Source organism: Ochotona curzoniae, unplaced genomic scaffold (genome assembly GCF_017591425.1).
Source record: "Ochotona curzoniae isolate NIBS_2020 unplaced genomic scaffold, NIBS_Ocur_1.0 contig_832, whole genome shotgun sequence".
NCBI lineage: Eukaryota > Metazoa > Chordata > Mammalia > Lagomorpha > Ochotonidae > Ochotona > Ochotona curzoniae.
In genome coordinates, this window is record NW_024466580.1 from 4,575,467 (window position 1) to 4,718,840 (window position 143,374).

Here is a 143,374-nt window from a genome sequence, read left to right on the forward strand (position 1 = left end):
GCAGAACAGTGAGCTGCACATGTGCTGGAGAGAGAACTGGTAACGAACTCACTGAGCTCAGTGCATTGCACTGATCCCACAGAGAAAATAATACCGACTATGGCACCGTATGGGTGAAAATAGGTCCAGCTTCCCTCAGACTTAAAAGCCAACACATTCTGGCAAGGTCACCACCAACAACAACCTAACTATATAGGACACCTGGTCCCCCTAATCCTGGGAACTTCTCTAACGGGAAGTGGGAGAAAGGTTTTACAGACAACAGTGCAGCCTCAGCACTGTATCACAGGAGGTAGGGAGTGGTGAGCCAGACACTAGGGCTACAGAGACCATGGTGGAAATCTAACTAAAGAACCTGGAGATCTGCAACTCACTGAGGAGTGGCACAAGTGATTGCAAACAAAGAGCCATGTCCCAACCACAAAAAGTAAAATTGAACTGTAGACCTGTGAGTGACACAGCTTAGAAACCTGCCCCAAAGAGAAGACTCTACTAACCAGAAGTACAATGATCAAGAGAAAAAGGGGAGACAAAGGCACAATGAATATTATTGAAGACTCCCCTGCAAAGGAGCAAAGCTTTGCCAACCTCAGAGTTCACTGAGGAAGACATCAAGAAAATGGGGGTTACAGAATTCAAAACACTTATTATAAAACTTCTTATCAACAACAAGAAGCATGTAAAGCAGGCATTCAAGGAATTTAAGGATTATGTCACACTGGAAATGAATCAAATGAAAGTTGATGTATCAGAAGTGAATACAGTAGAGCAAATTAAAAGTACAGTGGAGAGTCACCAAAATAGAATGACTTTCCACTAAAAATAAATAAAATCTTTTATAAAAACTTAAAAAAAAATTTTTTTTTTTCAGCAACCATGACAGCGTTCAAGGACAAGTCCCCGCTTGGGGCTACAGCAACATCGACCACAAGCGGGGCCTGCCGCGTTGGGGCTTGTCGGGTTACAGCATGTTCGCTTTGGGCATCCGTGGGCATTGGGATGCTGCTCTTTGGGTAATGGGGCATGATGAAGTGGAACCAAGAACGCAGGCGCCTGCACATCGAGGACCTGAAGGCCCGCCTGGCACTGACACAGGTGGCGTGGAAATGAAGGATCTTGTATACCTTGCAGAAGAACCTGGAGGGCAAGGACGCACCGACTAGAAGGTGGGTGAGTTGGTGTTCCACACCATGCGCTGGGTGCCACCCACGCCTGAAGAGCTGTATGGGCTGCGCAGCTCCGAGGAGATGCTTTGTACCAACTGTGGCTTCATGTAGAACACATAGGGGCCGGGCCCTGGGGCAGGAATAAACGCACTTGCACACACACATACACACACAAAAATATTTATTTTTTTCAAAATTTCTGTGACTTTTCCACCCTTTAAGTATTTTGTCCTAGCTTTCCTTTTTTGTTTTATGATAGCCATTTTTTTCTGTAGGATGACGTATTCTACAAGCAATTCTCTTTCTTTAAACAAAAAATGCCCTCATAGCCTTTCTCACCAACAACACATTCTCAGGCTTGCAACCATTTTCCAAATTTGTTAATTTCCTTGATTTACATTAAAAAAATAAGTTAAAACTCCAAATATTTAGAAGGTATTTTCTAAATAAAATCATATCAAATTTCAAACACAATTGCTTGAAGTAGTTTTTAATCATTTCTCACATATATCCAATTCATGGAAACATTTTTTTAAACAAACCTGAATTGCCTTTTTAACATAATTTAAGAGGCTAAGACACATTTACTCATTTACCTTTCCCCAATTGATACTTAGTAACCTTTCATGACCAGAAGGCACAAAAATAAGTACATGCTTACAATTTAAAATGTTTCCTAAATCAACTCTAGCTGGAAGAGTGGCAGCAAGCTCAGGTCTGCTACAAGGCCATTCAGTCTCAAGGAACATTGAGGACAAGCAGTGTTACTGTAAACAGCACATTTTAGAGCTGTTATTACCAGTTGTTAGATTCGCACTGCACCTGTAGAACCAAGTAATTTTAACATGATTAACATAAAGACAGATAACTGAATGACACACAAAAATACATCAGGGACACGACGATAGTTAATAGATGGATAAAACAGACACTAATCTAGTGGCCATCAATAACTAGAACCAGGAAAAAACAGACCAGAGGGCAACATCTTGCCAGTGCCTTGCATTTGGGAAGAAGTGCTGTCCTCCCCAAATCTGCCCTTACAAGTTTTCCAGGACCTAGGGAGAGCTCTGTACTGCAGGTGACTCTAGATGGCGTTGGTCTCCCTGGACTCCAACTTGCTTCTATTGGGGCCTTCAGATACACCAGGGCTGGGAGGAATCAAGGGGAAGAGGCAGATATTTCTTCAACCTAAAAACAGGGCTATTCGTGGAGTGCAGTTCGATCTTGGGGGATCAGAAAGTCTGGGGGCAAGGAGGGAAAGGAGCCCTCTGTAGTGTGGTGGCTGCAGAGAGTACCTGAGCCGGGTCAGACCCAATGCTTGGGACTCGGCCCGTGGACACTGCAAGTCCTGAGCTTTTGGGAGGTCGGTGTGCCAAGTAGCATCAGTCTCTGCCTGCCGGCCACCTGGTGGCAAGCCGGCCACCTGGGTTTTTAGGTATGTAATTGCTGCCTAAAGACATCAATGGATAAGGCCAATGTGAGAGTAGATGATCGTATGTGACTCCCAGCAAGGAGGTCACCGAACTTGTTGGCAAGTGTGGGGACTGAGACCTGGCCATTCAGAGAAGAGAGTTCATATGATCTGTTTGGGTCAGATTGATTCACTAGCCCACATGGGAGCCCTGAGATGGGCTGTTAGCATAGAACATCGCTGACTGACACATGGCAGTCCACACGAAAGCTATGGCTGAAGGCCTGTCTGGCAGGGTTGGATCCCAGTACCTGAGTGTCGGAACAGGGGTGAGTCACATTAGGAAGGGTCATGACACCAACCAGCATGTGAAAGAACCAGGTCTGGGAGCAGATTCTGTGTGTGTGTGGCGGGGGGGGTGGGGTGGGGGGTGGGGGGTGGGGGGGGGAGAAATGGGCTCAACCCTGTGGAAATACAAGTCCCACTGGTTAGCTTAAGAGTTAGGATGGTGATGGGCTGACCTAGGAACAACTATGGAACCCACTGACACTTACAGGTGCTGGGACTGGTAACAGCCTGGGCAAGTTCAGGCTGCAGCACCTGCACGTGCATACAAAAACACAGTGTGGGGTGGGGTGGGGTGGGCCGCAAGTCACCAGCTCATACAAAGGCCAAGATAGAGGTGCAGGCTCTGCTGGGCAAGGGCCTAACACCCACTGGCATGTGTGAGATTGGGGTGTGGGAATGGGCTGAATAGGGGAACTTGGGAAACTCCCTAGTGGGTCATAACTGCTGCTGGTAAGCATGTGGTTCAGGCCTGGGGGTCAGGCAGGATGGGCAAGATAGCTTCAACTATTTGCTAATGTGTGGATTGGTTTTAGAAGGGTGGGGGGACTGGACAGGACCAAATCTTAGCTTACTGGTAAGTGCAGAAACCAGGCTGGAGTGCAGGTCATGGCAGTCTAAGTTGTCATATCTACTGGTTTGCATAAGCCAGGGATGGGAGCAGACTGAGCAGGGCCAGGTTCTAGCATCTGTCAGAGAGACTTGGGACTGGGGCCATGCCAGATCTGACCAGACTACAGCATCCAAAGGCAAAAGAAAAGTGAGGGACTCTGCCAAGCTGGTTAGAGCAACCACTGGTATGTGCAAGATGTGTGGCTGCAAATAGGCCTGGCTGCAGAGCCAAGAGGACACCTTGGCTAGGTTGTGCTTCCTACTCGTGAGTGCAAGGGCCAGAGTGGAAGCTTCTATCTTGTCTGGATATGGCTGCAGTGCCCCTCGGCACAAGTATGGACTAGCTCTGGGGTGCGCCAGACCAAACTACAGCACCCACTGGTGCACATAAGAATCAGGGTGAGTGCAGGACAGGCTGGGCTAAGTCTCTGCCCCTGCTGAGTCATGTGTGAGCTGTGTCTGGGTTTGGATCCAGGCTTGGCTGGTTGTAACACCCAACAGTAAAAACAAGAATGAGTGAAGGCCAGTCAAGAAAGGCCACTGTCCCTGCTAGAACAGGAGGCAGACTAAGTAGGGCTGGCCCATGGACCCACCAGTGTGCATGAGATCTTGCACTGGGAGAGGTTTTGATGGAAGAGCTTGGGGAACTCCTCTGTTTGGACACAGTCCCTGATGGTGAGCGCAAGAACCATGATAGGAAGCAGCTTAGACCAGGCCAGGTAATGGTACCCACCAGCATACATTTGGCTCAGATCGGGGGTGAACTAGGCTGGGCCAGTTCATATTACCTGCTAGTGAATCTGAATGCCAGAATGGAGTGTGGGTCGGGCAACACACAATAGTATGCATGAGGGCTTGGACTGGGTGTTGGCTGGGCTGGGCTAGGCTTTAGCCCCCACCAACCTGAGCTGGAACTGGGAGTGGCCTGGGCTGGGCCAGGTTACAGCACCCATTGACAAAAGCTGAGGTGAGGCAGGCTATGCCAGACCAGGCCACGGCGCCCAACCAGCACATGCAAGACTCGGGGGAGAAAGGGTAAAGCTGGTAGGGAAAATGTGGAGGGCTCCACTGCTGGAACACCACTTCCACTGGAGAGCATGAGTTGAGATGAGGGTAGACCACAACCGGGCAGAGCTACAACACCTGTGGGGCTCATGTGAGCTAGATCAGGGAAAAGCCAGGCTTGATTCACGGCTCCTACTGGTGCAAGCATAGATCAGTGGGTGAGGGTTGGTTGGGCTTTGCTACAGCATCAGCTGGCAGATGCTGGCACTGGGAGCTAATTCTGTCAAGCTAAACTGCAGACCGGCTGGAAAGTGCATGATGTGGGAGTGGGCCCAGTAAGGGCACCTCCCTTTTGGGTTACCACTCCCTCTGGAGAGCATGAAAACTAGGACTGGGGCAGACCTGGCTGGACAGAACAGCACCCACCAGCATGTGCGTGGGCTAGACAGTGGGTCTGGTTGGGTTGAACTAGGCTTTGATGCCCATTGACATGTAGGAGGGCTGAATGGGATGTGGGACAGACTGGACCAGTCTGCTGTACATACTGGCATGTATGGGAACCAGGGCAGGAGGCAGGCCTGGTGGGGGTAATTGGGAGTCACCCCAACTGGACTGCAGCTCCCACTGGTTTGCATGAGGGCTGAATGTGTGGTGGGCAGGATCAGGGTGGATTGCAACACCCATTGTTTCATGTGAAAGCTAAGGCTGGAAATAGAATTGACCCAGCAATTGCAATTACCAGCATATGCATAAGCTGATTCGGTGACAGACTCTGCTGGACTCTACACTGGCATGCATACACAGGAATCAGGCCTGGAATCACTTCAAAGTTTCTTTGGGGATTCCTCCAACTGAACTGCTGATCTCAGAACCCCAACCATGAAGAGAAGTGCAGGTTCCATTGAATCTGACCATGGAGTGCAAATGTCAAAGCTGAGCCTCCTCAGAAGTTCAGATGGAACAGTGGACAGCATAGCCAGGTGCACATGGAGGATACCACAGTCCATCGGAACCTGCAGAGGACACTTGGTACTACAACAGGATGGAAGACAAAATAAATTGATATTTTCCCCAGCCATGTGTTAGGAGTGAAAAATCTGGGCTAACGGAGACTCAAAAGTAGACTGTGTCTGCCAGCGAATTCTGGAGATTGCATTGTGCTTGGAATGGCAAGATTGGCAGCAATTCAGAACTGTTGGACTGTCAAAATCACTTGAGCAAGGACTCTCAGAGTATGCTGCACATCGGGGACCTGGAGTGGGTGGGACACTGGGGGGATCAACACCCCTACCAGAATGCAGCCTCAGCAGCACATTTACAGGGCTTCCATAGCGGCAGTTTACAACAGCTTGTTGTGGCTGGATAGCCGGTGTTCATCTCTTCTCTGGTCCAGTAGTTAAGATAACCAGACTCAGGCCTTAGAGCCACCTGGGTCTTGATTCCTGGGTACTAAGAATTATCTGTGCTGAAGGTCATAGAGGAGGTTCGGCCTTATGAGCTCACAGTCTGTTTCATAGCCAAGCAAACAAAACAGAAGTTGCAAAAGCAAAAGTATTGCAGTTAGCAATGAATATTGTTTACTCCATTTTGATTAACTCTACAGAAGCCTTTTACTTCTTTTTCCAGAGAGTTAATACAAAAACAACACAGAAATCAGGAGAGATCAAAAACCCATATGTACAGACCCAGGCAAGCCACAGAGCGCTGTCTCCTTGGGGTGACTGGGACTCTTGGGAGCCAAGGAGCTGACTTCACACCCAGGCCAGCCCAGGCCAGCCCAGGCCAGCCCAGCCACCTGGAGGACATACCTAATGGCAGAGAGGGTGCAGGCCATGCCTCAGTCTGAGTCGCAGACCTCTTGCTCAGTGGTGGTGTCACTGCAGAGGTTAGACAGTCCAGGGTTCCTGACCTCTCAGCCTCTCGCAGATGAGCTCTGCCAAGGTCCTCCAGATGCACCTTGTCAGCTGCTTAAGGTACCAGTCAGGCTTCCAGGGAGCGAGGTTGGCTGGGTTCACTTCCTCCATGATTGGCTCGATCGGGGGTACCCTCCTGCTCTCCAGGTCCTCATCCTCTGGGACATAACTCTGCAGCCCGAGTTCCCCGGGATTCTCCTCTTCCTCCACTCTGAGCCGCTTGGTCTTGGGTTCCTCCTCTTCCTTGTCCTTGGGTCCGGCTTTCCCCTGTAGGGCCCTCAGCCTTTTCTTTTGCTGCAGAGCCTCCTCTTTGAGCTGGCCCACACCGGCCGCTGCCACCTCAGCCATCTTCCCTGTTCAGGCCTCGCTTGTTCGCTGTCTGGCAGAGATGGACTGGTGCCCGCAGCCAATATTCCCATGTGTGGATTACTGACTGATGGTCGGTAACTGAAGTTTATTAGCAGCATCAGGCTTTTATAGACTGAGAGTCACATCAGATAAGGGAGGAGGCTTTGAGGAGTTTACATATCAACAACAGGGAGTTGATGAGATTATGGGAGCTCCCATAAGCCTGTCTATGGAACCCATCAATTTGTTTTCACACCCTTGCCTTTAGTAGCTCTTCGTTTTGTATACCAATCTATTGTCCTATTATAGATATCCAATCAGTTGTCCTCCTACAATGATAGCCAATCAATTGTCCTCTTGTACCAGTGTGCCTATTCTATTTTTCAAATTTATTTATTATTTTTATTGGAAATTCAGATATACAGAGAGAGGGAGACAAAGAGAAATATTTTCCAATTGATGGCTCACTCCCCAAGTGGCCGCAACAGCTGGAGCTGAGCCAGTCAAAGTCAGGAGCCAGGAGTTTCTTCCAGCCCTCCCATGCAGATGCAAGATTCCAAGGCTTTAGGCTGTCCTGACTGCCTTCCCAAACCACAAGCAGGAAGCTGGAAAGGAAGTGGAGCATCCGGACAAGGAACCAGTGCCCATATGGGATTCCCTGTCACGCCACCTCCAGTGGAGCCTGTGTGAGAAATCACCGGGCTGAGGCGGAAGCTTCAAGGAAGGATGCCTCCTGGATTCGGCTGCATCTCTAGTGGTCTTGGCGTTCCTGGCTATATTCTCTTTGCTCTTATCTTTATGGCTGGAATAATACTATTTTATGTGCGGCAAAGGCTCAATGTTCCTTTATAGTTCTATGAAGCCTTCTGACAGGAGACTGGACAAGAATAGCAAGCAGTATAGGATAAAAACTATCAAGTCACTAGCTTTAATAAACCTACTTGGGAATATTTTTGAGAATTCCTAAAAAGAAGATTATAGTAGAAATCTATAGCTTAAAAAGCCATACAGAAAGAAAAACTAGAAATATAGGCAAGTTAATATTAAAACCAGTGTAAGGCACAAAACACAATGAGAACTAACTGCTTAATGATTAAAACTGCAACTGGTGCCAAACTGCGTCCACAAGAAATAGCAACCACAGTCGGTCACCAGGCTATTAGAGAACAATCTTTTCTCAACAGACCTGCTTACCTCCCTGGAATAATTGTGTGTAGAAATGTAACCACATGTATAAACAAAGAAAATGTCCCTTTGCAACAATCTATTGTATATAAGCTGATGCCTTACTTTTGCAAAATGCACTCAGATACAACTTCCTTGAGTTGTCGTGTCTGTTTGTCACTAGCCGAATCCTTGCCCACAGTTCCCGGGGTCCTGTTCCCATCGGACTGATTGCTCCCGGCTGAGCTGGTCCATAGCAATTCCCATGTGTGTAATGCAAGTACTTTAGCCACTAGATTACTGTACAAGGCACTCCCCCTTCCCTTTTTTTCCAAGGTATATGTTGGAGGAAGATGCCCAACAGACAGGGTCTGGGGACCTGCACCTGAGCATGTGTGGGACCTGGGCAGGCAGGCAAGGCCCCAGGCTGGCATGGCACACTGCCAGAAGACCGGGTTTGGGGAACTGCACATTTGTAGGCATGGGGGCTGTGGATGCTCAGGGAAGTGGCTCTGGAGATATGTGGGAGGGAGAGTTGCTGAGGGAGGATGTGAGAGGTAAGGAGTGGATTCTGTGGGACTTCCACCAACTAGGCTATTGCACTTGTAGGTAAAAGAGGGGGCTGAGCCTACATGAGTTAGAAAAAGGACACCAGAAGACTTGTTAGGGCCCAACCAATATACCCACCCACGTGGGACACCCGAGCTGGGCTAAGTTGGTATCTAGTACTGCCTACTGAGTCTAGAAACAGATTCTGTGGGGGAACCTTGGGCTCACCCCTGAGACTGCCATGCCAGTTGCTTGAAGGCTGGGGGTGGTAACAGGCTGAGATAGGCATGACCATAAAACACACCGACACTCATGAGTACTGGGGATAGAAACAGACCGGGCTAGTCCAAGCCGCAGCACCTGCAGGCACACCCAAGAATTGGGTGTAGGGCAGACTAGGCTGCAACATCCACCAGCTCACACAAAGGCTGAGACTAAGGGGTCAGACTATGCTGGATAAGGACCTAGAATCCACTGGCATGGATGGGATCTGAGTCTGGAAGTGGGCCTGGTGGGGGGACTTGGGGAGCTCCCCTGGTGGACCATTGTTCCCATTGCTGAGCATGTTAAGTCAGGGCTGAGTGTTGGACAGGCTGGGCAAGGCTGCTCCATATGTCGGCTGGTATGGGTTTGCTCTGGGAAGTCAACTGGGCAGGGGTGGGTCAAATCATAGCACACTGGCAAGCACAGGAGCCAGGAAGGGATGTGACTATGCCAGGCTAGGCTAGGCTATCACACCTACCAGTTTACATGAAAGTCAGGGATGGGGGCAGACTGGGCAGGGCTAGGCTGCAGCACAAACCAGCAAGAGTTAGGACTGGAGGCAGACCAGACAAGGCCAAGTCTGCAGCATTTGATGGCAAAGGCCAGACTGGGGAAAGAGTTGTGCTAGGCTGGGTTGGAACTACCAGTACATGCATGATCTGTGGCTGGCAGCAGGCCTGGTTGAGGAGCTAAGGGGACACCTTGGTTGGACTGTGGTTCTCACTGGTGAGCACAAGAGCTGGAATGAGGGCAGTAAATTGGGCTGCACATGGCTGCAGCATCCCTCAGCACAGGTATGGACTGGATCTGGGGTGTGCCAGACTGGGCTGGACTCCAGCACCTGCTGGTGCTCACAAGAGCCAGAATGGGTATAGGACAGACTAGGCTAGATTTCTACACTAACTGAACCATGCAAGATCTGAGTATGGGAGTGGAACAAGCAGGGATGGGTTGTAGTACCCAACAGAAGAGCTGGAATTGGTGTGAGCCAGTCAGGCAAGGCTGCTGTATCTGTAGTTAACACAGGCCAGGAGGTGGGCCAAGAAACTATCAGTGTAGATTTGCAACTGGGAGGAGATCCAATAGAGGAGCTGGAGGAACTCCTCTGTCAGGATGCAGTCCCAACAGGTTAGTGCAAGAACCAAGATTGGGAGCAGCCCAGACCAGGCAATGTTACAGTACCCACTGGCATATGTCTTGCTCAGGTCTGGGGGTGGGCCAGGTTGGGTCAGTTCATAACATCCATCGGCAGATGTGAGAACCAGGATGCACAGGGACAAGACAGGCCAGGTTGGGCCCTAACACCAGCCAGTTCACATTAGGGCTGGGTCTGGGGGCTGGTTTTGCTGGGCTAGGTGGTAGCACCCATCAGCATGAGTTGGAACTGGGAGCAGGTTGGGCTGGGCCAGGCTGCAGCAATCACCGGTGAATGCCAAGGTGAGGTGAGCTATTTCAGACTGGGTGCAGAGCACATACCAAATGGGGGTGAGGGGAGAGGAGGCAAGCTTGGTAGGGGGACTATAATGGCTCCTCTACTGGGCCACTGCTACTACTGGTGAGTCTGAGAGTTGATACTTGGGGAGGACCAGCCCGGCAGGATTATAAAATCTTTTGGCTTGCATGTGAGCTGGTTTAGGAGAGCCAGGCTAGGCTAAGCAACTGTACCCACTAGTGTACGCATGGGCCAAAGTAAGTAGAGGCTGGTCGGGCTTTGCTGCAGCATCAGCTGGCAATTGCTGGGAACGGTGGCAAGACCATAGAACCACCTGGAAAGTGCAAGATGCAGGGCAGGGAATTGGCCTAGTAGGAAAACTGTGGGTAACCCTCTGATGGGCTCAGTTCCCATTGGTGAGAACCACTGATGGGGGCAGACATACTAGGCAGGTGGTGGCACCCACTGGCATGAGTGTATGCTGCATAGTGGGATCGGTTGAACTAAGTTAGGCTCTAACACCCATTGACATGTATGAGAGCCAAATGGGATGCAGGACAGACCAGAGCAGTTTGTAGTCTGACCATGGGCTGCATGTGTTACAAATGGGCTTCCTCACTTGCCAAAGCTTATATAGCAGATGGCATTCCCAGATCCTTGTCGGGGACATGGCAGCTCATTGTGGCCTACTGAGGGCACATAGTACTATACTATGAAGGGCAGAACAAACTGGACAACTCTCCCAGCCAAGCTTTTGTAGCGAATATCAGGGCAAGTGGAGACTCTAGGGTGGACTTTGTCAACCAGTGGACCTAGGAAGGGTTTTCTCAACCTTGGAGCAATGAAATCCACAACATCTTAGAACTACTGAAACCACTTAAGCTGTCCCCTCGTAACATGCTCCACATTGGGGACCCTAGGTGACATCAAGAGGCCATTCCACATTCCCAGGTATTGATGCAGTTAGGCTGCTGGGAGCAGCCCTCAGCCCTTCTCTCCCTCCTACTCCCAGATACAGGAAGGAAAACAAACAAACAAACTTGGAAGCAATTGTGTCACCCACTTTCCCCATGCATCAGCTCTCCCCACCCTAGTGAGTGGTCCACATGGATATACACCCAACTCGACTATGTGAACATCATAAAAAAAAAAATCATTAGGAAAAAGTTGGCTGACTGAATCTGTCAAAACAATGAGAGAGAAGCCATAGAATAGGAGAAAACATTTGCAAATATTTATCTTTTTTAAAAAAGTATTGTTATTATTGTTAGTAGTAGTATTGTTATTGCAAAGTTAGATATACAGAGAGGAGAAAAGACAGAGGAAGATCTTTCGTTCGATGATTCACTCCCCAAGTGACTGCAACAGCTGGAGCTGAGCCGATCCAAAGCCAGGAGCCAGGAGCTCTTCCAGGTTTCCCATGCGGGTGCAGGGTCCCAAGGCTTTGGGGCCATCCTCGACTGCTTTCCCAGGCCACAAGCAGAGAGCTGGAGTAGCTGGGATCTGAATCGACACCCAAATGGGATCCTGGCGCATTCAAGGCAAGGACTTTAGCCACTAGGCTACCGTGCTGGGCTCACATCTGAATTTTTATAGCAGTCTTACAATTGCTGAAACTTGGATGTTGCCAAAGTGTCTTTCACTGCATGTGTAACGCGCGGTATGACAGAGAGGAATGATTGAGGACTACAAACACGTGAGCCATAAAGCCAGAAGATGACACAGAGCAAACTTAGATGGACATCCCTGAGTAAGGAATGTGATGGAAAGGAGCCTATCTGACAAGGCTATAACTACAGGATTTCAACTGTGACATCCATGGAAAGGCAAAACTATGGACACGGTAAAAATACCAATGATTGTAATCTGATGTTTTAGTTTAAACTTGAGCCCCAGATTGCTCTTAAAATAATAATAATAAAAAAACCCTAAAAAGTAGAAGTTACCATTTGTAACGTCTTGGCTGTTGGCTCTGTCCCACCTTGCAGTCTCATGGTCAGGGCGTTGACCATCACTGCTCAATGTTTCCCTATTTCTAGCAGTACCTGTGGCAGCCGGCAGAGGGAGCGTGTAGTCTGAAGCCATTCCAAATAAAACCCAGTGAGAGCGACGTGACCCAGCTCCCTTTATAAAGAGCCCTTTTACGTGTTTATTTTCCGTTTGGATGTGAAGGGCCCGGGAATGGGAAGCAGCAATAAAGACGTGTGCGGCGGAACAGGTTGAACCTGCATCCTCCATAGAGAGAAAAACTGATTTCCGGCACTGAGAAATCGGCGCAGTAGGCTCGGAGCTCCCGCGGCTGTGGTGCCCAAATAGCGGAGAAAAAGTACTTAGGACAGAGGCCGCGGTGCGGGATTCGGGTTCCGGAGAGCGTCACGCACGCGAAGAGAACATTCTCGCCGATGCCTCCCGGACGTGGCCAGGAGCACACCGACTCGCCGGCGCCTCAGGAAGCTCTGAGCGGTCACGTGCGCAGGCCTCGCGCCCAGGCCCCGCCCCTTCCGGATCCCGGAGCGTGCGCGCGTCCCCAGACGCCCGGCGGGAGCGCGCGCGTCGCCTGGCGGGGGCGCGCGCGTCTGGGAACTCGCGACCTGCTGAGCGCTGGGGGCCGGAGACGCGTGTCGGCGGGCTGGGTGAGGGAGAGCCCGGGGCGGTTACGGGGTTCGGGAGTCATCGAGGGGCGACGGGACGGGGCCGGGGGGCCTTCTGTGGCGGCCGCGGCCCGCGTGGTGGCGGGGCGGGCAGCGCAGCGCAGCGGCCCAGGTGGGGGGTGGGCCAGGCGGGGGGAGGGGCGGGACCCGGGCCCGGGTGGTTGGCGGGTCGATCGGGAGGTTTGCGTCCTGGACTCTGGGGTTGGGCACCGGCGTGGGCTCCGGAAGGAGTCGGCGGGCTAGCTTCCGTGTTGTGGTTGGGTCTCTGTGAAAGTCCAGCTGCAGGGGAAAGGGCGCCGGTGGAGAGGTTCAGAACGCTTCCGGGGTTCCTGCACTGTAAAATTGAGATCCTGTTCAGGGGAGGGGCCGGCTGTCACTGGAATGGGTTAGCTTTGGGTGGGCAGCCGCCGCGGAATGCAAGATGTGTGCGGGTGGCGGCTGGAGGCAGGTGGGTGGCGCGCTTTGCAACTGTTACTGTGTTGCGAGGATCTTCCAAGCATCAGGTTGCTTCTGCATAGGAAACTCACGTTGCTGTGTGAAGTTTTGTGCTTCTGCATAACTAACTTACTAACTGACTAACTAACTCTCTCTTTCTGCTGAAAACTCCCAGACCACGAGTGGAGGGTGTTGTCAGCGCCCCTAGGTGCTGTGTGGTGCCTTGTTGGAAAGGTGCGGGGACTCCAGTTCAAGACGCCAGGATTCAGCAATTGCTCTTTCTGCTGTTATCTTTAAACGGATCTTAAATCTCCAGGAGAATTTGAAATACATGAGTGAAGAGCTGCTGCAGTTTAAGAGGTAATGTTGTAGGCCTGCTGTTTGTTATTGAGTGTTTAGGAAGGGCAGGTACCTACACGAGGTGATGGGAACGGGCCGCTGAAATAGCAGGAGAGAGGAGCTGGTCTAACCCCTTTGCGTCTGACAGGAGTTTGATGCCTGGCACGATGAGGTTTCCAGAATGTCCCTGAGCAGTAGTGGCTGATACGGGGAAAGGGCTGGCGTCTTGACTGTCCTGTTGGCCTGTGCTTGTTAGCCCGTTCAGTGGGAATAGGAGCCAGGTGTGTGTGAAGTGGTTTGAGTTCACTCCGAGGTCCTGTTAGCATTCAGTTCTTTGATCTCAGCTTTCTGCTCGAGTCCAGACATTTCCCTGTGGCATGCTCCCTGAAATGGTGTGTTTTCTGAAGATTCGCAGTGTTGTTCAGTTATTACAGGAAGAACAGTAGCATCACTTTCGTGATTATAAGGATCAGGCATACCGACAAAAGACGGATTTCCCACAGACTTTGTGCTTGTCACGCAGGAGTTTATGTGGACTAATAGTCTTATTAAGCTCCTTTGCATAGTTCTCTCAGCCCCCAAACTTACTTGTTTATCTGAAATGCTGAGTTGCACAGAAAGAGGGGGAGAGAGATGATGCATAAACTGGTTTATTCTCCAAATGGCTACAATGGCCAGGGCTGCGCCAGGCTGAAGCAAGGAGCCAGGACTTCTTGCAGCTCTCCCATGTAGAGGTCCAAGCACTTGGGCCATTCTCTGCTGCTTTCCCAGGCACATTAGAAGGAACCTGGATTGAAAGTGGAGCAGCCAGGACTCATCCTGAGGCATGTGTTGAAAGCAGAGGCTTGGGACCAGCGTGGTAGCCTAGCAGCTAAAGTCCTCGCTCTGATTGCACTGGGATGCCATATAGGTGCCGGTTCTAATCCCGGTAGCTCCACTTCCCATCCAGCTCCCTGCTTGTAGCCTGGGAAAGCAGTCGAGGATGGCCCAAAGCCTTGGGACCCTGCACCTGTGTCGGAGACCTGGAGGAAGCTCCTGGCTCGTGGCTTTGGATTGGCATAGCACAGGCTGTTGTGGTCACTTGGGGAGTGAATCATCGGATGGAAGATCTTCCTCTCTGTCTCTCCTCTCTGTATATCTGACTTTCCAATAAAAATAAATAAATCTTCCAAAAAAAAAAAAAACAAAGCAGTGGCTTAACTCGCTGTATTATAACTCTGTCCCCTTTGCCTAGATTAAATTGAGATTTTATACATGAGACAAGTGTTAAGAAGGTGGGTTAACAGGCAGACTCAGTTCTCAGTAGTCTCAGGTTGAACAAGCTGCTTACTACCTTTGATCCCGGTTTGATTATGGATAGACTAGGGGTAGTCCTTGTAACAATTCGCACAGTTTTAAGAATTGATTAGTTTCTGTGTGTGTCTGAGCTTACCTGAGTTTGTAGCATAAGCATATTTTTGTGAAAGAAAAATAACAAGTTGCTTAAAAAAAGTTGCAAAAGAAATATAATTATAGTAGCTTACAGGTGTGTGAAGTTTTAAGTTGTGGACCAAGTTCTGCTTATTGTGTAATGTTTGAATTTTATTTCATGAGTCTGTAAATGGAAAGTGTAAGAAATTTATGATTTTAGGTTTTAGCATGGAAACTTCAGGCAAAAGGAGCCCCTGTCGGCGGAGACGCAGTGATGCAGGGCGGGACGAGAGCTGCTGAGTTGTATTTTGGTTGTGACTGGCAGATAAGAACACTCCAGATCCTTGGGATTTCTGTGTTTCTGTCTCAAATGCCTGTGTTTGTCCAGGGCGCCTGTGGGAGTAGAGAATGGATTCCTTGGACCATATGCTGACGGATCCCCTGGAACTGGGTCCCTGTGGAGCTGACCATGGCTCCCGCATTATGGAGGACTGCCTGCTGGGAGGTGCCAGGGTTAGTCTGCCCGAGGACCTTCTGGAAGATGTGAGTACCAACAGCCTTGCAATCCCATGTTTTCTCTTTCAGCTTCTCATCAGCAGCCATCCCATGCTGTTTATATATGATATATACACTACGTTATAAGCTTTTGTGCTTTTTGTTTCAATTTCTGCGTTGTAGGCAGAGCATTCTTTAGTGTGTGGTATCTGATGAGTGCTTTGATTAAAGAAGAAAATATAAAGTGTGTTCTGTATATTTAATAATGTTTCAAAATAATTCAACAATGTGATGTAGACTATTAAAAACAGTGGGGTGGGAGGGCTGGCACTGTAGTATAGCGGGTAAAACCCCCACCTGTGATGCCGGCAGTCTTTGGAGTCCCAGCTGCTCGCTCCACTTCTGATCTAGCTCCCTTCAGCACATCTTGGGAAAGCAACAGAAGATGGCCCAAGTGCTGTACCCGCTTGAAAGACCTGAAAGAAGCTCTGGCTTTGGGCTGGCCCAGCTCTTGTCATTGCAGCCATTTGGGGCATGTGCCAGTGAATGGAAAATCTCTCTTTCCCTATTTCTGTAAATCTGCTTTTCAAATAAAAATAAAAAATCTTGGGCCTGAAGCAGTGGCCTAGTGGCTAAAATCCTTACCTTGCATGTGCCAGGATCCCATATGGGCACTGGTTCTTATCCCGGCAGCTCCACTTCCCATCCTGCTACCTGCTTGTGGCCTGGGAAAGCAGTTGACGAGGCTTTGGGACAGCCCAAAGCCTTGGGACCCTGCATCTGTGTGGGAAGGAACCTGGAGGAAGTTCCTGGCTCCTGGCTTTGGATCGGTTTAGCTCTGGCCATTCTGACTGCTTGGGGAGTGAATCAATGGATGGAAGGTCTTCTTGTGTGTCTCTCTTCCTCTCTTTATATCTAACTTTCAAATAAGAATAAATAAGTCTTTAAAAAAAAAAAAAAAGCCAGAACTTAGTTCAGGTCTCACGTGGGTGGCATTCATCGCTGCTGCCTCCCAGAAAGTGCTTTAGCAGGAAGGCTGGGTCAGGAGCTGGAGTTCAAACCCAAGCTTTGCTATAAAGGACACTGGTCTTTTTTCCCCCCCGATACTTAACATTTATTTAAAAATTGACAAGCAAACAAAAACCTGTACAAAGAATATGCAGAATCATTCATCACTCTGCAACAGTAATCATGAGACATGATCACCTGGGACCCCCTGTCCTTTGCCACGTCCTGGTCCTCTGCCTCGGCCTCTTGCTGCAACAGCTTGCCCTTTTCTTAGATTTCACCTTGGGTTCAGCATCCGCAAGTAATGTGTCCAGAGGTAAGCTGACTGGCAGAATAAAATATCAAATGTTGTTTCCTTGGATGCTCAGTGTTTCCAGCTGCACGGTCTCTCTGTTCTTCAGAGTCATTTTCACAGCTTTAAGATGTGTATTCATGCTGACATCAAGACCTGTGAGAGTTCCATGGACCTGTGCTCCATTCTCCGGTGATTACAGTTTCATGACTCAATTTCATCAGAAATCAAGCCCGGACCGACTAGGGGACTGAAGGGCCGGAAGCACCTACTGCAGGAGCTCAGGAATCTCCTGGTTCCTGACTTCAGTTCAGTTCAGCTCTGGCCGTTGTGACTGGGAGATGAACCAGGGGATGGAAGATCTTTCAGTCTCTCCTTCTTTTAAATGGACTTTTCCAATAAAATAAATATTTTAAAAAGGACTGAAATTGTGTATTATATATTAGGTATGTCATGCTTCACATTTGAAAGCTTATTTTCCTGTTTTCTTTCTCCCAAATTCTCCTAGCCTGAGATATTCTTCGATGTCGTCAGCCTGGCAACCTGGCAGGAAGTGCTAAGTGACTCCCAGCGTGCGCATCTCCAGCAGTTTCTGCCGCACTTCCCCGAGGACAGCCCTGAGCAGCAGCATGAGCTCATCCTGGCCCTGTTTAGTGGGGAGAACTTCCGCTTTGGAAACCCGCTGCACATCGCCCAGAAGCTTTTCCGAGGTCCGTGGCTCAGTGCTCTTTTTCTAAGGGAGGAAAACATTGTTTTCTTCCTTTTATTCTGTTTATTCTCATGTACACAAACTGACCCAGTGTAGAGTGGGTTTGTATAATACTTGGCCTCCTAGACTTTTTTTTTTTAAGATTCATTTATTTTTATTGGAAAGGCAGATATACAGAGAGGAGATCTTTGTTGGTTCACTCCCCAAGCTGTCACACTGGCAGGAGTTGCGCCGATCTGAACCCAGGAGCCAGGAGTTTCTTCCGGGTCTCCCATGTGGGTGCAGGGTCCTCGTGCTTTGGGCCGTCCTCTGCTGTTTTTCCAGGCCACAAGCAGGGAGCTGGATGGGAAGTGGAAAAGCCGGGATAGTGGAGTAGCACCTATATGGGATCCCGGTGCATGCAAGCAAGGACTTCAGCCACTAGGCTACTGTGCCAGGCCCCCTAGACTATTTTATAAAAACAAATTTCATTGACTTGAAAATTCATCATATAAATTTAGCTGTAAAATCATTGCTGGATCAATATGCGCATTAGAACATCTCCACTGTATTATTTATGACCAATAGGTAAAAGTTTTTATAAATAGTTTGTGGTTTGCTCTTTTACCTATGTATCTACATGTGTTTGCACACATACACTTAACTGCTAAGCACTTCAGCATGTGTGTCATCTTAGCGTGGATGTTTCTTTCACTTACTCTTAGTCCTGTAGTCACAGCCAAGAAATTTTACATTGGACAACTGCTGTCATGGATGTCGTGTTCAGATCTTCTTGGTTGTTCTTAAAATATCTTTTCTGTTCAGGGTTAATATGTGGCGTTGGTCTCTTTAGTTCTTTTGGTAGGGCCATCTGCCTGTTCTTACTATGGCTATTTTTTAAGACCCTGACGTTCTTGAAGAGCTCAGGACATGCAAGTCATACAATGTTTGGCTTTCTGGGAGTCTGTCTTTTTCCTTTCAGTTAGATGTGTTCAATGCTGTTGACAGGGACGTTAAGTGTTCAGTGTTTCTCCCATCACGTTATCTGAAGGGACATATGGTGTCCGTTTTTTCCATTTGGTGTGTGCCTTGCTTGATCACTTGGCTAAGTGGCATCTGCCCGATCTCTTGATTTTTAAGGATTTGTTTATTTCTTTTGAAAGAGGGACAGGCACATAGACAGATCTTCTGTCCACTGGTTCACTTCCCAGATGGCTGCAGTGGTCAGCTCTGGGCCAGGCTGAAGTCCAGAGACTGTTCCAGGTCTCCCATGCGGCGGCAGGGGCTTAAATACTTGGACCATCCTCTGCTGCTTTCTCAGGCACATGAGCAGGCAGCTGGATCTGAGGTGGAGCATCCAAGACACAAACTGGCTCCCATAGGGGATGCTTTGTGGGAGACCAGGATGGAGTTCCAGGCTTCTGGTGTTGGTGGGCATTTAGGGAGTGGATAAGTGAAAGGCATATCAATTCTCTTTTTGGCTTTGCTTTTTAGGTGGTTGAAAATAAATAATTAAAAATAGTAAAATTAGTGTTCCCAAGGTGTTGTGACTTGGTGGGTTAATCCCCAGTTTGGATACTTTAATCTCATCTCTGAATGCTTGGAATTGGCTTCAGCCTCCACTTGTGGTCCAGTTTTTGCTGATGTGTATCCTGGAGGGTAACTGGTGATGGCCTGATGCTTGGGTTCCTTCACCCATGTGGAGACCCAAATGATGTTTCTGGCTCCTGGTTTTGGCTTGGCCCAGCTGCAGCTGTTGCAGACATTTGAGGAGTGAACCATTGGATTAGATTCTCTGTCACTCTTTCAAATAAATCATTTCTTTCATCTTAATATTGGCATCCACTCCTTAGATGGGTGATGAGTTTGAGGAGGAAGTCCCCTCATGGCTGGCTGAGGGTCTTAGATGAGAGTACACAGTCCGGCAGGGCAGAAGGGAGAGAGCCCTATTTGGCCTTCGAGGGACTATGGGAGGGGCCTCTGTTGGAGGGTATTAGTGTTGTCTGTTGTGCTGGTCCCAGATGCTGTGGCATTCAGGTGAGGCTGTGAACAGAACCTCAGGGCAGGAGTTTTACCTGACCAGTGCCCCGTTTCAGTTCCAGCTTGACAGAACAGTTTATTGCCTGCCTCTTAAACGTCTCAATTTTCACTATCATTGCTTTTCCTTTCATTTTGGTTCTCTTTTATGAAATTCCCCTAAATACACACTTCTCCTTTAATTTGTGTGAAATAAAGTTCTACGTATGACTGATACATTTGCTACTCTAGCTCTTTCTTTTCCCCCCAGATGGACATTTTAACCCTGAGGTGGTCAAGTACCGACAACTATGCTTCAAGTCGCAGTACAAGCGATACCTCAGTTCTCAGCAGCAGTATTTCCATCGGCTGCTGAAACAGATTCTTGCTTCCCGGAGTGTAAGTAACTAGCAACTGGCAAAGCACGTGGGCAGTGACCTCACAGCTACTGTGAATTCACGCGTCGGTTCAGGACAGGCCATATTGGCCTGGTGGTGAAGAGGCCCTCATGGTGTGTGCAGCCTTGCGTGGAGCGCCTGGGTTCGAGTCCTGGCCCACTCTGCTCCTAATTTCTGCTTCCTGCTGATAGGCCCTCTGGAAGGCAGTGCTGACGGCTGCCACCCATGGGAAGGACCAGAGTTGACTTTCTGGCTCCTGGCTTCAGCCTGGGCCAGCTGTCATCATTGGGGATATTAAAGGAGTGAAGTAGCAAATAGGCAATATTTAACTTTCTCTTTCAAGAAAATGAGAAAAAAAGGTTCTCAGCTAAGCTACAGCACAGTTAAACTGTCACCTTTTTTCTTTTTTAAAGATTTATTTATTTTTATTGGAAAATCAGATATACAGAGAGGAGGAGAGAGAGAGAGGAAGATCTTCCGTCCGATGGTTCCCTCCCCAAGTGACCACAACGGCTGGTGCTGCACCAATCCGAAGCCAGGAGCCAGGAACCTCCTCTGGGTCTCCCACTCTGGTGCAGGGTTCCGAGACCTTGGGCTGTCCTCGACTGCTTCCCCAGGCCACAAGCAGGGAGCTGGATGAGAAGCAGAACTGCTGGGATTAGAACCGACGTCCATATGGGATCCTGGCGCGTTCACGGTGAAGACTTTGGCCACTAGGCCACCATGCTGGGCCCAATAAGTGTGTCTTGAAAAATGAGTACAACAATGATGAAATCTTTTCTTATGATGGATTTATGAATGTACCCCAATTAGAGGTTTTTTTTTTTTAAATTTGTTTTACTTTTATGGGAAACACAGATTTATAGAGAAAGTCTTCTATCCAATGATTCACTACCCAAATCGCCCCAACAGCCAGAGCTGATCTAATCTGAAGCCAGGATCTTCTTCTGGATCTCCCACATGGATGCAGGGTCCCAAGGACTTGGGCCATCCTCTTCTGCTTTCGCAAGCCAGAAGCAGGGAGCTGGATAGGAAGTAGAGTTCCCAGGACACGAGCCAGTACCCGTATGGGATGCCTGCGTTTGAACGGGGAGAATTAGCCATTGGAGTCAACTGTGCTGGCTTCCTTCAGATATTTTTTTAAAATATGGGAAAAAAGTGTTTATTAAAATTGATGAAATGCAGGGCCTGGAGTGGTGGCCCAGCTGCTAAAGTCCTTGCTTTATACAGTACATGCCAGGATCTCATATGGGTGCCAGTTCTAATCTCAGCGGCCATGCTTTCCTTTAGCTCCCTGCTTGTGGCCTGGGAAAGCAGTTGAGGATGGCCCAAAGCCTTGGGATCCTGCATCTGCGTGGGAGACCCTGAAGAATCTCCTGGCTCCTGGCTTTGGATCGATTCAGCACTGGCTGTTATGGTCACTTGGGGAATGAATCATCGGACGGAAGATCATCTTCTCTGTCTCTCCTTCTCTCTGTGCCGGAGTCCAGCTCCAGCTGAGCTCGGAACTCGCGAAGGGTGCATGGATGAGGTGTAAAGAGGAAAGAAAGAGACGGACCACTAGGATTTCATGATCATAATGGACCATGCATGAAAGCTGTCCGCTTTATTTATACAAAATCAGTCAAATTCTGGCTCAGACTTTTTACCAAGTGGGTGTTTCTAAGGATAATTCTGCCATTAGTTTTACCTAGAAACAATAGAAGTTCCTGCTAACATTACCTAGAATTTGCTGCTACGATTCTTATCCTACAACTCAATCTTGTACCACAAAGAAAAGGGGAACTTAAAGATCAAGGAAAGAATGAAAGCCTAAATACAGGTCCCTTGATTAGCAAAGGTTCAATGGGGACAGCCAAGACAATAGGAATGATAAAAGGCCCCATATGCAAGACATTGATCTCCAAGCTCAGGCTGAGCAAAAGGTTAACCTCGCTGTAGCAAATGCCAGGATGGATTAGAATTCTTCCGCAGGGTGGTCCAGTGTCCATGCAAAAGAAGGTGGAGCTGCATTCAGGTGGTTGTAGAGACATCTGCCGGGTGGGCCCTGCCGAACAGCCGGAAATTCCTTGCGGCCCTGCCTGCAATGGAACACTCTTGACCCCCTCATGTCCCCCACATCTACTGCATGGACCCCAGCATCTCTGTACATCTGACTTTGCAATAAGAATAAATCTTAAACAAAATGGATATAATACAGTAGCTTTGATGTTTACTAAGATGAATGGATTTCAGATCCCTCATAGGTTGTTAAGGAAACTTTGCTTGGAATTGAGATGCGTGCAGGTTCAAATCGGCCACGAGTGATGTAATGGGGTGAGCATGCCCTGTTTCTTGGTTGCCTGGGTCAGGACTAGACAAATTTTTAGCAGCAATGTTGTCCTGACTTGAAGTGGTCTTTTAAGTTTCGTTGTAAAGGTACTTGGATCTCTCAGTGTCAGTGCTCAGTGGGATAATTCAGCATTTAGAATTTGGATGTTTGATCTTAGGATGCTGATTGAATATCCCTTCCCTGAAATGCTTGGGAATAAAAGGCATTTCTGGTTTTGATATTTTTTTTATCCTTATTATTTGCCTATACATGAAATACATTGGGATGAATGCAAATTTACACTTGAAATTCATTTATGTTTTGCTTTTTATATATATAGCCTGAAGGTAATGCTCTTAAAAGATAAATTTATTTTAAAGGTTTATTTCTTTTTATTGGAAAGGCAGAGCTACAGAGGAGGAGAGACAGAAAGATGTTCCATCTACTGGATCATTCTCCAAATGGCTTCAATGGCTGGTCCCAAGCCAAGAACTTGCTGATCTTCCACATAGATGCAGGGCCTCCAGGACTTGCTGCTTTCCCAGGTTATAAACTGGAAACTGGACCCGAATTGGCACTCATATGGGCTCCTGGTACCACAGGTGGAGGCTTAGCATGCTTTGCCACCATGCTGGTCCTTGGAGGTAATCTTATAGTTATTTTAGTATACCTGTGCTTTGACTGCAACCCACTGCATAAGATCAGGGGTAGAATTTTGCATTTATAATATCATGTCAGCACTGAGGAGGCCTCACCTTAATAATCTGATATCTGTTGATATTAGAGGTGAAGAGAAGAGTGAATGCCTATAGTGACTGGCTGGGCCAGGCTGAAGCTTGGAGTCAGGAACTGTGTCTCCCATATGAGAGTGACAGGAATCCAAGTTCTTGAGTCACCTCTGCTGCTTCAGAGCTAGAGTGCGCCTTAGCCAGGAGCTGGACTGGAAGTAGAAGCAGAACTCAGCATCCTAAGGGTGACTTCACCCGCTGCGCCACAGCACCTGCCTGATTCTGTGTTTGCAGCTTATGGACACTCAACTTGTAATCGCAAAGACCCTTTTAGTTTGGCCTCCTTTTGTGTGATTAGAAGGAAGGAATGGGGCTTACCACTGAAGAACAGGACAAGAGTGAAATGACATAGTACACCTCATCTGCTCCTCTAGGATCTGCTGGACATGGCCCGACGGGGTGGCCCGGCCTTCCCTGTGCGGCAGAAGCGGCCCTCACCATCCCGCAGCCCGGAGGAGCGCGAGTGGCGGACTCAGCAGCGCTACTTGAAGGTCTTGAGGGAAGTGAAGGAAGAGTGTGGGGACACAGCCCTGTCCTCTGATGAAGAAGGTGCGTGTCCTTTGGCACTGGGGCTAGCTGGGGTTGGTTTATGTCGGCTGCTGACCTCTTTGGAGCCAGGGCTAGCCTCCTGTTTCTCCAGCATTGTTTAGTGTGGGGTGGATAGTGGAAATAGAAACCTTGGGCTTTTGGGTTGCTGGGACATTGCTGTTAGTTGGTAGTAACTCCGTGTGTTCATGTGGCGTTCACGTTTAGAGAGGACCTATTGATTGAACCCCTGCATGGCAGGGTTGTCTTCACTGTAGCCCTGTGTGGGCCCATGGTGCCACTTGAGAGAACTGCTTTTCCCCTTACAGGCGAGTAGTAGTGACTGTTGGCCTGCTGCAATGGGACCCCGTCACTCTGTTGAAGTCTGTCTTCCTGGAAAAGCCGTTTAGATGACCTAAGTGTGCTCCAGCTCATCTGGGGAAGGGTCAGAAAGGAGTGTGGAATCCTGGCCTCCATGTTGGTGGTTTAGCCTTGTTGAACCCAAATGGCCACTTACCCAATCTCCCCTATTGGAGTCCACAGCCACGTTGGATTTACAAGAAAAATTTTCTTTTGAAGATCTCAGCTCATGGCTTCCGAGCTCTCCAGCACGTTCTCCTAGTCCTGCGGTGCCCCTGAGGGTGGTGCCCACGCTTTCTACCATGGATATGAAAACCGTAGGTGAGCACTCAGCCACTTTGGCATTCTTGGAAGTCAGAGTGTAGATCTGAGAGCACGCATAGAGGGAGGTGGGAACTGGATTCGTACTGGCCAGGAAGATAACAGTGCTCCCTAGAATTAAGCCATTTGGAGAAGTTGTCGTACCATTCCACATTTTTGCCTCTGGAGGTAGGCCTTTCTTTATCTTGTCTTTGCCTTGAAAATTATATGCTAAATAAAGCAAAATCTTAGACTAACAATATTAGTGGACAAAGGGTAGCAAGAACTGAAGCAATTCATTAGAATGTCTGAAATGAGGAAGAATTTATTTGGAATAAGAAAATTATTTGGAATAAGAACTAAAGAAGAGTGTGAAGAACCTTGAAGTTTCAGAGCCAGCCGAATCATGAACTGATCGGCATATAGAACAGCGGACATGTTGATCCTGTGGCTGATTCAGGATTTTAGTACTTACAGGTATACAGGAATCAGAAAGGAAACTCAGAGCTATCTTAGTTTTGAATTTCACAAGTGACCAGAAAGATGTAAAGTGGTGAGAAAGATGTAAATTGGAGCACTGTGATGTAGGATAACCTAGTCCATAAGGTTTGGTTCATTTTCTCTTAGATAAAATAGAACTGGGGGACAGTGACCTGAAGATAATGTTAAAGAAGCACCATGAGAAGCGGAAATACCAACCAGTAAGTTTGGGAGAGGGTGTGGCCTTGAATGGTTTTCAGTCTTATGGCTGCCCTGAGGAAGATAGCAGAGTTGCTGTAGGTTTCTTATCCTTGATGGGGGACAGGAGCAATAGGAGAGGCTGGATTGTGTTAGAGGTGTGGGATGTCAAATACTTTGATTTTACAGGGCATTCTCAACAGTGTCTGCTTGTTCCTTTGTGAGGACACTGTTCTGTCCTTTTCCTAGTGCTCAGAGAAGTGAAAGACTTGCCCTGGATCCTGCAGACAGAGGCGGCAGAGCCAAGTCAGATGCTTTGGGCTTCTCACTTGACTTTGCATTACTCTGTGCTACCAAATCAGGGTAGGGTCAAGGCAGGGAGTAAAGACAGCACAGTGTGTCTAAGGCAGGAGTGCTGAGAAAGAAGAATCCTACAGGGGATCTGGAACTGAATTCTCTTTCCTGCATACTGGAATACTAGACAGATCCTCAACATCTCTGTACTTGCATTTTCAGCTCTTGAGATGTATAATACTACGCAACAAGACTGTTAGTAGTTGAGATGAGGAATGAGAAGAGCTTTATGAACTGTAAATGCTGTGTAGTAGAAAGGTTGAAACTGGCTCATCTTTGCCACTGTAAGGAAGAGGAGCAGCAGTTTTTATCTGTGCCTTTTAAAAAGATTTATTGATATATTTTGAAAGAATTTACAGAGAGAAAGGTCTTCCATCCTCTGGTTCACTGAAGTGGCTGCAATGGCCAGAGTTATGCCATTCCAAATCTAGTAGCCAGGACCTTGTTCCAAGACTCCCATATCCTTCACTGCTTTTCCAAGCATATTAACAAAGAACTGGATCAGAAGTAGATACCCAGAACTCGAACTGCCACCATATGGGATGCTGAGGCTTCCTATGGCAGCTTTACGAGCCCACAAAGCCAGCTCCTATCTCTACATTTTATATTGGAGTATGATTTCCTTAAGTGTGCATAGTGTCTAATTATATATGGTAGAGAAATTGGTGAAGTCACCATCAGTTTGTTGATCCTCTTTGAGCCTTGGTAACCAGGTCACTGAATGTCACATCTAGGATCACCCGGACCTTTTGACAGGGGACCTGACTCTCAATGACATCATGACTCGCGTGAATGCTGGCAGGAAAGGCTCCCTAGCAGGTACATTTCTGTGGGTCCCCTCAGGTAGCTTTCACTTCATTGGAATGTTGTGTTAATCTCTGTGGCCTATCTACATGCTTTTCTGATGATGATAATCTTTGTTTTGTTATTGCCTCTTAGGATTGATAGGTGGAAAATGAATTTTAAGTTAGTGCATTATACAATTGGACTTTTTAATAGATGCTAAAATTAATTTCTGAGTCACTGGTTGAGTTTCATTTTATAAAAACTGTCTTATTATTGAGACACTTATGCTTTTCTGTCTTTGGCGGGTGGGGGGAGCTTAGGCCTAATGTGAAAAGTACAGTCCTTTGACTGGGTAACCTTTTGTTCTAGCCTTATATGATCTGGCAATCCTTAAAAGAAAGGTTAAGGAGAAAGAGGAAAAGAAAAAGAAGAAAATAAAAACGATCAAATCAGAAGCAGAGGATCTGGTTGATTCCCTGAGCACTGCTGATGCTGTCCCGCCTCTCTCTCAGGCCCCATCTCCACTGGCAATACCTGCCATCAAGGAAGAGTAAGTGAGCATCAGAGACCATGTAATACGTAGGATGGAAAGACAAGCCCAGAGCACTGCCCACTCTCCTGGGCTTGTATGAGCTGGCTGTAAGGGTGTTAGCTCTCTCTATTGGCCCATAAGCATCAAGTTCCAGGGATCCTGTTGGGAGAATGTGTTGGGTGCTACTTTTAAGACATTTTATGACTGCCAGGTAATTTGGTGGGGGGCTGACCTAATGTAGGGGTATGCTTGTCTTCTGGTGGTTCTCACATGTTTCTTCCTTCCTAGGCCCCTTGAAGACCTCAAGCATTGCCTTGGATTCAATGAAATATCTTCCAGCTTCTTTTCCTTGCTGTTAGAGATCTTACTGTTGGAGAATCAGGCTAGCCTTCCTATGGTAATTTTGGAAGTCACATGTGCACCAAAGTTTTCAAATCATTCAAATCCCTAATGATGCACAGTTTGAGAGGCAGCACTCTGCTGACTCCCCTAACCTAGTTTGTGAGTTGGGCAAGTTGACCATGCATCATTCATGGACTTGCTGGCATTCTAATTGGGTTCTCCCTTTTCTTCCTCAGCTAGAGGAACGGGTTTTGGATTGGCAGTCATCTCCAGCCAGCTCCCTCAACAGCTGGTTCTCTGCAGCCCCCAACTGGGCTGAATTGGTGTTACCAGCCCTGCAGTATCTGGCTGGAGAAAGCCGAGGTAAGATCAGCTTGACTCGTCTAGTCCATTTTGCATTTGTGTAATTCTCTGCTATTTGTGTAATTTGTGTAATTCTCTGCTATTAGGAAGCAGTCATTCAAAATCCTGCCCGGTGCTCTGTGACTTGTCAGTTTAACCCTCTCTGACCTGTGTGGCTTATTGCACTATTCATTTTTTTACAGCTGTTCCTTCCAGTTTCTCTCCATTTGTTGAATTCAAAGAGAAAACCCAGCATTGGAAATTGCTTGGTATGTATGTGTATTCCAAAATAGGTTTTTTCAAACTGTTTCTATAGGTTTCTTCTAGCTTTTGATCAGTATAGTCCAGCAGATGAGCCTAAAAGAATCTACTAGCCCTTATTTGCTCTGTGAAAGGATGTGTCAGGATGCCTTTTGTACTCTGAAGGTGTGAGTTTTAGCACCTTCCATTGTTTCACTCAAATTGAGGTGGAATAGTTCCCCTGTTCTGATGCTGGTGATGGCTAAAATTTTTTAAGGATTTGTTTATGAATTTATAGTGCAGAGTGACCGAGGATTTTTTTGTTTTGAGCTCTAAAGATTTGTTGTTGTTGTTATTATTATTATTATTTGAAAGGCACTTGGGGAGAGGGAAAGGGAGAGATTTTTCGCTTCCCCAAAACCTGCATAATCTGGACCTAGTCTCTACATGGGTGTGACAGAGGCCAGGCTACTTGGGCCGTTGGATATATAAATAGGAAGCTGGATCAGAAGCAGAGGTACTGAGACTTGAAGCAGCTGAATTTAAAGTTGTAGAGGTATTTTGTTAACATTTATATTAAGCCAGTGATTTGAGGTTAAATTGTAATTGTAGTTATTTTTCTTTCCTCAAAATTTGTTTTTACTGTTGAGATTATGTTGGGTAGACCCATATAAACTATTTCTAAATAATAGAATTTTTAAAAAAGATTTATTTTTTTTTTCTTGCAAAGTCAGATAAAAAGAGAGGAGTAGAAACAGAGAAGAAGATCTTCCGTCCGATGGTTCATTTCCCAAGTGACTGCAATGGCTGGTGCTGTGCCAATCCAAAGCCAGGATCCAGGAACTCCCTCCAGGTCTCACACGCAGGTGCAGAATCCCAAGACTTTTGGCCGTCTTCAGCTGCTTCCCCAGGCCATAAGCAGGGAGCTGGATGGGAAGCAGAGCTGCCGGGATTAGAACTGGTGTCCATATGGGATCCTGGCGCGTTCAAGGCAAGGACTTTAGCCGCTGGACCAGCACATCAGACCCAAGAATAGAGTCTTTAATTTTTTTTTTTAATTTATAAGGTTCCAAGTAATATATCAGTTATTAGAACCTGTATCTGAAGTAGCTTGGTGACCAGCCACCTAGCGATATTAAAAATGGATGATTCATGGCTGGTTTCCTATTGAACTTCATGGATCTTTCAGTTCTTCGGGGACTTGTATATAAACAGATCAGCTGAGAGCAGATTGTGAAAGCAGTGGATGTATTCATTTAAAAGTTCTAAAATTTTGGGCTGGTACAATGGTTCAACAGGCTAATCCTTCACCTGTCAGCACCAGCATCCCATATGGGCAGTAGCTCTATTCCTGGCTGCTCCACTTCCCATCCAGCTCCCTGGTTATGGCCAGGGAAAGCAGCAGGGAATGGTTAAAGTCCTTGGGTCTCTGCACCCATGTGGGGGACCTGGAAATGCTCCTGGATCTGGCTTCAGCTCCAGATGTTTTAGCTATTTGAAGAGTGAGTCAGTGGATGGGACTTCTCTCTTGTGTCTCCTTTCTGTAAATCTTTAAAAAAAAAGGAAAAAGAAAAAAAGATTTTAACATTTTATTTGCAAGGCAGAGTGAAACAGGCTTTCCATCTGCTGGCGCAACCCCTAAATGCCCACAGTCGTTAGGACTTAGGCCAGAGCAGATGCAGGATCTAAGACAGCCTGGATCCTCCATAAAGACTGTGAGGGACCCAGGTGCTTGAGCCGTAACCTGTAGCCCTCAGGGTGCCCATCAGCAGAAAGCTAGAATCAGAAGTAAGCTGTTGCTTGAACCCAGATGCTTCGATATGTGGTACAAGTGCCCCAAGTGATGTCTTAACGGTAGGTCAGAACACTTATCTCATATTCATTCACTCTTTGAACACCTGTTCAACTTCTAGGTATCAGGCATTTGTTAGGTGCTATGGATTTGAAGTCCTACAGCAGGCTTCCCTCATGGAGCTTAAGATTTGCTTGAAAAACATCTGTTTAAATTAAGTAGCAGTGTGAGCATTTCTATAAAGAATGGGTGTTGTAATACAGAAGTACTCTGAAGTCTCAGTTAAAAAGAGTGTTTGAGCAGCAATAAATTGTTGAGTAGGAATGAGTATGATCTATTGTGGGATGAAGTTGGAATGTGGAGGAGCATTTGAGCTGTCACTGGTCTGGGGAAGATTCAGTCTCAAAATATCAGTCACACCTACATGAAATATGGTGATAATTTAGTTCCCCTTCTATTTTTTTTAACCTTTTAGATCTATGAAAGGCAGAGCTAGAGAGCAAGAGCTTCTGTTTCCAGGTTCGTTCCTCAGATGGCCACAGTGGCTGAAGCTGGGCCAGCAATAGCTTCCTGCAGATGTCCCTGTATATATAATATATGTGGATTCAGGGGTCCAGGGACTTGGACCGTCTTCTGCTGCTGTCTCGGGTTTATGAACAGGTAGCTGGATAGGAAGCAGAGCAGCCAGATCAGCCCTGCAGGCAGTGGCTTAACCTGTTATGCCATAGTGATAAGTTATACCTGGTAGACCCCTCCAGTGTTCTAGCCCCTGGCATTGTCATCTCAGCCACTGGTTCCCACAAGCACAACTGGGCTGTGTGATGGCTTAAAGCTCCTCTATTTTCAGAATGTGTCATCCAGTGTTTCTCAAGCCTGGATGGGGATGCTTATAGCATAATGGCAGGAAATGGGTTTGTGAACAGAGGTGAATGGCTCTCTTCTTGAAGTGCCAAGAAGCAGGGGATGTGATGGAGGGGAGAGCCTCAGGAAGCAGGCTGTTTGACGTCTTTATTGGGGGTACAAGTGGTACATAAAACACTGCAAGTGCTTAGATAGTGTGCTGAACGTGGATGTAGGGTGTACTTGGGAGCCATCAGAGCAGGTAAGGTAATAGGTACATGCAACACTCCCACTTTTGAGTGTGTATGTGTATGCCCTCCCCTTTTTCTTGGGTAACTATATTTCATATGGTCATGTTACTTTTTACCAATTAAAAACTTTGCTCTCATTTGTGTATTTGAAAGGCCAAAGGGGGAAAAAAAGGCCAAAGGAGAACCCTGTGTGTTAGCTTTCTTTTTTAAAATTTTCTTTTTATTATTATCATTTTATGATGCAGTTTCCTAGATTGTAGGATTTCCCTTATCTCCTCCCTAATTCCCTCCCCTCTCACTGAGTTCCCCTATATCATTACTACAGAATAGTTCTTCATACACAGTCATATGTCCATCATTGTGGGCATGGACAATGACAAGGAGTCCAGCTTCCTATTGTCAAGATAGAGTAAACAGTTTTCATTGGGAGTCCATCTTTGTCTGGAAGTAGAGATGGAGTACTGCATTGTATCCTCACATCTGGATATGATAGTCTCCATTACACAGTTACTGTACATCCCTTAAATGAAAAACCACAATACCAAATCAACAACAGGAAGAAAATTAGAAATTTAACAATGCCGTGAGGTTAAATAACATGCTACTAGATATAACAGTCTCCATTACACAGTTACTATACATCTCCTAAATGAAAACCCACAAAACATAATCAACAACAGGAAGAGAAAAAAGAAATTAACAACACCGTAAAGTTCAATAGCATGCTACTGAATGATTAATATGTCACTGAAGAAATGAAAAAGCAAATCAAGAACTTTCTTGAAGAAAATGATGCTACTGTATAAGATATGAATCAGTGAAGAAATTAAATCGGAGGAAAGTACTTTGAAGGGATAAAACTAACCAAAAAAACAAAATCCATGATATATAGTTTCTGCTGATCTTTGTTGGTGAGATACGTCTCCTGTACGACACAAATAAATGGGTTTTGTTTTTTAATCCAGTCTACTAATCTATAACATTTGTTTGATGTGTTCAAGCCGTTTACATTCAGGGTTAATAGAAAGAGATGGTAATTTGGTTCTGTCATTTTAGCAATGGGTTGTTCATTGATTTAGCCTTCTGTTGTTATTTTCCTGGGATGTTCTTCACATTTGCCTTTGGTTTTGGTGGGTGCTATTCATTTTCTCTCTCAAGAGAACATGTTTAATTATTTGTAGAGCAAGTTTGGAAGAGGCCTATTCTTTCAACTTTTTTTTACTGTGGAATATTTTATTTCATTTTTAAAGACAAAAGAAAAGTTTTGCTGGGTCCATTATCCTGGGTCGACAATTTTTTGCTTTAAGAAGCTGGAATATGTCACTCCATTCTCTTTTTGCTTGTAGAGTTTCCTGTGAGAGATCTCCTGTGAATTTAATTGGCATTCCTTTATATGTCAGTTGATTTTTTTCATGTGGATGTTTAAGGATCTTTTCCTTATGTTCGATTGAAGAGAGCTTGATGATCATGTGTCTTGGTGAGGATCGCTTTTGATCAAGCCTTTTGGGAGTTCTGTGCCCCTCTTGGATATTGTTTCCCAGTTCTTTCTCTAGATTAGGAAAAAATTTCCCTTATTTCATTAAATACATCTTTAGACCCAGCATTTCTTTCTGCATCTTCCGGAACTCCTGTAACTCTAAAATTAGGCCTTTTAATAGTGTCTTTCAATTCTTGACTACCTTTTTTGGCCTAATCTACCTCTGCTTCCAGATATTTGTTTCCCCTTGGTGACAGAAAATATCTTCTAATTCTGAGCTTCTTTCTTCTGTCTCCTTCATTCTATTTTGGAGAATGTCCACTGTACTTTAAAAAAAAAAATTTATTTACGGGCCCCGTGCCATGGCCTAGTGGCTGAAGTCCTCACTGTGAATGCACCAGGATCCTGTGTGGGTGCTGGTTCTAGTCCCGGCAGCTCTACTTCCCATCCAGCTCCCTACTTGTGGCCTGGGGAAGCAGTCGAGGATGGCCCGGGGCCTTGGGACCCTCTACCCGTGTGGGAGACCTGAAGGAGGCTCCTAACTTTTGGCTTTGGATTGGCTCAGCTCCAGTCATGGCGGTCACTTGGGGAGTGAGCCATTGGGCATAAGATCTTGCTCTCTGTCTCTCCTCCTCTCTGTATATGTAACAATAATAATAATAAATAAATCTTTAAAAAAAAAGATTTGTTTACTTTTATTATTATTACAAAGTCAGATACAGAGAGGAGGAAAGACAGAGAGAAAGATCTTCCATCCGATGATTCTCTCCCCAAGTGAGCGCAACGGCTGGTACAGCGCTGATTTGAAGCCAGGAGCCAGAAACTTCCTCCAGGTCTCCCACGCAGGTGCAGAGTCCCAAGACTTTGAGCCATCCTTGACTGCTTTCCCAGGCCACAAGCAGGGAGCTGGATGGGAAGTGGAGCTGCTGGGACTAGAACTGGCGCCCATATGGGATCCCAGAGCATTCACTGTGAGGACTTTGGCTGTTATGCCATGGCACTGGGTCCTCTGTTGTACTTTTAGTTTGCTCTACTGTATTCTTTGTTTCTGATATATCAGCTTTCATTTGATTCATTTCCAGCGTGACATGTTCCTTAGATTCCTTGAATGCCTGCTTTACATACTTCTCGTTGTTGATAAGTTTTATAACAAGTGTTTTGTATTCTGTATCCTCCATTTTTCGATGTCTTCCTCAATGAACTCTGAGGTTGGCAGAGGGTTTTGCCCCTTTGCAGGGGAGTCTTCAGTACTGTTTGTTGTGCCTCTGTCTCTTCTTTTGCTGTTCATCATTGTACTTCTGGTTATCTGATTCTTCTTCTTGGGGCAGGTTTCTAATTGTGTCACCCATAGGTCTACGGTTTGATTTTACTTATTGTGGTTGGGACATGGCACTTTGCAATCACTTGTGCCACTCCTCCAGTGAGTTCCAGGTCTGGATTCTTAAGTTAGATTTCCACCATGGTCTCTGTAGCCACAGCTCCTGGCGTATCAGTCTCCACCTGCTGTGATACAGTGCTGAGGCTGCACTGTTGTCTGTACAACCTTTCTCCCACTTTCGATTGGAGCAGTTCCCAGGATTAGGGGGACCAGGTGTCCTATATAGCTAGGTTGTTGTTGGTGCTGATCTTGCCAGAACGTGTTGGCTTTTAAGTCTGAGGGCCGCTTCTGACCCGGGCAATGTCATAGTATTATTTTCCTGTTGGACTAGTGCAGTGCAATGAGTTCAGTGAGTTCTTGCCAAGCTCAGCGCATGTGCAGCTCACTATTGTCCCTGCAGTCTTAAATTCTTGGCCACACAGTAAGAAATGGTGCTACTACTAGAGCTCTTGATCTGCTGGCTGTCAGGTCTGAGGGCTACCTGGGCTTTTCTTGGGTGGAACCTGCAGGATGCCACATTGTTGCAGTTCACTGAGCCAGAAATGAGTTCACTCCCAGCTCAGTGCATGCACAGTCCTGTCCAAAGCCCTTGCCTCCTTAAACAAAATGACACCTGATATGGTTCTAGGAGGTGGACCTGGCTGTGAAATCCACCTTGTTCCCCGCACTGCCTGTCTGGGACCTGCCACTCTGTCTCTGCTTCTGGTCAAATCATACAGACTAGCAGGATAGGCAGTTCTTTGGGTTCACTTCCTGAACTCTCAGTAACCGTCCCTTCCACCTTGTTGCTGGTGTAGTTTCAGCTGCGGTGCAGTTCAGTTTGCCATTCACTGAATGCTGCTGGAGTATCAGTCACTGCAACGCCACACTGTTGTTTTCACTGCTTTCCTGTGTCTGTCAGTCTCCAGGTACCCCTCTGCTGTTGTTCTGCCTTCTATTTCTTGGAATGTGCCCTTTCTGCATCACACTGGGTAATATTTCTCCGTCTGTTTAAACGTGTCCTTACCCTATTCTGCCATCTTGATTCTCCTCTGGACTACTTCTTAATTGTCCGTAGTCACTAGGGCTGGGCCCAACCATGAGGTGTCCGGGACCCCGCTGCTTGAGGTTACTGCTGCCTCCCGCCTCCTAGGTGTGCGTTGTGAGGAATGGGGATCAGAGCTGGGATTCAGTCAAGTCTTTTATGTGGAATGTGGACATCCTAAGTGGAATCTTAATGCACATGCCAAATGCCTACCCCTTGTTTACAAATTTTGCATGTCATAGCATAGTATTGCAAACTTCAGGCACTATGTCAGAACAGGTCTCTAGACCCTATTCCTGTTACACAATTAGTGACCATTGTTTAAAACATCATTTTTTTTCTTTCTAGAAGTTTTAGTATTTTAGATAATGATCTAACTGAAATCATGGCTTATTTATCCTTCTGGGACTGCCTTATTTCACCTAACAGGCTATTCTCCAGGTTCATCTGTGTTGCAAACAGCAGTGTTTTGTACTTAAGACAGAATAGTATTCCATTGTATGTTCTGGCACATTTTCTTAGAGGCTTGCAGCTTTGAAGTGCAGAGTGACAGAGACATGCGAAGATCTCCTATGTTCAGGTTTACTTTTCAAATGTCTGCAAAGCTTGGGCTGGGCCATGCTGAAGCCAGGAGGCAGGAACTCTGGGATCCCACATGGATGTCAGAAACTCAAGTACTTGGGCTCGGGTACTAAGCTGCCTCCTACACACAGTAGAGTCAGAGTAGCTGGGGCTTGAGTCAGGCAATCCAGTGTGGCCTGGCAGTGTCCCAAGTGGTGGATACTGTGCACCATAACTCCTGCTCCTGACACATCTTCATTCATTATCCATTGATTATCCATTGATGAACATTTAGGTTTTTTTTTTTTAAGGTTTATTTATTTACTTATTTTTATGGGAAAGTTAGATTTACAGAGAGAAGGAGAGCTGATTTACTCCCCAAGTGGTCGTAGTGGCCAGAGCTGAGATGATCAAAAGCCATTAGTCAGGAGCTTCCGGAGGGTCTCTTGCATAGGTGCAGGGTCCCAAGGCTTTGGGCCGCCCTTGACCGCTTTCCCAGGCCACAAGCAGGGAGCTGCCTCCCATGTGGCACATGGGCCCTAGTACTTGTAGCCATCTTCAGCTGTTTTCTTGTACATGTTGGTAGGGAGCTGGACCTGAAGCAGAGCATATGTGACTTGAAATTGTTGGTGTCCCATGTGGTGACTTAACATGCTAAACCACAACACTGAGCCATCTTTTGTTTTAAAGATTGATTTGTTTTTGTTTGAAAAGCAGATTTACACAAAAAGATCTTCCATCCGCTGGCTTACTCCCCACGTGGCCGCAGTGACCGAATTGAGCTGATCTGAAACCAGGAGCCGGGAACTTCTGGGTCTCCTTTGTGGGTGCAGGGACCTAAGGACTTGGACCATCCTCTGCTGATTTCCCAGGCCATATTCAGGGAGCTGGATGGGAAGTGGAGCAGTAGGGACATGAACTGGTGCCTGTATGTGGTTTTGGCACTCGAAGCTGGAGAATTTGTGAGTCATGGCATTAGCCTTCATATGTTGTTTTAAGTACTAGTTTTTCTGACAGGTGTCAGGTGATACTGTACTGTGGTTTTGCTTTGCATTTCCTTGCTGATGAATGATAGATAGTGTGTGTTTTTTATGCACCTGTTGTCCCTTCTTGTGTTTTCTTTTGAGAAATGTCTGTTTAGACCCCTTCACCTGTTTCACCCCTCCAAAATGTTTTTTTGTGGAGATTTTTGTTATATTTTAGTTATTAATTTCTTAGATGGCTTGCAGATATCTTCTTCCATTCTCTGTGTTATCTTTTTACTGTTGGCTGCACAGAAGCCTTTTGGTTTGATGCAATCATATTTACTTCTGCTGTGCTGTTGGTGACATGTGAAAAGAATAATTGCTAAGACCAGGGTTACAAAACTTTCTTGTTTTGTTCTACAATTTCAGGCCTGCTGTGTAAATTTTGAAACTATCTTGAGGCCTTGATGTTGTGGCATAGGAAGTTAGTCTGCCTGTCATGTCAGGATCCCATACGGATAGCAGTTTTAGTCCCGACTTTTCCATTTCTGGTCTGGCTAGCTGCTAATGCACCAGGAAAAACAGTGGAAGATGGTCCAAAGTGCTGACCCCTGTAGCCATTTGGGGAGTGAAATCACAGATAAAAGATCCGTGTGTGTCTTTCTCTGTTGATAACTCTGCCTTTTGAATAAAGTGTTTTGAATTGGATTTTGCATATAGTGTAAAGTAAAGGTCTAATTTCACTGTTTTACATGTGGGCATCCTCTCTTCCTCAGCATCATTTGTTCCTTATGTGTTTCTCATGCCCTTGTTGAAAATCAATTACTGTTTGTCTGTAGGCTTTTTTCTGGGATCTCTAGTATAGAACAGGCTTTTGGTTTTATTTTGCTCTTCTAGGAGCATGAGGGAGAAGTACCTGAAAGCAGCTGTGGGGGTAGGAGGCACTGTTTGCTAACTTTGTTAAGATACAGCTGTCAGGGAATATGCCAGCAGCCCTGGGGCATGACAGAGGGCAGACTGCGTACCAGGCAGGGACCAGACAGAATGTTGAAAGAAGGTCCGGCTGTAGGTGAATTGACTGAAGTAGCCTTTCTAGGAGGCACAGTGGAAACGGGCAGAGGAGGGCTTAAGGGTGAAGTGTCCCAGGATAAGAGAGTTGAGATCTTCAGGGGTGGGGTGGGGAAATGTTGACCTTACATGTTGACTGCTGAGGACAGAGCAGCAGCACGGTGCGTGTCTCAGCAGCGGCCTCTCACACAGGCACGCCTGGCTGATGTTTGTGCTGGGGCTTCTAGCCCGGGTGGGAAATCTAGGTGTCTTTGTGTGCCAGGTGCGACCATAGTGGGCTCCAAGGGGTGCCCTGAGAGAAGGCCAGGAGCGGGCTCAGGAACTTTCCCTAGGACTATCATGCTGTGTCAGTCCCTACAATGACTTTGTGTCCCTCTGGTGACAAGCTTGTTTTACCCACAAGGTGAGGATTACTTCCACAGTATAAAGCTATTAAGACGTCCTTTGTGAGTCCTGCCAGTTTTTGAATCAAATTTATGTGAACTTCATGGAGGCAGAGACTGAGTTTTTTGAGTAACTCCAGTTTTGTGTGTGGTGCCTGGCTGCACAGCAGGTAACTACTGAGTGGGTAAAAGTGATGCATGTACAAAGGGTTAGTAACACAGGTCTTGACATACTGTAGTTTTGGCGCATAAAGCAAACAAGTAATGAGAAGGTTGGATTTCGAATATCATCTTAGATCTTCTTATTTATCTTTTTGTTCCTGTAATAGGCCAGTCCCAGGATAATGAAAAGGAATTAGCTGGGCTCTTTCAGCTGTGGCTGGAGACCAAAGACCAGACCTTCTGCAAGGTATGGCTTTTAAGAAATAACATCTTCCTCAGTCTGTTTCCAGAGCCTTTAGGTTAGTGGAAATTTCTTGGTCTATTTACTTGTTAATGTTTTTCTTCCCTCCAGCAAGAGAATGAAGACAGCTCAGATGCCACAACACCTGTCCCTCGAGTGTGAGTATAATACTTTAATGGTAGGCGGTAATGAAACCATGATTTAAGAAACTGCCTTGATTTTGCTGACATTGCTTCATATGCTAGAACTGCGGTGGACTTCAGAGATCCTATCAGTGTACTGATTCTTGTTCGCACATCGTCACCTGCAGATGCATCATACATAGTCTCTTCCATAAGGGTGGGTTATTGATTAAGCCAGAGCATTGTGCTGTAGAGGCTCGAAGAGGACATACTGTGTTTTTTTAAAGGCAGAATGCTTATGAATACTTGTCTTTTAAGGGAGATTTATTTTTAATTGAAAGGCAGATTTAACAGAGAGGAGAGACAGAGAAGATCCTCTGTTGGTTCGCTTCCTAAATTACCACAACAGCCAGAGTTGAACTGTTTCAAAATTGGGAGCCAGTAGCTTCTTCTGGGTCTCCCACGTGGGTGTAGGGTCCCAAGGAGTTGGGTCCTTTGTTACCCTCGCAGGCCACAAGTAGAGAGCTGGATCAGAAGTAGAGCAGATGGGATACGACTGGTGTCCGTAAGGGCATCATCCCCATAAGGGATGCTGCTGTCGCAGGGTAGAGGATTAGCCTAATGCACCCTACACCAATCCCAAGCATACTTTAAGTGTGTATGTGTGTGTGTAATTTAATGGAAAGTCAGCATTATTTGGAGGTGGGAGGCAAGAGAGACCTTCCTTCTGCTGGTTCACTCCCCAAATTGCTGCAGTGGCTAGGGCTAGACCAAGCTCAAGCCAGGAACCAGAAGTTTCTTCTGAGTTTCCTACATGGATATAAGGCCCAAATACTTGGGTCATCTTTTGCTTTCCCAGATGCATTAGCAGTGAGCTGGATTGGATGTAGAGCAGCTGGAGCTTGAACTGCTGTCCATATAGGATGTCAGTGCAGTAAGCTGCTGCTTTAGCCACAATGCCTGTCCCAAATACACATTTTTCCGTGTGAGTCTTCCTTGGCTTCCATTTGAGATGACTAATAAAACTTCCTCATTTATGTGTTAAGAACATGGTTAAGTGACTTGCTGAAAGTTAATGATAGGACCCCACTAAGAGTTTACGTTCCTTGGCTGCCTTCGGTTGTGGCTTGTCTCATATTGCTGTTTTCTGCTAATGCGTATGGGTCTGTAGATTTTGAACCCCAGCACAGAGGCCTGATTGAAGTGGCAAAATGTGTGGGCTCACATAGTAGGGAATAGAACCCAAGTTCTGGATACTTCTGAGGTGGCAGAAAAACTATCTTTGTCATCTTTCATATTTGATGGCAGAATACTTTCTTACTCTAAGGGTACATTTTTTTGTTACTATTGTATAGCAATAATACTTAAATTAATAGTTACCAGTATCAGTCTTTCCCACCTGGTAAATGGACTTTTCATCTTTGCCAGGAATTGGGTGCTTAGGAAGGGGCAGTTTTTCATGATTCCAGGAGACTTATTTCTGGGTGCTGAAAAAGGGCCGGGGCGGGGGTGGTCTTTGATGTGCTTGTCAACTCTCAGTTGCTACAACATTCCTTATGTTTCAGAAGAACTGACTATGTGGTGCGGCCCAGCACAGGGGAAGAAAAACGGGTTTTTCAGGAGCAGGTAAGAGCACCAGAAGCCAGTGCTTGTCTCTGGAAGCCTGTGGCGAGAGACACCGCAGTGTGATTCTCCTTTGAGTTCTTAGGGGCGGTTCACACACTTCCCTCTAGCAGGGAAGTTTCTTGGGAGCAGAAACAGTGTAAAGGATGAGAATGAACACTGCCGCGGGATGCATTTATATCTAAAGCGGCCAGCTCTGAGCACCATTCTTTTCCCTGCATGGTTGGCTTGTTTCTTCCTGCGTGCAGGTTGCGTTATTGCAGGGGAGCTCGAGGGGGAACCTGCTCGTTCTGACTTAAGAGTTCTCTCCCTTTTCTTTTGGTAGGAGCGCTACAGGTACAGCCAGCCCCACAAGGCCTTCACCTTCCGCATGCACGGCTTTGAGTCTGTGGTGGGGCCGGTGAAGGGTGTGTTTGACAAGGAGACCTCCCTCAACAAGGCCCGGGAGCACTCCCTGCTGCGCTCCGACAGGCCTGCCTATGTCACCATCCTCTCTCTCGGTATGTCGTGTGCAGCCACTGTCAGGCCCCACACTAACTCGCCACCCTCTGCCCTTGTTTCTTCCACTCAGGGTCTTCAGTTTTTGGTTTTTTTTTTTTTTTTTTTTTAATTTATTTTTATTGGAAAGTCAGACCTACAGAGAGAAAGATCTTCCATCTGCTGGTTGATTTCCCAGGTGGCCACAATGGCCAGAGCTGAGCTGATCCAAAGCTAGGAGTCTGGAGCTTCTTCCAGGTCTCCCACGTGGGTGCAGGGTCCCAAGGCCTTGGACCGTCCTCTGCTGCTTTCCCAGGCCACAAGCAGGGAGCTGGGAGCAGTGGAACAGCTGGGATTAGAACTTGCGCCCATATGGGAACCTAGCAGATCCAAGGCGAGGGCTTTAGCCACTAGGCTACTGTGTCGGGTCCTCTGAGGCAATGATGTATTGTTTGTTCCTGTAGTGTATGAAAGCACCCGATGTCTGTCCTGATATCACAAGCTCTGCCCATATGTTTTTAACCTTTGTTTACAATAAAAAAATATGCTAACTTTTAGTTAAAGATGTCTTTTTTTCTTCACTCACGTGAATTCTTACTGCTGAATTCTAAGGTGTTGCATGTAGATTACAGTGGCAAACTGCTGGCCACTAGAGGGCAGTGTTTGCCCTTGCTGAGTCAGATCAGGTGGGGGACCGGTAGCCCAATAGTGTGACCCCACTATAGCAGGTCAGGAGACATTGTTTCTCAATAGAAACCCTGCTTGACTGTTGCACGTTGCATTTTCTGATGTCATCAGTTCGAGATGCTGCCGCCCGGCTGCCTAATGGAGAAGGTACCCGGGCAGAGATATGTGAACTGCTCAAGGACTCCCAATTCCTCGCACCCGATGTCACCAGCACACAGGTAAGATGGAGATATTGCTTGTGACATTTCTAGAGTGGATATCAGATAGTATATTAAGAAATTTGAAGTGTGACATCAATTTTTATAAACTTTGAAGAAGGGATAATAAGTGTGTCTTTTTTTTTTTTTTTAAAGATTTATTTTATTTTTATTGGAAAGTCAGATATATAGAGAGGAGGAGAGACAGAGAGAAAGATCCTCCGTCCGATGATTCCCTCCCCAAGTGAGCACAAACGCCGATGCTATGCCGATCCGAAGCCAGGAGCCAGGAACCTCTTCCAGGTCTCCCACATGGGTGCAGGAACCCAAGGCTTTGGGCCATCCTCGACTGCTTTCCCAGGCCACAAGCAGGGAGCTGGATGAGAAGTGGGGCTGCTGGGATTAGAACTGGTGCCCATATGGGATCCCTGTGCGTTCAAGGCGAGGACTTTGGCCACTAGGCCACGCTGCTGGGCCCAATAAGTGTGTCTTGATAAATGAATACAACAATGATGAAATTTGGCTATGAGCTTTCCTTCAGCTTGTGGCAAAGGGAAGGCTGGTCATGTAGTCAGCGGATTCCTCACTGTGGAAGCACATCAGGATCTCAGGGGTCTGACAGTTGCTTTTTGCTATGTGATTTGTTGAGCCACCAGGAGTATGTAGCTAGGCTGGGTTAGAATTTGTTTATCAGCTGACGCTCACCAGTGATTCCCTCCCTCCCCCCTAGAGTTCAAGTAGTGTTTGTTCTGTGGGTCTGAGTTGGCCCCTTGCGCCCTCTGTCCTTAGGTGAACACAGTGGTGAGTGGTGCTCTGGATCGGCTGCACTACGAGAAGGACCCGTGTGTGAAGTACGACATCGGACGGAAGCTGTGGATCTATCTGCATCGTGACCGCAGTGAGGAGGAGTTTGGTGCGTGAGGCCTTTGGACAGTGCGTCAGACTAGACTAATGATGCTTTTACTTCGTCTCAGTTTCACTATTTATTAACATTCAGGCAGGATAGGCATGTAGAGGTAGGATTCAACCCACCAGCTAAGCTTTGGGTGTTTTTAAAAGTGTTTGACATATTTACCTTCATCTCAACAGTAAGAGGACAACAAATCTTCTGGCTCGTTCTAAATGCCTACAATAACCAGGGCTGGGCCAAGCTGAAGGCAGGAATCCAAAACTGTATCTAGGTCTCCCAGGGAAAGAAGGGACCCAACTCCTTGAACTGTATCACCTGTTGCCTTCCAGGGTGTGCATGGTTAGGAAGCTGGGATCGGAAGTGTAGCCAGGACTTGTACACAGGCATTTGTCCTAAGTGGCATCTTAGCACTGTGCTGAATGCCTATCCTGGCTAGTTGTTAAAGATTTGTTTTATTATTTAAAAGACAAGAGAGGGAGAGACAAAAGTCTTCCACCCGTTGGCACATTGTCCCAATGGTTACTGTGTCAGGGCTGGCCAGGCTGTAGCCAGGAACCAGGCACTTCCTCTGGATCTCCAGAGACAGGGGGTGAAGCTCTTTTCACTGTTTTAACAGGCACACTAGCAGGGAGCTAGATTAGAATTGGAACAGCAAGTACTTGAACCAGCACCCTTATAGCATTGCAAGCAGTGGCTTAACCTCCTGGCCTATAATACCAGCCCCCTGGCTTTGGCTTTTAACAAAGGCTCCTTGTTAAGCATGCTGAGGTTGCACTCACTGATGCTTACTACTCTGATTCACAGAGCGGATTCATCAAGCACAAGCAGCTGCAGCTAAAGCCAGAAAAGCTCTTCAGCAAAAGCCCAAGCCCCCATCCAAGGTGGTAAGTGACACCGTGAGTGATGCCTTGGGGATTCTGGGATGGAGGCAGTAGGGAGTAGCTAAACTCAGCTTTTACTAAAAGTGCCTTAGAAGCTACAGGGTCCATGCCTGCCTTTAGTGAAACCTTCATGTACGTTATGGGTGAATTTTCTTGTTGTCCATTCTAGAAGTCCAGTAGCAAGGAGAACCCCATAAAGGTCCTGAACAGTGGCCCTTCTGAGCAGAGCCAGATGAGCCTCAGTGACTCCAGCATGCCACCCACCCCAGTCACTCCTGTAACGCCCACCACGCCAGCGTTGCCTGCCACTCCCATCTCCCCTCCCCCTGTGTCCTCAGTCAAAAGTTGCCCCACCAGTGTTTCGGAACCAGCTAAGTCTAGCTCTGGGTAAGTGCACCTCTTTTTTTTCTCCAGCTGTTTTCCTATGCAAGTCCCTTTGTATAAATGCCTTAGGTGTCTGGATCTCCTGATTTCCTTTTAGTGTTCTTCTGGTGTCTTCACCAACAATGCCACAGCTTGGAACAATGCTTTCGCCAGCTTCCAGCCAGACTCCACCCAGTTCTCAGACTGCCACCCGGGTAGTAAGCCACTCTGGCTCAGCCGGACTGCCTCAGGTGCGCGTGGTAGCCCAGCCCAGCCTTCCTGCTGTCCCTCCACAGTCATCAGGGTCCACATCGACACTGCCACAGATGCCCGCAGGACCACAGATCAGGGCTCCAGCTACTGCCACACAGACCAAAGTTGTGCCCCAGGTAAATAGAGATTCTGCAGGACATTGTGATGGAGGGATAGTGACTATAGATCAGATGGGCAGGCTCGGGGATGATCAGGAATCTTAAGTTAATGCTGACAGTGAGGCTCATCCGAGCAGCTGCCTTAGGGTTCAGAGCTGGGTAAGTATTTGTAAGCGCTCTGCTTTACATGCTGGCATGGGTCCTCAGTGATTGACCTGGGAGTTGTTTTGTTTTTTTATTTTTTCCTCCCCAAAGATATTTGGTTATCTATTTTAAAGTTAGAGTTAGGAGAGGAAGAGACAGAATCTTCCATCTGCTTGGCTATTCCCCCAAATGACCACAGTGTCCAGGGCTGGGCCAGCCTGAAGCCAGGCAGCTCTTCTTGATCTCCCACATGGGTATAGGAGCCCAAGCACTTAGCTGCTTTCCCAGCAGACAGCTGTGGAATAGCTGGGACTCAATTGCAACTACATGGTGTGTTGGCACCACAGGTGACAGCTTAACATGCTACCACAATGCCATTCCCTCACCTGGGATTCCAGCCTTATGACCCTGGTAGAGGTGGGATGTTCAGAACTTAAGAATCTGTCTTGGGCTCTTCCAGTGTTGCCGGCAGTCTTAGCCATGCTACTGTCGAAATGTGGGTTTTGAGAAGATTGTGTGCTCTTTGCCTCAATTTTCTTTACTGTAAAATGAGTGTAATCATGTGTATCCTCAGTGTATAGAAGCAGGATCATTATTAAATGTAAAGGGATTCTGAAATCGAAGTGTATAGTATCCAGCTTAGAGAGTGGTGTGCTTTAAGCTCTGTAAAGTTAGAAGTGTGTTTCCTGGGTAGAACACTCAGGTGGGACGGTGTGTATGAGATGGCTGCTGAGAGTACTAGGGTGCACTTGAATGTCTAATTAAGCTCTTGACCTTATGCCCTGAACTAGACAGTAATGGCCACTGTACCAGTCAAGGCCCAGACTGCAGCGGCCACCGTGCAGAGGCCGGGATCCGGGCCAACAGGGCTCACGGTGACAAGTCTTCCAGCTGCGGCCAGTCCTGTGAGCAAGCCAGCCACAAGTTCTCCTGGGAGCTCTGCTGCAAGTGCCTCCACAGCTACTGTCATTCAGAATGTCACAGGACAGAACATCATCAAGCAGGTGGGTGAGCTCATTCTGCATGGTACAGGACACAGTGTAACCCGGTAGGCAGGGTGGGACTCTGTAGGTAGGTCCAATTCCTTTGTTCTCGAGTCAAGGACTCATGAATTCGGAGGTTCTGGATGTGTAGAGAAAAGCTTTGTCATCTTGGACCCTCACTTTCTAGGTGTTTCAGGTGAGAGCACCTACCAAATGCAATGCAACCTTACGCTTCCATTTTGTTCCATAGAAATCAGCTTTTAGTAGTAGAATTTCTAGAATTAGACTCTCCATGAATTGACTTAAATCCTCTTGGCTATTTTCTTTCTTTCTTTCCTTTTTTTTTTTTTTAAATATTTATTTTTATTGCAAAGTAAGATATATAGAGAGGAAGAGAAATAGAGAGAAATATCTTCCTCCAGAGAAAGAAATCTTCTGTGTACTGGTTTATTTGCCTTCCGAATGCCTGAAACCATGCTTACTGGATCCAGCTGAATGAACCTGGGAGCTCAGGCCAGGTCTCCCACACGGGTAGGCAGGCACCCGGCTACTTGATGTATCATTCTTGCTTCCCAGGATCCGCATTTACAGAGCTGGAAGCAGGAGCTGGAGCTAGGCATCAGTGCAGGGTGAGAATGTTCCAGCTCACAACCTAACTGCCAGGCCAAACACCTGCCCCGTGGCCATTATTTTAGTAGTTTTGTAGTTTACCACTAATAAAGATAGAATTTGTATTTCTTGGTTGTGCATATGGAAGGATTGAACTTTAAAGAATTATTCGGTAAGTAGCAGCTAATATTGTTAGGGTTTGCTTTCTACATTCCAGTACTGAGCATATTGTAGGATATTAGTCCAGTCCTTGTGCCCTCTGAGGCACCTTTGTTGTTTGTTATTCAACACACATCTGTTTAGTGTCTTGTCTGTTTCTGGGACTGCTCTAAGTACTGGGGACTCAGAGTTGTGTATTCAAGTCTCTGTCTTCCTGCAACTCATTCTCAAAGCTGGGAGAGAGGTAGCTGCTCCAGGCAGGTAGGCATAAATGCTGTGGACATCAGAAGACAGGGTGTGGGTGGGGAGTGGGAGCGTGCTCATGTTAGGGCGGCACGAGAGAGAAGTGTGTGGAATATGGAGTCTGTGTTGTGTGATGACAGCTGGGGAGATTGCGGACCTGAGAACGGCAGGTGACAGTGATCACGTGTAGGGAACAGTAGGGAAGTAATGTAACCACACTGGATTTTAATGTAAGTTTGATGGGGAACCTCTGGGAACTTGCTTAGGCTGCCTTGGTCTGGTGGATTTTTTTTTAGGATTTACTGATTTTCATTCAAAAGGCAGTTTTTACAGAGAGAGAAGGAGGGGTATAGAGAGAATGTCTTCCATCCATTGGCTGATTCTCTAAAGGACTGCCATGGTATGAGGTGAGCTGATCCAAAGCTGGGAACATCTCCTGGGTCCCCCACGTGGGTGCAGGGTCCCAGGGATTTGGGTCATCCTCTGTTGCTTTCCCAGGCTATAGGCAGAGAGCTGGATTGGCAGTGAAGCAGCCAAGACACAAACTGGCCCCCATCTGGGATGCCAGCACTTGAAGGTTGGAGGATTAGTCTGTTGAGCCATGGTACTGGCCCATACATACATATATATATGTATTGCCAGCATCTTAAATGAGTGCTTGTTCAAATCCCAGCTACTCCACTTCCAATCTACTCGCTTACAGTATGCCTGGGAAAGCAGCAGGAGTGTTTGGGCCCTGCACTCACATGGGAAACCTGGAAAAATTAAAATACATATATAAAATACAGATATTTTAAAAATATAACTATATTATGAGATGTATTCATTTTTATTTAAAAGGCAGATTAACAGAAGGACAGAAAGATCCCCATTCACTGATTGATTTTCCACATGGCTGCAGTGGCCAGAGCTGAGCCTGTCTGATGCCGGGAGTGTCTGTTCGTAGCTCAGCAGTGATGGACTTGGTGCACAGAGGCAAAGGAATGCATGTGGACTACTGACTGATGGTCAACAGCTGAAGTTTTTTGGTGGCATCAGGCTTTTACAGACTGAGGGTCACATAGGATAAGGGAGGGGTATTGGAGCTTACGTAGTTCTCATAAGCCTGTCTACGGAACCCTTGTCTGAAAGGATCTGTTTTTATTTTATATATCCAATCAAGTGTCCTCATTCAAGTGATATCCACTCAGTTGTTCTCATGCAAGTGTTGCTATCATACAAACAATATCCTGTCAGTTGTTCTCCTGTAAGTGTGTTTTGGGTCTCCCACAAGGCTCCAAGGGCCCAAGGTTCTTGCTTTCTTCTTCTGCTGCTCTCCCAGGCCATAAGCAGAGTTGGATCAGAAGCAGAGTAGCTAGGACATTAGCCTGTTAAGCCAGTGTGCCATCCCTGATCTTGTCTGCTCTTAAAGAATCCTCTGGTTGCTAGGTAGTCTGAACTATGGGGAAGGATCAGAGCAGGAAAGCCATGAAGAACAGAAACTGGGGCTTGAGTGGGATGTGAGCAGGGTGATGAGGTGCAGGTGAGCATGGGTGAAAGCGTGTGCTGGCAATGCCACAATGTATTTGTGTTTTAGTGGCAGTGGTCCTACAGGGCCGCTGAAAGAGGAAGGCCTTGAGCAGGTCAGAAGGGCTGATTTGGTTTACGTTGGCTTTACGGCAGAGAGGTGTGAACACAGTGTGTGCTTGAAGCCACTGTGCCACACTGCTGTTCTTACCGTGAAGCAGCCCAGTGTAACTCTAAGGCATTTGGGGACATAGAAGTATGCACTGATGATTGGGGTACTAATGATAGCATTGTGATCAATTTTTTTTAGTTTAAAAGGCCTTTTTATGATAGAGATATTTTGATCAGTAAAATGATTTGTCTTGGGTTTACTTTATTTTTCAGTTTCAGTTTACTTATTTTTGAGAGACAAAGTTAGAGAGGAAATAAAGAGATACGTTGCATTTGTTGGTTCACTCACCAAATGGCCTAAATGGCCAGGACTGGGCCCTACCAAAGTTAGGAGCTAAGACATTTTTCCAGGTTTCCCATGTGAGTGCAGGGGCCTGAATACTCCTGTGCTGCTTTCCCAGGTGCACTGTTGGCAAGTGGATTGGAATTGGAATAGCTGGGATTTGAACAAGCACCCATTTGAGATGCTGGCATTTCAGACAGCTGCTTTATCTACTATGCTTCAATGATAGCCCCTGATTTCCTTCTCTCTCCTACCTACTTCAGAGTGGGGAAGGATTGATAACACTAACAGTTCTATCTTTGGAAGAGTGTGTGGATTTGTTATATCACTACTGGTATCTGCTTGGTATCATGAATCTTTCTCACTATTGGTTCTTCCCCATGCAGGTGGCAATTACTGGGCAGATTGGTGTGAAGCCCCAGACTGGTAGCAGCATCCCACTCACAGCCACTAATTTCCGTATCCAGGGTAAGGATGTGTTGCGTCTGCCACCTTCTTCCATCACTACAGATGCCAAGGGACAGACGGTTCTGCGCATCACTCCGGACATGATGGCCACGTTGGCCAAGTCGCAGGTGACCACGGTGAAGTTGACCCAGGACCTCTTTGGGACAGGAAGTGGCACTGCAGGCAAAGGCATCTCTGCTACTTTACATGTTACTTCCAATCCCGTCCATGCCACTGATAGCCCTGCCAAGGCCAGTTCAGCCAGTGCCCCTTCATCCACTCCAGCAGGTACTACCGTGGTGAAAGTGACTCCTGACCTCAAACCGACAGAAACCTCAAGTTCAGCTTTTCGTTTGATGCCAGCCCTTGGTGTAAGTGTGGCAGACCAGAAGGGAAAAAACACAGTGGCGTCTTCCGAAGCAAAACCAGCTGCCACAATCCGAATTGTGCAAGGCCTGGGAGTGATGCCTCCCAAAGCAGGCCAGACCATCACCGTTGCAACCCATGCCAAGCAGGGAGCCACGGTGGCCAGTGGGTCTGGAACTGTCCACACTGCAGCGGTGTCCCTGCCCAGCATGAATGCTACTGTTTCCAAGACTGTGGCTGTGGCTTCTGGAGCTGCCAGCACCCCACTCAGCATCGGAACGGGAACCCCCACTGTGCGGCAGGTCCCAGTCAGCACCACGGTCGTGTCCACGTCTCAGGCTGTGAGTAATGTTAGTGGGAAAGAATAGCAGCTCTGTTCACCAAAGTTCTGAGGATGTTCGACTCCCATGAGGAAGAGACTTCCTAAGAACCGGGAGGCTTATGTAGCAATGGAAATTAGCAACTTGGTCTATATTGTCTTGGTTGACCCCGATAGGTTTATTAGCTGATAGACTTTTCTGTTTTCTTAGAAGAGCTAATTATTGTTGTTAATTTGGCATTTGTTCTGTCTCATTCTGAACATTTTCATACACACATACACATACACACAGAGTTTAAAAAGAAAAAAATAATGTGGGTGTATATGTTGTTCTGTAATTATTTCAAAAGCTGTCTTGGCATAGACCGTGACTGCATTCTCCTCTCCTGCCCCAAAAGATTCATTTATTTGAAAGGCAGTAGCAGAGACTGACCCATCTTGCACCTGTTGGTTCACTCCCCAGAATGACTGGAATGGCCAGGGCAGGGCCAGGTCTCCCGTGTGGGTGGCAGAAACTCAAGCACTTGGGTCCCAAGTGGTGACTTAACCCATTATGCCACAATGTCAGTGCCTGCCTGCTTGTGTGTATTTTAAAGATGATTGATTTGAAAGGCAGAGTTATAGAAAGAAACAGATTTTCTGTACACTGGTTCATTCCCCTAGATGTCCGCAACAACCAGGTTTGGGCCAGGCTGTAGCCAGGAGCTTCATCTGTGTGTCCTGTGTGGTGATAGGGACCCAAGCCTTCTGCTTTTCCTGAGCACATCATCAGGGAGCTGGATCAGAAATGGCACAGTCAGGTCTCATACTGGCATCTGTAAGAGTTGCTGGCATTGCATGTGGTGGCTGTAACCGCGTACCACCGTGTCTGCTCTTGTTGGCATCATGGTAATTTAGGGAAAGGACTAAGTCTCCGCTGCTGGCCAGTGTTGCACCGAGTGTCTGGACAGGTGTTAGTCCCTGAGGTGTATGTAGTGAGAGGTCTTCCATTCCAGTTGTGCTACCATAACGTCATACCAGCTGAGACTCCCCCTGCGTTTCCTGTTGACCCTGGATCCTAACCAGTCACAGCTTTAATTTGTTCCCATTTTTTTTTAATTTGTTTCTTTTTATTTAGATAGCAAATTTTCCAGAAAGAGAAGGTGAGAAACAAAGATCTTCGATTTGCTGTTTCAATTCCCAAATGTCCACCATGGCTGGAGCTGAGCTAATCCAAAGTCAGAAGCCAGGAGCTTCTTCTGGGTCTCCCACATGGGTGCAAGAGCCCAGTGACCTGAGCCATCCTTTCTTTCTCAGGCCATAAGCAGGGAGCTGGATGAAAAATGGAGCAGCTGGGACATGAACTGGCTCCCTTGTGGGATGCCAGTGTTGTAGTTGGAGGGCTAACTCACTGAGCCACCATTCCATCCCCCTATGTTCCTGCTTTATTAGTAAAAAGGAGGTAGTTCTTTTCCAATTGACTTAGTTTCTTTTTTTTCTTTTTAAGATTTATTTATTTTTATTGGAAAGTCAGATATACAGAGAGGAGGAGAGACAGAGAGGAAGATCTTCTGTCTGATGGTTCCCTCCCCAAACGGCTGCAATGGCTGGAGCTGAGCCAATACAAAGCCAAGAGCCAGGAGCTTCTTCCAGGTCTCCCACATGGGTGCAGGATCCCAAGGCTTTGGGCCATCCTCGACTGCTTTCCCAGGCCACATGCAGGGAGCTGGATGGGAAGTGGAGCTGCCAGGACTAGAACCAGTGCCCTTATGGGATCCCGCGTGTGCAAGGCGAGGACCTTAACCACTATGCTATTGCGCCGGGCCCCAATTGACTTTCTCATCATGAATGTGGTTGAGCACCTGTTATTTAGACACATGCATGTGCTCGCTAATGTTGAATAAAGCTTTGTCAGTTTTTGGAGTGTGTCTATTTGATATTGTTCAAGGTGACCCTTTGTATTTTCTGGGTGGTGATTAGTGATTTTTTTTTTTTTGTATATTCCAGTCTGTCATCTTTTAGCCTTGTATATAGAGCCTCTTACTCTTCAGGCATTTATAATTTTACCTGAAAAAAATCTACCGACATTTTCTTTACTAGTTTCTAGGTTTTGTGCCTGTGCTAAACCAGGGCTGTTTAATTTAAATATAGTATGATTGATAGTCCAGTTAAAACAGTAGTGTAATCAGGTGGGAATTTCTATTTGTATTTTTCAAATTGCTTCAAAGTTGTTGAGTTCGTCTTCACTAACGCGAAGCGCTGTGTTTGTCGTACATGTGGCTGTGTCTCTGGATGCAAGTGGGTTTGTCCCCTCGCCTCTAGGAAAGGAGTTCTGCTCAGAAGAGTGAAGGTGGCTCGAGAATGTTCACAAACATCCTCGCTTTCCTAAGCAGGCTGTGGAGGAAAGGCTTTGTGACCCAGGACAAACGGCAGTGAGGCAGGAAGAGCATCATGCATACTAGTAAAGCCAGCCGACCAGAAACTGTGATGGTGTGATTAAATGGAAATAGTCACTTAGATTTAGATGACACACACACTGAAGGAAGGAAGTGAGGGAATGGTGCTTGCTTGATCCCATATTTCTCTTGACACAGGTTCCTTCTGGGGCCATGTGCTCTGTTAAGATCAAGCTAGGTCGCTGTAACTGGATAGTGAACTGTGGACCAGTAGTGAGGAATGGTGCTTGTTTCCTGTCTCAGCTAGTTGGGCTAGTTCTTGACAGGGAAGTTTGGTGTACTGGTGGTCTGAGGGCCCGAGGTATTTTAAGCAATTGGGCATTCTTTTTTTTTTTTTTTAAAGAAGATTTATTTATTTTTGTTTGAAAGGCAGATTTTATATTCAAAAGAGAGATGGTAAGAGAGAGCTTCTATCTGCTGGTTCATTGCAATGGCCAGAGCTTAGCTGATCTGTAATCGGGAGCTAGGAGCTGCTTCTGGGTCTCCCACACAGGTTCAGGGTCACAGTCATTGGGCCATCCTCACTGCTTTCCCAGGCCACCAGCAGGGAGCTGGATTGACAATGCAGCTGCCTGGACACGAACTGGTGCACATATGTGATGCTGGTATCACAGGTAGAAGATTATCTGTACCAGCCCCAGCATCTTCATTTTTACTCTAGGTTCCTGCCTCATGCAGAGATTTTTTTTTTTTTAAAAAAACATATTTTATCTTGTTGTATAGGTTCTGGAGTTGCCCTGTACCCTTCCCCATAGTTTTACAATGCAATTGGGCATTCTTATAACAATTGAAACTATAAATAAATCTATTTGGAGATATCATCACCTGTACATGTGTATGGGTGAATTTAAAGATTTATTTTAAATAAATTTGTTTATTCATTTATTTATTTTTGAAACTCACAGTTATGGACAGAGAGTGATCAGCTGCTTTGCTCCCCAAATGGCCACAGTACCCAGGAGCCCTCTTCCAGGTCTCCCACACAGGTGCAGGGTCCCAAGGTTTTGGGCCATCCTTGACTGCTTTCCCAGGCCACAAGCAGGGAGCTGGATGGGAAGTGGGACTGCCAGGACAGAACTGGCCCCGTATAGGATCCCAGTACGTGTAAGGCGAGGATTTAGCTACTGAGCCATCACACCAGGCCCCTCTTAAATTATTTCTAATCAGATTTGATTTTGTGTAAATTTCATTACCAACCAAGCATTAAAAGCCGGATAACCTAAAAGCAGGTGACGTAGTGACTTGTTTGAACCATCCCAAAGTTCCAAGACTTCAGGACTTTTCCATGTTTTTGTTTTGAACCTTATTAGCTTTGCTCTTAGACTTTTCACTTAGTTGAGTTTATTACCAGTGTGCCCTGACTCATCTCTTATCTCTGGAGACATGAAAAGCCCCTGGAGTAATGTGACTTGTTCCTAGCATTGTGCCCTGTTGTTTGTTCCCCACCAACGAGCCTGCATTCCGATGGAGCAGTCAACGTGTGTTTTCTGTGTTAACTCTTTAGCTCCTTGGTGTTCTTCTATTTCACCAGATAAGGACAGTTGTGTGCCACATGTTAAGGAACAAGTAAGACTTTTGTCTGTTAGGAGCACAAAGTCTAGGACTCTGCTTAAATGAAGACACTGCCTTTGTGATTTCGATACAGGCGTTACCCTAAGAAAGCAGGTTTCATGGTTGCTGCTGCTTTTGGATAGCTTGATAGAGGATGATAATAGGTCAGATGATACTGAGCCATTTTATTAGGGCTGCCTAGTGGCCAGGCCTTGGGATCTTTGGCAGCCTGGCTGGGATGGGTGAAAGCTTCTGTAGTTCTCAGTCCTCAGTGCTGGTTGCTGTGCAGGTGCTGTTTGGTAGTGTTCCTTACCTCCTGTCCCACAATCATGATTGCTTCTTCTCCTTAGGGGAAGCTTCCTACACGGATCACAGTGCCACTGTCTGTGATTAGCCAGCCGATGAAGGGCAAGAGTGTGGTCACAGCCCCGATCATCAAAGGCAACCTTGGAGCCAAGTGAGTATTGTGTTGTCCTGAAGGAACAAGCGTGAGGTTGAGGTGGTGGTCAAGTCCTAAGTTGGAGTCTTGGTCACAGAATAGGATGGCAGCTGGGTTTTCTTAGTCCTACCTGTGACCTTTCTCCTGTTTTGTGGTCATTAACAGCACCCATTCTTCAGGTGTTTTAATTAGATCAGGGACAGGCAGGCTCTGTTTTGATATAGTTAAAGCGGTTTCATGCTTTCCAGGCTTACATTGTAGATCAGGGAGAGAAGTAATATAGTAATATAGTGAGTGGGAGATACAGAGGAGAAAAGAGAGTGTAGGGGTGTTGGGTAGGAATAGAGAAGGTCTACTCTGACCCCTGTGCTCTCAACACCACCTCAGGACCTCTCAGGGCTTCTGTGTCCCTGACCTACAGCAGGGATGAAGGGCAAGAAACAGTCATTGTGGCAGTCACAGCATGGCGTGAGTGAGAGAGGCTGTAGTGGGAAGGATTTCAGAATACCCTGCGATACCCTTATATTGTACTCCTGCTTTCTTTCCACAGCCTTGGTGGGTTGGGCCGCAACATCATCCTCACGACCATGCCAGCTGGTACCAAGCTCATTGCTGGCAATAAGCCTGTTAGTTTCCTGACTGCCCAGCAGTTGCAGCAGCTTCAACAGCAAGGTCAGGCCACACAGGTAAGGTCCATGGCAAACTCCTTGCCGTGCCAGGCTTCTCTGTTTCTGTTGCTGTTAATAACTGATGAGCCACTTAACAATCTGCTAACCAAATCTTTTCTCTTGCAAACAGGTGCGCATCCAGACTGTCCCTGCATCCCATCTCCAACAGGGAACAGCTTCTGGTTCCTCCAAAGCAGTCTCCACTGTTGTTGTTACCACGGCTCCATCTCCTAAACAGGCACCTGAACAGCAGTGACTGGGAGAGAGATGGCGTCTGTAAAAGACAGGACCTGGTCTGTCCTGGCTAAAGAGCAGCGGGGAGATCGCATCAATTCTCCAGGCTTGTGTTTACCGCAGGCCAGTGGGGGGATGATGGCACCAAAAGCCTCAGTTCTGCTGCTATGCCCTGCAGTGGAGCACTGAGAGAAAGGCTCACTCCAGCAGAAGTTTTTTTAGAGTTGGTAGGAGGTCGCAGTTACATCATGCAAACCCAGTTCTGTGATGAAGAGTCAGACACTCAGGGAAGGCTCGCCAGTTGCAGTGAATGAGCCCAGATCTTTGTGAGGGCTGTTTTAGCTTCTGATCCTCCCTGTGATTCGTGGCCCAGATAAAGAGTTTTGTGTCCAGAAACCTGGGCTTAGCCCCTCCCAAACTCATCACTCATTTCGATGAGCATGAGAGGATAGCAAGACTCTTAGTAAGCTAATGGCTGATTTGATAATCACACAGAGAACGAGAGGCTTCTGATGGAATAAACAATAGGAAATGCACTAGTAGAAGGGCCTCAAGTGGAGGGACTTTGGTTCCTCTTCACGGCAAGTACGGATCTTGATTGTGGTATACACAATATCTGCCCAAGTTTTAGTAAAACAGGCCCAGGGAAATCCAAAGCCAGTGCACAGGGAATAGGGGAATGAGTAGAGATGCTGTTTTTGCAGAACAAACTTTGTCGCGGTTGAGACATGAATTCTGCTTTGCTCTTGAGCAAGAGTGGCAGACCCAGCCCTTGAAGCTGGCCAGCTGTTCATGTCAGGCTTTATTGGAGCACAGCCCGTTCCCATTTGTTGATGTATTATCTATGGCTGCTTTCAGGTTAGAAGGCAGAACTGAACAGTTGCCATAGATACCATGGCTCTCAGGCCTAAGCTGTTTTTGTGTGTGTGTGTGTGTTTTTCTTTGTGTGTTTTCTACATTGTTTCTGTTCCCTGCCCCAGAGTAGAGATGGCAGGAGGGGAGTGGGCATGCAGATACAGGGTCTATCTGGCAGCAACAGTCTCAAAAGAAGTTCATCTGGATTTGTTATTTATTACCGTCTGTTTCCTGCTTCTCAGTCTGCATTGGCTACAGACAGTGATATTCTAAAGTGATATTTAAGTAATGCACTGGTTGTTAATGTATGCCTCTTGTGTTGGGCAGGAGTGGGTGGTAAAGCTTTTCTAAAGTGATAGTACTTCTCTTTTGAAACTATCCTAGTTATTAAAAATTATCTGTACGGACATGCAGCGATCTTGTGAGGGGTTGGGAAATGAAGCAGAGCTGGTGGGCAGCGTGGAAATGGCCTCATGGATGGGTGGTGAGATGAGCTGCAGGAGGCAGATGAAGTGGGAAGGGCATGTTGTTTCACAGGCATTGGATTCTTACCACATTCTGTAAAGTAGATGTTGTCATCCCCTTCTTAATTGTAAAATGTGTCATAGTTGAAACTAGAGATGGAAATCCCATCTTCAGGTTGACTTTCAGACTGCAAAGTCATGTTCCCTTTCTGTTCCCTCCTAAGAGGACAATGGCTGGGATGTATTGTGTTGAGGCTGGGGGCAATCCAGTTAGGAGATAAAACTCCATTACTGAGAGCAGAAGTGATAGACTTAAGGAAGACCAAGCCCCGGAGGGCTGAGTAGAAGACTGACACTGAAGTAAAACTAAATGTGAGAGAGGAACCTGCACTAAGTAATAAAAATGGGTCTTCTGATCCGTAGTCAGACGCGTTATCCATTGCGCCACTGGCCCGCACCTTAAAAATGGGTCTTACACCTGTGACCTGCCCATGCTGTCCTTGATGAGCCAGTCACAGGGAAATGCATTAGTATTTATACTTTGAAGTTTGCATATCATTATTTCCAGGAATCACATTGCACATAGAAAGCCACGTGACAGTTTCTGAATGAGAAGAAATTTGAGAGATCCCTTCTGGATTTGCTTAACAAATGGCTTTCATGAAAGTAGCTCTGGCATTGAGCCTCAGCCGTGTTGCACACTTTGATTTACTGAAGTCACCTGACCATCTATTTTTTATATACAGATGTGTATAGTCTAAAGAGCAGGGATGTAAAATATGGGTCGGTTTTCATCTCTGAACTATTGAAACCACTTCAGTAGTACCCTTGGAACATGCTCCACCTCAGGGACCCTGGGATGACATCAGGTGGCTGTGCCCCATTTCCGGGTACTAATGCGGTTGGGTTGCTGGGAGTGGCCCTCTCCCCACTTTTCCCAGATACCCGCTTTACCTCATTTCTTCACCCTCCCCACCCTCATTGGTGACCCACATGGGCATGCATCCCTCTTGCCTATGTAAACATCAAAAATAAAATGAATTCATTATTTTAAAAAAATCTAAAAAATGTATGTGTTTTGAAAAAAATTATGGGTCTGTTTTAAGATGCCAGTGTGGGACGTAGGCATTGTTTTAGCACCATCCAGTGTTGTCAGTGGGGTGGTATAGAAAGGAAATCCGCTAAGGAGCAGTCACAGGAATACACTACTATCTGTGCCCCATGTGCACCCTGCTGGCGATGGGCAGGGTATTTTGTGAACAGTTCCGAGAGAACGTGTGGCATCAGAGAACCTCTGAGTTTGTGATTAACAGGTTTGTAAAAAAATATTCAAACCATGTACCTAAGATGTGGTGAATACCATTGTGGCCAGTTTGTGCTTTAATGTCATGTGTAGAATGCCAGGGTTGATCCCTGGGGCAAAGGATTAGAGACCATGCTGAATGAGGGCATCAAAAGGTGTGCTCCTCCTGATCATGGTGAACTTGGCTCTGCAGAGAATGCATGTTTTTAAATTCTTTTGTCCCCCTTCAAAATCTCAAATGTAGATCTTTTCTAAGAAGATACAATAGACTTCATTTCACTTCAGCCCCTAAGGAAAGGATACGTTTTATCAGTAATAAGTCCTCCAGTACCTGTAAAATGAGTGTTTGGGCTCTGTAATCATTTGGCAAACCAAGGTGGAAACTGAAAATGGATTCAGGAATTTACGAATCGTGAAATCCATCCTTTTTTTTTTTTTGATATGACATTATTAATCCTTCAGCTGTGACTTGAGCTTTGAAAGACTAGCCACCGGATGTTACCTTTCACTTAAGCATTTTTCCCAAAAAGCTTTCGGGGCCTATGAATGGTGATGTGTGAAGTAACCGGGTGAAGTGGCAGCTGGGTTTGGAGAGCTGTTGAAGACTGGTTCTGCCACACGGTAGCTGTGGACCATAGGCTTACCAGTTTCTCTGAAGGATTCTGCAATTATTCTTGGTGGTGGTAAGAACCAAGCAAGGTTGACACATCCCAGAATCTGAAAAATCGCAATACTAATGAAAGGTACAGTTGTTAAGAGTCTTCCACTTTGTTTTACCCTGCTTTTACCAGTTTCCAGAACTCAGTATTTAACTCCCTGTACACTTGTGCTTTCATTGCCCTTGTACATGCTGTTCTGTCTTCTATGCCTGGAATACATGAGCTCCCCATTTCCCATCCCTCTCCCAGAGTTTGTACTTACCTCTCACAGCACCCATCACACTGTTGTAACTCCTTGTATGTCTAAATGAGAAAAGGTAGAAAGTTGAGAGACTCTTGTCTCCTTGCTGGAGGACAGATTGCATCTTTGGTCGTTTTAGTGCTGAGGAAGAGTGGGTGCTTAGTAGATCATGATTGAACCAAGATTTTAAAGATAGAGAACCAGGACTAGAGTCAAGCTTCATATTACTAATTTAAAGTTCATATCCTTTGCAGTCCAAGGCCTTCCCAAACCTGACATTTTTCCCTAATCCTTAAACACGTTTCCTATCAGCATCCTCTGTCAGAGTAACTGCAGAGTCCGAATAGCCGAGTTGTGACTCAGCTGGGCTTCTAACTTGGTCCTGGTTTTTAAAAACAACACACAAACAAAATCTTTGGCCTGATTTTGTCCCTTATCAATGGTGGTGATTATTCGTTAGGAGATGTTTAGAAAGTAAGATTTAAGATGCTAAAGCTTATGTAAAGTTTAAAACTGTGGCTCTAAAATAAAGGCACTGCCATTCACTTATATCCTGCTGTTTTTCTGCTTTCTGGAATGATAGGATTTTGCAACATTCAGATCCTGGCTTTATTCATGGGGCCACTCTAAAGCTTGCAGTTTAACTTCTCACACTGAGAAAACCTTGCTGCTCTTGCATAAGGATTGCTTCCTTTTTCTTGATGAAGGATGCTACAGGTTGTTACATTTAAAAATTAAAACAGCAAGATTATACAGAAACATCAGATGCCTCCTAATTTCCTACTGAAAATGTCCAGCTTTGTATTCAATGAGGAGGAGGAAATGCATAGAACCACAAGAGCAGAGCAGAGCAGGTATTAAAATCGAGGGGATGAGCTGTGTTGGCTGCATTGGTTCAGATTGGAGACAACACTCTGCCCTCATCACAGTCTAGTTCATTCTTCTTCCGAGTCATCCAGGAGGGCAGTATGGTCAGTGTGATCTGACTTCAGCTTCTGAATCCCAATGATTTCCCCTCCTTCCTGTCTCTTCAGCCGAATGCAAAACCTGTAGTAGGGAAACCATAAGAATCATTGAGCCAGAATAAGTTCCTTACCCTTTCCCCACCTCGCAAGGATGTGAGAGCATTTACTTGTTCTTCCAGCATCTTCTTCATGTCTATGAAATATTGTGATTATATGCCTGCACATATACATTTAATTTAATATGCCTGACTTAGATATTTAATTTCTCAGTAGATAGAATGACTCATGGTTAATAACAATGCCCTTGAGCTCCCTTCTCTGGTCTGTGTGAGACTTCCTGGAGGAAGTTATCCACTTCGAATCTAGAAAGAAGGGGCAGTGACATGGCAGTAGAATTAGTAGTAGCCTATGCTGAAATTCATCCTTGGTCTGTGAGGCTGTGCGGTTCACATGGTTGTGTGGCCTTGGAGGAAACTGCGCAGCCTTTCAGACACCTGGGTTTTCTCCATCTAAGGAAGCGTAGTGCGGGGATGGATGTTCCAGGGCATTGGGCTAAGTTGCTTCTTGGGATGTCTGAATCCTCTACAGTGTGTCTGGGATGGAGTTCTGCCTGTGCTTCTGATGCAACTTCCTGTTAATGTGTCTGGAAAGGCAGTAGATGATGGCTTAAGTACATGGGTGCCTGCCATCCATGTGGGAGACTACATCAAGCAGTGAAGGTTAAATTCAATGTAAGTGCTCATGCTATGTGGGACACAGTCTGTATTAAGTAGATAGTAGTAGTCCTCACCTACATTTCCCTAGAGAGCTTCTTCCCTGATTCAGTGCTTGATCATTAGGAGAGCAGGACAAGTCCAGAGTTAAGGTGATGAGTCCAGAAAAACAGTGGCAGCAGAGACCACTGATTCCTAATACACAATGTTTCTCAGCACAGGTGTGAAGAAAACTGAGCTACATTTGAAGCCTGGTTTTCTAGCCACTGTGACCCAGCCAGGTGATGTCACAAAGCCTTTTGTTTGCACGTAAAGGTGATGATACCTTGCCTGCAATTGTCAGGATCTTGCACAAGAGTTGGCCCTTAGCAAGTGGCACTGCCTAGTGGTGGATTAGGTGGAGAACATTTTACATGAGTCATCTTTCAGACATACCAGTAAACCAGGAAGTAGTTGGTGGCTACGATGCAGAGAGCAGCCAGGTAGTGCCAGCAGAAACACATGGTGATGAACATGAGGTTTGTATCTTCCTGCTGGTCCCATTCAGGGGTTCCAAATGGTGGGAATAGCACAAATCCAATCTGACAGATTAGATGGAGATGTCAGGTTTGAGAGTTACCCTGAGAAACAAGTGGCTGAAGCATGAGTTCCCACACTTGCTTAGCATCGATGGGCCTTTCCACACAGCAAAATAGCTAACGAGTTTACTTGGGCTTTAGCATAGATGATTTAAAAACAGTAAAATCTCAGACTCCACATTTCAAGCAAAAATAGTTCAATAAGCAGAGCCTTCACTAGGTACCAGCATCCCGGTTGCAGAGGGCAGATTGGGAAATAGTTCATCGGCTTGCCAGGCACCAGGAGTCAAAGGGTCACGGAAAATGTATGTTGCAAGAAACTATGAACTTCAGCATGTCTCTACATCAAAATAAATTCACCTTTTTAATTCCATTTGCCATGAGCTTTTTGAGGTGCCCCCATTTGTTTCACATATATCTGCTTGCTAATGCATCAGTTAGTAGTTAAAATTGGATAGACCAAAAGAAAAGGGCCACCCACCCCTGTTCCCTTGAATGCCAGTGCTGTGTTCTTGGGCAGCATGTCCCTTCAGGAGACACATGCCCAGGGGTGGGGCCCTTCGGACTACCTGAGAGGCATTGGTATAAATAATCACCTGCCAGAACCAGGTCCCCTGCAGAAGAACGAGACTGGTTCGGAAAAGTTCCAGCACGATGTTGTCACGGAAGATCACTTCCAGGAAGACACTGACACTCCCTCCAAACAAAGCAACCAGCAGCAGGGAGTGGATGTGCTGGTCCAATGGAGGTCGGTTATGAACATGGTAATAGAAGAGAAAACCTGTCACAAACCAAATAACAACCATCAAGACTTGTTTTCTACTTCCGAAAGCTCACTGCTGGAGTTTCCTCCTATACTTCTCTTCAGCATTAGAGGGTCAGAATACCTAACAGGGAAGAACAAAAGCCAGAGGCAGGTTAGGTTCACTTCATGGGTGTGTGAGAAGGATGTGTCCTTGTAAACCTGTTTACTAAATTCATGGGGTCACAGCAGGCTCAGGGTTGTGGATAAGACATGTTTGCAATAAACTGTGTGTATACTTCAAATTCATTGTCGCCCTTATTCAGCTTTTCACCTCTCCCTGAGGTATAGAAGTAAATGGGGTGGTCGGGTCTTCCCATCTGAGTGACTGTTATGCCTTTAGGAGAGCTGTTAGCTGGATATGCCTCCTGGGATCTGGGAGGGAGGTGAGGTAGAGTGCAGAGCCTCCCTTCCCTAACCAAATGGAGGTATCCCTTGCATGGTGACACTCCACCTGTCTCCAGGATGTTTTCTGTGTGCCTACTTGTGTGCGTACCACACATGCATGGAGTGTAATTAAGTGGCTTTGGGAGCTACCCTGTAGGATCTGTCACCTGCACCATACAGAGCATTTTCAGATTTGGGAAGTCCAGATCGGTGGGTTTTGTGGGAAAGATGATTATATTTGTGTTCTTACAAATCCAACTTGTCAGTTTCCTTCCTTTTCTCCACCCATTCTTACCTTCAATAAATACTGACATGGCCATGATCAGTCTGTCCACCCCCAAGGGGATGTGGGTGACCAAACAGGTGAGCATATCAACAATTCCTGAGACTGCAAAGAACAGGTACATGGTGCTGTGCTGCCAGTTCATTAACTTCACCCATTGTTTTTCATTGTAGAGGTGAAGGTGGGGCCCATCTGGAACAAACTGCTCTGCCAGAATTCCTGCAAGAAAACAGGAGTGGAAATGAGAAATTATAGGGTGGCTCTGAGACTCAGAGGAGTCAGCAAAAAATAACCAAAGCCCTGCCCAGAGGGGAGATGTGGATGACAGCCATGGGCAAGTGGATATACGTGGCTGCTTTGGGTACAGCTACTTCAGGATAAATTGCTTTGCCATACATCTAGTTGTTGTTCCTTTTAGAGGGTTGGGCATGGGGTAGGAAGGTGTAGCAGAAACGCAGCTGCAAGAAGGTCCACAGGAAGTTTGTCCAGCAGCATCAGCAGAGATGAAGGATCTTGGGCAGCAAAAGGGATTCCAGAAAGGACTCATTTGAAGGTTGGAGATAGGATCGGAGTAGATATGTTTGTGGTGAAGATCCCTGTACTTCCTTGAAGAGAAGCAGCTCTCAGGGCTGTGTCTGTTGGAATAGGCTTCCAATGGGTGCCCCTTCTTGATACAGAGTGAACCTGTGAGCCCAAGGGCTACCTCCAGCTTTTTAAAACTCTGGGAGAACAAAGTGAATATCTTGCAATGTGTTCCTGGCCATGCTGTATCTTAGATGAGGCCAGAGGGGTGGTGAAATTCTGTCCTTTCTGGTTTCTTAATGGGTAGTGGAGGATTGCTCTCTGTGCTTTGTGCCAGAGGTAATCCTGGAGATGCCTCAACACACCCATCCATGGCAATGTTCTGAACTGTGATCCCTAAACACTGGTTTCTCCCATTAGCTCTGTTCTGAATTCATTAATGCATCATTAATGGGGGGGGGGGACCAGGAAAAGTCCCAGTTTTAAAAAATGGACTGTTTCCCTATTGAGAGTGGGTTCCTGGTGCCTGGTAAGAATCAGCAAGATAGTATCATTTTCACAGAGCCAAGAAGTCAAATATTGGTGCAGGACCCTGCCAATGCCACCAGGGAGTGGAGAGGGTGCAAATTGTCTGGGGAAGGGAGTCTGGGAACATATCTGAACAGGGGCCATTGAGGGCATGCTTGACTGGTGTAACTTCAGTGGGCTTACATTGACCAGGCCGCTACACTTGGAGGTATAATCAAGGGAGCAGGGGTGGGGTGGTTCAGGAAGGGGAATCTGGAGGGCAGGTCTGGATCAGGCCAAAGCACTCACCTACATTGAAGAGCTGGGTTGGGTTAGCTTGTGTTGCCTGCCAGCACACATAAAAGCTGGGGCTGGAGGGCAGGATGGACAGGTCTAGGCTGTGACACTCACTGGTGAATGCCAGAGCAGGGTTGGATCATATCTGGCTCGGCTGGAGCATTTACAGGCATAGGGGAGAACCAGGGCTGGGGTGATTCAGTAGGGAGTTTGTGGGCTCTCCCCTACTGAACTGCAGCACCAATGTGCCCGAATGCTGGGATTGGTGGTGGGCCAGGCTAGGCAAGGCTGTGGCACTTGCTGACACCTGTGAGATCTTGGAACAGGCCAGGCTGTGTCAGGCTGTAGCACCCATTGGTGAATTGAGAACCAGGTTTGGTGGCAGGCTGGACTAGGATAAACCACAGCATCTACCTGCAATTGCTGGGACTGGGAGCAGACCATGCCAAATAGAGTCACAGCACATGCCAGCACATGTAAGATTCAGGGCTTGGAGCAAGCCTGGTAAGGGAACTTTGGGGACTCCCCTACTAGGCTGCAGCTCCCATTGATGAGTATGAGAGGGAGTACTAGGGTTGGACCAGGCTGATCAAGGCTGCAGCATCCTGCCAGCACATAGGAGAGCTAGGATGGAGAATAGCCTGAACTAGTCTAGGCTGCAGCATCTCAGTTCATATGAGAGCCAGGGCTGGTGATGGACTGGGCCGGGCTAGGAAAAGGCACCTATCAGCTCATTCAAAAACAAAAACAGAACTGGAAATGGGCCTGGGGTCAATCTGTCTAGGGCACAGCAACTACCCGTGTGTGTGAAGACTGGTGTCAACTATCAAAACTACTCAAGTAACACCCTTGGAACGCTTTCCCCACATTGGAGTCTTTAAGGTGTCATCAAACAACCATATCTCATTCCCAGGTGCTAGTGTAGTCTGACAGCAAGGGGCAGCTTCCTCCACTTACCCCACTGCAGATATGGGAGGAAAAATAAAAGAACTGAAACATTTATCTCACCTGCTTTCTCCACAACTCAATCCTCTCTACCCTAATCAGAAGCCCACATATGTATGCATCGCTCTCAACTATGTAATAATCACTGAGAATAAAAAATAAGAGGCCAAATGGAATATCGTGGCTTTCATTGTGTGCCTGTTGTCCTCTCCAGCAAAGCCATATGAGCCCTGTCATTGCTCAGCATCAGAAACAGCTGACTAGGCAAGCAAACCTAGGGAAGCCTGGCTCAGTGCAAGAGAAGACACTGTCCCTGTTCCATTTCCTCTGAGAAACTGAGCCAGAGGTGATGGTGGTGGAGTGCATGTGTAGGGTAAGATCGCTGCTTGCCCATGAGTTGGGCTGATCCTGAGGTGATGGATCATTCCTCAGGGGCTGCATTGGGTGGATTTTAGTGTAAAAGGCCTGACAAAAGGAACATCTCCCTGTGACAGCCCTCAGTCTTTTATTGCCTGCCTCCCTAGGCTTCTAGCATAATCTCCCTTCTCTGAAATGGCTGCCGTGCCCCCTGAGTCACCTACTCTGAGACTCTAGAGGGAAAGGCAACAGGAGGAGAGGAAAGAAGAGATTAAATTTTCTTTAAACTCCACTTGGTACTTTATCATGACCTATATACCTGAATGTCATCCATTTGCTGTTCTTTTTCTATTTCATTTTATATGTTTTCCATCTAGTATGTGTTCTTCTTAAACTTTCCAAAGCCATGTCCTCCTGGCAAAACATGCAGTTTATTTGGTAGCTTTTCTTTGTGCACTACGACAGAAGGTGCTGTTAACTGTTCATATTATCAAACTGCACACAGTGGATGCTATGGTTCTTAGAAGAGCCTAATGAGCACCTGGAAGCCCTTGTCGTGTTGTCTTTGCCAGTGGGAATATCTAATGGGGACTTTAGAAAGCTAATGAGAAAATGGATTTAAATGCAAGGTTTTTTCAGTATTTAAAAAGTGTTGACATTCATATATATAAATTTTGGGGGCTGTTATGGTATATGGGTTGAGCTGTGAGGGAGGCATCCTGTGTGATTGCTGGTTTGAGTCCCATGTAGGAGCCCCGGGCGGCATTCTAGGTGCCTGACTTTTGGCCAAACTCAGCCCTGGCCGTTGTGGCCATTTGGGAAGTGAACCGGCAAGTGCAAGAGCTCGCTGTCTCTCCCTCTGTCATCCTACCTTTCAGATATATATTTTAAATGAACAAAACAATGTGCATTTTCATGATCTTTTTTTTCTTTTATACCTTCCCTAGGTTTTTCTGGTTTGAAGTTCCTTTTATTTTTCCCTCTTAAAAAAAAAAGAAACAAACAAACAAAAAAAAACTAGAATAGAAAGAGAACAACAAGGAAAGCTTAGACTCAGACAGGAAACGGTCAGTGGGGAAGCAGTTATAATTCACTGGGTGGGACACAAAGATTAGGTACTCCTTCTTAGGGTATTGTAGATTTCTCTGCACACCCCTCCTAAAACTGTTCACCTAAACTGTTGACATATGTCCTGTTAGAGTTATAGAGTTAGACTACCTGAAAAACAGCCAGGTTCAGCAAAATCATGCTTCATTGCTATAAACTGCTAAATACTAAAATTAAAATAGACATGAGACAGCTGAATAGTAAACTATAGCCATTTTAAGGTGTATAGAAACCAGTTGTATATAAACTAATAATTGAAATGTCAATGTGGAAGTCACAGGATGTGGTTCAGAACTTGCATTCTTTTTTTTTTCTCTTTTAACATATTGATTACTCAATATCATGTCAACTAATTCCATAACATTATAAACAGTTACTGATGTAATGTCGGGGCTTTTAATTGATTGTGATAATACTCTGCTGGCTCTATCTTCAGACCAGAGATGGTCTCCCCAAGAAACCGTTGAACTTATTTGGACAATAAGATGCTGGACTTTATGCTTGGTAGATGCTTGCAATGAAAGAATCTCAATTGAATTTGAACTGTGGTGATGCAACAAGATGGAGGATCCACCATGAGGGGGTGGGGACGGGGTTGGGGAGGTGAGGGGAGAATCCCAGTGCCTATAAAACGGTGTCACATAATGCAATGTAATCAATTAAAAAAAAAGCAAAAAAAAAAAAAGTTTATTTGAAAGAGCAATAGAGAGGACGAGAACACAGTTGACTGATTCACGCTACAAATGGGCACAGCAGTCAGGACTGGGCCAGCCTGAGTCCAGGAATCAGGAACTTCATCCTGGGTCTCCCACGTGGATAGGACATACTTGGGCCATCGGTTGTCTTCCCAGATGCATTAGCATGGAGATGGATGGGAAGCTTACCATCCTGGATTTTAACTGACATTCCTAAATGGATGGGATGCCATTGTCGCAAGGGGCAGCTTTCCTGCACAACAAAACTAACTCCTTGAGCTTTTTGAAAACACTGTAGATGCATGGAATCTTTTTTTGTTGTTTAGTACCAAAAGAAACTGATTTTTGCTTATCTGGATAATATAACCCCTGCTCTTACCAATGAGCGAAAACACGGTCCTGACCGCAGCTTCGATGATCTCGAGACGTTGGTAGTGGTAATTCAGTCTGCTGTTCTTTCTCTTCTGGTGGAAGTATTTGAGCGGGAACTTCACTGACCACCATAGTCCAACTATCAGGAAGAAACTTCCTGGGAGAGCGTGGCCCTTGAAGTTCGCCATCAGGGTCCTGGGACACCTGAAGAATAGAGGACAGCTGTCAGGTGGCTGAAGGAAGGCAACTTAAACACGTTTTTGTCAGAAAGTCCATTGCATGCCCAAGGATTCCACAACACAAGCCACAGTGTGAAGTTTTCGTCCAAGAAGCTTTGTGGGTCACTGTGCCTTCTAGGAAGGCAAATGCTACAGACCTGTCAGCTTTGAAACACAGCTGAGGGTAGAGGAGACACGAATGTTAATGTAAAGAAATCTTCCTAATGTAAACACACAAGGAAACTAGAAAAACACTCAATTACATAGCAGATTTTAATATATCATTAAACAAGGCAATAAAAAAATCAAAGAAATCTAGTAGCTCTACAGTGAGTTGTTACTACACTAGAATGCTTTTTTCTTTCTTTCTTTTTTTTTTTTTCCTAAGATTTATTTTTCTTGGAAGGGCAGATTTACAGAGAGAGAGAGAGAGATAGAGAAAGATCTTCCATCCACTTGCTCACTCCCCAAGTCGCCACATTGGCCGGAGCTGAGCCAATCCAAAGCCAGGAAGCAGGAGCTTCTTTTGGGTCTCCCATGTAGGTGCAGGGTCCCAAGGCTTTGGGCCATCCTCGACTGCTTTCCCAGGCCACAAGCAGGGAGCTGGATGGGAAGTAGAGCAACCAGAACACAAACTGATGCCCAGATGGGATCACAGTGCTTGAAGGGGGGAGGATTAGCCAATTGAGTCAATGCACCAGACCCACTAATATGCTTTAATGTAATAGAAAAAAACCAAACCAAAACAAAAAACAAAACAAAACAAAAAACCCATAGAATAAGAAGCAGGGCCTGGTGTGAAGGCTCAGTGGCTAAATACTTACCCTGTATGCACCGGGACCCCATATGGGTGCCAGTTCATGTCCTGGCTGCTCCATTTCCCATTCCGCTCCCTGCTTGTGGCCTGGGAAAGCAGCAGAGGATGGCCCTTGGGACCCTGCATCCATGTGGAAAACCCAGAAGCAGCTCCTGGCTCCTGGCTTTGGACCTGCTCAGCCCTGGCTGTTGTGCTCACTTGGAGAGTGAGCCAGTCGCTGAAAGATCTTTCTGTCTTTCCTTCTCTGTAAATCTGCCTTTTCCATAAAAATAAAGAAATCTTGTAAAAAATGGGCAAAAGAGACAAATGGGTGATTGTCAATATGATGTAACTGATAGTTATGTCTTTCTTATCAGAGATGTACAAGTGAGAGCACAATGTCAGTGTTCATCAACTTCGAAAAATAAGAGCTAGAAGAGACCATTCAGGAACTCAAAGAGCCCACAATGTGCATAGCTTGTTTTACCTATGGCCGTTGGCTAATCCTGTTACCAGCTGGAAGGTCAGGGTTGTTTCACATCCTACACACTGAGGACGATACCTTTTATCAGGAACTTCAATGAGCTTATGGTATTCAAAAGTCAAATACCATGAAAATCTTATCAGGAAAAGCAGAGTCCCACCATGCTACCTAGAGAAGACTCTTTGAACTCTTTCAGCTGCTTCCTCTGATGATTTACAAAACAGAATCCTACTTGCTTTGTGCCATTTGTTGGCTTACCAGTGTCAAGTGCTATTTGTCAATGTCCTGGAGTCCTCTTAAACCACCTTTCCCTCTTGTGTACCCATCCATTTTCACAATCATCGCATTATGCTCATTATCTCATCAATGTCTTTCTTATGGCTCTATAAGTCCAAAGTCCTTACCAGAGCTAATTGGACTTTTTATGAATTGGCCCTGGTTGTCTGATCAGTCTCACTAAGCACTTGCCCCCTGCCACCCCGAGCCCCGCTGTGCTTTCAGACAGGTGGGTCTAGTTCCTTCCTGAATCAGGATCCTACATGACCTGCTCTTTCTAGAACAGCGGCCCCCACCGAGAATCTCCAGTTACTTCCATCACTTTATTCATGTCTCTGCTGAAATGGCTCTTTAATTCTTGACTATTCCATGAAAACTGGCAGATCTGCACCCCTTTTCAATCCATGAGAACTTGCAAATTTTCCTCCAAGTATGAATTATTATCTGATATTATAGATCCCTCTCCTTTTTTATGAAGCACCTGTCTGCATCCACCTGAAGGCAAAGCCTCCATGGAAGTAGAGATTTCATCAATTTGATTATTATGATATTCACAGTGTTTGCAACAGGGCCCAACATATGGGGCACATGTAACAAATATTTGCATAATGAGTGAATTCTGATCCAAGCTGCGTACCATGGGTTATGTTTTCTTCAACATTGGTTTTGTTCTGAAGCCCAAAGCTGTCTTGTTTCGCTTTTATCTCCCATATAACAATTTTGTTAGGTTTTCAAACATAAGACCAAATAGATCTGTCCAACTATTTTAGCACCAAATAACCTTTATTGGTTTAAATTTACTCCTAGCATATTCTTTTACAGAACTTTTCAACCTGTTACAAATGGAGCCTGGTATCTATCTGTCCTCCTGGAACACCAAGCACTGCCTTTCAAATTATGTGCCTTTTTGCTGTCTTGGATCCCTTCTTTCCTGAATGCCATTTGCTTTTCTTTCCTGTTTTAATCCCATAATATACCTCTAATATTTTCCAAAATATAAATAAAAGGGAGAATCTGAGAATTTGCACGATTGACAATCTCTGCCTTTTTTATTGGGTTTCTTTTAGTTCACTCGTATTAACGTGATTCTCAAAGTAGTTATATTTATGTCTGCCATTTTGGTATTTATTTTCTGTGTATTTGTGCGCTTTTCAGATTTACTGAATTATACTTGACAAAAATGATAGAATTCCAGGAGTATGATGTAATGGCTTGATATAGGTATGTATTGTAAGATGACTGCCACACTCAAGTTAAAATATTGATCACTCCACAAGTTCTATTTTCTTCTTTGTGATGTAAATACCCAAGATCTACTCTCCTGGCAAATTTAAAGTATACAGTTCATCATTTGTTACCCACAGTCACCATACTGTATGTTTGGCCTAGAATTTACTTTGCTTGTTTTATAGCTGCAACTGCTTGCCCTTTGACCAATGTCTCCTTCCTCCCTCACTCCTCCCACATCCTGGTAACCACTCTGAAATTGTTTCTATGAGTTCCCGCCCCCCCCCCCAAGTTTCCACATTTAAGTAACTAAGTGTTTAACTTTCTGCATCTGGCTGGAATAAACGAGACACAATCTCTTCCAGGTTTATTTATGTTGTAGCAAGTGGTAGGATTTCCTTCTTTCTTACAGCCATAAGGTAATGAACTCGTCCACCACGTTTTCTTTATCCACTTAACGTGTTGCTGAACACTAGGCTGTTTCCATATCTTGGCTATTATGAGCAATTCAGCAATGAACATGGGAGTACAAACAGCTCTCTGAGATAGTGATTTTTATTTCCCTTGATTGTGTATCCAGAAGGGGATTGCTGGATTATATCATAATTCTATTTCAAATATTTTTGAGGGAACCTGAAACCGTTTATAGTGGCTGTACCCATTTATATTTTTCCAACAGCATATAAAGATTTCCTTTTCCCACATCTGTACCAACACTTGTTGTCTTTTGCGATTTTCATTACTGCCCTCCTAGCAGGTGAGACAATTTCTCATTTGACTTTCATGCAGTTTCCTGTTCGGTGGTGTTGAGCACTTTTTTCTGTATCTGTTGTCTAATTTGCATGTCTTCTTAGGAGTAAAGTGTATTCAGCTGTTTGTGTATTTTAGTTAAAATTCTTAATGTTATTTGTTTTAATTTTACGTGAAAAGAAGGCAGACGGAGAGAAACATATAGAGAAACCTTCCCTCTAGTAGAGGCTGGGTGAGGATAAGACAGGGAGCCTGGATTTTAACATCAATGTATGTGTCAGGGACCCAAACACTTGAGCAATCACCTACTGCTTGCCGGAGGTGCATATTAACAGGGAGCTGGAATTGAAAGTAAGGCTGGGGGGCCCAGCGTATTAGTCTAGTGGCTAAAGTCTTTGCCTTCCACATGATGGGATCCTATATGGATGCCCATATTCTAATCCTGGCAGCCTCACTTCCCATCTAGTTCCTTGCTTGTGGCCTGAGAAAGCAGTCAAGGATGGCCCAAAGCCTTGGGACCCTACACCTGCATGGGAGACCCAGAAGAGGCTCCGGGCTCTAGATTTGAATTGGTTCAGCTCCAGCTGTTGTGGCCGCTTGGGGAATGAATCATCAGACAGAAGAACTTCCTTTCTCTCTCTCTTCCTCTCTATCTAACTTTCCAATAAAAATAGCTCTGGAAAAAAAAAAAAAGAGAAAGAAAATAGAGCTGGCACTGGAACCCCAGGCACTCCAATAAGGGATGCAGAAATCCCAAGTAATGTTTTTTGTTTGTTTGTTTGTTTTTCTTTTTTTGAATAATATTCAATAAAAAGCATTATTTCCTTCCTCATTTTGCTGGAAAGGTAGGAAAGAGAAGAGAGAGAAAATCTTCTGTCCACTGGTTTACTTCCCACATGCTGACAGCAGGGTTGAACCAGGTTGAAGCCAGGAACTGGCTGGGAATGCGGTTCACATACCCCACGTTGGTGACAGAAGCCCCAGTACATCACTGTAACCTCACATGCCTCCCAGGGTGTGTACCCACAGGACTCTGCAATTGAAATGGAGCTGGACTCAAAATCAGGCACTCTACCATGTGATGTTAGCTTCCCTGCACCAAATGTCTGCCCCTACCTGCTTTTAAGACTGTACTCTTTTTCATGCTATTGAATTGGACTGTTCCTTAGAGATCTTCCACATTAACTCTTTGTAACATACAATCATATTGCAAATACTTTCTCCTATTCAGTGTGCTGTCTTCTCACTCTGTTGCTTGCTTTCCTTGCTGCACATAAGCTTTTTAGTTCTGTGCCATCCCACATATTTTTTTTGCTTTGCTTTTGTTGCCTGTATTTTGCTGTCATCAAAAAAATCATTGCCGGGGCCCAGCAGCGTGGCCTAGAGGCTGAAGTCCTCACCTTGAACGCGCTGAGATCCCATATGGGTGCCAGTTCTAATCCCGGCAGCTCCACTTCCCACCCAGCTTCCTGCTTGTGGCCTGGGAAAGCAGTCGAGGATGGCCCAAAGCCTTGGGATCCTGCACCCATGTGGAATACCCGGAAGAAGTTCCTGGCTCCTGGCTTCAGATCGGCATAGCACTGGCCGTTGCGCTCACTTGGGGAGTGAATCATTAGATGTTAAATCTTCCTCTCTGTCTCTCCTCCTCTCTGTATATCTGACTTTCCAATAAAAATAAAATAAATCTTTAAAAAAAAATCATTGCCAAGACCAGTGTCATGGAGGTTGTCCTCTAGGAGTTTTATGGTTTCCGGTTTTAGATCTAAAATTTTCTTCAATTTTGAGTTGATTTTTAACTATGATGTAAGATAAGCATTCTCTCTCTCTCTCTGTCTCTCTCTCTCTCTGTCTCTCTCTCTCTGTCAGTATGTGGATATCCAGTTGTTTTCAACATTACTTATCAAAGACATTCTTCTTCCTCCATTTATATTCATTGCACCTTTATTCAAGACTGGTTGACTTCATGTGAATGTGCTTATTCCTGGGCTTTCTGTTCTGTCCCATTGGTTTATGTACTTACTTCTTTATGGCATCACTGTACTATTTGATTCCTATAGTTTTTCAATCTAATTTGAAATAAGGGCGTGTGCGATCTTCACCTTTGCACTTCCTAGTAAAGACTAATTTAGCTACGTGGAGTCTTTATGGTCCCATCAGGGTGGGGAATGTCTAGCCCAGGAGCTGTAGAAATCATTTGATTTGTGAAATCATGTGGTCTGGCCCAAATCAATAGCAGCAGAACTTAAAATTTTATGAATCTGTAGCAGGCTACACAACAGCATGAGCCCCAATTTCTCTCTTTTACTGGACTCACCTTGTTCTCATACTGTTTTTCTAATTTCTTGGAGTTGCCTATCTATGTTGCCTTGTAGTTCACTGAACTTCTTCAAAACAGTTATTTCTATTTTTTATTCAGTCACGCAATATTATTGCTTCTTTGGTATTGTCATACTCTCTTGATTTTTCACGTTTCTTTTTTTTAAATATTTATTTTATCTTTATCGGAAAGGCAGATATACTGAGAGGAGGAGAGACAGAGAGAAAGATCTGTCTAATGATTCACTGCCCATGTGGTCTCAAGGGCCTGAGCTGAGCTGATCTGAAACCAGGAGCCTGGAACCTCCTCTGGGTCTCCCACACGGGTGCAGGATCCCAAGGCTTTGGGCCATCCTCAAGTGCTTTCCCAGGCCACAAGCAGGGAGCTGGATGAGAAGCGGGGCTATCAGGATTGGCACCTATGTGGGATCCTGGTGCATTCAAAGCGAGGACTTTAGCTGCTAGGCCACCATGCTGGACCTGACTTTTCACATTTCTTAAAGTTTTTCCTCCTTTTTTCATATTTGCAGAAGCAGTCACCTATTTTAATCTTTGTTAGTTAGCTTTTCATCTCTATAACCAAAATATCCCAGAGAAGCTACTTTTGAATGAAGGTTTGTTGTTACTGGCGGTTTTGGAGTTTCATAGTCCGTGACTGAGTGGCTTCATGGGATTGCTGTTTGATAAGGGTGGTGGAGAGCAAAGTGCGTGTGGATGGAGAATCACATGGCAAGCCAAGGAACAGACTGCTCTAGGTCCAACTCAGACTTCTTAATCAACTATCTTACAAGAACTATCTTCCAAGCACACACACCTCATGACTAAAAGTCCTCACACCTGGTCCACCTCCTGGGTACTGTAGTTGGATCCAATCTTTACTCTTAATTCATTATCCATTAACATATGACCTTGTGGGACAATACCGCCAGCACAAAGGATTCTAGGGGCAAAGAAAAACTAATGTTAAACTACACTATTGAAAATAAAATGAATGGCTTCACCAAACAGCCTGACCAGTGAGTCTGAGACCCTCTCAAAGCTTTTCTATGGATATGCTTTCTCTACACCTTGTGTTATATCTCATGGAGGAATTTCAAATATATTGTAAATTTTCTCAATTCCACTAAGACAGGCCAAGTTTATGCTTCCTTTTCCAATACTAGATTTAACCCATCTTGTGCATGAGATGCTCATACTCACTGTTGGTGGGGATGTAGCTTGGATGCAAACCTGGGAAAGCAAAGTGTATGTAGCATTTGGAGTGTCTGTGGTCCAGTGTGGGTTGTATGCAGGTCAGGCATTCAAGAGGTTCATGTGTGGGTTTTCTGACAGATCCACAGGCCAGTTAGCATCTATGATCTCTCTTCCTAGTTCCTAGCTTCTCCCAAAAGTCAGCATGCCAATCACTTCAGTGTTCATATGAGAGAGAGAGAGACTCCCTTCATGACTGGGAACTGGGTCCTCGCTGCATTCTCACCTTGTTTTCAAATAGTATTTTTGGAAGTCTTAGTATGGAATCATCATTTCTTGGGAAAGCAGTGATGTGCATAAACTAAAACTGTGCATTTGCGCATCTGTTCTTGGATTTTATGGCCCAGTATTGGTATTGTTAGAGCATTTCCACTGGATTCCTGGACTTGCATTAAGGTTCGCTGTGCATGAGTAGTTGTCTATGGGAATGTTTCTTTGGGAACAAGAATGATGGTGGAAAGCTGTGTTCACTTTCTGATGTTACCTCCCCTTTTTCTTGTAGGGCAGTTCTGTCAACAAGAAGTATTTGTTTTGCTTGTCTAGAAATGTATGTATGTTATCTTCATTTGTAAAGAATAGCCACATTGATACAGGTTTCTTGGCCGATGGTTTTCCTTGTCAATGCGTTGTACTTTATTTCATTGACTTTTGGGTTCCAGTGTTACTAAGGCGAAATTAACTACTAATTATATTGTCCTCCCTCTACATGCTGTTAGACATTTTTTCCTCCTGCTGCTTGCTGGATTGTTTTGGATTTGCCAGCAGTTTGAGTATCACATACACATGCATGACTCTTTTTGTGTGTGTGTGTGTTTAGATTTGGTTTTCATTGATCACTCTCCAATAGAATCATCAACTTAATATTTAATATTAAATCTAGGAGATTTTCAGTCATTCTTATTTTAACATTTTTTCTCTCTTCTGTCTTGGGATTCCTATCACATGTATGAGGGCACATTTCTCATTTGTCACTAAGGCTCTGTTCATGTGTCTTTATTCTTTTTTCCTCTTTCTGTTCCTGATGTTGGTTCATTTTATTGGTCTATTTTCAACTTCATTGATTCTTTCATGATTTCACAATTTACTGTTGAGCCCATCTAGTGCATTCCTCTTCCCTTTTTAAGAGTTTATTCTATTTATCTGAAAGGCAGAGTTACAGAGTGAAAGGGACATCCATACACAGATAGAGAGAGAGAGAATCTTGCACTCACTGGTTTACTTGCTGACTACCTTCAATACCAGGGCTGCAGCCAGAAGCTGTAGTTCAGGTTAGGCTTCCCATTTGGGAGGCAGGTATCAAATTCATTGAGCCATCACCTGCTGCCTCCCAGGATACGTCTTAGCAGGAAACTGGAATCAGGAAAGGGGCCAGGACTTGAACTCAGACAGTGTGACATGGGATGTGTGCTTCCCAAGCAGTGTCTTAGCCAAATGCCTGTCCTGAAAACAAAGCAGTTTAGATGCTGATGCTATACCGGCTACACATTCTACCTTTCCAAGGGATATTTTCCCCCTCTTTTCAGTAACTTACCTGCACTATGGAATCTTCCCCTTGCACGATGTGCAGATGTGATCTCTGCTCAGTTTTACTATTCTTGGTTTTGATATATTGCCTTACTTCCTAGAGATCACCTTTTTTTTGTTCTGCATTGCTCATGATTCATAGTAGTTGGTCCACTTTGGGGGCTAAGATTTGCTTTCAGTCCATCTTGAACCATTTATGGGTGGACTAGCAAAGTCTAGTTTACAAGTCTCCATTGCCTTTCGCTCTCTGCCAGTCTCTCTCAGGTCTCCCTGGTTCTCAGTCAGCTGAGGATAGTGGGAGAGTTAATCTCAACTCTACTAGGATTCCCTCATTTCCAAGATTTCCATGTCACAATTCGGGTTGGTTTGTTGCATGCTCAAAGCAGGTCTGAGGTAAGCAAATCTGTGAATTTCCCCTGCTCATACCCACACATTTATTTTTATGAAGAGCTGCAAAGTCAAAGCTTTTCAATGTCCTTTCTACATGAAGTCTGTTTTCATGGTCTAGAAAGTCACTGACCAAGCCAGCGTGTGATGAGAGCTCCCCCAAGCAAGAAGAGCATGACTACCTATTGTTCACATGTGAAGGTCGTGCAGATTTTAAAGGATGTTTCTTAGTTTGTTGTCTGCTTTTAGTTAAGCAGGTTCCTGAAATGATTTATTTTGAAAAATTTTGTCTAGTTTTGTACATATGGCTTTTCTCCTCCCCCTTTTCTCTTCTCCCCTCCCACTCTTCCTCCCTTCTCCTGCTCCTTTTTCCATAAGTTAGTTCCCAAACTCTTTCTGCTACCGTATCTGGAAAGCCTCCGTCTCTTTCTTTGTATGCGCTCTTTGGATCAACATTTAAAAAAAAAATGTAGTCTTTTCTGTTTAATGTTTAACACAGGTTCATTTCAAGATCAAGCCTGTTTCTTAGCCCAAGATGCGGAAAAACCAGCTCTGCAAATGTGTATCAAAACTACACACTGACTTACTGCTTTTTCTTCTCCCAGCCCTTCCTCATTTTTCTGAGCAGCAGTACCTGAAATATTGGCATAGTCATTGCCTGTCACTTGATGCCAGTTTCACAAGCCTCACCCTTCCCTTTCACCGCGACTAAAATTCACATCTATGATTCGGAAGGCCTGTGGCATGTGTAGAAAGTGTGATCTTACATGAGCAGTGGGGAAGGCAGGGAGCCTTGATTTTTATGAGAGGTAGATTTCTTCCATTAATGAAGTAATGGATTACTTTGTTAGATTAACCATATCATGGTGAGGATATAGAATGGGTCAGCTTTCAAAAAAGGAGAAATAAGACAAGTAGCTCTGAGTAAAATTCTAAGCCTAAATTCTCAATAATTAGGATAAACCCACTCATATAGGCTAAGGCCCCATGAAATTTAGCTTAAAAAATAAAGAAAAAAGGAAAATAAATGTGAAACATTTAAAAATGTTAAATGCTGGCCCAGTGCGATAGTGTAGCGGCTAAAGTGCTCTCCTTGAACGTGCCAGGATCCCATATGGGCGCCAGTTCTAATCCTAGTGGCCCTGCTTCCTATCCAGCTCCCCTGCTGGTGGCCGGGAAGAGTAGTTGAGGATGGCCCAAAGCCTTGAGACCCTGCACCTGCGTGGGAGACCCAGAGGAGGCTCTGGGCTCTTGGCTCTGGATTGGCTCAGATCCAGCTGTTGCTGTCACTTGGGGAGTGAATCATTGGATGGAGGATCTTACTCTCTGTCTCTCCTCCTCTCTGTATATCTGCCTTTCCAATAAAAATAAACAAATCTTTTAAAAAAGTTAAATGATAAGTAAAATGTTAAGTAAAACGCAACCACATGAGGAAGGCACTCCTTACCGCACTTACATGGTGTGGCCATGACATGTCTTTAATAGAAACTGGCTGGGACCGGGAAAGGCAGCCTCAGAAAGGGTTTTCACCAAGACAAAATCCCCAGCTTCCTTATTTCAGTATATTTGCTCTTTTTAATGAATGAAGTGTGATAGAAAATGGAAGGGAAGATTGCATGATTTGGAGAGGAATTGATTTTCGGTGAAAGTTGATGATCAAGAAGCACCTGCTTTTTTGGGAAGATTATTGAAAAAAAAAAACAAATATGATTTGAATGAAAGATTTGACTTGAATTCCCTTGTGCTCCTTGTTAATTATATTCCTTCAGCCCGTAAACTTTCTTCTTTTCCCATCCCCTTCTCCCTTGTATTTGAGGTAAATGAAGTGGAAGACAAGTTAGAGGATATCAAAAAGAGAAAAAGAATGTCAGAGAAAGAAAGATGGAAGAGTAGGGAGCAGGGAAACAGAATGAGAATGACAGAAGTAGAGAGAGGAAATGGTGTGGAGAAAAGGAGAAGTTATGAATAAAGTACTAATCGGCTGGTGTACTCCTCAGATGGGGTTAGGTCAAACCAAACGCCAAATCCAGCAACTCAGGCTGGATCTCCAGCAGCAGAAGCAAGGACCCCAATGGGCCATCGATGCGGCTTTGCAGGATATGTGTCCATGAGAAACTGAAACCAGCAACTGGAGCTGAACTCCAACCCAGGTATTGGGTATGGAATGTGGTCAGCATTTTGACCAGTGTTCTAATCAGTAAATCAAAGGTTTGTTCCCCAAACAGTGCTTCTTAAAAACACGAAGCTGGTTTTTCCTCTTATTTTAGAGGGGCAAGTAGGAGTGGTGGAGGCGAGCAATATGTGTAGATGAATGGGAGAATTAGCAGAAGTAGGGAGAAGCAAACTTGATTTTTTCCCTCAATTGCCTATGCTTAAAACCCAGCCCTTTCCAACACAATGAGAAATAGGGACTTGAGTTAAATAAGGGAAAGAGTTAAATTCATATTTTCCAGTTTGTGCTGATAGGATGCAAAACAGATGATATAAAGCATATCACAGACAGCCTGTGCCTCTAATTAGTTCCAGTCATCCATGCAACTGAATAAAGCATATTTTATTCTCACCATGGAATATTATATAACCATGAAAAGGAGCAGGTTAGAACTGCATGAGCTGTCCTGGAAGGTTTCCCTGAGGCATTTGTTGGCTGAGACAAGCAAGAGGGAAGTGACCACTTTAATATGGATCTGCTTGGTGAAGCAATGATAATAGCATTATGGACATGCACATGTTACTGTGCTTTGAGTATGTCTTCCAAAGTTTGTGTGACAGAAGCTTAATTCCCAATGCAACCATGTTTTTTCTTTCACAGAGCTGTTTTCTGACTTGAGGAAAAGTTTAGAAATCCGGTTTTCTTTGGGGAAATCTAGGAAACAGAATGCACCTTTACTGATGTAACACCTGACTCTAAGCTACCTCCACCTCAGCCATCCTCGGGACTGTGTGAACTGGTACATGTCCTTCCCCAAAGTGTCTGGGGCAGGTGAAATCACCATGTCTACTTGAACTGACTCCCAAATAGACAGACTCTTTCAATAGTGCAACCGCATTCCAAAGTCAGGGACAATTCACCTGTAAAGAGGAATGAGACGTGGTCTATTTTGGTAAAGAAGATGGCAATATCTGCCTAAAGGGAGTAAGTGACATTACCTAACTGAGCTCCTACCATGTACATAGCTGGCTATGATTGTCAGCTTTGGCATGGAACTACACAACACACACACACACTACTTGATTAATGGGGAGGGGAAGTATCAACCTTTTCCTCCAAGTCTTCCACCAGGACCCCTGGACCTGTGAGAAGTTAGCACTATGTTAAAGTCAGGGAAAGTCACACTGCCTTTTGCATCCACCAACAGCAAAACCCAGTGCTGCAGGTAACATTGACTGATGAAGAGTCTTATGTATCATGGTGACCTCTGGGTCAGATTGAAGCCAGGACACGGGAGAGGGAATCCGGGAATCACCATGGAGACAGAGCTTAGTGCTTTCCCCTTAAAGGGATGTCTGGACCAACCAGCACATAGCACCACTCAAAGCTGAGTGAAAGTAGGTAGCTGCAATAGCTCTGGCCAGCATCTGTATGTGTGCACTACTAGGGGACTTGTCCCTCTTTCAAGTCTGTGCTCCCCATTTGCTTTGAGTCTGGTACTAATAGCTTGAAAGGGTACTGCCCACCCACTGGGACGCAGGCATATACACTTCACGCCATCCTGCTAGAGTTTCCAAAGTGCAAATTCCCAAGGAGAAGCACTCAGGTAGCTGTTCTGGGAATATCTCTGCTCTTTCCATGGGTGGGGCAGGATCCCCAGGGATAAGTAGATCTTTAGTTCCTATTGACTGTGAGAGTTCTGAACGCAAAGAATGCAGGAATTCTGTGACTGCATGAGAGGACTCCATGTGTAACTGGGTCTCTGGGCATTCAGTGTGTCTGACATCAGAAATTAAGAGAGCTCAGATTGCCTGAGGTGAATTATAGCAGGTTTCTCTGCACATACAGGCACCACAGAGAGGATCTCTGTGGTTCATGTGCCTGTGAGGGGGAGGATTGCAGCCAGAGTGGGCTAATCCTGGGCATTCATCACCATGAGAGGGGGAGGAAGTGATGATTATACTAACAGTTGTGATTACTCCCTCTCTCCTACTGACAAATGAGGATATCTGCCATGCCCGACTGGGGTATCAACCTGGGCTCTCATCCCACACTTGAGCACTGTCCAGAGCACCCTGCATCACCCCAAACTCACCTCTGAATTTCCACTAAAGGAGTGACCACTAAGCTACAGAGGCATAGTTCAAACATAAAAACTATCGGAGAATAAAAGTATTTCCACAAATGTCTGAAAATAAATATAGAAACATAAGAAATTAAAACGAGGAAGATTATGACTTCCCAAAAGGAACATGGCAACTCTTCAATGTTAGAAAGAGATTAATGAAATGCTTGAAAATTAGTGGAAATTACCCAAAAGCACAAGGGAACATATTTTTGAGATAAAGAAACCCATACGTGATATGAATGAAAAATCCTGCAAAAAGGTTTTTGAATAGAAACAAAACTGAATGACTAGAAATGAAGAATCCAATATGCTATTTAGAAAATACAGTGGAAAGCTTCAATAATAGGCTTAGGGAGGTGGGAGGAAGAATATCTGAGATGGAAGACAAATCCTTGTAAATATCTGTCTGACAAAAAACAAGAAAAAATTAGAAAAACTAAAAACAATGTTCAAAATTAATGGACACTACCATTACTATCTTAGGAATTCCTGAAGATGTGGAGAGAATGGATTAGAAGGCCTATTCAGTGAGACAATAACCAAAAAACTTCTCTAACGTGGAGAAAGTTCTATACACAGGAAGCAAATAGAACTTCTAATAGGCATTATCAGAAATGATCTTCACCATGACACATTAAAATAAAACTTTCAACAGTAAAACCTAAAGAAAATATTTTAAAATGTGCATGAAAGAAATATCAGCTTCATCAGAGGCACCCTAATTAGACTAACAGCTGATTTCTCATTAGAAACCCTATAGAATAGAAGATAATGTAGAGGCAAAGTCCAGATCCTAAAAGAAATTGCCAACTCAGAATGCTGTATCCAGAAAAGCCCTCTCTTTTAGATGAAGGTGAAATAAAGATCTTCCAAAACAAACAGCAGTTGTGAAAGAACTTGCTACCACCCATACAGCCTTACATATGATGCTAAGAATGTTCTAGACACGGACATAGAGAATAATAACAGTCACAATGAAAGAATATGAAAGAAGAAATGTCATAGTACAAGTATAAAGGAAATCCAAAGCACACGATGAGAGTATTTATGGAAAAATGGTAGGAGCAAGTTATAGCCTTTCAGCCACAACCCTGAACACAATAGACCTAAACCTTCTGCTCAAAAGATACAGACTGGCTGAATAAACTAAAAACTATGACCCAGCTGCTTGTCGTTTACAAGAAGCACACTTCATCAACAAAGGTACAGACTGAAAGCAAAAGGACAGAGAAGATATTCCATGACAATGGAAAGGAAAAATGAGCAGGTGTAGCAATTCTAATATCAAACAAAAGAGATTTTAACACAAAACTATTAAAAGAGATGAAGACGGGGATTAGAATGATTAAAGCATCAATTCAACAAAAAGCATCTAATGCCAGGACACCTGGCTGTTTTAAAAATGCTCATCTAAAGGGAGACATAGATTCCAATATAATAATAACAGAGGACTTCAGTGTCCTACTTTTATCAATGGAAAAATCAACTAGGCAGAAAATCAACAAAGAAACAACGGAGTTAATATACACTATGGGTCTAACGAACCTAATTGATATCATTAGAATATTTTATCCCACAGTGGCAGAATATACCACTGTTTTTCATCAGTTCATGGAACTTACACCAGGATAGACAAAAATGCTAGAAAGTAAAGTCTCAGCAAATTAAAACAAAATTAAAATCATACCATGCATCTTTTCTAATCCCCAGAGAATGAAGCTGGAAATTAACAACTCAGAAAATTCTAAAAAATATGCAAATATATGAAGAATGAAAAATACTACTGAATAAATATTGAGTCATAGAAGAAATCAAAATAGAAAATGGAAATTAAAAATCTTTGGAAATGAATGGAGATGACAGCACGGCAGATCAAAACTTATAGGGTACAGCAGAAACAGTTGTAAGAGGGAAGTTCATAGCAATTAATGTCTATACCAAGAGATCTGAAAGGCATCAAATAAACAATCTATCAACATCTCAAAGACCTAGAAAAACAACAGCAAACCAAAGCAAAAACTGAGAGAAAGAAAAAAGTTAAAATTACATAAGAAATAAATTTAGAACAACAACAAAACAATACATAAGATCAGTGAGTTGAAGAGCTGGTTTTCTTGAAAATAAAGAAACAAAATGGATACATTTCTGTACACATAAAATCTTCCCAAACTGAGTCTTGATGACATAAAAATCTAAACAGATAGGTGAATAAATGAGATTGCATGAAGTTAGAAACCTTTTGTACTGTGAAGAAACACATCAGTATGCAACAAGGCAACCAACAGAATGGGACAAAATATGTCCAAGTTATGCAACTGATTAGTGGGTTGATATCCAGGATCTATAAAGAGCTTAGAAACTCAACAATAACAGCAACAACATCAGCAACTAGTCCAGTTAAAAAAATGTGCGAAGGACATGAACAATTTTCAAAGAGTGAAATACAAATGGCCAAGAACCACATGAAAATATGCTGAGAATCTGCAGTCATTAGAGAAATGCAATTAAAAATCACAGTGAAGTTTCCCCCACTCCAGTCAGAATGAAAATGAAAACATCATCTAAAAATAAAAGCACAATAAATGCTGGTGAGAATGTAGGGGAAAAGTACCACAATCCACTGTAGGGGGGAATATGAACTAGTGCAACCATGATGGAAGACAGATGAGAGATTCCTCAGAGCTTTGCCAATAGATCAATAGATGCATCATACAGTCCAGCCATCGCACTCCTGGAAATTTGCTCAGATGAAATGAATCTATGTACAAGTCAGATATTTGTACCTTTGTTTATTATAGTGCAATTGGTAACAGCTAAGATATGGAATCAACCCAGATATTCATCATAGATGACAGGATAAAAAAATGTGATGTATATACACACACACTGCGGAATGCTATTCAGCCGTAAAAAGGAATAGAATCCTGTCTTTTGCAATAAAAGAGATGCAACTGGAAACCATTGTTAGTGAGGTAAGTTAGCCTCAAAAGACAAATAGGATTTTCTTCCTGTCTGTGGTAACTAGTACACTTAGTACAAGAAGTACAATCTATATGAGTGAGATTAGCATCTTGAGCCTTGGTTATTGTTTCAAGCCTGTGTCTGTTCTCTGGACAAAAAGTAGAATTGTTTACTACTTAGTGTTTGATGAAATCTTCACCCAATGGAGTGTTAAACCTGTAACTGGGAAGTGCAATGAAAGTAAACTTTGTAAAAATTAGAAAGAAAAAATACATAAGGAAGAAGGATGATGGATGGGGTCCCCCACTCTCCTAAATCTGTACTGTGAAATATGTGAAATTTGTTCACTTTTTGTAACTAAATTTTTTTTAAAAAACGTGAGTTGATTTTTTCTACAGTTAATGGGGAAAAACTTTGGCCTCTCTCCCAGGAGAGAGAAGCATGCCTGTTGAGCTGTGGCTGCTGAGTTACTGACCTCACAAGGGCAAAAATTTCCACCTAACATCACCATTCCTGGAGAGCTCAGGGGCTGAGCCTCTCTTTTCAATGGGAATGTGGTGTGTGTTTGGTCAATGGAGAAGCTGTTTATGGGGTGGTCAGAGCATATTATGTTATATATTTGCAGTACATGACTTTTATAGTTTCTGAATCTGTCCTTTCCAGCAAGAGCACTCAGATGGCTTATGGTCTGAGTTTACCTTGGAATACAGCCAACCCTGCCTGACTCAGCTTGCTGTTACCATGCAAACATCAAGGTTATGACTTTTTCCTCTGTTTGAGCCTCTTAGGAATAGAAGGCACAGGTATAGTGTGCTTCCAGGCTGCCATGACTGTGACCACAGTCCTAAACTTCAGTCAAGTCATAGCTTGCCCAACCATAGCCCGAGAGGGCTTAGGAGGTTTGGATTACATCACTCTTTAATTGAATAGCTACCGCCATCATCATTATTTCCTCTACAGGTGGTTCTTAGAAACATGGTCAGAAGCTGTAAGAGCAGACCAGAATCCAAACCTTCTCTCTCTCACCAAGGCTTCAGGATGGCACATAAGTCCCACGAACAGGAGCTCAGTCGCTTCCCGGTCCATTTTGGTTCCTATGCAGAAGACGGTTGGAGTCCCCACCCCACGCCCCCAGTGTGAGTTGATTCAGTGAAAGATTCTTCTGGATGTGGAGGAAATAAACAATGACAAAATCCTTGGTTCCCACCCTCAAGTAGACAGTTGTATACTTGAAGAAGTGCAAAGGTCATGTGAGATGGTGAGAGAGGCCCTGGGTGTCTAAACAAAAAAGTGACTCACTTGGGGCCTGTGTTGTGGCACCACAGATTAAGCAACTGCCTAGGATGAGTACTGATTTGGATCCTGGGTGCTCCATTTCCAACCCAGCTTCCTGATAATGTGCCTGGAAAGATGGCAGAAATGGCCCAAGGACTGAGTCCTTGACACTCAAGTGGGAGTGACTTTGACCTGCTGCAGACATGGCTGATGACAGTCCCCTTGGGGGAGTGAACCAGTGGATGAAAGACCTTTGTTTCTCCCTCTCTGTAATTCTGCTTTCCAAGATTTATTTATTTATTTATTTATGTCCAAAAGGCGGATTTACAGAGAGAAGAAGGCACAGAGATATATTTTTCATCTGCTGGTTCACTCTCCAAATTACCAAAATGGCTGGAGCTGAGCTGCTTTGAAGCCATGAGCCAGGAGCTTCTTCAGAGTCTCCCATGTGAGTGCAGAGTGCCAAGGTCTTGGACCACTCTCCACTATTTTCCCAGGCACTACACAGGTTGCTGTATGGGAAGTGGAGGAGCCAGGACACAAATTGGCATACATATGACATCCTGCTGCTTGCAGGTGGAGAATTAGCCAATTGAGCCATAGTGCTGGCTCCTGTTTTTCTGCCTTTCAAATAAGTAATGATAAAATAAATGTTAAAGAAGTAGTTAATACTATACACAATTCAGCCAAGTAAAATAATAAATTTAGTACAGAGTTTTACTGGGGACTCATGGGGGTTGAAAGATCTCTTCAAAGCCATGAGTTAAAATTTCAAAATGCCAGGCCACAATAGAATATTTACCCAGGTTCTCCACCTCATCTAATTGTTAGAAAAAGCTCTCAGGCTTACACATTCCTCCCTTCCTTCTGCACCTCTGACTGAACTTGTTTAGCACTTACTGCTAGTGAGTGAAGTGGACACTGGGCTGCCCTTTTAACTCAACATTCTTTGTCACATGTAGCCTCTTCTATTTCTTCTCTGTGCAAGAACCACCTTCATCCATCCATGGGCTAAGTACCATTTTCACCCCAATGACTCCCCTAAATTTATCTCTAGATCTTGAATGCATGGATAAGTTTAAGATTCATATCCAACAACTTGAGGAATAGCCAGACACACACATACATATTCAAGAATCCCACAGACACCTTAAATGCAACATATCCAAAATGGAACTCACTGTCTTCCTTTCCCAACAAATTAACTTTTCTTTCTGGATCCCCAAAATTGAGCAATGGTTTAGCCCACAGTGATTCATGCAGGCACAATCTTGGGAGTCACCCTGACTCCTCTTCTTTCCTTGCCATACGCTGTAGTGTCCCAGTTCCCTCAGACATACAGAAGTCTAGTCTTAATCTTAGTCTTTCTTTCCTAAATATTCTGGTGTTATCTGTTTCCCTTTTATTCTTGAAACAATGCTCTTGTTTTGGCTCTCACTGTTATTTTCTGTACTATTGCAATGCCTGCCTTCCATGGGTCCTTCTTCCACTCTATGGCCAGTCATCGACCTACAATGTAAAAAGACTACGTTATAAAATGATCACATTTAAGGCAGTGTGGTTAAAGAACACACTAAGAAGGTGGTCCATACTCCTTTGCATTGTAGATATGTAGTTCTCACCATGGAGCTTGTGACGAGCCTTTGCCTGTGTTATCCCTCCACCTTGCATGTCCTCCTCATTTCCCTTCTGCTTACTCACTTTTCAATGCTTGAGCCTCTTTGAGCCTCCCATCTGGGCTGGGCACATCATCTCTGTGCTATTAGTGTACTTTACCCATACTTTGCCTTCTGTCATTTTCTATGTCATTGGATGATATTTCAAAAATATTTATGCAAAAAAAATGGGACCAAAGAAGAGTTTGTTTTGGTGCAAAGTTTTTAAACCCATACACAGTTTTTTCCATAGGGCTTCTGAAAATCTCTCATATTAAAATTCTATTCCAACATGCATCTTGTACATGAGACTTGGAATCCTAAAGAGCAGAAACCTTATTTCCTACATTTATAAACATCTCATGACCTGGCATGACCTTGAACCATAGCAGTTCTTGAACTGAACTGAACCTTAACCTGAATCATGAGGAGGCTATCACCTAATATCATCATTGGTACCGCTTCATGGTAGCAACACTTTCTCATGTATGTTTCAGAGCAAGATCATCCGTGCTTCACAGATTGCAGGATGAAAGAGCTTCTCCCTCTCTGAAGAAAGGGACAACCTATTACATCTTCTTGCAGTATTAGCTTCCCCTAAAGATTCTGGGAAAATGATGCTCAAGTTCAAGCAACGAAGATAGTCTACAGGCAGAAATCAACTCAACTAACAGAAGTTGATGAGGGCATAGGGAAAACTGTATCCTACTCCACTGTTGATGGGAGTGTACACTAGAGTAACCACTATGGAAATCGGTATGGAGAGTGCTTAAATAACTGAGAATCAATCTACCATATGACCCAGCTACCCCACTACTGGGAATATGTCCAAATGAAGTGAAAAAGAAGTAACCTGCAACCCTACATCTAGAGCATCAAAATACATAATAGTGAAAACATAGAAACAACCCAGATGCCTGTGAAACAGATGATTGGATAAAGAAAGTGTAGTACATCTACTCTATGGAATATTGGACAGCCAAGAAAAGAACAAAATCCTACCGTTTGCAACAAAATGGTCCAAACTGGAGACCAATGTGCTGAGTGAAATAAGCCAGTCCCCAAAGGACAAATATCATATATTCTCTCTGATATGAGACAGCCTTCATGCAAAGTATGAAATAAATAGATATATAGGTAAGCATGATCATATATATAGCCCCATAAATGAACTGTATAATGAAAGCTAGCATGCCCAGAAGTAAAGTTACATGGCAGTATGTGTCTCTACCCCCAAATAAGGGGAGGACTCTCAATAAAACAACTGAATATACCTTTACAATATATTAGATGTTTATACCTGTTTGTCTATATCTACAATGCTATGAAACTCTTAAATAGCAGAAAGATAAACTTGCAACTGATACAAAAAGACTATACTATTGTGATAATATAGGGAAAATGTTGGGAAGGTCAGACTGGAGCAAGGATGAGGGGTGGTGGTGGAGGGGAATCCCTATACCTACAGAACTGCATCCTGGAAAATAGTAAATAAATAAATACATTAAAGATAGATACACATGCGGGGTAGCACTTTTTTTTTTAACATCAAGGGAGACTTCAGTTTATGCAGGCTGTTCTCAATCCAGTTTCCACATCCTTGGGAGTACAGGTTCTATTGCTTTTTTCTCAGCGATGACTGAAAAGATAATCTTGACATCATGCTTTTAGCCGTAGCTTTGTTCTTGTTTCAGAGTTTTCCATATAGAAACAGACAGTCCTCATGAGACTTAAGCAGGAGTGATCTGAGGAACAACCAGAGAGAGGGCACTGGGTCTCAAGGACTTCAGCCATTCTCTGCTGCTTTCCTAGGCCATAGCAGGGAGTTGGATGGGAAGTAGAGCAATTGAAACATGAAATGGTACCCATATGGGATCATGGTGCTTGGAGGTGGAGGATTAGTCAGTTAAGCCAGCGTGCTGGCCCCAAAACATTGTATCTTGTATAAAACACATCAGATTATAGGCAAAGGTAGCAGAGGGAGACATAAAAGCAGTACTGGAACTGATCAAAGACAAGGTTTGGATGTAAGTAGGGTTGGATAAAAAAGGGTTGGAAGTGAAAGACACAACAGTCAAGATTGGGACCTAAGGGAAGAGAAGAACCCAAACACAACTGTGGCTAAAGATAGGACTGGAAGGAGATAGTTTGGTAATGACCTTAGAAATCATTGCATTTTTAGGAAGATCACATGCCAAGTTTTCATTTCTGGAAATTTCAGTGTCCTAGTGATTTGAAATCTTCCCACTCTGGTTCTTAATAACTCTTTCACATCACTTAATTTCTGAGCCCAAGAAGAGGTGACAAGAAAAGATGTAAGAGAAAGATGCGGGAGATAGTAAGAAGGTACCTAGGGAGGAAGGACTAGTCAAAGTGGATGATGGATGATGGAATCATTTTCCAGTGCATACTATGCATAAAGTACTATCTGAATGGGGATGGAAGGGAAGACAGGGAATACAGCACTGGACTCCACTTTCTAGGAGCCTGCCTTTTCCTTTTTTGGAAGATAGCTGATGAGAAGCCCACAGTGGAAAACACAATGGGAAAACATGGAAGCCAGGTTCCCACGTAGAAGTCCTCGAAAATTAAACCAGCTCTTATTTCATAGCTAGAGCATCTTCTCATATCTCTACTTGTTAACATTTTTCTCAAACACAAACTATGAGAGAAGGACTTCTTCCTGAGACTGATACTAAAAAGCTGCTAGAAAAAATGACCTGCCATGGAAACAGCCTTGTTCTGTTTCATCCTCGATGGATGGTCCACACACCTTGCTCACAGATCGCAAATGCCGTTCTGGGATGTAGATATTCCAGTAAGTCTCCCAAGGCAAAAGGCAGAGCCTAAAGCCACACCGGGAGGCACTTTGAAAATAAACAGATGCTGTAGGTAGCCAAAGAAAAATGTTAACAGGTAGAAAAGATAGAGAGTTAACATTCTCAGGTAAATATGGAAGATGCTATATCTACAAAATAAGCACAGGATTTTACTGGAAAAAAAAAAAAACACAGCACTTAAAAAACAACCTTACCTCAAGCAATTAAAACTCATGGAAATTAAAAAATATGGAGATGGAAATGTAAAAATTCAATATAAAAATTCAAGAGAAAGCTTGGAACACTTATTACAAATAAATTATAGGATTTTTTTCCAAAGATTTTCTTTCTTTCTTTTTCTTTTTTTGGAAAGGCAGATTTACAGAGAGACAGAGAAAGACATTCTATCTGCTGGTTCCTTTCCCAAGTGGCCACAATGGCCACAGCTGAGCTGATGTGGATCCAGGAGCCAGGAACTTCCTCTAGGTCTCCCACATGGGTGCAGGATTCCAAGGTTTTGGGTCATCTTCCACTGCTTTCTCAGGCTACAAGCAGCAAGTTGAATGGGAAGTAGAGCAGCTGGGATATGAATCGGCGCCCATATGAGATCCTGGTGCATGTAAAATAGGATTTAGGCCATCATGCCAGGCCCTGATAAGAGGTAATTTTAAAACAGAAAAGGCAGGACCTGGCATAGTAGTCTAGTGGCTACTGAGAAGAAAGTATTTCCAATGAACATCCTTTGCCTAGGCAAGTCTTCCATCATATATGAAGAAAGAAAAGAATACCATTTTGTTTTCTAAGTATGGATTCTTTACTTCTTTCAGAGACACAAAGACTGAGCATCCTTGGCTCACTCCTCAGAACCCACAACAGCCAGCATTGGGTCAAGCTGAAGCCTGGAACCTCGGCTTCCTCCCGATGCTCTACGTGGGTACAGGGCATCCAACTTCTTGGGTTTGCATTGGCAGGAGTCTGAATTCATGAGCAAAACTTGGACCTGCACCAAGCACTCCAATATGGGATGAGGACAGCATAAACTGCAGCCTCTAATTGTAAGACCAAACATCTGTCCCCCACTTAAATGTGCAAAATCTTAAGAAATAATTGGTTTTTTGAGTGTTTAAGAAAAAGCTATGATATGGGACTAGTATTTCAGTGTAGTGGGTAAAGCTGCCCACTGAAATGCTGGCATCCCTTATAGGTGCTGGTTTGTGTACCAGATATTCCACTTTTTATCCAGCTCCCTGCTAATGCACCTGGGACAGTAACAGAAGAGGGCCTTTGCTATGTGCATGGAAGACTTAGAAAAAGTTCTTGGTTCCAGGCTTTTGCTTGGTCCATCACTGGCTGTTGCTGCCATCTGGAAAGTGGACCAACAAATAGAATATCTCTGTTTCTCTGTCTTTCTCTCTTTCCATAACATTGTCTTTCAAATAAATAGAAATCTTGAAAGAAGGGAGCAAGAGTATATACAATATTGAGTATGAAAGTTAGCATGTATCTAGAATGGGAAATGAAATAAAAACAAATTGGTTCCTGGGTGTTTAGGTTTTGTTCCTTGAAGATTTCTGTAGAAAATTAACCCAAAGTGCTTCAGATTGATGATTATCTTTATTATCCTCTGAACAACTCAAAGCAATTTGTGCTCTTGGGGAATCCTGAACTTCCACGATAACATGCCTGCTTCCATGTGCCCCCTTTCTCAGCAAGCTATGCTCCAGCAAAACCAAGGAAGATGAAGGAACGGGATTCAAGGAACACAAATCCAGTGCCATTCCCAGAGTGGCACTGAGGGCAGTCCTGGTAAAAAAAAAAAGGTCAAGAGGATGAAAATGAGCAGGAATGCTCCCATGGAAACCATTGCAATGGATTAACAACCAAATGTTTTCAACTCTATGGGGAAGAATTTTCATCATTGTGACAAAGTTTCAACATGAACTTCTGATGGACACTCAAAAAAACAAAACAAAAAATAGATGCTGGTGCAGGGCTTTAGTAGGCTGATGTCTGCCTGCGGTGCTGGCATCCCATATGGGGACTGGCTGGAGTTTCAGCTGCTCCACTTCTCATACAGCTCTCTACTAAGATGCCCAGTAAAGCAGGGGAGGGTCTCGGGCCCCTGCACTCACATGGGAGAGCTGGAAGAAGCTCGTGGGTCTCAGCTTCATACCAGTCCCGCTTTGGCTTGGCAGCTATTTGGGCAATGAACCGATGGATGGAAGATCTCTCTCTGCCTCACCCTCTCTCTCTCTCTCTGTAACTCCGACTTTCAAGTAAAATAATTTAAAACTTTTTTTTTTAACTAATTAAAAGAGATGTAGCAGTTGTAACTGCAGGAGAAAGAAAAAGTCCATGAAGAAAGGCAGTGTAAAGATCAGAATCAATCACATGCCTAGGGCGTGAATAATATTTACACAGTCACAACCATGCAAACAGTGCCACTGACATGCCAAAGCAGAACTATCAGGAGCTAGCAGGAAAAGGAAGGGCATGTGAAGTGGAATCAGCAGGGAGTAAACAAGCTTAACTCACCCTCCAAAGGAAGACATTAGAAGATGTTATCTAGAACTTGAAGGAATGGCATATTAGTGTGTTGCTTAGGACTGTGGGAGTACATACCAGAAAACCACAAGGCAAAGCACTGGAAGGAAGAAGGCACCCCAGTGAAAACCTTCTAGAATGAATGATTTCTAAGACAATATGCTGTTTTGAAGAATGTGGAAAATAACTAAAGCAAGGCCATAGACTCGAGAGGAAGCAGAAAGCTATTAAAAATAAAATGAAGGGAGTGGATATCTACCTTGTAAGTTAAGACGTGATGTTCCATGTCTGAGTGCCTGTGTTGAATTTCTGGCTCAGGCTGTAGCTTCCTGCTGATACAAAGCCTGGGAGGCAGCAGTGATAGCTCAAGTAACTGGGTAACCTTTCACTCCTGTGAAAGACCTGGACTATGACCCCAGGTCCTGCCTTTGCTCTGGCCACAGTTGCATTTGCAGATGGGAAATCTTTGTCTCTCAAGTAAATACTTTTTTTTTATTAAGCAAAGAAAATGAAGCTGCCTATTCTAATTGCTCCAAATTAACTGTGGTTCAAAATGTCATGCTACAGCCAGCTGCATGAAAATTACCTGGAGTCCCAGTGTGCAATTCAGATTTACAGACCAGTCCTAGACCTCTGCCATTCTTCTCTGATCTCCACAGGATATTGTTTCCAGGGCTGAACCCTCACAGACCCCCACATCCACACACTCAAGTCCTTTTACGTAAACCACCATGTAGTACTTGTTCATGGCTTATGGACTTCCCCTTTTATAATGTAATTCATATCTAGGTTACTGATACGATCAACTGTAATGTAAATGCTATGTAAATTGATGTCATACTGTTTAGGGAATGACAAGGGGGGAGAAGTCTGTACCTTTTCCATACAGATGCATTGTTTTGCCAGAATATTTCCAACCTGTGGCTGATTAAATCCACAGACATGGGACATGAGGACACAGCAGGCTGAAAGTGGCCAGGATTTCTCTGGGGATAGGAGGGTGGGGCTCAGATTCTATAATCAAATGAAGGCTCTCCTAGACCCATTGTATTACAGTTTTTGATAAAGCAAATATAAACAATCCTTTTAGAAATAGAGCTCATGGCTCATAAAACCTACTGTGGCAGTTACTGTGAGCCGCCTACTAGGTACCCATTTCTCTTTCCTTATAAAATGAATTCCTATTTTTCTGTATTCTATTGGCTCACACTGGCCAATGTGACATTAGTGTTCTGGCCCATGGGATACTGGGAAGTCCACTGACCAGCATGTCCAGGAAAGACTATTACTGACACTTATTATGAAAAGAACGGACTCAGCTGGTGCATGCCTTTTGCACTTATTTCTGTGGAAGTGTAAGAGATGAGCACCTGTGTGAGGTGAGGATGAAACTGCACACCGAGGTTGCTAGTGCAGGAAGACAGATGAACCTGTGTCAGACAACACCATCCTGGAGCAGCTATCCCAGTCTCGGACTCCGCGTCCCCAGACTCTGAGAGAAACAGATTGCTTCCTTGCTTAAGTCACCACTGACACTTGCAGCCAAATGAAATTCCCAATGTCATATAACATGTAAATGTTATATGTCATAGAACATTTGTTTAAAAAATTTGACAAATATGAGGGGGGTCCTCTGAAAGTTCATGGAAAATAGGTATTATGATAAAAACCATTTATGGATTTGAAATATTTTTGGTACCGAAATAAACTCAGATATGTAAAATAAGCTTGGGGTAGGCGTTTGGCCTCAGAAGTTCAGATGTTGCTTGAGGCACTCCTGTTACATTTTTGAGTCCCTGAGTTCGAGCCCTACCATGATCTCTGATGTGTGCTTCTTTTTTTTTTTTAAAGATTTATTTTTATTATTTTTTCATTGGAAAGGCGGATATACAGAGAGGAGAGACAGAGAGGAAGATCTTCCGTCCGATGATTCACTCCCCAAGTGAGCACAACGTGGGTGCAGGGTCCCAAAGCTTTGGGCCGTCCTCGACTGCTTTCCCGGGCCACAGGCAGGGAGCTGGAAGGGAAGCGGGGCTGCTGGGATTAGAACCGGCGCCCATATGGGATCCCGGGCGTGCTAGGCGAGGACCTTTAACCACTTGCGCCACCGCGCCGGGCCCTGATGTGTGCTTCTTGTTAATGTACACCATGGGAGGCGGCAGCAATGGCTAACGTATTTGTGTCCCGGCCATCTACATGGCAAATCTGGAAAGAGTGCCTGGCTTCTGGGATCAGCCTGGCTCATCCACGGCTGCGTGGGTATCTGGGGCGTAGACCAGACAAAGGGAGCACGCTCTCATTGTCTTTTTACTTCTCAAGTAAAACAAATTTTAAAATAATAAGAAAGTTCTCATCTTTAAATTGCATTTCTCCATGTAATTTTTGAGGTGCACTAGTAATGAACACATTACGTTGAGTGCCTAGTATGGGCGAAATGCCAGGTGTGAAATAGCAGGCCAGACAGCTACAACTCTTTTTGATGGAAAGTGGAATGCAATTAAAATAGATGATTCAACTTACAGATTTGCAGCTTTACAGTGGTATGAAAGCCAATCACAATCAATAGAAATGGCCCTTGGAATTTTGAAATTGGGCCTTTGCCCAGGTCACCGTTGGTGGTCCCAGCTTCTTTTATGATGCTGGCCAGCCCCAGAGTGTAGCTCCCAGTCAGACCTGTGATCACAGGAGGGAACAATCACACTCTACCATGTGCTGTGTTCCTACGTGAGGATGTTTGGTGGGTTGGGCATATTGAATGCATTTCCGAGGATGGTATTTTCATTGTACAATGGGTTTATTGGGGCCTGACTCCATTGTAAGTTGAGGAACACATGTTTTTGAATACAGGATTTGGGGATACTATTGTTTGTTGTCACAGACCACAAATCAATAGCCTATTTCAGAACAAGTCACTTGATTTATATATTTAGGAAATTTCCAAGGGCACCACATGCCAGAAAGAACATTGGGAACCCAATCACTTGAGTCACCATCATTGTTTCCTGGGGTCTGCATGTAAGCAAGCCGGAGTCACAAGTGGAGACGGGAATTGAGCCTAGGTCCTCTGATTTAAGACATAGGGCTCTAATCTAGTTCCATATCTACTGGTAAGTAAGTGCCCTGTCTCATTCATTTTAAAGTTTATTTAGAAACGCGATACCAAAAGGGTTGGCATGGTAACATAGTGAGCTAAGCCTCTGCTTGTAGTGCTGATATCCCATGTGGGTGCAGGCTTGAATCCTGGCTGCCTCACTTCTGTTCCAGTTCATGCTAATGGCCTGGGAAGCAGCAGTTCTCCTCTGGGGCATAGGAGACCTGGAAGAAGCTCCTGACTTCAAATCCACCGAGCTTTGGCCATTGCGGCCAACGGGAGGATGAAGTAGTGGATGGAGCATCTATCTGCCTCTTCTTTCAGTAACCCTACTTTTCCAATAAAAATAAGTGCTTTTTAAAAGAAAATATATTTTAAAACAATGCAATACAAGAAACAAGATCAACCATGAATTTATTACTTCTTCCCTCATTACAAGAAGCCCTAACTTCACCCTTAATGACTGCCTGCTGTCTGAGGATTTTGTCACGTCTTAGATTCTGATGTCGCATTTCCCGTTTAATCAAGAAAAAACAAAACAAAAACAAAAAAACCAACCAGATAGTTATTTGATAAAATTAATTTAAAAAATAAATGCATGAAGAATCCTAATTTTAGTTACCAAAAAGATGGAGATTTGTAAGAAGACAACCAACCCAAGACCGAGATTTTCCAAATACATTCAGGAGTGTGGGTCAGGCTGCAGCACTGCTCCGTTTCCCAGGGGCACGGTTGTGTCTGAACCCCAGCTGTCCAGCATTCCCCCAGCGCTGCAAAGCCACCTTGAAAGGCTAGGGTTGGGGTTATCTGCATTTGAACTCCCTAGGCTCTTGGCTTTGGTGTCGCATTTAGGGAACAGGGACACTGCTCTTCCCATTCAGTGCTGCTTGCAGACCTCACCTTGTGGCCTGCACAGCCTCGTGAGGATCCGAGGAGCAGCAGGAGGTGGACAATGGCTGAGAACATCTATACGCTGGCAGCAGGATGACAGGGTAGGGGCGTGTCTTGATAGCTTCAGTGGAATTTTTCAACATTCATAGGAGACTGATCAATCTTTTTGCATTTCCTTTTCTCTCTGATAGGATAGATACCCTGTAGCAGCTTAATTTTTTATGTAAGTGAATAGGCAAGAGAAACAAAGCAGCTAAGATTCAACTGCTCTCGTTTTGTGTTTCTAGTCTCAGGGAAGGTTAAGGGTGACCTAACTTAACAGGTGGAAGCCAAGAGTTCAGTGAAGTCTGGATAGTATAGCAGCCACCTATGGCCTCTAATTGTTCATCAGTATGGTCTGATATTGGGAAGAGTCTCACATTAGCTTTATGACCTGCCTATAGGAACACACAGAACTATGAAATGTGTTCACATATGATGACCCATTAGTGAGTTCAACTCTCTCACCTACAATAAAGGTTTTGCAATAGCAGGGACTTTGGCTATGGGAGTGGCTTCAGCTAAGTTCAGATTGCCCTTACCCATTTCAACAAGGAAGTGCAATTGAGGAAAAGAGTTAATCCTTTGCTTATAACAGCATACATATTATCTGCACCTTAAACAATTAGCCCCAGCAGCTGATGTTATCTTGGAGGTGAGCAGAAAGAAATGCAAGTCTTCCTTTCCCTCTACTCCCTTTCCCCCTAACCTTTGCCAACCCCCCATCTTAAAACGCCCCTTGCTGCAAGTGAGCCAGGCCCCTAATCAACTGGTCATGGGGAGGGCCGGCAAGGAGGGGGCTGGTGCCAAAAGTGAGGTCCACCTTACCCACTGCAACCTACATCCATCAGCAGCCTGAGGGAGGAATCCGCAGAATGCAAGGACACTCGGGGTGTGAGGATGAGTAATCGAGGCTCTGTTTGCATTTTCCCCAGTAAACGCCAAAGACAATCACAGCTCTACTCAAGGGAAAGCTGAAATTTAGCTCCATCAATACGAGATCAAATGAGGAACAACATCAGACAAGGTCCAGCAGCAGCCCCACTTGCAAAATCAGGAACTGGAGGTTCAATCAAATCTTTAAAACAAATCCAGATCTTCAGTAGGAACGCGAGGTGACCAATCATTAAGCCAAGAGGCTTTGCAGTCAAGAACACAATCAGAAAAGCGACACTCTGCCCCTACGTCCAGGGTTTTCATTCTGTCTCTCCCAGCGTAGAGCATCTGAACATCGCATGCATCAGGACACGTTTCTAACGAAACTCTCGAAGGGAGTGTAAAATGACAGGCAAAGGGCTGTGGGTCTGCCCCATTAGCAAGGAGGTCATGCGCTTTGAGAGCCCAACAGAAAGTGCGGGTGCGATCTGGCGCCTGTGAGGGAGGAAAGGCAGATCTAGGGACGAGGCCCGGGGAGGAGGTAGATTTGGGGGTGGAGAAAATACAGGAAATGGCCATTTCTGTGATTTTAAGGAGCGGTGGCCCCTCCTCCTTATGTTAAAAACTGATATGTTTGTCGCTAAGCGTAGATTACGCGGGGATGAAACGCAAGTCTCCCCGGGCGCATCCCTTTGCACCTGGATACCGGCACCGACTCAAACCGCTTGTACAGCTGCCCAAGCTCCCCCTTCGCTCCCGACAGCCTTCTCCGCTCACCATTCTAGTAACAGCAGCTGATTCTGGACTTTGCGGGACCTTCCTGGTCGCCTCGGGGTGTTAGAGTCCAGGAAAGAATCAGGTTCGCCTATTGGCGGTGGGAGTTCACAGGAGGGGACAGATGGGGTCCAAGTGCGCACAGCGACGCGCGCAGGCTGGAACTGCTCAGGGTCTCAGAGCTGAGCCGTCATCTCAGAAGGCTGAGAAGGTGGCCTGGGGGGCTTCACCCTTCCACGCACTGGATAGCGCCTCCATCTGACTAGTCGCGGACACTGGCGACTCCCGGAACTGGCCTTCTGGACCGTGGGGACGCGCCCGCTTCTTAGCTAAAAGGGAGTTCCGCGATGCCAGGGGGCCCCTCGGATCCCCTTCGCCTCTTCTCCGTCTGACCCGCACCTCCTCCTCCACCGAGGGCCCTCCGCAGAAGTACCCCTTCCCTTCTGTGCACCATGCCCCCTTCCAAGCCCCACCTCCCAATCGTAGCCCGTGCCCTCAGCGGGGCGTCTGACCTGTTGTATGTTCCTTCAGCCGTCCGCAACCAAAGCCACGCACCGAAGAACAGGTGCAGAAGCTGCGGCCAGGAGGGCCCCGCCCCACTCCGCCCCGCCCTAGCTCGCTCTGCCGCGGCTGCCCTGGACCGCCCTACCCCAGGCCTCTTCCTGGCCCTTGCCTTGTGTGTGCAAGAACCTCCCGCAGCCTGGCTCGGCCTGCGCGTCCCTCCAAGTCTCTGACCCTCTTTCTGAGGCGTCCCAGGTCCAGACACACCCTCAGGTGTGCGCTTCAGTAGTCTAGCTCTTTGGTCACGAGGTGGGCTGTAACCAACCCTGGCCTCCTGTGAAGCAATCACAGGCCTTCCTGGGCAGCCAAGATGCTGCACACGGCTGTTTATGAAGCCCAAGGACCCGTGCACCACCAGCACACACCTGCAAGTAGCCATATCCAGGAAAATCATTGCCCAGACCCGTGTTGCCTGCTTTCTCCCCTTAGCATCTTATGGTAAGAGAAAATGGTTTATTTTCACCCTCTAAGCTGAACAAACAAACAAAAACAAAAACAAACAAACAAAAAAGACAAGTGGGATTACATCAAACTGAGAAATTTCTGTACCCAAAAGGAAACAATCCACAGGGTGATGAGACAACCCACAGAACAGGAACCAATATTGGCAAATTGTCCAGAATTTGTAAGGAACTTGAACACGTAATAGTGAAGAAAAAAAGCATAATCTGTTTAAAAACTTGGCAAAAGATCTGAATAGATGTTTCTTAAAAAAAAGAAAAGAAAAAAGACATAGAAATGATTAACAGGTAAATTTAAAAATGCTCAACATCAGTGATCACAAGGGAAATGCAAACAAAAGCACGTTGATATTGCCTCACATCTGTTACAGTAGTTGCTTTATGTATTGATGTGTATGTGGAGAAAACAGAATATTTATGCTTTGTTGGGAGGAATGTAAATTAATATACCCATTATGGAAAGCAGTGTGAAGGTTCCTCAAAATATTAAAAATAAAGTTACTGTTCAAGCCTGCTTCTGGACATGCATTAAGAAAAAATCAGCATGTCAAAGAGATACCGGCACTTCCACATTTGTTGCAGCAATCCTGACACCTGCCAAGACATGGAACCATCTGCTGGACAACAGGAGACAATGGAGGGGTGCATCAGTGAGTGAACGGGTACAGCAAACGTGATATATATGTGTAATGGATTACTAGACTGCTGCAACACCATGGATGAGTCTGGAACATGTTATGTTGTATGGTATAAACCAGGCAGAGAAAGGCAGATAGTGCATGATCTCAATTATGCGGGATGTAAAAGAGTTGATGTCATAGTATAGAGTAGTGATTATGAGGCAAGGGTATTGGTCAAAGGCTATGTACTGCCTGCAGTTAGAAGGTGTAGGGAAGTTCAGAATAGACAAATCTACTGTGAAAAAAATCAGATTAATATTTTCATAGACCCGGGGGCTTGAGGATGAAGGATAGATGGGGTGATGAAAATGTTTGAAAATTGATTGTGGCAATGATTACACAATTCTGTGAACACACTAAGGATCATTGGATTGTACTCTTTAAGTGGATGAAGTTGCAACATACGTGAATTATATCTTCATAAAACTGTCTCCTAAAAGCAAAGCAAGTAATTACAGACATACTCTTTCATCCCTCCTGCCCCCCAGTCCTAAGACAACTCAGCAAAGAAAGGCACTAGTAGTACACCCAGGACCAGAATCCAGTTTTTCTAGTTTAAATATGATGGCTAACTTTGTTATATACTTCATTCATTCATTTGTTCATGTGTTCCTGCATTCAATAAACCTGTCAGGTCTCACTTGATAACAAGTCCTACAGTTGCACAAGGATCTAGATTCTGGCAGCAGAGCTGTGGAGACAGACTCTGCCGTGAGACAAGCTTGTTTCAGAACCCATGCCTTTCTTTGTAGTATCTAAGATGCTACATATATTTTAGATCTGTGCCTTCCTACCAGTTCTAGCTGATACTCACCACCCCTGGCAGACAATTATAAGAAAAGCCAAGGTGTTATCTCTCATTCCTACTGACAAGTACCATAAACAGCTGCACAGGATGGGAGGGAGGTGGAGTTGAGAACCGTTAAGTCTGGATTTCTAAGGTGCCTTCCAGCTCATTCCACTGTTGAGGGCACTGGCAACCCAGGAAAGCTTCATGAAAGAAAAGACCATGTTTGGGGTTTAAAGCAAGGCCAAGGGCACACAACTAGTGGCACTCAAGGGTTGGGATCTCAATTGCAGTTTCGTTTGAGCAAAGAAATGATTTCTTTTCTCTAAAGTCAAAGAAAGGCACTTTAGAGAATAAGGTCTTTCCTCTTTAGAACAGAGTGAATGGAAGCTGGTGGGTAGGGTTAATGGCCAGGAGACAGTGCTGTTAAAAGACTAATGGAGTCCCACACCTTAGAGTGATAATGCGTCAGAACTGGGAAGGTAGCTTTCAACATTACGGAAAGGAAAGCTGCAAGAGTGAGTTGTCCACACAGAACAGCCTCTCCCAAAGTGACAGGCGAATAGGACTTCACCCTACCATCCATTTCATAAACAGGGTGTGAGTAAGGGCTGGCAAGAGGTCCAGTAGTTAAACGGGTTCCTTTGGAACTTCCCTCATGCCAGACCCCACCCCTGCTCTTACTCATACGAGGTTCAGAAGTAGATGGGATGGTGAAGTCCTGACTGCCTGTCTCCCTGTAGGGAGGCATCTTCATGCCCAACTCCTATGGCTTCACTTTTTAGTAATGCTTCTGCTCTAAGGGAAGGATCATAAAACCAACCTGTCACTTCTACTTTTGGATATTATTTTTAATGTTAAAAAATTGGAGCAATAAGAGTTATCAAGTTATAATATCCAGGTGCTAAGAAAAACCAGTCTTGAAGATACTAATTTGCTCTTTATCTGAGCTGCAAAAAAGCCTAACTCAAACTTCTTCAACCACATAATTCCAAGTGGCTACTTATGAAATTAACTATAAAATAATACAGTAATACCATCTAATAATTATGAAACTATTTTCATATAATAGTGTCTAGAATTAGATCTAATTATACCTGGAACTTGTTAAACACAAGAGGGTTCCTTAGTTCTTTTTTTTTTTAAAGATTTATTATTATTATTCACTTTTTATTGGAAAGGCGGATATACAGAGAGGAGAGACAGAGAGGAAGATCTTCCATCCGATGATTCACTCCCCAAGTGAGCACAACGGCCGATACTATGCCGATTCGAAGCCAGGAGCCTCTTCTGGGTCTCCCACACGGGTCCCAAAGCTTTGGGCCATCCTCGACTGCTTTCCCAGGCCACAGGCAGGGAGCTGGAAGGGAAGCGGGGCTGCCGGGATAGAACCGGCGCCCATATGGGATCCCAGGCGTGCAAGGCGAGGACTTTAACCACTTGCGCCACCGCGCCGGGCCCGGTTCCTTAGTTCTTTAGGAAATAGTTTATTTTGTAAATGTTGCTAGATGATCATGGTACTTTAAAAAGTTTGTGGAGGGGCTAGTGCTACGGCATATGAGGCTAATCTTCTGCCTGTGGTGCTGGCAACCTATGTGGGTTCTGGTTCAAGTCTTGTTTGCTCCAGTTCCTCTCCAGCTCCCTGCTTATGTCCTGGGAAAGCAGCAGAGGATGGCCCAAGGCCTTGGGATCTTGAATCTATGGGAGAGACCTGGAGGAAGTTTCCAACTTCCAGCTTTGGAACAGCCTAGTTTTGGCTGTTATGGCCATTTAGAGAGTGAACCAGTGGATAGAACATCTTTTTTCTCTGCCTCTCTCCCTCTGTAAGTGTGCCTTTCAGAAAAGGGTTCATGGAAAAACATAGTTAAGATACATTTATTCTGGTGTAAAAAATGGAAGGCCATGTGTAGTTACCCCATCACACATGTTAACATTAGCTTTTAAAATTCCCTCATAATTGTTTTATTGGAAGATCTTATCACAGAGTTGCTCTTTATCCAACATCCTCTCGGCCATCATGCGACTAGTGAGGCACATAGCCAAGTAAGTACTATTTTTTCTCAGTCTGTGTTTATCTAGGACAGGTTTTATAACTAAGTTCAGTCCAATGGGATGGGTGTGGGAGTGGCACAGGCTACTTCCGAGGACTGCGCTGAAGGGGAGTGTGCGTGTCCTTCCTGTGTCTACTGCCAGATGGAATGTGGGTGTGGCAGTGATCCAGTATTGGACCGTGATGAGCCATTGTGGATCAAAGGTCCAGCAAGAGTATAGAAAGAAGGCTGGGGTCTCAGCAGCTGTGTGTACACAAGTCCTGGCGTACTCTTCTCTAGGGTGTTGTGTGAAGGGGAGAGAGCATACATAAACCATGGCTATTTGAGGTGTTTGTTACACAAAACTAAATTCGTATTTTAGCTAATGCAGATCATCTCCCCTCCTGCTTCACACCATAAACAAAAATTAATGATGTGTTACACAAAAATCTGAATATATCATTCTTTGCCCTGTCAAACAGAAGTAGGAGGCAATAACAATCTTTAAAAATGTTATTTATTTACTTCTATATAGCTTGAATGGCAGAGAGACACAGAAAGGAAAAGAGAGGGATTTTATTTACTGATTCACTCTCTAGTTGCCATTTAACAGCCAGGACTAGGCCAGGGGGAAGCCAGGAGCCGAGAAGTCCAGGTCTCTTATATGGGTAGCAGGGACCCAAGGACTTGCGTCAGCATCTGTTGCCTCCTGGGCTGCACCTTAGCAAAGATCCATTGGAAGCAGAGGTCGGAATCAACCCCAGGCACTGTGATAGGGGTGTGGACCTCTCAAATAGTGCCTTAACTGTTGCCCTTAGATAATAGTTCTAACTACTCTTACATTGTTCATAGTAGCAAATGTCTGTCCAGATGAGAGTAAATATATTGTAGCATGTTCTTTCTGTGTTACACTGTATATTCCTGAAATATACTGTAATGAAAAAGGATGAGTCAGATTTATATTTATTAATCAGAAAAACAGTTAGGATGTATTGTCAGATCCATTGTAATGTCATTTTTTTGCAAGTGAATATCTAGTTTCCCCAAACATTCATTGATAAAACTGTCCTTTGCCTGTTGAATGGACATGGCATTGTTCTTTTCCGAAAGACACAGCAGTGAGTTGCCACCTTAGAAAAAGAATCCAGGCCCCTCACCAGACATGAAATTTGCTGTCACCTTGGTTCTGAACTTGCCAGCCTTGAGGATATGTTTGTCAAAAACTTCATCTGTTTTGGTCAGAGAAGATACTTTGTGTAATACCTGCCCTTTTTAATCTTCTGAGACTTGATTTGTGTCCTAACCTATAATCTACCACAGAGAATGTGAGAGAACCCGTGTCTCATTGCCGGAGTCCAGCTGCACCTGAGTTCGGAGCTCAAGAAGGGTGCATGGAGTCGGCGATAAGAAAAGACACAGACACTGTCACTTGGTGCCCTCTTGCTACAGCTCAAGAAGAAGCCGTCCTTTTTATTTACTTAGATACTTTACAAGCCTCTGCACAAACATTTGATTTTACCATCTTTAACTTCAGAACTAAGCCAGCATGCACAGATGTTCAGTTAATTTTTACTTCATGGTCAACCAGGTGCTCTTAAAGATAATTCTGTAAGTTACTACAATCAGTTTCTTTAAAGCAAGCTGTTATTCATTCTTCAGAAGTAGCCATTAGGTGACAGCCAGAACTCCAAGGCCAAAGCACAGATGGCTGCCTACTAATCGTTAAAATATTCCTACTACATTTTATTTTCACAACTTATCTATCACTTAGTGGGAGAAATACAAAAAAGAGAAAAAAAACATAAAGATCCAAGACAAAAAGTTTCAAGCATTAAATCCCTCTACAACTGCAGGCTCTACAACCTCATAAACAAACAAACAGTAATCCAAAGTACATCTCTATGGTGTTAATAGAATCACCCTATATTTCCTCTAGTTAAAAAATTACTAAAGCAGCTAAAACAACTACATTTTCTATGTGCTAAAGAGTTGCAAGAACAGGCTAACCTTCAAGGTCACAGTAACTATATACTTTTTTTTTTTTTGCCATAGCAGTTTCTGCTCATACTTCCATCACTTCCATTAGATTGTAAAATTCTTGTCAAGCCATTTCCCAGAAGGCATGCTATATGTCTGGGCCAGATTTCAGGGCAAAGGATAGGCAGGCACACAATACAGTGCCCAGAAATGGCATGGGTTTAATTGTACTCCTGTGTGCACTTAAAGGCCCAATCACCAGAACATTATCAATAACATTAACTCCCAAGTTCACATCAGTGATAAAAGCCATCTCACAGGGGCAAACAACATTGCCTTAATAGATTACAGAATTCTTAGTGGGGTGGTTGAGTGTCCATGCAAAAAGGGGGTGAGATTGTGTCAAGGTGGTTAGAGAGACATCCACTGGGCCCTACCAAACAAACAGGGGCCCTGGTCCAAGCCCCTGGGACAGGGGAGCTTCTTCACACCTTCGTGTCATCCACACCTACTGCAAGGACCCCAACATCTCATTATGGTTGATGGGTATTCTGTGTATATCTGACACATCTAGTTAATATATTTTCCTTTTTTCATTTATTTCACAGTAATGAGATCATATTATACATGCGTGTGTGTTTTTTTCATTTCAACGTGCCTTTCATGTACGAGTGTAAAAGAAAGGTTTGGAAAGCGACCTTGGCAGCTGCATAGGAATGACACTGGACAAGAGCGAGGTGGAGGAGAGATTGTTACCTTGGGTTTGGAAGTGTGTTATAGTGTGAGTTGAAGTGAGGCTAAGGAATCCAAACTGGGTTGGATTTGATGACTTTACCAAGTACGACCTTATAGCTGAGCAGTGGGGATCATAGCTTGTTCTACGAAGGAGTCCTTGTAGAAACTGCACTGCCCATTACACTGTAGGAGGCTTTCTGGGGCCTCTGTGATGTAAGTGAATAGTGCATAACACGTCTTGGGCAATACAGCCCCACCTCCAATTTTTTCCTGGTGAGTGGTTCATACAAGCTTTTGCAGGCTTTTAAGGTATGACCAGTGAATGCTTCCTGTCTCTTCATATTGCACATCTCTAGCTTCCTTTCCTGGGGCATCTTGGAGGCTTCCCAGGGTGTGGGACCCACTCAGTAGTCATGAGTGTGCAGTTGGAAATTCTAGGAGAGCAAACGCCCATGAGGCTACTAATGACCCATGAGGAGGAGTGACTAAGGGGTAGATGCTGCTTCACGTGGTTGTCCCTTTAAGTAGATGCTTCTGAGGCATTTCACAAAGCTCCTCACACAGCCCAGACAGAAAGTCCTGGTCGCTGCTTCCTGGTGACATGCTCCCTGTTGCTTATTTCTGCTCTCCAGAACCACCATCCCAGATGTAGGATCACCAACTCTATACAAGTCTCCTTGCGCATGTTCTGAATTGAGAAAATCCAAGCAAAGACCAGATGCAGAAGCTGGCTTAAAGGGACAGCCTGTGCAAAGCTGGGACAAATTGAAGATCCAACAGGTTGCCAGTGATTTAAGAACAAAATGGATCTATAGAAAGGCATTAGTTCATTCAGGTAATCAAAAGAGAAACAAATTAAATGAAACTGATTCTATACTTTTGGAGATTGTGGGAAGTAATAGAAAGTTGTCTGAAAATTGGTAATTAGAGGAATACAACTAAGAATTATTCTGGATATTGCCTTGGTGCAAGGGGATGAAAGAGAGTTTCTATTTATTGAAGAATTCTTGCCCATAAATGCTTTTTATGAATTAGCAACTTGCCATTTGGCAGGTCCAACCGAAACAATTGGTAAAGGTTATGGTCACTAGTAAGATAAATCTAACTCTGCACTGAGCTCTATAAAAGCAATTTAGAATGAATTTAAAGAAGACTCATATGAAGGAGGGGAATGTATCATTCACGTACTCAAGACTCAGTATCTTAAATACATTAATCCTTTCCAAATTGTTGTCTAGGTTCAGTGCTGTCTCACTTAAACACAGGAGGATATTCTTCTGTGATAATAAATGACAAATTGATAATAGATAATAAATTGATCTTTCAACAAACAGAGAAATTAAAAAAGGTAAAAAGAATAGCTAAGATAAGCTTAGAGATGAACAAATCTGAGTTATGTATATTATCATACATCAGGATTGACCATGGAGTTGCAATAATGTAGGCAGTGGGGAGTTGGCATAAGAATAGACCAATTAATGTAGAGTAACAGCATAGTACAGACTTTCATGTGCAGATGTGAAGATATGGTGCAGTATGCATCCCTACTTCCAAATTTAAGGACTCCCAATGAGACTGTTGGATGTATCTTGACAATAGGATACTGGACTCTCTGCCAGTCTGTATTGTCAATGTCAGGACACATTAGGGCTGGGACTGGGGGCTAGCTGGGCAGAGCTAGGCTTTAGCCCCTACCAGTGTGAGCAGGAATTGGGGGTGGGCTGGGCCCAGCCAGGTTATAGCACCCACTGGCAACTGTCAAAGTGAAGCGGACCATGCCAGACTGGGTCACAGCACCCAACCAGCACACATAAGACTGGGGGAGGGGGTGGAATGGGCCAAACACAGTAGGGGGTCTGCATAGGGCTCCAATCTGCTGGATCACCATCCCTACTGGTGAGCATGAGAGTTGGGATGGTGGCAGATCAGGCCAGGCAGGGCTACAACACTTGGTGGCCTCATGTGAGCTAGATCAGGGAAAACCAAGCTGGGCTGACTGTTTCTACTGGTGCGTGCATAAGTCAGAATGGGTGTGGGTAGGGCTTTGCTGCAGCATCAGCTGGCACATCCTGGCATGGGGAACAAATTTTGTCAAGTTGAACTGCAGAATCACCTAGAGAGTGCAAGATCCAGGAGGGGAGTGGGTTCATTATGCAAACAGTGGGCATCTCCCTCTTGGGTTGCCACTCTGACTGGTGAGCATGAGAACCAGGACTGGGACAGGCATGGCTAGACAAAGAGTGGCACTCACCAGTACGTGTGTGTGGGCTGGATTGTTTAGCTGGTTGAGTTGAACTAAGTTTCAATGCCCACTAACATGTATGAGAGCTGAACGAGATGTGGGACAGACTGGACCAGTCTGCCATTCGTAACGATAAGCATGTGAACCATTGCAGGAGGCAGGCCTGGTAGGGGTTATTGCAGGTTGCTCTGACTAGGCTGCAGCTCCCACCAGTGAGCATGACGGCCAACTATGTGGTGGGCAGTATTGGGATGGGCTGTAACACTCACTGATTTGTGTAACAGGTGATTGGAGATACAAGTGACCCAGCAATTACATGTGCATAAGCTGATTGGGGCAGCAAGAATCAGTTCTGGGATCACTTCGGGTGAATTTTCTTGGGGGATCCCCCTCAAATTAACTACTTGAATCAGATGCCAAACCATGAAGAGAATTGCAGGTTTCATGGTCTGAATGTGGAGTGCATGTGTCAAAGCCTCCTCAGTGGCCCAGATGGAGCAGTACACAGCATATCCAGGTTCACATGGAGGATATGGCAGTACTTTGGAACCTGCAGAGGACATCTGGTACCATAACAGAGGGCAGAGGACAGAACAAATTGATCAACTACACCAGCCAAATGTTGGCAGTGAAAATCTGGGCAGAGATTCTGGGGTGGACTGTGTCAACCAGTGGATTCTGGAAAGATTTAATTGTGCTTGTAGTGGTATAATCTGCAGTAAATCAGAACTTTTGAACTATCAAAACCTCTTGAGCAGGACCCACATTGGGGACCCTTGGGTGGGACTGGGTGGTTGTCCTCCATCCCAGGGTATGGAGGCCTTTGGGAGGCTGGGTGTGGCTTCTCCCCTCTTCTCCCCTCTTCCCCCAGATGAAGGAAGGAAAAAGAGAATGTGGAAATAATGGTCTCATCCGCCTTCCTGTAGCCCTTGACCCTTATCACCCTAATCAACTATGTAAAAATCATAAAAAATGAAAATGATTATCTTAAAAAATTATAAACTAAAAAATTGTCTTAAAATTATAAACTAAAAAATTACATTTTATAATGTGAGATTGTCTTAATTTTCTAATGTAATGGTTACCAGTTGCATCCATTTTGTGGCAAAAGACAAGAATTTCATTCTTTTCTTTTACAGCTGAGTAGCATTCCATAGTGTATATAAGGCACATTTTCTTTTAAAATATTTATTTATTTTTATTGGAAAGTCAGATCAGAGTTACAGAGAGGAGAGACAGATGGAAAGCTCTTTCATCTGCTGGGCCATTCCCTAAGTGGCTGCAATGGCCATAGCTAAGCCTATCCAAACCAGGAATCAGGAGTTTCTTCCAGGTCTCACATGTGGTTGCAGCATCCCAAAGCTTTGGTTCATATTCTGCTGCTTTCCCAGGCCATGTGCAGGGAGCTAGATGGGAGGCAGAGCAGCTAGTTGGGACACGGACTGGCACCCTTATGGGATCCCGGTGTGTGCAAGGGAAGGATTTAGCCTCTGAGCCATTGCATTGGAAATACCAGGAGCCTATGGAACTGTATCATAAAATGATAATAATAATAATAATAAAATGTAAAAAAAAGAATAGTGTTTCTACAGACATTAAAATATTCAAAAGATATTATCAGCAATTTTATGCATATAAGATGAGATTTAGAGGAATAGACAAATTTCTAGAAAAATATAAGTTAGTAAGACAAAATAAGAGATTGACATATTTAAGAATCTTATGAGTTTAAAGGAAATTCAACCCATAATATTTTTTATATGAACCAGGATTTATTTATTTATTTTTTTATGATACAGTTCCATAGGCTCCTGGTATTCCCCTTATCCCAGCCCCAATTCCCCACCCCCCCCCACCTAGTTTCTCTATATCATTACTAAAGTATAGTTCTTCATACACAGTCATATGTCCATAACTGTGGGCATGGACAATGGCAGGGTCCAGCATCCTATTGTCAAGATATAGTAAACAGTTTCATTGTAAGTCCATCTTTGTCTGGAAGTAGAGATGCATACTATATTGTATCCTCACATCTGGATATGGTAGTCTTCATTTCACAGCTACTGTACATCCCCTTAAATGAAAAGTCATAATGCAAAATCAACAATAGGAAGAAAAATAGAAATTTTCAATGCCATGAAGTTAAATTACAGGTTACTAGATATGACAGTCTCCATTACACAGCTATTGTACATCCCTTTAAATAAAAAGCCACAAAACAAAATCATCATCAGGGAGAAAAAATAAAGTAACAACACCAAGAGGTTAAGTAACATGTTACTAAATGACTAACGTGTAGGTGAAGAAATGAAAATCAAGAAACTTCTTAAAGAAAATGATGCTACTGTATGATCTACGAGTCATTGAAGAATTTATTTAGAAGAAAGTGTTTTGAAGAGATGAAACTAACAGAAAACATCAAAACCCATGCAATATAGTTTCCGCTGATCCTTGTTGCTAAAGTGTGTCTCTTCTAGACAACAAATAGATGGGTTCTGTTTTTTAATCCAGTCTACTAATCTATAACGTTTGATTGAGCTTAAGCCATTTACATTCAGGGTTAATATGTATGGGTGGTACTTTGGTCCTGTCATTTTAGGAATGGGTTGTTCAATGGTTTAAGTATTCTGTTGTCATTTTACTGGGATGTTCTTCCCGTTTGCCTTTGGTTTTGTTGGGTGCTATTCCTCTTCTCTGTCAAGAGAACATCCTGAAGTATCATTTGTAGGGCAGGTTTGGAAAAGGCATCTTCTTTTAACTTTTCTTTACTGTGGAAAAATTTTACTTCATTTTCAAAGACAAAAGAAAGCTTTGCTGGATATGTTATCCTAGGCTGACATTTTTTTTTCTTTTTTTAAAGATTTATTTATTTATTGGAAAGTCAGATATACAGAAAGGAGGAGAGACAGAGAGGAAGATCCTCCATCCAATGATTCACTCTCCAAGTGGTCACAACAGCCAGAGCTGTGCCGATCCAGAGCCAGAAGCCAGGAACTTTCTCCAGCTCTCCCACACAGATGCAGGGTCCCAAGGCTTTGGGCTGTCCTCGACTGCTTTCCCAGGCCACAAGCAGGGAGCTGGATGGCAAGTGGAGTTGCTGGGATTAGAACCGGCGCCCATATGGGATGCCGGCGTGTTCAAGGCGAAGACTTTAGCTGCTAGGCCATGCTGCTGGGCCGACATTTTTTTTCTTTTAGAATCTGCAATGTATTTCTCCATTCTCTTCTTGCCTGTAAAGTTTCCTGTGAGTTTAATTGGCATTCCTTTATATGTCAGTTGATATTTTTCACGTGCACATTTAAGGATCTTTTCCTTATGTTCGATTGAAGAGAGCTTGATGATCATGTATCTTGGTGAAGATCGTTTTTGATCAGGCCTGTTGGGAGTTCTGTGCTCCTCCTGGATCTTGTTTCCCAATTCTTTCTCCAGTTCAGGGAAATTTTCCTTTATTATTTCATTAAATATGTTTGTAAAACTAGTTTCTTTTTTTACATCTTCTGGGACTCCCATAACTCTTATATTTGACCTCTTAATAGTGTCTTTCAACTCTTGAATACTTTTTTGGGCCTGATCCAGCTCTGCTTCCAGCTTTTTGTTTGCTTCTCCCTGATGACAGGAAATATCTTCCAATTCTGAGATTTCTTCTGCTTGCTTCATTCCATTTTTGAGACTCTCCACTGTGCTTTTAATTTGCTCTACTGTGTTCTTATTTCTGACATATCAGCCTTGATTTGATTTATTGCTGCTATCGCTTGTGTAAAATATTCCTTAAATTCTTTGAAGTCTTGTATGTACTTCTCATTGTTGATCAGAAGCTTAAAATGAGTTTTCTGAATTCTGCGTCACCCATTTTCTTGATGTCTTCCTCAGTGAACTCTGAGGTCGACATAGGGTTTTGCTCCTTTGCAGAGGAGTTTTCAGTAATATTAATTGTGCCTTTGTCTCTTCTTTTGCTCTTGGTCATTGTACTTCTGGTTAGCAGGTTTCTAAACTCTGTCACCCACAGATCTACAGTTTGATTTTACTTATTGCAGTTGGTACAAACTCTTTGCTTGCAGCCAACTGTGCCACTTTCTTGAGCGAGTTCCAGGTCTGGGTTCTTACGTTAGATTTCTACAAAGAACTCCATAGCCCCCAACTCCTGGCTCACCAATCTCCACCTCCTGTGCTACCATGCTGAGGTTGCATTGTTGTCTGTACAACTTTTCTCCCACTTCCAGTCGGAGCAGGTCCCAGGATTAGGGAGATATCAGGAATGGGGAAGTGGGGAACCTAATTTGAAATGTCAGACTTGAATTTGAAGAAGTCGACCCATGGTTGTGATGGTCACCTGGTATAGAGTATTTGAACTCATGAGGTCCAGGAGGTTGGTTGGGTGAGAATGTGGCCAGTGTGGGATCTTTAAGGTTCAGTGAGGGTGGTTTATGTGTCCATTGAAGATAGTTTGGCGTGAGAGTCAGGGCCCAAACCAGAAAAGGTTTAAGTTTATTCCTGTGGAAGGTTGGCCTGGTTGGGGGTGTTGGAGACTGGATAGGGAGAGGAAGAATTTTGCATAGATGAAGGAATTGGGAAATTTACAACAAGGAGATAAAATACATAAGTAAATATGCTAAGGGTATTAGAAATCAGGTTCTCACTGCAGTAGAGGAGAGTGCCAAATATGAAAAGAATGAAAATTGATATTCTGGACTCTGCTTGGTGGTCTAGTGGCCAAAGTCCTCACCTAGAATGTACCGGCATCCCATATGTGTGCTGGTTCTAATCTTGGCAGCTCCACTTTCCATCCAGCTCCCTGCATGTGACCTGGGAAAGCAGTCGAGGACGGCCCAAAGCCTTGGGACCCTGCATCTGTGTGGGAGAGCTGGAGAAAGTTCCTGGCTCCTGGCTTCAGATTGGCGCAGCTCTGGCTGTTGTGGCCACTTGGGGAGTGAATCATTGGATGGAGGATCTTCTTCTCTGTCTCTCCTCCTTTCTGTATATCTGACTTTGCAATAAAACTGAAACAAATCTTAAAAAGAAAAAAAGAAAGTTGACATCATGTGATGTGGATCACGTTGGAGTATATTGCTGTGTATTCATGACTTTCTACTATATATGCTTTAGTTGACAGAGATAGAAACGTATTCAACTATGTACTTATGTACAGGTATACATATACATGTTAGATATTTGTATATATGTTTTATTTCTAACCACCGAGAAAGACGGAAAGCAATGGCTCCTCCATAGAAACAAGCACACACATAGTCAATTCTTGGATTCTTTTTAGAATCCTCAGGTTTATTTATCAAATGTTATCAATGGAGTCTTTGTCTTAGAAAACAAGGGCAATTTCATGGTTCTGGCATTCTTGGCAGGCAAACCAGTGAAGCAAAAAAACTAATTTCAGTATATTTTTTGTGAGAGCAGCACCCGTCAGCTATTTGGTATACAAGTATGTTACAGCTATTGAAAATATTCCCACACATTAGGAAAACGTGGGGGCAATTTATGTAGCTTGAAGTGTCTTCAACTTAGACTACACACAAAGAGAAAAGTGCATTTTCTGTGTTCAGATTACAATATATAACACAATCGGCTTTGATGTGCTGGATTATACTTCAAGTTCACAATGGTGTGGGGACAACAAACTGGATTAAAATTTTATATGACAGAAATCCAAGTCTATATTTTTTTCAATAAATGGCTAATCAGTATCCTCAGATTCAGTCTAATCACCCAAAAACAGTAGTTTCCACTCTTCTTTTGTTCTGTTATGATTTTCATTAAGTTGATCTTAATTTGTGGCCTGTAATTGTTTGAATCTCTTGTGAATGTAATTTCATGCCGACATAAAATTTATTCATGTCAGCCAAAATGGTTTGAGGACTGTTTCTGTGTTCTTACATAAGACAGCACCAAAAATAATGACTTGATCCCTAGATAGGTGGCCATGATGAAGTCATGTTCCCCAGCACATGCCGTCTTATTCACTTAGACTGTGAGTTGCTTGACAACTTGAGTTGCCATCAGTTTAAATAGACTGTATCAGGATTTACCCAAACAAAGCACTAAAGCTATGTTTTCAGTATGCAGAGCTTCATTACATCGGTCACGAACTGCAGATGAATGTAAGCATCTCTTATCTTTTCATATAATAACTGACAAACACTTCCAGTTAATTTGGGACTGATCTTCTGTGGTTTATAACCGACCTGTAGAACTGGCACTTCTCTTTCAGCAGGTTTAATTTTTAAAAAAAGATTTAATTATTTTTATTGGAAAGGCAGATATACATAGAGGAGGAGAGACAGAGAGGAAAGTCTTCCGTCTAATCATTTACTCGGCAAGTGGTCTCAATGGCTGGAGCTGAGCCGATCTGAAGCCAGGATCCAGGAGCCAGGAACCGCTTCCGGGTCTCCCACGCAAGTGCAGGATCCCAAGGCTTTGGGCTGTCCTTGACTGTTTTCCCAGGCCACAAGCAGGGAACTGGATGAGAAATAGGACTGCCGGGATTAGAACTAATGCCCATATGGGATCCTGGTGCGTTCAAGGCGAGGACTTTGGCCAAAAGGCCACCATGCAGGGTCCCAGCAGATTTAATTTCTGGAGAAAAGTATCCTCCTGTGGAGGGGATTACTGAGGTCACACAAGCTCCCTTGTCTCCACTTTGCAGCCACAGAGCACATTCCTACAGCCACTAGCCAAAATGGTGGTCGGCAGCCTCCACCTTTAGCAAGTCATCAGTCCTTGGATTCTAAATGCCAGTAAAGGGAACCGAAGATCCTTGGAGATGGGCAATTCTGGAGGAAGGGGAGAGGAATGGAGAAGTCCCTATACCTGTAAAGCTATCATGGAAAATAACAACAACAACAAAAACAGTATAATAAAAAAGTAAGTAAAATAAAAAAAAAGAAAAGGGCAAGTTCCAGACCTGGATTTGGGAAAATTTAGGATCAACCTGGAAAAGTTTATTTTGTCACCAGGAAAAGCAGAGCTCAAGGGATGAAAGGGATTCCAGGAACCCCTGGAAAGGAAAGAAAAAACACAGAAAAACAAAAGCACATGATGTAACCATCTAGGAGCCCTGGAGTGATGGGAAGAGTGGTGATGAAAGAAATGCACAGTACAGTCTTCAGAAACGGCTGAAGAACCTGATTGAGAACCTGCACATCCCTTTGCAAAATAGGCTACTCTGGCACCAGCAGGCTGGCTCAACAGATTAATCTTGCTCCTTGAAGAGCTGGCATCCCATGTAGGCATGGGTTTGTGTCCCAACTGTTGCATTTCTGATCCAGCTCTCTACTTATCAAAAGCAGCAGAGGATGACCCAAAGCCTTGGGACCCTGTACCCACATGGGAAACCTGGAGAAAGGTTCTGGCTTCTGGCTTCAGACTGTGGCCATTTGGGGAGTGAACCAAAAGAGGAAAGATCTTTCTCCTTGTATTTCTCTGAAAATTTGCTTTTCAAATAAAAAATATACGAATCAAAAACAAAACACAAACAAACAAACAAACAAACCAAAAACCCCTCAAAAACCAGGCTACTCCAAGTCAGTTTCCTGAGTGGTTCATGTGTGGCATGCCTCATAAGCATTCACACTGACCAATCAGTGAGACTTTCCTGCTTTGTAACTGTATAGCATTTTGAGTCAAACAGCTCAGAATAGGCCTTCTTGGGCATAGGGCAGTCATGGGTGGTTGGCTCTCGGAAACAGGCACTGCGGCTGCAGAAGTCTGACCTTAGCAGAGCTGTCAGAGAAGATGGCAGCTCCCCAGCAGGGAGGAGAGCTGTAACATAGAGAGCTGCAGCACAGAGCTGTCGCAGGGGAGCTGTGCTGCTCCTGAAGAATCCATCAAGCACAAGGATTGGTTCATCTTTGAGGATGAGATGAAATTGAAATCGCAGCTTTTGCTCCTCCAAGATCAGAACTTTGCCAGCATGTGTGGAGGCTTGTCCAGGATGGCTGGAGGCGTGAGCGAGAGCAAGCTAGCCACATTTGCTAATGCCTGCTTCCCAACGGGTTGTTATTCTGGCCTTCTGCTTGTTAAGTTTATACTGTGTTTTCTGAAAGGGGCCAAGGCAGAGAGAACCACTCTGTACGTAAAAGGGCCAACACTTGCAGGCTTCCTGGGCAACTCTTCACTGGAGTCCCCTTCCCGACTGTGTGTCAGGAGGCTTCTTGCTTTCGATAAACATCACTTTACTCACTGTCCCTGTCTGTGGGGAAGTTCTTTGGTGTGAGACAAACACTGAAATCACTCTCATTTTGCTGCTCTTGACCACCCTGAGAATGATAGGTGGATTATGTCCACCCATCGAATATTCACGCGCATCAATCGATAAATGAATTGGAAATTTGATGAAGCAAAAATGAATTGGCTATCCTCAAAGTACCTCTCTGGAAAACATATGTATTTGTTACAATCTAACTTCACAGTGGAGAAGTCTGGTGGTCGTCTCCATTAATTGATCACAGTGCTCATGGCCATAGGACCAATCAACATCACCTGATAAGATGCAATGTGAAGAATACCATCATTATTTCATTTTATTTTAAATACATTTATTTATTTTTATTGGGAAAGTAGTTTTACAGAAGAGACAGAGGGAAAGATCTTCCATCCAAGTGGCTACAATGGCCAGAACTGAGCCAGTCCAAAGCCAGGAGGCACGAGCTTCCTCTGGGTTTCCTGCATGGGTGCAGGGTCTCAAGGCTTTGAGCCATCCTCTACTGCTTTCCCAGGGCACGAGCAGGGAGGCTCAATTATCATGAACATTCAGGGGGTTCACTTACATGGTCTATGGTTGATCTCAGCTGCTGACTGGGAGCTCCCTGGGGCTCCCGGTCATGACATACAGGATTTCCAGCACAGCAGTCTCAGAGTAGCTGGGTTTCTTACAGTTGGCATGTTTAAAAATTTTTTTTTTAATTTGAGAAATCATTCTGGGTTATGTCCTCTGCATTCTCTTGTTTACAACCAAGTCATAAGTAAGATTTGATTAAGACCAACTGAAATTTAAGGCAAAGAATTGTAGTTCTTACTTCTCACCAAAAGGTGATAATTCTTAGTTTTTCTCCCATGGAGAGGTGGAGGTTTATATTTTAAAGCACACAGCAAATAATGCAACATTCAGAACAGAACCTTTTTTTTTTTGTCACAAATAATCTTACTTGGAAAATGGGATAAAAAGGAATGTAGTCAATCATGTAGAAGTATTGATTTCTGGAGCTTGAAGGTTGTATTGTAGTCAAATGGGAGAGCGTGCTTGTTAGTGGGACTCATCAGTAGTTGGATATCATGTTGACAACTTACTCTCAAATGATTGATAAGGCAAAAAGATAATAGAAATGCTAGTAAGGCCCTTTACTTGGATTGTTGCCAAGTAGTCAACCTCAAGCAGGAGTTGTTCACAGCAAAACTTATTTATGTGGCAAGGAAAGGGGACAGTGGGAAGATGACATTCCTTAGAGAAACTGCCTCCAAGAGAAGTGATTTGCCAAAGATTTTATAGCTAGGCTTGGGGAGGGTTTCAGGATGTAGTAAAAGAGAGGGGAGGGCCCCCTCCTGCTTGTGTACTCAGAGGTGGTGGCAGTCTCCTTTCCCAGGTGGAGAATTTCATTTTATAATGAGTCAAGTTCAGTTGAAGTCTCCAATACGTGACTCAATCTATTTCTTGCAGCATTCATGCACCTAATTTGTGGTGGTCTGGCCACCATACCTATTTCTTATTTTATTTGTTGTAAAATATGTTCTCCTAGAGCACTCTGCTAAAAAACAAGCTCAAGAGTTCAGATTCTTTTTTTTTTTTTTTTTTATTGGAACGGCGGATATACAGAGAGGAGAGACAGAGAGGAAGATCTTCCGTCAGATAATTCACTCCCCAAGTGAGCGCAACGGGCCGATGCTATGCCGATCCGAAGCCAGGAGCTTCTTCCGGGTCTCCCACATGGGTGTAGGGTCCCAAAGCTTTGGGCGGTCCTCGACTGCTTTCCCGGGCCACAGGCAGGGAGCTGGATGGGAAGCGGGGCTGCCGGGATAGAACCGGCGCCCATATGGGATCCCGGGCATGCAAGGTGAGGACCTTAATCACTTGTGCCACCGGGCTGGGCCCCAAGAGTTCAGATTCTTGACCTATATCGGAATTACCCATGTTTTGCTTAATTTTGGTTACAGTAATTATGTATAATCAGTAAATTCTCCAGTCAAATGGAATACATTGGCAGAATGGATGAAAGAAAAACCCCACATCAGAATCTCTAGGTTTGATTCCTGGCTCCAACTTTCCATGTCAGCTTCCTGTGAATGCACACCCTCAGGGACAGGGGTAATAAGTAACTGGGTCCTTGCTATCCACAGGAGAGATCGGGATAAGAGCTCCTAGCTTTGGCCACAGCCTAGCCAAGCCATTGAGGGCATTTGGGGAGTGAAGCAATGGACAGCAACTCTCCTTCTCCATATCAAATAAACATTTAAAAAAACTGAGCCAATTATTGTTTATAAGACATCCACCTTATACAAAAAGACATCCCACATAAGCAGTAATCAAGAGAGTTGCAGTAATTGCACTAGCATTAATCAGAGCATTTAAATCAAACAACTTGCAAAAGACAAAGGACATAACAGATATTAATAAAAGGATTCATTTGTCAAAAAGATGCAGAAGTCATAATCACATGTGCTCCATCTTTTAAATCTCCAAAATCTACGGTGAAAACATTCTGTCGAGTTGAAGGGAGTGAAAGTTCTGCACAATAATCATATGATAATAACTTAAATGTTTTATTATAAGAATTGGTTAGAATAACCAGACAGGGACAAATAAGGAAATGAATTTGGAAGATGCTATAAACCAAGTAGACCTACAAGACATATACACAACACTCCACCCAACAATGGTTAAAAAAAAAGCCACATTTTTGTCAAGCATATATGGAACACTTTCTCGGAAAGATTTTGTAAAAAAAACTAAAGCAAACCTTAACAAATTAAAAAATGGTAAAATTGTGAAAACTAGTTTTTTTTTACTATCACAAATGGATTTTTCCAGCTGGCCAGCAGGTGACCCAGTCTCGGAATCTGTTCTCAGCCACGGTGTTCTCAGATCATTCTTAGTTCTTTTTCTTCTCTTTTTTTTAAGATTTACTTATTTTTATTGGAAAGTCAGATATACAGAGAGGAGGAGAGACAGAGAGGAAGATCTTCCGTCTGATGATTCACTCCCCAAGTGGCCGCAACGGCTGGAGCTGAGCCAATCTGAAGCCAGGAGCCTCTTCCGGGTTTCGCACGTGGGTGCAGGGTCCCAAAGCCTTGGGCCATCCTCGACTGCTTTCCCTTGGGCCATCCTCGACTGCATTCCCAGGCCACATTCAGGGAGTTGGATGGGAAGTGGTGCTTCCAGGATTGGAACCGGTGCCTATAAAGGATCCTGGGTGTGAAAGGGAAGGGCTTTAACCACTACGCTATTGCGCAGGGCCCGAGACCATTCTTAGTTCTAACGGTGACAGGTTAGGTTTCTGGGAAGCAGACTCTGAGTAGCAAAACAGCTTTCAAAGTGGTAGGTGGAGGGGAGGGGTTGCTGAAATTAGCACCTGTGGGTCCAGGGGAAGAAACAAACTCTGGCAAAGGGGAAATCTGCACCCTTAGGAGGCTCGCCGGGTCATGGCTTCTCAGAGGTGTCTCACATTGGAGCGACAAGCCTGGACCTTAGCAGATGTGCCTCCGACTGTGGTACATATAGGCTACCCCCGGGAAGACAGCGTAACTAGAAATTAGTAACAGAAGAGAAACTAGAAAAATCACAAATGTTGGAAAATTAAAAACCAGCCTCTTTTTACTTTGAAACCATTTTTTCAAATATTTTCTTATGTTTGGAAAGGCAGAGTTACAGAAAGAGGGACAAAGATTGGCATCTTCTGATCCCCTCCCTGAATGGCTGCAGTGACCGGGGCTGGACCAGGCTGAATCCAGGTGTGGACCTCCATCTGGGTCTTCTCTGTGAAACTGGAACAGCCAGCACTCAAAGCATTGCACACACTGGATGCCGTCTTACTGGCAGCAACTTAACATATTAAGCCGCTACTCTCTCCAATTTCCCGTTTTTAAAAAAAGCTTTATTAATTTGTATTGGAAAGGCAGGTTAGAGTTCTAGAAAGAGAGACAGAGAAAAATATCTTTCTACTAGTTCATTTTCCAAATGACTACAATGGCCAGAGCTGAGCCGATCCAAAGTCAGGAGCCAGGAGCGGGTGCAGGGTCCCAAGGCTCTGGGCCTTCCTTTGCTGCTTTCCCAGGCCACAAGCAGGGAGCTGGATGGGAAGTGGAGCTGCCGGGATATAAACCGGTGCTAAAGGGACCCTGGCACTCGCAAGGTGAGGGTTAGCCATGGAGCCATCGTGTCTGGCCCCCTCATTTTCTCTTAAAATCCTTCCTGGGACAGGCATTGTGTGCGTCCAGTAATACTGCGGCCTACAATGCCAGCATGCCATATGGGCACTGGTTCATGTCTCAGCTGTTCCACTTCAGATCCGGCTCCCTGCTAATGGCCTGGAAAAAGCAGTGCGATATTTCCCAAATGCTTGGGTCACTGCTATCCAATCGAAGACGCAGATGAAATACCTGGTTCCTGGCTTCACCCCAGCTGTTGCCAACATTTGGGGGGTGAGCCAAAGATGGAAGTTTTTCTTTTGATGTCTTTTCCTCTCTCAAATACATAAACACATTTTTTTTTTAAAAAGTCCTTCCAATGTTGAACAATTTGGGTTTACTGCCTGGGAATTGTGAAGGTTGTATTGCAAAGACTCTGTATTCGGGTACAAGAACATCAATGTCTTCATTGATGGCAACAATCAGCAGGATTAAAATGAAACTCTGTTGGTGGAAATGGACTCTCAGTAGGTTCTTTTATCTTCGGCGGGATGTATGTGGTCTGTCCCACCCGTGCGTAACTCGGACCAGCCCGAAATTTCAGCAAAGTGTGTCTGCTCTTTGAACCTTTCCCTCCGTCTTTTCCAGCACACTCCAGGGGCTTCAGTGGTGTTCATCCCCAAGCTCTGCCTTTGGGTTCTTTGTCTGATGTGCTGTTTTCTCCCCCAGTGTAGGTTCATGTCACACGCTGTAATGTTAATCTCAGAAGTTCAAGTTGGATACGCTTTTCAATCTTCCGTGCTCCCACCTGCATGTTCAGTCCTTCCTCTCATTCCAAGGACATACAAGTTGGGGCTGGTGTCGGGGTGCAGCGGGTGCCAGTTCGGCCCAGCTCTCCAGGCTGGATCATTTGGGAGCCACCAGGAACTCTCGTAAACTCTCACAGGCAAGGCTGGGGGGAAGTCAGATTTCCACCGTGTTTCCCAGGGTGGGCTCAAGCTGGAGGTTAGACTATCTTGTTCGGGCACCATCTTTTTTTGTCAGTCACGTCTTTGATGCCAACTGTCTCAGCTTTAGCAGCTTCGGAACATCTGCTGAAGATGAGCAAAGTCTGACACATCTGTATGTTCTGAGGGGGAATGGCGGACGCTTGAGGAATGCAAGCTGGCAATGTGATAATGAAGGCACTTTGCAGAAAGCTCCCTTTCTGCCAGTTGATTAATTTATTTACGCTTTGGACAGAGGTTAAACAAGCCTTACGGCAGAAAGCCCGAGAGGCACACATGGAGTAATATTAGCGTTGAGCTCTCTAAGGTGCATGTTGTGTTTTGGCATCTTGATGGACGTGACTGCCTCCCCCAACTACTCCTCAAAGGATTGGGCTCTGCAGTTCCTGAATGAATTCTAGGGAACAAACTACCCATGTCCTGTTTTGCTATTCTTTCAAGAAACCATGAATTTCATTCTTCCTCACTTCCAAGTGCATGAAAGTGAGGCACAGTGAGGTAAAATTAACTTTCTAAGGCCGGAAATGGAAATTAAAACTTCAGGTTTAAAGCCATTGTAGTTCATTTTGGAACGGCCTTCTCCCAACTTTCCCCAATGGCTGAACTACAATCCAGCACAGCCGCCGTTACCCATCGTGATCACAAGGTGGCGCTAGAGACCAACGTTCCGACTCCGCGCCGACTTTCTGGTTAACTAGGACAGTACTAACTGACATAAATTCTGACATAAATTATTTTTTATCAGAAAGGCAGATTTACAGGGAGAATGAGAGACATGGAAAGCTCTTCCATCTGCTGATGCACTCCCCAGATGGCCGCAATGGCTGGGGCTGAGGCAGGAGCCACAAGCCTTGAGGAGCCTCCTTTGAGTGTCCCACGCGGGCACAGGGTTCCAAGGCTTTGGGCCATGCTGCGCTGATTCACAGGCTGCATGCAGAGAGCTGGATGGGAAGTGGGACTGCCAGGACACCAATCAGTGCCTATATGGGATGTTGGTGCTTTCAGGCAGAGGGTTAGCTGATTGAACCACCACGCCAGCGCCACTTTTAAAATTAGAATAGACTTGTAAGTTACTGTCAAAGAAATGCTTGGAGTGACAGTAGCATTGTTCCCCAGTACTTCTGCAAGTCTCCGAGGGGGGATCTGAGAGCACTCAGTCACAGCAGTCTGAGTGCTGCGGGACTGAGCACAACCTCACCGAGCCCTCTTTCCTGCCTGTCTGCCGCGCGCCCCCAGGGCGACAGCAAACCTGTGGACCCCATGTGCACCTGCACGCTCCCTGCCTGTCCGCAGGGCCTCGCGCCTCTCTGCACCAGGAAGTTCTGTGAACGTTAGCAAAGGTGTTGACATTTCAGCTTGAAACATCTATTTACTAGAGAGAGAGGGAGGGAGAGAGATCGCATCCACGGCTCTCTGCCCACATGCCCACGCCATCTGAGGCTAGATCCGAGCTCCACCGGACGTGTGGCCCACCTGCGCGGCGGGAGTCACCCGTCTCAGCCGGCACCTCTTGCGTAGCAGCAAGCTGGGCTTGGGAGCAGAGCTGGGACTCCACCCGTGCAGCCTGACCTGTGGCTTCCCTGCTAAGAACTGCTAGGCCGGGCAGACCCTGCAGGACCGTGAACAGACTCTGCAGAGAGTCATGGGCCCTGCCCACCAGCCTTCTTTTATCTGCATGTTCCCGTAGCTTTAATCACTGCATGTTCTGACCGTTTAAATAGATTTGATACCTCGCTGAGCAAATGCCTTGGTATTATATTAGTCCTCCAAACAAGCACACTCCTTCCACTGTTCGTGGTCAGCCCGTGTTTGCTACAATCATAGAGTCCTGTCTTGTAACCATCAAGTCTACGTCAACCATGAACTGGTTTTCGTTTTCTTTGAAAGGTTTCTCCACAAACCTTCTCTGTACATGAGAGAATTGAATGCCTGTGTTTACCAAAACCCATGTTCTAGAACATCCACATCATCTGTATTACTAACACTCCTAAACAGGAAATTACCCAAACACCCAGAGGTGAATAAATAAGTAAATCAGGCCCGGCGCAGTAGCCTAGTGGCTGAAGTCCTCGCCTTGCACTCACCTGGGATCCCATATGGGTGCTGGTTCTAATCCGGGCAGCCCCACTTCCCTTCCAGCTCCCTACTTGTGGCCCGGGAAAGCAGTGGAGGAGGGCCCAAAGCCTTGGGACCCTGCACCTGTGTGGGAGACCTGGAGGAAGTTCCTGGCTCCTGGCTTCAGATCAGTGCTCTGGCCATTGCAGCTGCTTGGGGAGTGAACCATCAGATAGAAGATCTTCCTCTCTGTCTCTCCTCCTCTCTGTATATCTGACTTTCTGATAAAAATAAAAAAATCTTTAAAAATAATTAAATTGGGGAGTGAATCATTGGACGGAAGATCTTCCTCTCTGTCTCTCCTCTCTGTATATCCGCCTTTCCAATAATAAAAAAAAAATAATTAAATCATGGTGTGTTCACTGACTGCAATGCTACAATAACGAGAATGAATGAACCGGAACTACATACAAGTAGGATGCGTTTCACCACCACAATGTTGAGTAAAAAAAATAAGGGGTGGTTGCTTTGCTGGACAGCTACTCCCACTGGAGAGGGTGAGCTGGGATGGGGGCACACCGGACTAAGCAGGGCTACAACACCTGTGTGCCTCATGTGGACTAGATCAGGGAAAAGCCAGGCTGGACTGGTTACTCCTACTGATGCAAACAAAATTAGAGTGGGTGAGGGTTGTTTGGGCTTAGCCACGGCGTCAGCTGGCAGAATCTGGCACTGGGGGCCAGTTCTGTCAAGTCAAACCACAGAACCACCTGGAGAGTGCATAATCTGGGAGAGAGAGACCTGGGAGGGAAATAGTGGGCTTCTCCCTCTTGGGTTACCACTTCCATAGGAGGGCATGAAAACCAGGACAGGGGCTGGGGTGGATGGGATGTGGGACAGACTGTACAAGTCTGATGCACATAATGGCAAGCATGGGAACCAGGATAGGGGGCAGGCCTGGTGGGGGTTATTGCGGGTTGCTCCAACTAGGCTGCAGCTCTCACTGGTTTATGCGAGGGCCAAGTATGTGCTGGGCAGAACCAGGCTGGACTGCAACACCCATTGGTTCCAGTGGAAGTCGGAGCTGAAAACAGAACCAACCCAGCAATTGCAACCACCAACTGGTCGGGGCGATGGACTATGCTGGGCCCTTTACTTGCTAGTACAAACAAGAATCTGGTTTGAGAAACACCTCAGACAAAGTTTCTTTGGAGATTTCCCCAATTGAAATGCCAGACTCAGAACCCTAACCAAGAAAAGAGAAAAGACAGAACAGGTCAATCAACCATCTCAGCTATATGTTGGCAGCGAAATACAGGGCAAATGGAGACTCTATGATGGAATATGTCAATTAGTGGATTTTTCAATGACCTCATCATGCTTGGAGTAGCGAGATTGGCAGCGATTCATAACTGGTGAACTACCAGAACCACTTGAGCAAGAACCTCGGAGCATGCCCTACATCCGGGACCTGGGGAGGGTAGGAAATTGGGTGGGCCTTCTCCCTAAATACCCCCCTTTAAACATGAAGGAAGCAAAATGGAGCTAATAGTCTTACTCACTTTCCTATAGCCCTTGAACCTTTTTACCCTAATTAACTACATAAAGATTGTCAAAAATTAAAAAAAAAAAAAGCTACTCACAAATTTCTGAGCAAGTCTAAAGTGCATTCAGAGCCAGTCTACAGAGGGTGCAGTATTTCACTCTCTTGATCTGGTGCTAACTTGGCAGGTGCGTGCACTGGGTGAAAACTCATGGAGCTGTGATCTCATCGCGATGTGCGCTTCTGCCTTAGCAACGTTAGACAAAGTGAAGGAGAACCATGTGGTCAGGACTCACTCCAGGCTGCCTTGGAAGCCACTGTTATTATTATTTTTAATTTATTTTTTTGGAAAGGCAGATTATACAGAGAGGAGGAGAGACAGAGAGGAAGATTTTCCACCTGACGATTCACTCCCCAGTGGCTGCAATGGCTAGAGCTGTACTGATCCGAAGCCAGGAGCCAGGAGCTCTTTCGGGTCTCCCACATGGGTGAAGGATCCCAAGGCTTTGGGCTGTCCTTGATTGCTGACTGCTTTCCCAGGCCACAAGCAGCGAGCTGGATGGGAAGCTGGGCATCAGGGCATGAACCGGCGACCATATGGGATCCCCACACATTCAAAATGAGGACTTTAGCCATTAGGCTACTGCACTGGGCCCAGAAACTGTTGGAAATTGTTGTTTGAAGGCAGCAGTGCTCAGGATACATCCTTATCCATTACCACCATCTGGGGCCTGAGCCCCTGCTGACCTTGTAAGAATAAGAAGGTCAAGTGTAGAAGCCATTTCTCCATCTACAAGTCTTAGAGTGTGTCAGGGGTGAGGAAAATCAGGGACGCGGGGTTAGTGCTGTGCTGGGTGCTAGTCCATTCCCTGGTCATGCTCCATACAGACAGAGGTGCCAGCCTGCCACTGCCCACCATCCACAGTCTTTTTTTTTTTTTTTTTGCATTGTCCCGGGCCTCTGGCCATGCAGATCTAAAATAATCATGCAGTTGTTATCACCGTCAAGGAGACTATTTTGGAACACGGACTTAGCTCGGTGATGTGTGAGGACCAGGAAGGGCCCAGCTGTCCAGAGGGAGGCCCAGGGCTCTCAGGGAGCTGGGGGTAGGCAGCAAGTTGCCTGCAATTGAGTTGCAAGCAGAGACCTAGGACTAGCAGCTTTCTGCTAAGTGCTCCACGGTGCTGTGGGCAGAATTGGAAACAAAGGAGAGAGGATGGATAGCATGGAGGGAAGCTTTCAGGGGAGGAAGCAGACAAGAGAAACTGAAAGGGGTGGGAAAACAGGAACAGAGAGGGGAGCTGAGGGGCACCTGTGCTTGGGATGCTGTGTTGAGTTATTTTCACAGTCAGGGAGGATGTGGGGATGGCTGCTCGGAGTCTCCTAGCAGAAGACAGGAAAGTAGGTGGGAGTGAGACGCTGGGGGTTCACCGGCAGCCTGCCATCCTGCCATTCCTGGGCGCTTCCTGGATGGAAAAGCCAGGTCCCATTGGGGCTGTGAGAGAGGAGCCCACGGCTCGAGGGTGACAAAGTGGAACCCCCTTTCTCTTGACAGTTCCCTTTGGGCTCCACTGGCCTGTAGGAAGAGCATGTCATGGGTCACAGACCCCTCCCTGACTTTCCCCTCCTAGATCTGTTGCTGGTGCTTCCAGGGCCCCCTTACAGGGCTACCCCAACCCCAGACCCTTGTTGCTGTGATGGGCATGGGTGATGCTGTGACCCTGTGGTCCACAGAAGTCCCCTCCCCGGAGCCACACTTTAGCAAACATGTTCTCAGGGAGGTATAATGATGCTGTCTCAGAATTGTACAAACTTAAAGTGAAACTTTTTTTTCCCCACTTGTGCTTGGAAGTGGGACTTGGAACAGAGCTGTTCTGTGTTTGGTTGGCCAAGTCTCTTTTCTTAGCCCGAATTCTTGCCCAGAAAGTCTCTGAGTGCCAGTCCCCGTCTACATAGAGCCTTCCTTTGGCATCTGCCATCATGCTAGACTTTCTTGAAGCCCAGCAGAGGTCTAGCCTCCTGTTTTCTAGGAGCCTGGGCTGGAGGGAGCGTTTGGTCCAGCAGAGGAGACAGTGCCTGGCCTTGACTTCTGTCTCTGGCTCCTGACTCCAGCTTTCTGCTAATGCAGATCTTGGGAAGTGGTAATGATGGCTCAAGTGCTTGGATTTTTTTGCCACCCACATGGGGAACTTGGGTTGAGTGCCTGGCTCTTGGCTCTGATCTTGCCAAATCCCAGCTGTTTTAAATACTTGAACCAGTAGTGGAGGGATAGGGGCTGTCTCTCTCTCTGCCTGCCATATAAGTGAATGAGACACACACACACACACACACACACACACACACAGAGAGAGAGAAAGAGAGAGAGAGAGAAAGAGAGAGAGAGAGAGGTCATCTATGCACTGGGTCACTCTGCAAATGGTCAGGGCTGGCCAGGATGATGCCATGTGGGTGCAGGGGCCCAAGCACTTGGGTCATCCTTTCCTACCTTCTCAGACACAAAGGCAGGGAGCTGGATCAGAACTAGAGCAGCCAGGACTCAAACTGGCATCCACACAGGATATCAACACCACAGGTGGCAGACTTGTCCATTACACTACAGCTCTGGCCACTATGCATAGTTTGAAAAAGATTCTTTTTGAGCTTTTTGGATTACTTTGCAATACTTGTACTTCTTATGGGATGTAGTGTGAGATTTCATTCCAAATAAGGCAGCTAACACCTCTGTTCTTATCCTTCCTGCACATTGGAGCCCATCAGCTTCCTGTCTCCAGTTCTTCACAGGCGTGTGCAGGGAGCAGCAGCCACTGCCCTGCACCCTGCACCACGAGAGGCTTGACCGGCTGTGCTGGGTGCTCCCATCCAGGTGCGCCCAGTTTCCGCTTCCCATTCCAGCCCCTGTTACAGTGCTGGTTCAGACTGACATCTTTAGTTTACTTCCACACAAGGATATTTTTGTCTTCCCGTGTTGCTATCTCACTGAACGTAACCACCGCCTGTTCATCCATTTTGCTGCAGATAATCTGGATTTCATTCCTTCCAAAGCTGAGTGGTAATCCACTGTGTCCATGGGCCAGGTTTCCTTTAACCATTTACCCACTGGTGGACACCTGGGTTGAGCCTGTGTCTTGGCTGCTGTCAATAGCCCTGCCTTTCCAGATGCTGATCTCACGTCCAGCACATACATGTCCAGAACTCGTGTGATTGGATCACATGGTAGAATTAGTTTTAGCTCTGGGAGGAACGTTCATGCCCTATTCTAGAACAGCTGTGCTGATTGGCGTCTCCATCATCAGTGTGTTAGCGTTCCCTTTTATACACACCCCTGTCAGCGTTTGCTGCTCCTGGCCACTCTAGCTGGAGCGAGATAACACCTCCGTGGTTTTGGTTTCCTGGATGGCTTGTGAGCCTGAGCCCTTTCCCATACGTTTATTGGCGATCTGTATTCTTTTGAGAGGTATTCATTCAAATTCATTATTCATTTCATTTTATAACTGGACTGCTTACTATTTGGATTTTTTAAAAGAAGATTTATTTATTTATTTTTTTTTGGAAAGTCAGATATACAGAGAGGAGGAGAGACAGAGAGAAAGATCTACCTTCCAATGATTCACTCCCCAAGTGAGCGCAATGGCTGGAGTTGAGCCAATCTGAAGCTCTTCCAGGTCTCCCATGCTGGTGTAGGCTCAAAAGGCTTTGGGCCATCCTCGATTGCTTTCCCAGGCCACAAGCAGGGAGCTGGATGGGAAGTGGGGCTGCCAGGATTAGAACCGGCGCCCATATGGGATCCTGGCGCATTCAAGGTGAGGACTTTAGCTGTTACGCTGTCATGCTGGGCCCTATTTGGGTGTTTAAAAAAATCATTTATCTCAACTTTTTTAATAGTGAGAAAAAGAAAAACATTGATCTCCCATTCACTGGTTCACTCTTCATATGCCTGCGACAATCAGCATTAAAGCAGGTTCAAGCCAAGAGCCTGAGTTGCCTTTTGGATCTCCCGTGTGTGCGGTGGGGACCACATTCCTGAGTCTTCACCCACTACCCACTAGGGTGCACCTGAGCAAGCGGCTGGGTGGGAGGTGGAGTGGCAAGGACTTGAGTCACACACCCTGATGCAAGATGCATCCTGGGTGCCCCCCCTCGCTTCTCTGCTGAATGTGTTGTGAGTTTTTTTGAGTTCCTTTTATCTTCTGGATATACATATTCATGGGATGAATAATTTGAAATATTTTGTCCTCCTCTGTTGCTCATTTCTCCTTCATTTTGTTGGTTGTTCTCTTTGCCTTGCAGACGCTTCTTAGTTTGGTGTCACCCTGCTTGTTTCTTATGCTTTTTGTTTTCTGTGTGTTGGGGTTCTAAGCCAGAAAGCCATTGTCCGTGCTGGTGTTTTGAAGCGTTCACCCACTATGTTGTCTCATGCCTCACGTTTAGGACTTGGATCTGTCTTGGGTGATTGTTGCACGGAGCGAGAGGTAGGGATCGATGGTTACGTTTCAGTCATGCAAGGTTCAGGGTTGGCTGGCATTTCTGGGATCTCTAGTCTGTTCCGTTGCCCATCAGGCCTGTTCTTTCACCCTACCATGCCATTTTGGCCATGGCGCGCTGATATGGCTAAGAGTCAGGTACAGTGATGCCTCCAGCTTTGGTCTTTGGTTCAAGATTGTGTTGGCATACTGAGTCTTGTGTGCTTCCGTATAAAATTTTGTATCATTACTTTCTTTTTTTCTAACTTCTGTGGAGGATGTCATTGATATTTCGAAGGTGATTTCATTGAAACTCTAAATCCCTCTGGGAAGTATGACTATCATAATAGTACTTATTATAATTCACGAGTACAGATTTTTGTACTTTTGATGTCATCTGCCATTTATTTAATTAATGTTTTGTAATTTTCAATGTAGAAGTCTTTCACTTTTTTGGTTAAACTTATTCCAAGAGTTTTTAGTTTGGCATTGTGAATGAGGTTGCTTTTGTAGTTTCTTTCTCAGCGAGTTCATTATTAGTGTACAGAAATGCTACTGATTTCAATGTATATTGATTTGGTTTCCTGCAACTTCTTTAAATTTGTTTCTTAGTTTTAACATTGTTTTGAGGATTCCTTAAATTTTCCTATATTTAGAAATCGTATCACTTTAGAAACAGTTCACTTCCTCTTTTTCTACCTGTGTGTTTTTATTTATTTTTCTTGTCTAATGGCGCTGAAACTTGCAGTACCATACTGAAAAGCAACAGTGAGAATATATATTCTTCTGTTCAGAGGTTCAGATCTCGGACGAAATGTTTTCAGTGCTTCCTCTTTCCTTAGGGTAGTTGCTGTGGGTTTGTGAATATAGAGCTTTGTTCTGTTGCTGTGTATCCCTGCAATGTCCAGTTCGTGGTTTTAAATCATGAATGCACAGTGAATTTTGTCAAATACTTCTGCCTCTGTGGACATGACCCTATCATTTCTTTGTGTTTCTCTTTCTGTGACGAATTATACTTGTTGATTCATGACTGTTGACCATTGGTGTCTCTGAAACATCCCATTTGACCCTGGTGGGTGATATTTTTGCTGGGACACTGAATCTGATTTTATGGCATTTTTTTTTGAATTTTAATGTCTGTTCATCACTGACATTGGGCCGTAGTTTCCCTTCTTTGTTGTCACTGCTTCTGGTTTTGAGTTTCTGTGGTACTAGTTGTAAAATCTCCTTTTTCATCCCTTATTTTGCTCACCTTGAGCCTTTCTTCTTTTATTAGACTAGCTTAAGATTTATCAATTTTGCTTAACTTTTCAAAAAGTTCGACTTTTTGTTTCATTGACAATTTTTGGTCTCCATTTCATTTATTTCCTTTCTGATCGTTGCTATTTCTTTTTCTATTAACTATGGGTTAGTTTTGCTCTCACTTTTCTAAATCCTTGAGGTGCATTGCTAGGTTGGGATTTTTCTATTTTTTTTTAAAGATTTATTTTTATTACTTTTTTATTGGAAAGGCAGATATACAGAGAGGAGAGACAGAGAAGAAGATCTTCTGTCCAATGATTCACTCCCCAAGTGAGCGCAATGGCCGATGCTATGCCAATCCAAAGCCAGGAGCCTCGTCCGGGTGCAGGGTCCCAAAGCCTTGGGCTGTCCTCGACTGCTTTCCCGGGCCACAGGCAGGGAGCTGGAAGGGAAGTGGGGCCGCCGGGATTAGAACCGGTGCCCATATGGGATCCCAGGCGTGCAAGGCGAAGACCTTAACCACTTGCGCCACCGCGCCGGGCCCCCTATTTTTTTTTTTTAATACAAACACTAAAAAAGTTCCCTCTTAGTACTGATCTTTGCTGAATTTCACACATTTTGGCATGTTTTGTTTCCACTTTTCTGGGTTTCAAAGAAATTAAAAATTTCCCCTTTGATTTTTTTTCCCCAGTGACCTGCTTATTCCAAAGCACTTTGTCTTGTCTCCATGTATTTGGTGTTGATTTCTAGTTTTAGATCCACTAAGGAAGCTCCGCTGAGCTTTGTTTTTGCATCCGAGAGAACACGTTGCCCTCTCTCGCTGTCTTTCCCTCTCCATAGGCAACAGTGTTCTTGGACACTGCCCTCGATCTGAGGGCTGATCTTCATGCAGTGTCATACACTGCTCTGAAACATGCAGCCTGATGAGTCTAGACAAATACACACCCACCCACCCACCCACCCACACACACACACATCAGTGTGTTCATAAATGATTAACTTGCTGGATGGTGGCACTGAAAGCTCAGCTTGCTGACCCCTGTGTTATAACATTTCTGTGATGGTGGATTCTAAGCCACCAAATCAACAGCCAGTGGCATGCCAGTATTCTGAAAACTTAACTCAGCTCACCCCTGTGCAGCCCCCAGCTGGTCCAGACTCGGTCTCCCAGCCACCCGCAGAGTCCGTTTGTGGCCAGTTCCGGTTCCTGTTCTTTGCAGCGATTCTGATTCCCGCCACTGTAGGCTTACATTTCAGTGTTTTAGAACTTCACAAAAATGCAGAATCTTTGTCTTTTGGTTTGCTTTTTACTCATTTACTTGACATAGGTTTGAGGTTCACGCACAGCTCACATTGTTTTATTTCTCCGTCTTCCTGACAACTATTTTTTTCTTTTTAAAAAAGGCTTATTTATTTAAAGGCAGATTGAGAGAGAGAGAGAGAGAGAGAGAGAGAGAGAGAGAGAGAGAGAGAGAGAAAGAGAAATCTAAAAGAAATCTATTCATTGGTTTACTCCTTGAATGGCTGAAATGGCCAGGCTGAAGCCAGGAGCCCATAACTCCATCCAGGTCTCACACCAGGGTGGCATGGAGCTGGATCGGAAACAGAACAGCCGGGTTTCCAACCAGAAACCCTATAGGAAATGCCAGTGTCACAAGCGGAGGCTTAGCTCTCTGAGTCACAACACCAGCCCCCTCTTATTCTTCTTACTGCTTAATAGCAGTTCCCTGTGTGGGTCTGCCACAGTGGCATTCGGGTTGTTGCTGGTGTTGAGGTCTTTTTGAGTAACCTTGACACAGTGCAGGAGGGGATATGAGAGAGTCTAAATTCTGAGCAACACCTTTTCTGATGGGAGAAGCTGATGGATCATGGAGCTTTAGATTGTCCTGGTGTTAGAGAGGATCCTGGTCATGTCCAGCACATGGCAGACATCCGGTGACTGTAAGCGGAGCTTGAGTCTAGCTGCTTCTAGACCTTGTGCCTGGATAAAGATTGTCTTCTGGAGATGGGTCAGCCTTCTGGAGAGAAGGAAGTGCAGACTCGTTCACAGATGCCACGGGGGCTGGCATTGTGGGGCAGTTAGGTGGGCAATTGCAATGGTGATGTTCATCACTGGAGTGCTTGTTTAAGTCTTGGAGACTCTTCTTCTAGTCCAACCCCCGGCGAATGTGCCTGGAATGCAGCAGAAGCCGACCCAAGGACTCAGACTTCTACCATCCACTGTGAAGGCTGGATGGAGTTTCTGGCTCCTGGCTCCGGCCTGGCCCAGCCCAGGCCGTCTGGGGAGTGAACCAGTGGATGGAAGCTCTCTCTGTGCTTCTCCTTCCTTCTGTGATTCTTTCAAATAAATAATACACATCTTAATAAGTAAATACATCTTATAAATAAATTCCATAAAGAGTTCCTCTTCTTGTTTGATAAAAATCATCTCAGGATTCCTTTGTAATGCTAGCAATGAGGGAAAATTATTATGTGACATTTTTATGTTAGACTTTATAGCATATTTAGTATACCTATTGTCTGGTTTCCTTTATCCTGATTTCATTTTTATGTTATTTCATTTAAGTGTGTAGGGTGAATCTGCTCCCCCCACCTTTGCAGACTTCAAAAACTGAAATGTGTGGGTGCTAAGTAACTTTCCGAGCTCACAATGCCAGTGGGAACTTGATCTTAGTTGCTGGTCTTGGGAATTCCTGAGTTTCCTGGTGCAATACATTTTGTTAAGTTCACCCCACAGTACAGACAGGCAGTACATACTATTGAAGTAATTGCATTCATATTTCTTTGACCTCTGTTTGGCAAGCCAGAGAGGCGTCTTGTATTCACTTGATCTTTGTTGTTTCACAAATACCCTTTGATTAGGTTTCATACAGCTTAAATGAGCAAATGCAGTCCTCACCGAAGTTTCAATTCTCATGTGGCTGTTACAGTGTCCGGCAGGTGGCGCGGTTCCCTAATGGTAGTAAAAGTCGGATCCTGGTGGCCAGGAGCACCAGGGGGCGCTGCGTTGCTCCTAGATGAATTGTGCTTCTGTGTGCTGTCCATCGGCTTCTGGACCAAGGTTACTCTTTGAGGCCAGCTGTAGCTTATGCTCAGTTATGCTGAGAAAAGCACAAACCTGGGTACATCTTCCCCCATGCCAGGCCCTGGAAAAACCCATAAACTGTTTTCTCACTGCTGTTTTTTTCGGTGTGCATCTTTGAGCTTGTACATTCCAAGTTCAAGATCATTTCACAACAATGTTCTATACTGGCTTCTTAGACCCTTATTGCTCCATAGGCTAAGGGGCTTGGAAAACGCTGAGGTGTGAAGGGTTTTCTGGATAAGCCGCTTCCAGTGATGGACAGATAAGGTCCCGGCTCCAGCCTGGCACGTGGCTGTTCCCAAGACACAAAGCAAATCTTGCTTTCCACGGAGGGGAGGAGCACACCACTTCTTCCTTGTTTTCGCTGTGTTAGCACCATGAGGATTGCACTTGGGAGAGGCAGAGCTGTTAAGGTGGTGAGGCTGCAGGTAGGACCTCCGTCAGGGGTGGAATCTGGAAGCCTGTGGCATGAGCCATTGGTTTCAGGGTCTGCCTGCCCCCACAGGCTCCTGCAGCTGGCTGTGTGCTGAGGATGTGGGGCTGCGGGCTGACATCTCCCTCCAGCTGTGAATCAGGGCAGTGACTCATTCAGTGCCCAGCATCCTCTATCTACCCACAGAGGGTTCTACTTCCTGGAAGTTTGTTTCTGTCACATAGGACAGGAGGGCAGTGGGGAAATGCACCGTGGAGCCAGAAGGATGAGAATCTGGTAGGGGATGGGCTGATCGGAATGTAGAGTAGGAGTGGAGAGAATTTCAGCGGAGAGGAACCTAAGAAAGTGGTGTGTTGTCCTGTGCAGCCCTCACGCAGATGTAACTGAGATGAACAATTGCGCGTATTTAATGTGCCATGCATTGTATTCAGATGTTGCTTGTGCCTATGACACCTTCCCCACTATCAAGAGCTCCCTTGGGTGCATTTATTTATCTATGGTAAAAACACTGAACTGGACAGGCTTGTTCAAAGGTACATGTCTTTGATTACAGACACTGTGTAATCCAGCAGCTGTCTCGGACCTATTCGGCTCACGTCCCTGTCACTGCAGATCCATGGCCCCCTCTCTCTGGCTCCTAGCCAACAGGTTTGACTGTTAGAGATCCCACCTGTAAAAGGGGCTGTGTATCCAGCTTTCTGTGACTCTTCTCCCTCTGCAGCCGCCACCCCCCACCGCCCTGCGCAGTCAAGAATTGCAGGATTTCCTTCTAGATCATGATTGCAGCTGAGACTCTGCCCTGTTGGAAGGTTAGGAAGAGAAAGGGCAGGACATTCCACAAACTTGCTTCTATGCCCTGTGAGGCGCAGTGCCAGCCCAGGGTGCAGGGAGTGGAAGGGAGCCATGTAAGGCAGATCTAGGTTCTAGCCCCTGGCCTGGCACAGACGGAGGCTGAATGTCTCATTTGTGCATGGTGAAATCCATCTTTAAAAGCTTGTTGTGGCATTGTGGCTTAAGCTGCCACCTGTGATGCTGGTGTCCTGTATGAAGAGTGGTTCAGGATCCGGCTGCTCCACTTCCGATCCAGTTTTGTGCTGACGTGGCTGGGAAAAGCAGCAAAAGATGGCCTTGTAGGAGACTAAGATGGTGTTCCACGCTTCTTACTTTGGCCTGGCCTCAGTCATTGCCATCATTTGGGGAGTGAATTAGCAGATGGAGGATCTCTCTCTCTCTCTTGGTCTGTAACTCTGGCTTTCAAATAAATAATGTAAATCTTTTATTAAAAACTTTGTTGTATTAAATGACATAAATGTCTACAAAAGTCATTACTAGTACAGAACCTGGCGGTAGTCAATGCACAGTAATAGTAGCAACGGTCATATTCCACTTCCCTCTGTCCTTGGGTTCTGCAACTTCACTTCACAGAAGCAATCCAGACAAGGTGTGTGTCCAGAAGACACCACATGGAAAACGGCAGGCTTTGGGCTGAGCATTGTAGGAATCCAGGGAGAATGAAAATCCTTGAACTTTAGACAAAATGAGATCAAGCACAGGACATGGAGATGCAGCAGCCTAGACACTCTCCTCATGGGCGTGGAAGGCTTCATTCCCCAGGGAGGAGTCCAGAGAACCCAGGTTGAAGCCAGGCTTTGCTTCAGCCCTCAACAAGGAAGAGCTGAATCAAAGGAACCATCCTTTAAATCTACAACCTGAACTCCTCCCATCAGGGTTTACTTCTTTCCTCTCCAGCTTTGCTATAACCCTGCAGCCCCCTGTGGCTTACTCCTGGCAGCGTCTACCTACCCTTCACTATTTCCTGCAATACTATGCCCGCCGTGATGCTCCTGAGCCATGGGGTCCATCTGAAGTGTCCTTTCCTGAGATCTGCCAATCCCAGCCCTGCGCGTGACAGGTGCTTGGCAGGTGACTGCTGAGTGAGTGACTGGAGGAATGGAAACCTTGTGCCTGTAACTGCTGGTCTGACACTCCTGTCCTTATTGCTACATGTATAGGTCCATGGGCATGTTTGCACTAGGTAATTATGCCACCCCCCCACCCCGCTCTCTTTTTTTTTCTGGAAAATAAATATCTTTCATTTCTCTGACTTCATCACTTCTCAGTGTAGCTTCGTTCTGCTGTGTCAGAACACACAGAAGGGACATGGACCTGGGTTCAAACCTTGGCTTGGTCTTTAGCGGCTGTGTGATCCTAGCCAATCCCCTTCTCTGTGACAAAAGCACCTGCACAGGGCCTGGCACGGTAGCTGAGTGGCTAAAGTCCTTACATTGCATGCACCGGGATCTCATATGGGTGCTGGTTCTAATCCTGGCAGCCACACTTCCCATCCAGCTCCCTGCTTGTGGCCTGGGAAAGCAGCTCACGATGGCCCAAAGCGTTGGAATACTGCACCCGCTTGGGAGACCCAGAAGAGGCTCTGGGTTCCTGGCTTCAGATCGGTGCAGCTCTGCCCCTTGCGGCTGCTTGGGGAGTAATTCAGTGGACAGAAGTTCTTCCTCTGTCTCTCCTCCTCTCTGTATATCTGCCTTTCCAATTAAAAAAAAAAAACAAAACAAAAAAACAACAAACCACCTGCAGAGACGACTGTGAAAATGAAGTTGACTAGCACATGTTAAATACTGACCATAGCACCTGGGAAACCCCCATCAATGTGCCATGGACACCGATTGTCATGGCCTCTGCCTTCTGCACCTCCCAGCCCTCTCCCTGGGAAGTGGTGTGTACAGGTTCATGGGCTGTCATTGCTGAGACCAGGACACCCACTGCGGGAGATGCTGAGAAGTGTGGGCGTGGCCTCAGCGTTTGGACGGTGTGTGATTTGGAGAGAAAACCCAAACATGAGAAGGAACAGGGTCGTGTTCATACAGGTGTCGTGGATACAGTGAGGTCCTCAGGAGTGAAGAACAGGGAAAAAGTGGGCTGTGTCATGGAAGAAGCTGAAGTTGGTTAGGTCCCAGCACTGGCAGGCTGCCAGGGAACTGGCCCCAGCTCGGTATAGCTCTTGCGCCTCTGTCAGTATGGCAAAGGCAACTCGTACCACCCAACTCCAGGAAATGTTCAGGATGCACGTTTTCCAGGCATATTATCTGTAGACTCAGCCCACTGCAGCCTTTCAAATTCTGGGAGGAGGGAATGAGGGTGAGAGGCTGTGTTTTCCCCAGGAGAGACAGTGGAAGGCAAATGGCCTGCATCTGACACCGCCTCTTCTCCCTGGGCTGTGATGTCAGCCTGCCACCATGGTAGCATGGCTGACTTCCAGAGCTGGCAGTTCCGCTGCCCTGAGCCCCCTCATGCCCCTGCACAAGCCTGCCCAGTGTTGCATCCTGTTTAACCTAGCCTTAAAGAGAAGTGTCAACAGCCATCGACCTGTCTGTGCATGTGGCCCTAGGAAGGGGACTGTCACCTCAGGGGATGCCCAGGGAGTATTCGCCTGGGCGCCATGGACATGCACTCCTGCAGTATTCACCTCCTGCTGGCTCTATCTTTAGCTTTTGAGTAGGCTCAAGTACAGTGGAGTGAATTTTGATGACAATAGTTAGGGCTCTGATGGTGGAAATTGGCTGGCTGAGTGTGACTTCGAGAGAGAACCCTGTGTACACCTCACGCTTCGTTTTGGTAGATTTGTTTATTTATTTGAAAAGTAGTGTTACAGAGAGAGAGGAAAAGACAGAGAAAGATATTCCATCCGTTGGTTTACTCACCATATGGCCTCAACAGCTCAAGCTGGAGCCAGGAATTCCATCTAGGTCTCCCATGTGGGTGGCAGGGGCTCAAGTACTTGGGCCATCATGTACTGCCTTCCCACATGTGTTAGTGGAGCGCTGGATTGGAAGTGGAGTAGCCAGGACTTGAATAATTGCTCTAACATAGGATGTTTCAGTGTTGCAGGTCGTGGTCTGACTTGCTATGCCATAATGGAGCCCCAGACTCTAAACTTAACTTAGAGGAGGAATGAGAATTGTGGTATAATGGCTTAACGTGTCCCTTAGGTTATCCACATCTTAACACACTGGTTAGAGCTCCAGCTACTTGGTTTCTGATCCAGCTTCCTGTTAATATGCCTTGCTGATGGCTCAAATCCTTATTCCCTGCTGACCTTGTGCTGGACCTGGATATAGTTCCTGGTTCCTAGTTTTGACCTGGCTCAGCCCTGGCTATGGTAGAGTGAACCAATAGATAGAAGATCTTTCTGTCTGTATGTGTCTCTCTCTATCTCATTCTGCCTTTTAAATAAATTAATAAATCTTAAAAAAAAATCCAAAGTTGAATAGAGCTCATAGGAATAATTCGAGGAACTTGCTACAGTTGCACAGGCCCAATAGTTCTGAGCTGGTAGGTTTGGACGGATGCCCAAGAATCTACATTTTAACAAGCATCACTGGGTGAGTCTGGGAAGAGTATATGAGTCAAAGGACGTGGAGGAAGGAAACATCCCGACGGTGGCAGCAGCAGAGGGAGGGCCTGTGGACCGTTCATGGATGGGGTGGTGTGGGAAGTCACTGCATCACAGGCTCTGAAGGGACCGGCGCAGGGCTGCTGGCTCGGTGTGAGGGAACCTCCACCATGTGGCTCAGGATGAGTGTGTGGCTGTGAGGGGGGCAGGAGGGGCTGAGCCATCCTGGGGCTCTCCCAAGCAGCTTCACTGCCATCTGTACTCACCCTGTGAGATTTCACTTGAAAATCAGCCACTGCTAAAGCGAGTAAAAAACAAAAAAATCACGACCCTTAGAGGCACAGTGTGCATCCCTGGAAGTGGCTTAGCCTCCTCGGGGATTCTGGCAGCAGCATTCCACCTTGTCTGGATGGTCCTATCTGCCAACCTGGCAAGTTTGGACTGGATGCTGCATCTTCCCTTTTGGTCTTTCAGTCCCATTTTGCTTGTAAGTGAGTTACGCGTTGCTTTTTATAGGGTTCAGATCCTCTGGAGAATCATAGAAAGGCTCTGGACTCTTCCTGATGGCTCAGTGACTAAATTGTTGCTTTGTAGGTGCCAGGATCCCACATGGGTGCTGGTTTGTATCCTGGCTGCTCCACTTTCCATCTAGCTCCCTGATTGTGGTCTGGGCAAACAGTAGAGGGTGGCCCAAAGCCTTGGGACCCTGCACTTGCATGGGAGACCTACAAGAAGCTCCTGGCTCCTGGCTTCAGCTCAGCTCAGTTCTGGCCATTGCAACCACTTGGGGAGTGAACCAGCAGATGGAGGATCTTCCTCTCAGCCTCTCCTCTCTGTATATCTGCCTTTCCAATAAAAAATGAATAAATCTTTTTTTTTTTTTAAATAAGCATGCCCATAGGCACATATCCAATAGCCCGTGTTCAGGTGTGGTGAGGCTCCTGGCTCCCAGGAACCATCCTCCTCTACATCTTTGATGACAGATTTTATTTTTTGGCAGAAGTAGCAGTGCTATTTTTTACTGTAGGGCTAACTCAACTGCAACTCAACTAGACCCAGGAGTAGAAGCCCTATCTTCTGTAATTACTCTCTGAAATGACAGAAAAGAGGATTCCTTGTAGCATAGAAAGGAAATATTACCCCTTTGCAGTATCCATTTTTCCTGTCTTTGAGTCTGGTTTATTTGAGCCTAAGTTGGTAATTATGTGATGAGTTAATTATTTCAAGTGGAATCTTTTACTGCATGTTTAGGAAGTATCTTTTGGCATATATTGCTAAGAGACCTTACCATTAGCACAGAGTCCAGCTTGGAATGAAATATGAGGAATATGAGGAGTCTCAGGTTTTATAACTGTATCAGGTAGAGAGGCACTCTTAGTAGTTCTATATTTTTCTTGGTATTTGTTGATTTTATTTGACACACACACAATGTCAAAGGGATCCCACCTGCTGGTTTACTACTTAGGGGTCTTGGACAAGGTTAAATTTGGGAAGGGGAAGACTCAATCCAGGTGGATGACAAGAATCCAATTAATTGAACCACGACCCTTGCTCTCCAGGATCTGTATTAGCAAGAAGTTGGCGTCAAGAGCCTGAGCAGGGATGTGAACCCTGACATTGCGATGGGGGCTAACTAAGGGCATCTCATCTAGGCTTGAGTGTAGAGAAATGAGGAGGAGCGGCTTTGGAAGCACAGAGATTTAAGAGGAACACATGTTTGCATCGCGAGCCCATGGCTGGCTGTCCCTTAACCTGTTTACTTGCAGTAGTCTTAGGGACATGATGGGGTCCAAAAGGAGTTCAATCACCCGCAGCCACTTCGCAGGGTTGCCTCAGGAGAAGCTGGAAGCTGGGGGCAGAGGACAGGCGGGAACAGACTTCCCAGCGGCGTGGGGGCGTCAGGCTCTAAAGACAATATTCTCAGAGCCACTGCCAGCCTGCACTCGTCTCTCAACAGCTGTCCACCATTTATTAGTGGGCTCTCCGCAGCTTCGGGCGGGACGGAGGGCGTGCGGGGCAGGCACAAGACGAAAATAAAAAGCCCACACCGTGCCCGGCCGCAGGGTGGCGCGCGCGCCCGGACGCCCCGTGTCGCCGCCGTTGCCGTGGAGACGGCAGCCACGGGCCCCATTTTGGAAGCCTTCGCCCCGTCGGGGCCTGCTAATCTCCCTTTCATTTGTAATTGCCTTCTCGGCCCCGCTGCTCCGCGGCCCTGGCCGCGTTCCCAGAGCTCGCTCTCGGCGGCTCCCCGACCCCGGGCCCGTGGGGACGAGGTGGCGGCCGCCGCGGCCTGTCTGGGACGAGATGAGAAGGGGGCGCTGCGGCCTTGAAACGGGCGCCGGGCTCCCGGAGGCGGCCCGGGGAGGGCCGGGCCCGATTGAAGTGGCCCGAGCTCTGAGGGCCAGGCCTTTGAGGCGAGCCGCCCTGTCCCGGCCAAGAATAATTGAAGGAATAGTTTCTCTGGCGCACCGACAGCTGTAGAGCCGGGCGGTTTGGAGAGGATTAGGCCGAAGAGGGGGAACGGATACTCCCACCGGGACCCGCAAATCCTCAGCCCGAATTCTACCAGCGGACAGCACATGTTGAGACCCTGAAATGGCTTTTTAAGTCCGTTTCCCCCCTTTCCAAGCTCCTGTGTCCGGGGCTTCCAAGAATTTTAAGTGGCCGAGGCATCCGTCTTTGGCGTCCCTGCCGCTGGCTTCCCTTCAGTTTCTCCAAACTTTGTTTCATCCCAGACAGCTCGGATTCACGCGCAGATGCGGATCACGCTGGGCGCTGCCTCCTCCCCGGGTCGACATAGCTGGCAGCTGTTGTAATGTCTAGGTTCAGAGTTGGGGCCAAGTTCGGGTTAGCATGAAAGAGGAGTTAGGAAGGGTGGCTGGATGGAGCTGCGACGCTCTGGGAATCAAGGACCTGCCTTCCTCGGGTGAAGAAACGTTGGCAAAAGAACGCCTGCAAATGAAGCAAAGGTTTAAACGCCCGTTTTAAAAGAAGTAAGTATTAGGTGGACACTTGGGGAGTTATTCTAATTCTATTCTATTCTATTCTATTCTATTCTATTCTATTCTATTCTATTCTATTCTATTCTATTCTATTCTATTCTATTCTATTCTATTCTATTCTATTAATTCTAATTCTGGGGTGGTAAAGATTTCTCATGATGACTCACAATCCAAAAATCTCCAAAGCCAGAGAAGATTGATAAGTTAAAAGAAAAAGTCCTGCACAGGAAAAAAAAAAAAAATCCCTCTGCAATACAATGAAGTGATGACATGTTCACGACTCAGAAAATGGCTCATTTTCACTCAAGACTTAGCAGACACACATTCGCAAAAAGTACTCACGGAACAGGAAACAAAAATGGCCCCCAAATACAGAAAACTGTTGTTCGGCTTCCATCTTAATGGGAGCAGTGCAAACTAAAACGCTTCTGAGATGCAGTTTTCCACAACCAGATTGGCAAAATCCCAACAGTGACAACACACTGGCCTGGTGGCGTATTTGTGAAGAAACAAAACAGTCAAATTCACGCCGGCAGGCTAAGTGGAGGGCAATTTTATAATATCTGTCAAAATTACAGATCTCTGTCCCCCTAATATTCTTTTTTTTTTTTTTTAAAAGATTTATTTATTTATTGGAAAGCCAGATATACAGAGAGGAGGAGAAGCAGAGAGGAAGATCTTCAGTCTGATGATTCACTCCCCAAGTGAGCACAATGGCCGATGCTATGCTGATCTGAAGCCAGGAGCCAGGAGCTTCTTCCAGGTCTCCCACACGGGTGCAGGGTCCCAAAGCTTTGGGTCGTCCTCGACTGCTTTCCCAGGCCACAAGCAGGGAGCTGGATGGGAAGTGGAGCTGCTGGGATTAGAACTGGCACCCATATGGGATCCTGGCGCTTTCAAGGTGAGGACTTTAGCCACTAGCCACGCCGTCAGGCCTCCCTAATATTCTTTGAGGTTTGCTCACTTTTATATTGATATATGCAGTATTTATTAGTCACAATTGGTTAGTAGACAAAAAGTGGAATCTTGGGAAATCTCCATCAAGAGGGAGGTACTTGTCTGTAGTGGAATTTTACACAGCTGTAGGAAAGAATGAGGACGCTGTCTAGGGACTGACTTCCAAGGTATCCTAGTGGTGAAGGACAAGGTGCTATGGCAGATCTATTTTTGGGTATCAGGATTCCCCAGTGTCTTCCGTAACAGTCTCACTGGTTTACGTTCCCACAACACTGGATTAGGATAGCTCTCCCCCTCACATCCTTGGCAGCATTTATTGTGTTTTGGTTTTGGTATGATCGCCGTTTTAACTGGGGTGAAGTGAAAACTCATTTTGGTTTTTATGACCCAGCCATCCCATTCTAGTGAATTTATTCCCCCAAAATGACATCATAATATAAGGGAATAATCTATACTCCCCCCCATGTTTATTGAAGCTCAGTTCATAATAGCTAAGATATGAAATTGACCCAAATGCTCAACTTATGTCTGTAAAATATGGTAGAACATATATTTATACAATATTGAATACTACTCATAGCAAAGAAATTTTTCCTTTGCAACTAAGTGGATGCAATTGAAAATCATTATGTTTAGTGCAGTAAGCCAGTCTCAAAAAGACAAATGCCAAATGTTTCCAGTCTTCTGTGATAATAATACATTGACTAAAAAGTGTAATTTATATGAATGAGCCTGATGTCCTGGGTTTGCTGAGCAGTAGCTTTTTGTTTCCCTGCTTGCTGTGTGTTGACATCTTTACTTAATGGAGTGTTAAACCTGATATTTTGCATAGTGAAACGAACATGTCATTGTGAAAAAGAGGAAAAAAAAGAAGAAGGTGGAAGAGAGTGGGAGTTTAGAGTGGGAAGAATAGCTCTGTTCCTAAACCTGTATCTTGGAATATGTGAAATTTGTTCATTTACATAATTTATTATTTTTTAAAATTATATTTGTTTGAAAGGCAGAGTTACAGACAGAAGAGAGATAGATCTTCCATCTTCTGGGTCACTCCCCAAATGGCTCTGATGGCTGGAGCTGAGCTGATATGAACCCCGGATCCAGGAGATTCTTCCCAGTCTCTCATGTGGGTTTAGGGGCCCAAGGATGGGTTGAGCCATTCTATACTGCTTTTCCCAGGCCACAAGCAGGGAACTGGATGGGAAGTGGAGCAGCTGGGACATGACCCAGTGCCCATGTATGATGCTCGCACAGCACAGGTGGAGGCCTAGCCTACCATGCCATGGTACCAGCCCCAACTTTGTATAAGTTTTTGAAAAAGTGAAACAAAGAAAAAAGAAAATAAAGGTGCAGTGAAATAGAGTATGTTACCCTTCCTATAATTAAAAGAAAAAGTAAAGAAATGACTATGTTGCATTGCCCATAGAGATTCTGGGAAAGGCTATACAGACCACTAATAGAATGAATGAGTTGTTTATCTGTGTGTGGACGGGGAAGAGAGTAACAGGACAGGAGTGAGGCTTCACTACATATCGTTTTGTGGTAATTGAATTTTAAACCAAAGTAATACCTACTGCAAAATAAAATAAAACCACTTCAGGCAATAGACAAAAGCAAAATGCAGTAACTACTCAAGCCCAATGCTGAGCTCTTTGCTCCAACACCCCTGATCAGATGTAGCAAAGGAGAGGATTTGCTACTTCTGCAGGTGTGGACATTCTGCCTGGACTCTGGATCTGTAGCTCCCAAATGCTCAGTCCCTCCAGAATGCCCTCCCCCTCCTCCTCTTCTCCTCTCCTTCTCCTCCCCCTTCTTCTCTTTCTCCTTTCTTCTCCTCTTCCTTCTTCTCCCCTCCTTCTTCTTTAAGATTTTGTTTATTTTTCTTGGAAAGGCAGATCTACAGAGAGAGATACAAGAGAAAGATCTTTCATCCTCCGTTTCACTCCTGAATTGGCCTCAAAGGCTGGAGCTGATCTGATCTGAAGCCGGGAGCCAGGAGCTTCTTCCAGGTCTTCCAGGGTGCAGGGTTCCAAGGAGTTGGGCCATCACCTACTGCTTTCCCAGGCCATAAACAGGCAGCTAGATGGGAAGAGGAGCAGTGGAAATATGAACCTGCATCCATATGTGTAGGCAGATTGTTAGCCAATTGACTCATTGTGTTAGCCACAGCTAGAACCTCTTTTCTCTTTTCCTCCCTTCTATCCTCCCTTCCTCCCTTCCTCTCTTTTTCTTTCTTTCTTTCTTTCTTTCTTTCTTTCTTTCTTTCTTTCTTTCTTTCTTTCTTTCTTTCTTTCTTTCTTTCTTTCTTTCTTTCTTTCTTTCTTTCTTTCTTCCTTTCTTTCTCTTTCTTGCTATTACATTGCTAACACTCTATGCTCAACCTAGGCTATATTGCATGTGAAGTGGAGCAACCTTTCTAACGAAGAAAAAAAGCAGTTTGCCTATTCCTTTTTTAAAAAATTTATTTTTCATGATATTGTTTCATAGGCACAGAGATTTCTCTTTCTACCTCCCCATCTCCCTGCCACTGTTTCCCCCCAGTATTATTAGGATAGTATAGTCCGTCAGCAATAGTCACACGTCCATCATTCTGCTGTTTAAACGTATCATGATACTGTAGGTATAGATAACAGGAAGTCCATCATTCTGTTGTCAAGTTGTAGTTAACGGTTTCACTGGGAGTCCTTTCTTTATTCAAGAGTAGAGATGCATACTGCAATGTATTTTTACCGTCTGATATGCTAGTCTCCATTATACAGTTCCTGGAGGTGAATATATGTATGTGCATGTTTATCTGTGTATCTCTTGATCTTATATTTTGCATGAAGGTTGCCTTGTATCAGTGAGAACATATGATACTTCTCCTTTGGGATTGGCTTATTTCACTGAAGATAATGGTGTCTGGTTGGGATAATTTTCCTACAAATGGTAGAATTTCATTTTTAATGGCTGAGTAGTATTCTACAGAGTAGATATACTATAGTTCCCTTATCCATCCCTTTTTCGATGGGCAAATCAGAACCTCTTATAGTCAGCATGCGAA

At 45.1% G+C, this 143,374-nt stretch overlaps 3 protein-coding genes across 6 annotated transcripts; 1 reads left to right on the forward strand and 2 right to left on the reverse strand.

Moving 5' to 3' along the window:
- Positions 1-6,428: 6,428 nt before the first annotated feature.
- LOC121164563 (coiled-coil domain-containing protein 12-like) lies at positions 6,429-6,803 on the reverse strand. The gene has a single exon (XM_040992718.1). The coding sequence runs from the start codon at positions 6,801-6,803 to the stop codon at positions 6,429-6,431; it is 375 nt and encodes a 124-aa protein (XP_040848652.1).
- Positions 6,804-13,340: 6,537 nt separating this feature from the next.
- On the forward strand, positions 13,341-59,245 carry NFRKB (nuclear factor related to kappaB binding protein). Of its 4 annotated transcripts, none has more exons than XM_040992669.1 (26): positions 13,341-13,658; positions 15,436-15,590; positions 17,351-17,552; positions 19,818-19,945; positions 23,418-23,592; positions 24,112-24,249; positions 24,856-24,929; positions 25,995-26,079; positions 26,416-26,596; positions 26,867-26,975; positions 27,157-27,283; positions 27,466-27,531; positions 37,571-37,650; positions 37,756-37,802; positions 39,335-39,392; positions 39,715-39,889; positions 40,665-40,771; positions 41,540-41,663; positions 42,465-42,544; positions 42,711-42,928; positions 43,023-43,293; positions 44,211-44,423; positions 47,760-48,527; positions 52,842-52,948; positions 53,481-53,616; positions 53,729-59,245. In XM_040992669.1, the coding sequence occupies exons 2-26, from the start codon at positions 15,456-15,458 to the stop codon at positions 53,852-53,854; spliced, it is 3,930 nt and encodes a 1,309-aa protein (XP_040848603.1). In that variant the 5' UTR covers positions 13,341-13,658; positions 15,436-15,455; the 3' UTR covers positions 53,855-59,245. The 4 variants fall into 4 exon arrangements, with proteins under 4 accessions (XP_040848603.1, XP_040848602.1, XP_040848604.1 ...); XM_040992668.1 differs by having other exon boundaries at positions 13,342-13,658; positions 39,332-39,392; XM_040992670.1 differs by having other exon boundaries at positions 13,342-13,658; positions 24,148-24,249; positions 39,332-39,392.
- Positions 57,950-96,922, reverse strand: TMEM45B (transmembrane protein 45B). The gene is made up of 7 exons (XM_040992672.1): positions 96,831-96,922; positions 68,140-68,143; positions 65,892-66,088; positions 61,095-61,301; positions 60,207-60,391; positions 59,468-59,613; positions 57,950-58,401 (listed from the first exon to the last, which is right to left on the reverse strand). Exons 3-7 carry the CDS (start codon positions 66,070-66,072, stop codon positions 58,290-58,292), a joined length of 831 nt encoding a protein of 276 aa, XP_040848606.1. The 5' UTR covers positions 66,073-66,088; positions 68,140-68,143; positions 96,831-96,922; the 3' UTR covers positions 57,950-58,289.
- Positions 96,923-143,374: the final 46,452 nt, after the last annotated feature.

Excerpts from the sequence above, each read along its gene's own strand:
- LOC121164563 (XM_040992718.1), bottom strand. The coding sequence starts at position 6,803 with ATGGCTGAGGTGGCAGCGGCCGGTGTGGGCCAGCTCAAAGAGGAGGCT.
- NFRKB (XM_040992668.1), top strand. The coding sequence starts at position 15,456 with ATGGATTCCTTGGACCATATGCTGACGGATCCCCTGGAACTGGGTCCC. Across the intron at positions 39,393-39,714 it reads AACGGGTTTTTCAGGAGCAG|GAGCGCTACAGGTACAGCCA; the intron begins GTAAGAGCACCA and ends TTCTTTTGGTAG. Across the intron at positions 42,929-43,022 it reads CCAGCTAAGTCTAGCTCTGG|TGTTCTTCTGGTGTCTTCAC; the intron begins GTAAGTGCACCT and ends ATTTCCTTTTAG.
- TMEM45B (XM_040992672.1), bottom strand. The coding sequence starts at position 66,072 with ATGGCGAACTTCAAGGGCCACGCTCTCCCAGGAAGTTTCTTCCTGATA. Across the intron at positions 61,302-65,891 it reads GACCGTGTTTTCGCTCATTG|GAATTCTGGCAGAGCAGTTT; the intron begins GTAAGAGCAGGG and ends GTTTTCTTGCAG. Across the intron at positions 58,402-59,467 it reads AACTACTTCCTGGTTTACTG|GTTTTGCATTCGGCTGAAGA; the intron begins GTATGTCTGAAA and ends TCCCTACTACAG.